At 40.4% G+C, this 144,179-nt stretch overlaps 2 protein-coding genes across 2 annotated transcripts in view; both read right to left on the bottom strand.

The window, feature by feature from the left end:
• Positions 1-53,008: 53,008 nt before the first annotated feature.
• On the bottom strand, positions 53,009-131,037 carry LOC126412193 (ubiquitin carboxyl-terminal hydrolase 3-like). Its single transcript, XM_050081675.1, has 11 exons — positions 130,815-131,037; positions 130,408-130,555; positions 130,101-130,310; positions 117,804-117,971; positions 117,502-117,729; positions 97,441-97,615; positions 92,031-92,169; positions 74,754-74,872; positions 74,440-74,633; positions 64,357-64,397; positions 53,009-53,943 (listed from the first exon to the last, which is right to left on the bottom strand). Exons 1-11 carry the CDS (start codon positions 130,903-130,905, stop codon positions 53,819-53,821), a joined length of 1,638 nt encoding a protein of 545 aa, XP_049937632.1. The 5' UTR covers positions 130,906-131,037; the 3' UTR covers positions 53,009-53,818.
• A 4,198-nt stretch (positions 131,038-135,235) lies between these two features.
• LOC126412194 (40S ribosomal protein S17) overlaps positions 135,236-144,179 on the bottom strand; it is a 14,186-nt gene continuing 5,242 nt past the window's right edge. Inside the window, exons 3-4 of the mRNA XM_050081676.1 lie at positions 137,597-137,768; positions 135,236-135,357 (exon numbers count right to left, since the gene is read on the bottom strand). Of these exons, the coding sequence (XP_049937633.1) occupies positions 135,289-135,357; positions 137,597-137,768 (241 nt within the window). The 3' untranslated portion in view covers positions 135,236-135,288. The remainder of the gene's footprint in view (positions 135,358-137,596; positions 137,769-144,179) is intronic.

Raw genomic sequence — 144,179 nt, 5'->3', positions numbered from 1 at the left:
CTCGCTCCAGCAGCCCAGCGCTGGTTGAGTCATTTTTGCGCCATTTTCCTCCTCCAGTCTATCATCTTGGATTACGTCACAGGAGGGATGACAGCACCCTCTGGTGGCAGTATTGTGTACTGGGTCAGTTGGAGTCTAGATCTCGTGGTGGGGACACTGCCAGCAAAATAAAAACCCATGTCCAGCACAGGCAGAGTCGTTTTCCCGCCATTTTCCCCCACCATCTTGGACATCTATGCCCTCTGGTGGTGGTACTGTGTACTAGATCCAGACCTCATGGTGAATACACTGTTTGCCGCCATCCTGGATAACGGTACTTGTGTCGTCAGCTGACCTCATGGCTGCCATTTTGTCTTAGGTCACAGAACGGACGACAGTGCCCTCTAGTGATGGTACTGTATACTAGGTCAGTTGGAGCCCAAACCTCGTGGCGAACACACTGGATGGTGGTGCTCCCTCTAATTGTTTAAATAAAGACTGGTGCATAATTTCGACAGCTGATGATTAGCAAGCATGTTGGCAGAGTCTTTTAGATGGATTATTATTTTGACAATTTACGGGTTGTTGGCTTTCTGGACATAAAGGTATTGCATTATTTACGAGTGGTTTGCAGGTCTGTCGGCTGTGCAATGTGTTATTTTGACAGTTTACAATTAGCAAGCATGTGTGCAGAGCATTATACATAAGTTATTTAGGAGTAGTTTGCAGGTCTGTATGCTGTGTGGCACGTCAGGGCGTGTTTTCTGTATCACTGTGATAAATATACTCCATCCCTAAATAAATTGTTCCAAAATAAAGAAAGTACACTCCTTCCTCTCTCCACCAGCCCAGTTCAGACTGAGTCCTTTTCCCACCAATCCCTAGGAAGAGGTGGCGGTCGGGTTACTTAGGTTAGTGGACATAGCCCAAGTGACCTATCTTCCCGCATTTTCTTAGGTTAGTAGAGGTGTGATGCATTATCCTGTTGGAATTTGAACATCCCACCATTTTCTGAGGGAGAGGAGAGGCGTTAGGTTAATGGAGGTAGCCCAACTGACCTATCTTCCTGACATTTTCTGAGATTAGTAGAGGTAGCTGTGCTGTGTTGCATTGTCATGATGGAATTTCTGGCGGAGGGAAGGGGAGTGGGGGGGGGGGGAGTTAGGTTAGTGAAGGTAGCCCAATTGACCTATCTTCCCGCCAAAATTCAAACTTCCGCCAAAATCCACCATCTTGGATGATGTCACAGCACCATCTTGGATGACGTCAAGCGTTGTTGCCAAGTCTACACGCCGCCGTCTTGGATGACGTCATCGCCGTCATCTTGGATACATCATTGGACAACTACAGCTGGTATAGACTGGCAATAATTCTGGCAAACATCACGAAAGCTTATGCATTCTCCTGAACGAATTTCGAGCAATACTAGGGTACATTGCCTCAAGAAAGCTACACTATCCAGTCACAATAATGTGACCACCTGTCAAAAACCTGAATAACCACCTTTTGGAGCGTGGACTAATGCGAGATACGGAGGAAGAATGTCATTTATGTTCCATAAAGTAACGTCAGGGATGTGAAGCTGTGCCAACTCCAGTGCCGTGGGCAACTGCGCTAGGCTTTTTAGTTGAGGATCCATGGTGCAAACAGCCTGATCAAGGTGTCGCACAGATTCTACATCGTGTTTAAATCCGGAGGGTCTTGTGCCCAGGGGAGTACAGCAAACTCATCCTGGTGCTCTATGAATCACGCACATACACTACCGACAGATGCCAGAGTGCTGAGAAAAACTAAACTGCATGTAGCGGTGGACATCGTCCCCAAATAAGCATACTTGCGTTGATTTCTTTGTGCCTTACAGAATGACGAAATCACGCTGACACAGGCGACAACGCTCCCTGCTCCATCCTGGACTCTTCCAGAAATTGTTGCAAAGTGTGTGCTTTCAGAAGTTTCACGCTATACACACCAACAGCGATCTATCTGATGGAGCATAAAACGTCATTCAAAGCCACCTACCGCCAGTTACTGGACATCCAGTCGCGGTATTTGCGTGCAAATTCCCGCCTTCGTTGCCGATGGAACAGCAGTCAACATGGATGCATGAACCACGTGTCTGCTGTGTGGGGTCCCATATGCAGCCATGTTCACTATACTGTTGGTAGCCCCTTGTTTCATCTGAGTGGTCAGGTGCTCAACAATTACACATCTATTCGCCCGTACACACCTATCCAGCCATTGTTGCTCCCTAGTGTCATGTATGGCCCGTTGCGCACCACAGCTGCCTCAGCGCTGGATTTGGATAGCGCCATTTTGCCTTGGGCGGTACACTTTAACCATGGAAGCACGATAATAGTTTACAAACTTAACCATTTCGAAAATGCTTCCATCCTTGGCACAAAAGTCAATGGTCATGCCCTTTTGGACATCACATAAATCTCTCCGTTTCCACATTACAATGACGAATGCACTGTTGTCCGCATTCCCCCAACCCTCTTTATAAACACTCATGCTCATAAATTAAGGATAATTGCAGAATGTGATGTCACACAACATCGCACTACACAATACTGGAGCTGACAGCTTAGGCACATAGGGAACACACACAACACAGATCTGTAAGTCCGTGGAATTGATGATAAGTTGAGAAAACTGTCCCAAAACACATGTGCTACAAAACGCCACTGTTTCCTGCACTTGTACCCCGACATCAATATGAGACATGATCACCATGCACACGTACACAGGCCACACAACAGGTTGGCATACTCTGGATCAGGTGGTCGAGCAGCTGCTGGAGTATAGCTGCCATTCTTGCACCAGTGCCTGTCGGAGCTCCTAAAGTGTCGTAAGGGCGTGAAGACGTGCAGCGATACGTCGACTGAGAGTATCCCAGATGTGCTCGATGGGGTTTAGGTCTGGAGAATAGGCAGGCCACTCCATTCACCTGATATCTTCTGCTTTAAGGTACTCCTCCACGATGGCAGCTCGGTGGGGCCGTGCGTTATCATCCATCAGGTGGAACGTGGGATCCACTGCACCCCTCAAAAGGCCTCCATACTGGTGTAAAATGACGTCCCGATACACCTGACCTATTGCAGTTCCTCTGTCAAAGACATGCATGGGTGTACGTGCACCAATCATAATCCCACCCCACACCACCAAACCACGACCTCACAGATCCCTTTCAAGGACATTAAGGGGTTGGTATCTGGTTCCTGGTTCGCGCCAGATGAAAACCCGGTGAGAACCACTGTTCAGACTATACCTGGACTCATCTGTGAACATAACCTGGGACCAATGTTCCAATGACCATGTACTGTGTTCTTGACACCAGGCTTTACGTGCTCTCCTAGGACCAGGGGTCAGTGGAATGCACCTTGCAGGTCTCCAGACGAATAAACAAAGTCTGTTCAGTCGTCTGTAGACTGTGTGTCTGGAGACAACTGTTGCAGTGGCTGCAATAATGTCCGGAGCAAGGCATCCTGCAGTACTCCGTGGCCGTCTGCGGGCACTGATGGTGAGATATCGGTCTTCTTGTGATGTTGTACACTGTGGACGTCCCGTTATGTAGCGCCTGGACACGTTTTCTGTCTGCTGAAATCGTTGCCATGATCGTGAGATCACACTTTGTGGCACACGGAGGGCCCATGCTACGACCTGCTGTGTTTGACCAGCCTCCAGTCGCCCTGGTATTCTACCCCTCATAACGTCAACAATATGTGTTCTTTGAGCCAATTTCAATACACAGTCACCATTAGCACGTCTGAAAACGTCTGCACACTTACTCGCTGCACCGTACTCTGACATGCACCAATATACCTCTGAGTATGTGGATTGCTGCCAGCGCCACCGTGCGACGACCGCAGTACAAATGCACCGCATGGTCATACCCCGAGGTGATTTGAACCCGCCAAACCGCCCACCAGAGCGTTTTTTCGCCATGTATCAGCATTATCCTTAATTTATGAGCATGAGTGTACTTTACACTGCCAGTACTGCTACCTGCCGTCTGTGAGTGGTTCTTGCACGTTGATGCCGAACACAGGCCGTGGTTTTAATGTGACTGGACCGTATACATAGTAGGGTCACGTTACACAAATGCAGTGGCCCCTAGCACATAAAATAAGCAACTGCAAGGTTACTTGGTGCACAAATTTACGAGGCCCACGAGAAAGACTCGCTGGCCACGAACATTTTCGTGTGATGTGGATTAATTGCTTGGATTGCCGCTAGCGGCTACATGAGTGTGTAGGGAAAGGAAAAGGTAGGTCACATGTCCACTACTTTCACTGAGATGGGGAAGCTTTTCGATTTTAAATAAAAAAACCTTCGAGTTATGTGTCAGCAGTAGCGCGGCAGGCACACATTTTAATTTAAACCCGAAAAACAACTTAAATTTAAGTCATTGAAATATAAAGCGCCACATTCCAGTGTAATGTTCTTCAAAAATATTTCTTTGATTACGTTAAATGAATGGCTGAACTGTGGAATGGGTTCTTAACTGGACTTATCGTGTAGTGTGTTTTAACTGCAAGTGGTGTACTTACTGTGTTACTGTTGGCAAAAGCTGTATATGAACTGATTGAGCAATGCAACTCCCAATACCAATAACGAAATACAGTCACTGCGAAACACATTCAGCCCCTTAGGCACTGAATCCTGTGGCCCTGTTGAAAACCGATAACTTTGGTCCCTGTGCACATAACAAATAAATTAAATTGCCTTAGTTCTAAAACAATAATGGTGGAATGCGATATAGTCTGGCCTCTAATGAAAAAAATAAAGTATGCAAGCTACAGGCTCAGCAGTGTACAATGCTGGCCATAATGCTTTGAAATGCATGTGAAATTCTTTTTGCTAATAAATGAAAACATTTAAGAAAAATCAAAGTTATTTGAAAAACATATGACCTTGACAGGGAGGTAGTACTGATTAAGGTGAATAACTAACACTGATTTTTTTTAGTAAAATCGTATTTTGCAAGTTAAGTTTTGCTTTTAAAAATCATTTGACAGTTGAAGTGACAATGGTCAAAAAATATATCATATTTACTAACTGATTCACAAACAATGAGATTTATACAGCAAATGTTATCTAACCTCACTAAAAGAGCATAAATGCAAATCATCAAATTACATATAGCTGAGGTAACATATACATACATTCATTAATCCTTGTCCCATAGATCATGAATACGACATTTCGTAATGATGTGGAATGTGTTACTTTAACATAAGTTTTCTTTACACAAAATAATTAATTATTTTTTTCTCTTTTTCCTTTTTTTATACAGATACTACTTCATGGCTAAGAATTCATCTATTGAGTAGAATGAGTTGTCATTCAGAAATTCTTTTAATTTGCTTTTAAATGTTGGTTGGCTATCTGTCAGACTTTTAATGCTATTTGGCAAATGACCAAAAATTTTTGTGGCAGCATAATTCAACCCTTTCTGTGCCAAAGTGGGATTTAATCCCGAATAGTGAAGATCATTCTTTCTTCTAGTGTTGTAGCTATGCACTTCGCTTTTATATTTGAATTGGAATGGTTTCTTAATGAAAATTTCATAAGTGAATATATGTCTTGTGAAGATACTGTGAATAACCCGAGTTCCTTAAATAAATGTCTGCAAGGTGATCTTGGGTGGCTTCTGCTATTATTCTGATTAGACACTTTTGTGCAATGTATACTTTCAGTCTTAACGACAAATTGTCCCAAAATATGATGCCATATAAAAGCAGTGAATGAAAATAGGCATAGTAGGCTAATGTACTAGTATGTTTATCACCAAAATTTTCAATAACCCTAATAGCGTAAGTAGTTGAACATAGATGTTTCGGCAGACCATTGATGTGTCTATTCCAATTCAGTTGGATCTTCTGAAACATTACAAAGGTGAAATGTCTAACTAGCCTTTTTATCAAATCGCTTTATGTACATTCTGGGGTTACTCAGGAATTACTAATTATCAGCCAACTCGTCTATACTAACGTGCTGGCAGAACGAAAGTCATAATTATTTAACATCTTTACCTTGCTAGTGAGAAGACTTCTGCTCCCATGTTCTCGTAATTCCTGTATTAATCTAACACCTGGTGGCTTTACAGAGCATGCCACAAAAACTGCCTGCTCCATCTCCTTTCACTCACATACAGCTACCTGCAAACTGTACGCCAAGCACTCTTTCACTCCAACACTACAATCTCAGATCAGAAGCAGTATCCTTGGCTCTGTGGTCGTGCACAGTCAGCGATCTGCTATAAAGCGTATCAGAGACAACATATTCGGGTGCCACATACAAGTGTACCCCAGTAGACTCCTTTCACCAGTTACACTATTCGGTTTACCGGCTGTCCCTGATCAATGAAAAAGAATTGTCTACTGACTGCCATACTAATACTTTCAGAGTTAATAGTTACCCTTACCTTATCTTGTTGTAATGAATAAAAAATTGTAGATATACGTCTGACTTCTGTAGTAGTACTAATGTCAGTCTGTGGAATTTTTAAACGTTTCACTTGATGTAATTTCTCTCTTTTCAGATTAGTCATTAGAAAACACATATTCTAAAACGTCACCTTCCTTAGATGACTTTCATTATTTTACTTTAAGCCCAGTCAACAAAGACCAAAAATTTCAGCTGTGGGAAAAAATTATTGTACTCTCAAATTTTAGTACAGAGGTAGGTGTGTTAACACTGCATTCAATACAGATATGGGTTGCTAACAACTCAAATGCAAGAAAAGTATATGTGCAGATTCTACGTGAAGCTCTGCACAATGTTAAGGTGACTTCCTCCACCATGGACAATGCTTGCTTTTCAGTCTACTGACAGACCACATCTCCCTAGCGTCTCATGTCCAGTTCTCTTATGTAAGATGACAAAACTTCTCTGATCTCGTGTTTATATAGTGCAGTTATTTTCAGTTTATTAATTGAGCTTTTATGTAAAATAGGTTCCTATAAACAATGGCTGAGAGATTCTTAATGAGAAAGTGTGATGTTATCAGTGATTTATGTAGTGCTGATGGGAAGGGAACACAATTAATGGTGACCGAAGTGCAATAACTTTCTGGTCAGTCATTGACCAGAAAGTTATCGCACTTTATCACCATTAACCATATTAATTATCGCACTTTATCACCATTAATTGTTTACTGGTAGACTGCATAAATGTGTTCCATTCAGGAATTGCTGCCACTTGTGCAGCAGACTGCAGTAAGTAGAGCCACTTACCACACACCCACTGTATATCTTGCAAGATGGTCGTCAATAAGTGTTTGGAATAGAGTTGATCACGTTTAAATCTAGAAAAGTAATCTTCCGTAATGCATTGCTTCACTTGTGTTAAAATATTTAAAGTTCCATAACACCTAGGTGCCGTGCTACTGTTAGAGAGGGAGCCAATTCAATTCTCTTGTGCTCTTCAGATGCTGGGAGTTTTAAATAATAATCACAAAATCACAATGAATGTGCTGTAAGTTGTTAGTAAAAATAACATTATAACCTGTAATTTTTAAAACTAATATGAAAAAATAAACAAAACTCAATAACTGGTCACCAAAGTTTGCGTCTGACTTTGATGGTAGTAAACTCTTTAATCATATATTCATAGTTGAGACGAACATTACTTATGAGATCAGCTTCGATGAGAAGAGTGGACAAGGGGTTCAAACTCGGACGAAGGTGAGATTTCAGATTTTTAAGAGCCGAAAAGGAGCATTCTGCCGAACTATTTTTAAGTGCCGTACATAGAAACATTCTAAGTGCAATCTTAACACCAGAAACATGGAACTGTAACATCTCCTTTCGTAGAAAGTAATTCTTTTAGAATGGTTCATAACTAATCTCACAAGATTGTGCGAAGCCTACACATTCACATCGGAATGAAAGTTCTAAATCAGTTTCGTATGACGCTTGAAGTTTTGCTTTACGTTCATAAAGCTTTCAACTTTCCTTCCTCCTGTCTAATTCAACGTACAAATTGTCCAGTAGTAGAAAAAATGTTTCAACTCTAAATTTCTTCATACCAGCCACAAGAACTTATTCAATATCCGCTCCTTCATCAACATGAAGTTTGCCTTTCCTTGACTCTTTACAGTTGCATTCGTAGTCCATAACAGTCATAATCTTCATGGATTTATTTTCATGTTAATTGAACATGCCACGAAAAAAGGTAATAAATCCTACAAGTGATTCATATAATTCATGCACTATTTCAATATCAATATTTGAAATTGCAATTTCACATCTACACTCCTAAATCTCGGGTGTACTCTTCCAAACTGTCATCATGAATACTGTTTATAGTCTACTGAGTTGGTTCAGCAAAGTTGAAGTCTCATTCTGCGCAATTGGTTCCTTACAGATATTAATGGTAACATGTGTGAGAGCACAATGCTCTCGCAGTTTTCATTTAGACTTACACATGCTTCCTGTCCTGCTGACCAACGTGTTTATGATAAACTTTTAACCATTTTGCTTCCTGGTTTCATAATTGAAAGAAGTTGATCCCAGCGTTGTGTAGAGCCAGTGAAAAATTATACACCTTTTTCACTAAATTGAAAAGTGAACATGCTTCCTGACAACAGCTTGCAGCACTAGTGGCGACTAAGTTCAAAGAATGTGCTGCACAAGGCAAACAATGCGCTTCCGGATTTAGTTTTCTAATGCATGCCTGCAAACCAGTGTAGGCTCCTGACAAGTCATGTGATTGGCCTCTACAGTCAGTAGTCAGTGGTTTGTAGACAGGACTTTCAGTACGCCCTCAGCTAAGTTTTCAGATTTGCGTCCTGCGTTTGGTAAAAACAGAAGTAAACGTTCAACAGGTTCACCATTCTCATTCACATATCTTAATACAAAAGATAATTGGCCAGTATGTGTCATGTCCACAATAGGATGTTCTATTATAGAGAAATATTTGACCTGTTTGATTTCACTTATGACAATTCTTTTTATTCATCCAGAAACCAGCTCTACTGTTTCATCACAGATTGTTGAAGACAGATGACTTGTGTGTCCCTGCTCTCGATTTCCATATAGTTCAATGTGCTCTGCGGGAAAAGGATCGAACTCGGATATAAGTTCAAGGGACATTATAAATTGACGTCATGTAATGACTGGAATTTTTCAATGTGTCCACTTAGGAGAAGTCCACCACTTTTTACAGTCACAATTGTAAACACAGTTTTCAACACATTATGCCACTATATTTTTTCTGTTTCAACAAATGACTCGAAATGGTTTTCTGGCTTTCCAAGTGATATTTTAGATGTTAAAAGTGATAGATAACTCAAAATTTTTATGTTCAAGTAAATTTTTATGGTGAAATAAAATATTAGAAATATTTCTCCAATCTGAAATGCCAATAGCAGCAGTCACGGCCTTACCTCTAAGCGATTTACATAGTGCACAAAAAATAGCACGGGTGCTACAGGAGATTCTAAGTGATCATGTAAGCTGATTCACTTAAAAATTTATTCGAAAGAATAAAGTTTTGCTCAAATACCCGATTTTACTGCCTAGTACTGACCTTCGTGAATTACAAAAATCACCTTTACAGTTTTGTTTAATGCCATGGTGTAAAAGAATGCTGGTTGTGGATTCATTCACACCGTTTACATGGGGACCCCAAAACCGGATTACATAAACCGATTCTAGTTGCCGGTTTTCCAATTGCGCCATCGATCTTCGCTCCCATGTAAACGCAATCGGTTTTGCAACGTGCTTGGGTTGTCTATTTACGTCTTGTTTTCAAAGTATTCGGTAAATATGGACTTATTGTGCAGTGAAGAAGAAGCAGAAATATTATACTGAGCATGAAGCTGTCTATCTGTAATATTTAAGTGAAGAGAAATAACGATAGTGTTGACAGAATCAGAAACCGAATCAGCTGTTTTCCAGACGCCATATATAATCGGGCTAGCAAATTCGCTTCAGATCTTAGGGCCATTCACTTGGGGATACTCAAATCATATCTCCAGCTATCTGACAACCAAGAGACTGGAAGACTGGACGACTCGAATAGCCGATGACTATCACACAGGCATGACACGAGTCTCTCGTACTGCCAAGTCACTTGTAGTGTGAATAGAAAATTAAATCAGTTTCATTCGCTGTGGGAAAAGGGCGTTTTTAGCGTGCTCCCAGTAATACAATGTCTAGTGACTGTAGTAGTGATAACGATATTATAATACAGTATTATTATTACTGCCGGTAGAGAAGGAGAAAAATGAGAAAGTTGTGGGTTCATCCTCACTTTGAGAATAACATAAACTGTAGGTTACAAATTGTTGCAAAAGAGCTGCGGGAATCAGATTCGAATTTGCTCCTGTTCTACACGATGTGAAAGGAGACTTACCTAGAACTAAAACGGATGATTGCTCCTTATATTCATTAAACAGACACAAAATTGAGGGAATGTGTGAGGCCAATGAATTACTTCTAATCATACTGTCGTAAGCCTCAAATCACATTGTACCAATACTTTGAATTTTATTAGTTTAGTTTATGTGTGTGAAATCTTACGGGACTCAACTGCTAAGGTCATCAGTCCCTAAGCTTACACACTACTTAACCTGAATTATCCTAAGGACAAACACGCACACCCATGCCCGAGGGAGGATTCGAACCTCCGCCGGGACCAGCCGCACAGTCCAAGACTGCAGCGCCTGAGACGGCTCGGCTAATCCCGCGCGGCTGAATTTTTTTTCGGCGTGTATTTACACAAAACAATGTAGGTGTATATTCATATTAAAGAAAACAACATATTAATGTAAATATCAATGGAAAGGTTATTTACAGATAGAACGATACACAAAAATTACTTAGCTGGTGGTTGTGCAAAAACAAATTCCTGGGTGGTATCGATGGAATCGAAAACGTCACACACGACTTCGTAATATGTTGAAGAGTCCCACGCTGATCTTCCTCCAGAGTCTGGACTCTGGCCTAAACTTTTAGGCTGGAGGTTTTAGTATATTGCAGAGTGGCTGGCTCCTCCCTTTTATCCATGCGGTCAACCAGCCACTTCCATCTGCTATATTGTTTTAGCTCCCTCTACCATTTTCTTCATGTGTTGTCCATGTTTTACTGCTGACGACATGCTTCGTCCCACGCTTCGGTGTGGGTAGGCACATATTTTCCAAGCTTGTTACCTGTGTTTTAGGTTCTGTTTTATCTTACTGTTCTGAGTATTTTCTTGACACCCGTCTCAATCTGTTACTGGGCGGGCGCTGAAGGCCTTGCTGTTGTGCGCCCAAACAACCCTCTACATCCATCCACCCATCCAGTGACATGTGGCTTTTATATCTCTCACTCTGAGTGACATACGTGGATGCCTCTTTAGGGGGCCCATCCGCTGTGTACTTTGGATTAGTTGCAATACATTATGTCGTCAATTACTTGCACTATTTACGCCTGAACGACCTCATACGTGCGTCTGTCATTGGTTCGATTTCTGGCAGGAAACTAAGAAGAAATGTTCTTTTGCCTTGGGAATCGCTGGCTGCAAGTTTCCTGTTTTTTGCATGAAGATATCCCTTCAAAGATTTATCTACATCTGTTAGACACTGTTGTTTTCGTTGATTTAATCGCAGGCTGTCTGATTCATGGGTCTGGAGCATGTCTTGCTGCGGCAGCGCAGTGGTTGAATAAAGTGGTGGTGGTGGCGGTGGAGGCAGCGATGATATTGTCATGGAAAGTATTCTTTCTCCTCTGGCAGATATTCACTGTGAGACAATTCACACAACTGCTGTGACACAGTAGGTGTAATTTCTGCCTCCACCGACAAATTTTCGTCAGGTGTAGTTGCCGTTTTGATAAGCGGAAGTGTGAATTTCATCGCCTCTGACAAAAAATACGGTTTCTTACTTCTATGGGAACCACTTGGCAGTGGCTTCAGATGGCATACAAAGACGAATCGCAAATTCTGCCGCTTCTCCTTGCATTCGTTCGCTGAAAAAGCGTGTCATAAATAAATAACATAATAATTAATAAACAATGTAAAATACGGCAGTACACATATAGGTTGTAAAATACAAACGTACCTGTAGTATGGATGTTAGTGTACTACAACTTTACTATTTCTTGCAGAAACCTGGCAACGGGATGTACTTCTGGATCGCTGTCGCTGTACTTTTTGCTAGAGCACACAGCACAATTACAAACATCGTCCTTGAAACTACCAGAATCATTTGCGAACTGTTGAATCATACCTACATGCTTATTCCAAATGAAGATCAATGGAAAATGATAGCTCAACGCTTTTATTCGCAATGGAATTTGCCTAATTGCTTGGGAGCGCTGGACGGGAAGCATATCAGCACTGAAAAATTGCGTGGAACAGGTTCATCTAACTTCAGTCATAAACAGTACCACTCCATAGTATTGTTGGCATGCAGTGATGCTGACAGTCTCTTCGCTATCATTGCACTGGTTATGTTGGTAGGTGGTGGAGGGATATTTCGTGCTCCAGCAACCGAACACTGCTTTATAGATGGAAGATTAAACTTGCCATTGCCTTCGAGATACCATCTGATGAAAATGACTTCCCTTACTATTTTGTAGGAAATGAAGCGCTTCCATTATAATGCTACTTGATGCTACCATACCCACAAAGAACTTTCGCTAATGTGAATAGAATTTATAATTATAGATTAAGCAGAGGAAGAAAATTTGTAGTATGCACATTTGGAATGATGACACAGAAGTTCCAACTCCTGAGCACTCCTGTTCGTTCTCAAATACAGAAAGATTGGTTGACATAATACACACATCAAAAAGTTTTGCATCACCTCGGTTCCGAGAGTTCTGGAACCTGTACAGAAAAATGGAATAGAGATCAACATAAACATCATTCCTGCTCTTTTTATTGCTCATGAAAACCGCACATTGCGTGTTGTACAACCATACAGCAAGACCTTCAGAGGCGGTGGTCCAGATTGCTGTACACACCGGTACCTCTAATTCCCAGTAGCACGTCCTTTTGGACTGATGCATGCCTGTATTCGTCATGGCATACTATCCACAAGTTCATCAAGGCACTGTTGGTCCAGATTGTCCCACTCCTCAAAGGAGATTAGGTGTAGATCCATCGGAGTGGATGGTGGGTCACATCGTCCATAAACAGCCCTTTTTAATCTATCCCACGCATGTTGGATAGGGTTCATTTCTGGAGAACACGCTGGCCTCTCTGGTCGAGCGATTTCGTTATCCTGAAGGAAGTCATTCATAAGATGGACACGATGGGACGCGAATTGTCGTCATGAAGACGACTGCCTCGCCAGTATGCTGCTAATACGGTTGCACTATCAATCGGAGGATGTCAGTCACATAGTGTACAGCCGTTACGGTGCCTTCCATGACCAATAGCCGCGTACGTCGACCCCACATAATGCCACCCAAAAACAGCAGGGAACCTCCACCTTGCTGCACTCGCTGGACACTGTGCCTAAGGCGTTCAGCCTGACCGGGTTGCCTCCAAACACGTCTCCGACTATTGTCTGGTTGAAGGCATATGCGACACTCATTGGTGAAGAGAACGTGATGCTAGTACTGAGCAGTCCATTCGGCATGTTGTTGGGCCTATCTGTACCGCACTGCATGGTGTCGGGGTTTCAAGAATGGACCTCGCCATGGACGGGAGTAAAGTTGCGCATCATGCAGCCTATTGCACACAGTTTGAGTCGTAACACGACGTCCTGTAGCTGTACGAAAAGCATTATTCAACCTGGTGGTGTTGCTGTCAGCATTCTTCCGAGCCATAATCTGTAGGCAGCGCTCATCCACTGCAGTAGTAGCCCTTGGGCGGCCTGAGCGAGGCATGTCATCGACAGTTCCCATCTCTCTGTATCTCCTTCATGTGCGAACAACATCGCTTTGCTTCATTCCGAGACGCCTGGATACTTCCCCTGTTGAGAGCCCTTCTTGGCACAAAGTAACAATGTGGACGCGATCGAACCGCGGTATTGACCGTCCAGGCATGGTTGAACTACAGACAACACGAGCCGTGTACCTCCTTCGTAGTGGAATGACTGGAACTGATCGGTTGTCGGGCTCGCTCCGTCTAATAGGCGCTGTTCATGCGTGTTTCTTTAAATCTCTGGGCGGGTTTAGTGACATCTCTGAATAGTCAAAGGGACTCTGTCTGTGATACAAAAGCCACAGTCAAAGTCTATCTTCAAGAGTTCTGGGAACCAGGGTGAAGCTAAACTGCTTTTGATGTGTGTAAATTCCGTGTGCAGCCTGCACAATTTCATTCGAAAACATGAAGGTATTCAATACTGTTGTGATGAACAACAATGCAGCAGCTCTGAAACGCCAACAATCAGAGTACAGCCAAGGAGAGACACTGCACTGCATTCTCATTCTGCTGCTTATGAGGTAAGGAACTGTTTAGTCGACTACTTTCTGATAGCTCGTGCTTCCCTCCCATGGTAGTGGAAGTACTGCATCAACAAGAATCAGGATCTGCTATAATTGTCTTTCTTTGCAATATTTTTTATTTGTAATGTGTATTTCTGCAAAACTTAAAAATGAATTTCTGTACGTTTCATTTGCGTATTAATGCGTAATTAAAATCGTTTTACTTATGTATTTGTTGCATGTATTGTATAGTGGGTACCTATAAATCTTTAATTAGTATTTCAATAAAATGGATTTTAAAGCATATTGAGTAGGACGTATTCATTTTACGTTAAAATTTTAATTACTGATAATGAACTTACCCGGTAGATTAATCTCCTTCGCAATTTCGTGCCATGCTCTCTCTGACACGTCCTTCCTTGTATACCATTTCAATTTGTACTTGTGCAGTTCGGAATATTTCTCCACTTCCCCCCCCCCCCCCCCCCTCCAAGAATTTCAAATTAAACATTTGTTTGCAACTTTGCGCAGCCCAACTGTACAAATGCAACTGAGAGACTGGTGGACTCTGTACTTCGTTCGTCATAAGAATAAACCTGATGTAAACAAATACAAACGCGATGCCGGCTGGGGGGCCGAGCGCTTCTAGGCGCTACAGTCTGTAACCGCGCGATAGCTACGGTCGCAGGTTCGAATCCTCCATCGGGCATGGATATGTGTGATGTCCTTACGTTAGTTAGGTTTAAGTAGTTCTATGTCCTAGGGGACCGATGACCTTAGAAGTTAAGTCCCATAGTGCTCAGAGCCATATGAACAAACGCGATGATAGGTCAGCAGCCGCAGGCCTCGTACACTGCCGTTGTTCCGCTCTTGGAAGTAGGTTCAAATTACCGGTATCTATTAGATATCTTTTTACTATCTCATTGTAAATAAAACTTTAAAACGTCCATGTGTTAACAGCCATCAACATTTTTCGTAATCGTACTTTAGCTATGTAATTTTTATTTCAAAAATCGTGTACAGTCACTGTATCTTCAAATGCTATTTGTGCTCTGTCTCGCTGTTCGTGCGTACAGCGAAAGTGGATGACACTGCTTCCTGCTTCCTAGTAAAATGCGCGCGTAACACCATTAATGGTTATATACAAATTGTTCTTAATGTTTTTCACAACATTACAGAGAAAAATCAGCTTTGACGTTTTACGAGAAACACTGTGTTGATATGCAATAAATGGTATAGAGATTAGACAGGTAGTATAATCGGCAGTCTCTTCGATTAGTATTCAAAATGGCTAGTGGGTGGCGCTTCGAAATCTGACGTGGAAAGCTTTTTTCTTTTTTGTTCGGCTTCAATACCTAAATCTTTCAAATATGAAATTCGTCAAACATATGACAATTAACTCATACACAACCATCATTTTTTTTTTCAAGAAAAATGCATGTCTTCTAGTTTCTAATTACATATCACACGCCAATTTCTGGTTTCCATTGCAAATACACATTCTTAATTACCGATATTTTGTAAAAGATTGTTGAAGTTAAGAAAACATTAAACAATTAAATTTTTTGGAGAAAAATGAAAAATCAAACTCTTTATTTGAATATGCCTATTGTTGTACAGGACAGGTGCGGTGCGGTCTCACACGAGCCAGCGTGACAAGCGTCGTAGAAGCAATAATTTTCACGTCGTCGAGCACACCATACAGATGCAGAATTTTTACAGTTGTCACCTTTACGCTGCAATCTGAGCCCAACAGAACTGATCTAGATCCAAGTTAAGGGATTTGTCGCGAGAAATAACGAGACAGTTAAGCTGCCAAACGTACTGGAACTAATGCACGAAGTCTTGTGACTCGTCTCTGCCGAACGATGGCGAAATACAGACCAGCATGTCATGAAAGAGGAGAGCGGAAAGTGGACTTTTTGGTGGCTTGGGATTCTGTTGTTGACCGCCTCGTTATCAACTTAGCAGTACTGAAATGTACCGTATTACTCGGTGTCAGATATGGAAGGGGTTCAGAGATTATCAGACGATTGACAGTAATACCTTCAATGACTTCAATATTTAACTACATGGTAAAATCCCAGTAGTGGGCTTTTACGCTGCACATAGCTCATGCAGGCGAAGTACCCTTCTTAAAGGCACACATTTTCATCGCTCTTGTTTCTCATTACAAAACTACGTTACCTAAGATCGAGAGCATGTTATGTTCCCCAACAGATCACCTAAGAAGCGTATCGCCTGAGTTTTACCAATATTTCCTTCTGTTCAAAAATTAAATGACATTCAAGGTTATATTGTTCTCTGCTCTTTTTACGTCTTTACTACAACTGCTCACATCATTGCAGGTTAGTTGGACCAGGTAGCTGGCCAGTGCTGTCCAAGTAAAATGCGCTGGTAAAGCTGTTGTCCCGTATTATCGCTGAGTCGATGTACGCGTAACCACAGCACAAAACATTTCATCATTATCGTCTTTGACTGCACTCGAGACAGCCTAGCGTCCGCTCCACTTGAAACGAAATCCAATTGTGTTCCAGCAAACGCGGAGGAATGCATAGAGTAATGCTTACATGAGGTTTACTCTTACGTCGAGCAGAGTATATAGCACGTCGAGTCGCGTAGTATCCAAGTCGCGGGGACTCTGGGCCGCCGCTTCTGTAGTATTCCGCTCTGAATGATCCCTCCTACTTACACATGCAGGGCCTCTCGATTGCAGAGTGTGTCAGTCGCTCGGAAACTTATCCCCGTGTGAATAGGGCCTAACACGTAAACACGATAGCGAAGAACAGTTTCCGAAACTTACTGCTAGTTGCTCCACAGTATGGCAGGAATGCAGTCCGCTTGGCCTCTTCTACTGATTCACCAGGTGTCTTTCGTCGGCGGCCCTTGAAAGCGTTTGCGATGCCTCTTTTGCTGTATCCATTTTCCCCGAAAACACGTTCTAAGTTCTGTCAGGACGTCTGCTCCAGAAACATGGGCTAAGACCAGTGTTCCGGCCCGCCCCTAAGATACGAGATATGTTGCGACCTGTTAAAGACGACATTGCTGTTCGAGTGTATGGCGTGTATGGTGTACTCTTGTGAATGTGGCAGCATGTACATTGGACAAACAATTCGCACGATTGCGGAGCGTTGTACTGAGCACAAGCGCCATATAAAGCAAAGGGACCTTGACAAGTCGGCCATAGCGGAGCATTGCCTAGAAAACGGACATAAAATACAGTTCGAAAACACAAAAGTATTGGCTCATGCATCTACATATTGGGACTCCGTTATAAAGGAAGCGGCCGAGACTCGTTTAAACAACAACGATTTCAACAGATACCAGGGGTACACACCCAGCAGGGCATGGGGGCGGGCGTTGGACATCGAAAGAAAGCAAAGACAGAGGCACGACGCGGGAGCGGCAGTGTCAAATGTGGCGCCTGCCCCTGGCACCACCTGACGTCACCGGTGCTGCCGCGGGCAGTAACTCCACTAGCTGCCCGGGTCGACTTATGCGCGCGCCACATTGGGTCTATCTGACTGGCTGCTGCTGATGTCATCACGCGTATGTAAGTGAGAAACAGAAGCAGCCCCGAGAGTCACCGGGACCACCTAGGAGAGACAGTCGCCGCCATGCCTGACCCAGGGGACGTGGGCGCCGATGCGGCCCTTGCCGCATTCACGCGTCTGACGCACGAAGCGGCAGCAGCAGCCACGTCACGTGAACGACGACGCCCACGGGATCAATCGAAGCAGATCCCACCAGACATCCTCCAGGGCATCCGGGTGAAGAACCGACTGTTCCGAGAGTGGCAGATTAGGCGGCAGCCGGCAACGAAGGCCACCATCAACCGCATGCGTCGCGAAATTAAGTACGCAATTGCAAACAACCGCGACTGGGCTGGAAGAATTGCCACTCTCAGGATAGAGGACGGATCCGCCTGGAGGGTGACCAAAAGCTTCCTGCAACAACGCCAGCGAGTGCCGCCGCTCCAGGTCGGCGGTGACGTCATCACCGAGCCCGACGCCAAAGCCGGCGCTTTAGCCGACGCATTCGCCGCCAATTTCACGCCGGTGGAGGACGTCGTGGACGAAGAACACGTCCGTTTGGTAGAACAGCGCCTTCCTGTGTACCTGGCGCACAGAGACGTGGACGACGTCATTGCGGAAATGACGGAGGATGAGGTCGCGCAACAGCTCGCTCGCCTGCAGACAAGGAAGGCAGGACGGTGTGACAACATCAGCAGCGAGCTGCTGAAGATGCTGCTGCCGAGCGCCGTGCGGCAACTTACGAGAACTTCAACTCCGTGCTCGGGACTTGCAGCTTCCCATCTGCGTGGAAACATGCGGAAGTTGTAGCTGCCCCCAAGACCGGAAAAGACCTGCGGCTGACGCAAAACCACAGGCCCATCAGCCTCTTGCCTGCAGTTTCGAAGGTCTTCGAGAGGCTGTATGTCAGGAGGCTGTGGCGACACGTCGGGGAGGAAGGCCTGCTTCCTGACGAACAGTTCGGCTTCAGGAGGGGCCACTCCACGCAGCAGCAACTGCTTCGACTGGTAGAGCAGGCGCTGGAGCGTCGAGAGTATCTTGGGGCGATACTCCTGGACGTTTCCAGAGCCTTCGACAGCGTGTGGCACGACGGCCTTGTGTATAAACTACATACACAAGGCCTACCGGTGACGCACGCCCGCCTGCTCAAATCCTACCTGACTGGGCGCACCTTCCACGTGAGCGCCGACGACGGGACGTCGACAGCACGCCCCATAGCAGCTGGAATAACGCAAGGGTCCGTCATCGGCCCCTTGCTGTACTCACTATACACCGCCGACGTTGCGAGGAGGCAGGGCGTGCACGTTGCGCTCTACGCGGACGATACGGCGCTCTACGGCAGAAGCATCAACGCCAGGCTGATGCGTCACCGCCTGGAATCGGCTTGCGACGTCCTCGGGGCTTGGGCCCCCAAATGGCGGCTCAAGTTCAACGCAGCCAAAAGCCAGGCGGTGATCTTCACCAGAAAGAAGATTTCTGCCGACCTCCAGCCACTCATCATCACGGGAGGCCCCATCCCATGGTCGAACACCGGACGCTACCTAGGCGTCACTCTGGACCGGCGCGTGACGTGGAAGGCGCACATCAGTGAAGTAAGGGGTAAAGCGCTTGGCAGATTGCGCTTGTTGTACCCCTTACTCAACCCAGCGACGACCCTGCCCCCACACTGTGCCATAACTCTGTACCTGACACTCATCAGGCCTGTGTTAGAGTACCCTTCTGTGGTGTGGGGCAACGCGGCCGACTCGTCCATCGCCAGGCTGCAGACGGTCCAGAACAAGGCGCTTAGGTTAGCGCTTCACCTGCCACGTGGCTTCAGCACCGGAGAACTCCACAGAGTAGCGAGAGTCCCGCTGCTCGAGCACCGATTCCGGCAGGCGGCGCATCGATTTTACGCTGCCGCCCGGATGTCGAAGAACGAGCTTATACGCACCTTGGGAAACCAGGTGCACTGCGCCCGACCACAAGGTGGCCAGACCTGTTGCTGGAGTGAAGACACGCCGCAACATGAGAAAGATGAAGTAAAAGGACAAACGCAAAGTGAGGAAGATTCCGCCGAGAGGACTACTACAATCTCCCCCAGGCAGAAGTAGGAAAGGCGTGATCCGCTCACCCTACGACACACCGGAGTACGATGCTCCGTGAATTTGCGTCGCGTAGCGTAGCACCGAGAGTCAGTGAACTCCTGACGACGATGGCGGAGATGGTCATCGGAAGCTCGAGGATTTTATTGGAGTTGATGCGGCTTGAAAATCGAGAACGTTTTATTCATGTTATATATTGTGATTGTTGTAAACACATATTGACAATTTATAGTAACTGAATGACATCTACATATAGGTCAAGCTGTTGTGTTATAGCTCGCGTCACAGAGGACGGCGCTGCCGCGCGTAGAGGCGCAGCAGTGAAGAGGTGAGAACTGCGCTGAGCGGCTACAGAGAGCCCTCAAACCAAGTCCACATTGCCGAAATGCGTTGCTGCGGACAGCAGTCAGGCTCGTTTGGCTACGGTACTGCTTATAATAAGTATCATTTATTGTGATTTGAACGGTATTATAAAGTAAAAATTTAATACACAAGAAAATTAATTTCAAGCACAAACCGAAATCATTATATTAGCTTGACAACTGCTTCTGCTCAATAGAATTTTTAAAGATGTGTGTACTGTGTGTGTGTTTGACTCTACTTAAGGATACAGAGTACTTATAAACGGTGGAGAAATAGAAATTTATTATGACTTTATTAAATTCTATGATCTTTCCTGATTACATTGATATATGCATTAAAGGGTTTAAAATGAAAAATGACCTATATATACCAAATTTTAAAGTTACTGTCATATATGCCACCACATCCCCTTTATTTCTGTTACAGAAACCAGTATTATTTCGAAAAGAACTATGAACTTTTTCTTTCCAGCGATTATACGTATGATACCTTGTATACGTTGGTGCCAGTGCAGGGTTCTAGTGTCTGTAAATGATTATCATTGTTGCTATTTACTTTTGTTTCGCTGAAGCAGTTTTTTGTTCACGTGTTACTGAATGTTTGTTGCACAAGTGCTACATATACTTGTGGAAGTACATATCCTTTAGTATGCAATAAATATGAAGTATGCCACGCATCAAGAAATTCAATAAAAGGAAGTTCCGTGGTAACCAGTTCATAATAAAGCAAGCAACACTGTTGAAAGTAAATTATGTATCAGTTCTTCAGGGAAGAAACTCCCACATGGCACGCTTCTTGGTGATTCAAATTTTTGTGTTAACAATGATGCTGTGCATACCGTAGAATATGCACGTGTTTTCACAACTCTACAAACAGGTACTGCCACTCACCAAGCTTAAGGGGTGAAAAAATACCCTGAAATATGGGATATCTCGCAAAGAGTGTCACGATGGAATTAAGAACAGAGCTCTTAGTCCCAAGGTGTAAACGAAAAGTTTTGTGAAGGTTTTGCTGCAAATCTGGATGAGGAGAAAAATCAGATAACTGTTTAACCATATCACTGTTAAACTATTTTGTGTTTACGATAATGACGGAAGGAGAAGAAATGTACTAAAATTTGTGCCGCGGCCGGGAATCAAACTCCGATCTTCTTGCTTATTAGGCAGAAATGCTAACTATTTCACCACCGCAGCACTATGGCTAACATTGCTGCACGAACTACCCAAATCGAGTGCTCACCCCTACACAAACTTCAGTTCATATCTTCAGCTTATTTTCCCCTTATACCGATAAAGATGAGACTTAAATGTCTCGAGGGAAATTTAATTATATTTTGTGTTTTTATTCTAGTGGTAGCATTTTTGCTCAAATGTGGCTATTCAAAACCTGAAATAGCACTAAACAGCAAATGCTTTGGCTCCCTGTCAAGAGCCCTTTCTGCTATATGAATGAATTTTCAGTTAATAACAAGATGTAAAGGAATTATATAAAAATTTTTTATGAATATATAGACACTAGTTCAACAACCAGAGATTAATGCGTAAAGCACCTGCTGAACAAAAGAAGCTTTACGCTCTTCGTTTATTTGTTTTAGAATAAGTTACCTTTCGCTGTTATTCTCTCCTAGTGTTAAGACGTGTTGTGCCATTTCTTACTGACAAAATTGGGTTAAATAATGAAAGTGGTTTTGAAGCAGAGCGATTTGGTCTTTTGTGATACCATGGGTGCAAGCTCCTGAAATTCTGAAAAATTATTACTACTATTTTAACTTTATACAGAGAATTTAGATGGAGGCGACGATCTTCACGGCGACGCTGCTCAACAATAGAGGTACATGAATGTGTTCATCTTTTTCCTTTTGTGGCCGCTACCGTCAATTTCAATATATTTGCCGCGACATCCAGAACCTGAAGTCTTTCTTTTCATTTACTTTCGAAGTCTACGCATTTACGTTCTAAGATGAATAAATGCATTTAACTGTAATTCTTTTTATTCAGGGCACGGGGATGCAAAACACAATAATATAAGAGGATGCGTTACAAAGAGTTCATTTTAAGGTCTGTTCTAAGTTTCGATATAATCAAGGCTTTATTGTATTGCAGTTGTAAAATACGTAATTACACATATTTCAAAAATGATTTAAATTCTACAGTCTTTCATGTTTGGCAATGAATTGTTTCAGTCTTAACTACTGTTGTTGCCATACAGGTTTACATACATCTGTCTTGTCATGATACTTTGCCAGCATTATGTAGAAAGCTGTTGGTGAAATATTACTCCTACTGTTAAATGAACTTCTTCCTTGGACTGATGGGATTTCACTGCCATGTTACAAAGCATCTGTATACTTGTTGTAGGAGAGGAACGTTCTGGTGTACAGTCTCACGACCGAATTACACAGATTAAATTAGGTGGTCTGAAAGCCTTATCGCACAGTCTTTGCCTTTGGTGAAAGACTCCGCAATTCTACTGTTAGCTAATGAAACTACTGCACACTCATACAAAAATAAAGAATTTACTTTCATCTTCTCATAAATCTGTAAACAGTGACCCAAATGCATCTTTTGGCAGTCGTCAGCTAACCAATGCGTAAGTAATGTATTCACAAACAAAATTAGCAAACATTGCCTGCTTCTTCCGCCTACATCCATGCTAGTTGGCTTCTAGTTTAGTACTGTTGCACAATTATTAATGCGAGAACACATGACTGTCACTCACTCGTATGCATCGAGCCTTACACTTTGTTTACTTGAAGACTGAATGAAGTAGGTAAGGTTGTAACTACACGAGGCTACTACAAAAGATATCTATTTAATATATACCATACTTATGATGACACTAGAGCACAACTGTCTTGAAATATTCCCATTGCCTTCGGGTGGCTTTCGAAACTATTATAACAGGCACCAATATGACACTGAACTTCATTTTCAAGGGCATCCATGGAAGCAGCCTTACACTTATGATTTACTGTTTGCTGCCTTGTGTAGGTACAGTCTTGCTCAAAAGTATTCCAACGATCTGAATTGCATTTCGCCTGATTCGCATGCAACCCGCATAACGCAGCTGTCTAGCAGGTCCTCTAATCGCTAATTGGTACAGTCGTTTGAGTATTGAAAATGGTTCTAACAAGTCATCACTAGAAAACACTGCTCTGTACCGCAATAACTCAAGATGTAAAGTAATAACATGATACTAAAAATATCACGGAACACCTTATCACAGATAAGACGGTCCTTAAGGATTGTAAGCTCACATTTATTACAACAAATTACATACCTGAAATGTTACCACTCTCATTATAGCGTCAGATAGGTAATGAACGTAGTAAGTTCGTCGTATTCATGATTTCCTCATCAAAGTGACATACCGTACTTATTATTTAACACAAAATGACAGTAAAAATTTAAGTTATTCACAACCAGCTAGTTGAGAATATGTATGAACTTCAAATGACACGACGAACCGTCTTGTTCCGCATATGGATTCAAACCCAGGTCATGCAGACTAAGCAAAGACTTTGTGACTGATGGAAACTAACAGTCATTTCTGACTAGGCATACAGAGAGCGATGTACCTCAATTTTAGACAGCATCAGTTAGCAAATATCAACTTTAAATTACATAATGTAAACGTTTTTAACGGGCGCGAATTCATAACCAGCATCTATTGTCCCTGTTAACGAACTACGAGAGTTGTTAAATATTGCTTCTTCTCAAGCAACTTACTTGAAATTCCGTGAGGTAAAGCTTTGTGTTGGACAGGGATTCGAAACCAGAACCTAATCGGATTGATATCGAAGCACAATCAACTGTGACATATCGGATTTTCTCAGCAGTAGCTAGATGTTTTAACTGAAATGACGAGACGAAACATTAATTTTACCCTTCCCAGGACGCCAACCTGGCCGCTATCTCTGTTATATTCTAGAGAAAACGAACATTAAATATGGGTTTGTTACACCAGCAGCTACCTGTGAGCATGTTTGAACTAGAAATATAACAAAGAGTTCAGTGCTGACTGTGAACCCCACACATATCATTGATGACTACACACAATGAGATGTCAGCTACCGATTTTTTCTCTACCAGCAGCTCAGAATAACATCCTTGAGCTTACAGTGATCTCGCAAATAGTTCTGTCTCACTGGGAATCAGAAAAGTCATATATTGTTAGTGTTGACAACAAATGAAAACACATTAAAAATCAAAATTATTATCCACCAGCAGATAGGTGTTCTCATGCTAGAGCTTGACAATACATAATGAAACTTTAGTGTCGGGCCAGGATCCGAACCCATTGACATGCAATACTTGGAGATGTTGTGGAATCTGCAGCTTTGAACAAACAACAAATTGTAGTTGAGCTGTATTGTCACAAAGAGATCTAATTCTGCTTTAAGGGTGGTTTGAGTGGCATTCCCAGTTCAGAACCAATTTAATCAACATACAGAAGCTCAAATAAAAGATGGAATGAGTGTCCTGTGACTCTACGTAGCATTTGTTTCGTCACAAGAAATAAGTAACTAGTATAAGAAAGGGTACTGGTGATAGAGTTTGCACTTGTCGCCACTCCTGACTTTATTGTAGTTCAACCTAACGTCTACTTGAAATTAGAAGTAAGTAAATACCTTCAGCTGCTGCCTGGTGTTGATATATACCAACGGGGACAGGTGAAAATGTGTGCCCTGACCGGGACTCGAACCCAGGATCTCCTGCTTACATGGCAGCCGCTCTATCCATCTGAGCCACCGAGGGCACAGAACGCATCGCAACTGCAGGGACTATCTTACGCACGCTTCCCGCGAGAAACACATTCTCCACTACATTACTCGTGGAGGAAATTCTTACCACGTCCCATAAGAGTTTGGGGAATATGTGCGCATCTGCACAGAAGAAGATGGTCATGGCCCATACGCCAGAACTATATACTATACTTAAATGGATATGGTGTCTGTTCTTTCGGACATGTCTAACGTCTACTTGGTATAGAAGGAGTAACATGCTTAATGTGAGTTTCAGACCACAACACTATTATAGCTTCTTCACTTGGCATGGCCAGAAGAGAACAGAATCTGTCTCTCCCTATCAAAAATCATCGGCAGGAGTTGGAATCGAACCCAGACCATAAATATATTAACCTATCGTCAGTCCAATAGACCACCAAATTCTCTTCTCTGTTACTCATTTTTCTATCGTAACGCCGTTGCGCCACACTGGATGAGAATTCTGACACACAGGCTCCCTGTAGTGGTTTGCAGCTTGTTCAGTACATTAATTTACTTGGTTGACCAGATCGCTATGAACTAGCTGCCTCCGCTACCCAGTGCATACATTCGACTCTATTTTATAATCACCGAAATAAAATCACGTAACTGCCATCTACACAGAATTGTCAACAGATGTAGGATGCAGAAATTTAAATAGGAAGTGTTCCTTTTCATTTGAGCTACTCTGTTGCGCTACCTGTTTGTTGAAAACGTCGTGCAGTGCAAAAAAAGGCAGTAACTGTCTGTCTCTCAGAAGTCTAGATCCGGCCATATGCATTACCTCACAGCACTGTGGAATGCGGAAGTTCTAGAGGATTTGTTGTTGACCTGTGGAGCTGCTGTAGGTATGTGACAGCTAGTAGCGTAACGGTAAGCGTCGTGCACCATAGATAAGACGTCGCAAGTTCGAGTACATTCACTGCTACATTTTGTAAACCGCAATTCTACTGTCTGCTGAAGTTATTAATCTAATGGATCTTTGGACATAATTCCCTTCACTTCTCAACCCAAAATAGTCGCAGGTGGAAAAGGGCTAACTTCTGTGACATTTTGTTTTTTTTCAGGTTTAATAGACGGTCAGGCAGCAGATGCATCTCGAAACTTTTGTATTATGTATGTGGAGAGCGCATCATGCCAAAATACACCAGAAAAGTATTTTCTACATTAGCTGTATTGTGGTAGTGGTATTTTATTCTCCTTCAAACCTTCTTTGACAGATTTAAATCAGAACAAGTTTTCTACATGCATTTAATCAATAAACAGCATGTGCATTGCCAGACTGTTGTAGATAACATCAGAGAATTCGCATGTATCGTTGATGATTAATTTCTCTCTCATGTTTAGTATTGTTTTAACAACTCTAAAAGATACCTTACGCAAATTGTGTACCGTATTATAAGAAATGAAATAAAAATTACCCACGATAACCTTACGACGAAAGTCTGTTTTAATAAAACTGAGTATCTGTACACAAGCCTGCCTCTATCTACACTAGTAAAATACTACTCACTTGTTAGATTTCAATTGGGTCTGTGTTTAATTGGTATGCTGTGTCATACTCAGGAGATACGCAAATGTGGCATTTCATTAATAAAGTTATGTATTCCTAGAAACCCAAAATTTGCTTTGTGCAGTTCAAAAACATGGCTCTGAGCACTATGGGACTCAACTGCTGTGGTCATTAGTCCCCTAGAACTTAGAACTACTTAAACCTAACTAACCTAAGGACATCACACACAGCCATGCCCGAGGCAGGATTCGAACCTGCGACCGTAGCAGTCGCACGGTTCCGGACTGCGCGCCTAGAACCACGAGACCACCGCGGCCGACTTTGTGCAGTATTGTGAGTTTTTCAGCATTGCACTATGAGCCGAAAGTATTTTCTTCCAATTTCCTTATCGATGTTTGATCTGACTGCTTATAACTCTTTCACAGACGGATTGAAAACTTTAGTCAGCAAGTCTGGAACCGCGAACCATAACAGACGCATTTTCACAGGTCGGCACGTTACCACAGAGATAGCAAAGAGATGTTTTGCTTGGCTTCCTCTTACGAGGCCAATAGTGGCAAGAACTCGTAAACCGCTATTTCAAGGACGAGATTAGTTGCGATTTCCACGTGCAAAAACTTTCCTGGGCTGAAAACCGTAAATTTATAATCTTTTGTTACACCTCCTGGAAATGACAGGAAAAATCAAGTAAACTTTGAGGCTTATTTCCCTGCTCACTAGGAAGTAACTCATCGCTCACAGAGTTCCGAAACATACCTTTCCTTGTTGCCAAATCTCAGTTACAGTACCAGCAGGAGCAAGGCGAACAGATGTAATCCTGTAGCGGGCTGGGAAGTGACCATAGCTGGCGTCTCAGAGATGCGGCGGCCTGGAATACGTAATGCGTCTGATTCGCATTTCTGTAACTAGGTTTAGGGACAGGAGCGTAGTTACTAATAATTCTCAGAACTGACTGCAAACTAAGCATCATAAATCAGTAACTCTCATAGTAGTTTTTATATTTCGTTCGTAAGTGTACTCAAAACTAAGAAACTCATTCACGGACGTTTTCGATCCTCGCCGATAGTCGAGCACAACAAACAAATAAAAAAAATTAAAAAAAGAATGTGTGTGTGTGTGTGTGTGTGTGTCTGGGTGTGTGAGTGTGTGTGTGTGTGTGTGTGTGTGTGTGTGTGTGTGTGTGTGTGTGAGAGAGAGAGAGAGAGAGAGAGAGAGAGAGAGAGAGAGAGAGAGAATGAGAGAGTAAAAAATTATTGTAAGAAATTGAATCATAGTATGTAAAGAAATGTTTCATTAAAATGACATGTTCCACATCATTACAAAATGTCGTATTCATGATCTATAGAACAAGTATTAGTCTAATGAAATCTAATCTAATCTAATTATATGATGTTGCCGACTAGCCATGAAGAGTCATGAATTACCGAAATTTTCGCCAATATCGGTAACCAAATCTAAACTTGAAAATAAAAGACGACAGTTTTTGTAATAAACCAGGACTGCTATCAAGACCCTTTTGTCCCTGTTAACTAACCACGAAAGATGTCTGATATACCTCCATTCAGAAGTAACAAAGTGTGCATGCATTTAAAGACGAAGCGCATGATGAGAAGTTCTGTGACAGAGATACGAACCCAACACGTAATCGGATTGTTAACTAAGTAAAATCAAGTGTTATGTATCGGTTTACCTTACCAGCTGCTAGATATTTGAATCTAAAATAAGGATACAAATTTTTGTGCCTGAGCGACAAGCAAACCGCACACCTATCGTCCTTCTTTATCATCCACGGATATAGTTTAATGAGCATCAATCGCTTACTCACCAACAGTAAGATGTGTGCGTGTTTGACCAGAAATAACGACACATACTGCGATTGTTGGCAACACATGAACAGACATTAAAAATGACGTTAATTTTCAGTAGCAGGCCAGTGTGCACATGCTAGGGCTTGAAATGACCCACATACTTAACTTTGGAGGAGAGCTAGAGAAGACTGAAGTCTTGGGAAAAGGAACGAAATGATTGATCTATACTGTTCCGAGAGATTCAGATCCTCGAAAGAGGCGATACGGATTCGAATCGCAGTCCAGCACCAAATTTTTCTGCGTCTCTAGTTCAATCAAGTACAAGTCAAATAAGCGCCCTGTTCCTTTAAATGGCTATGGGTTCATCAAATAAAATAAAATTTTCTAATGTAAGTAAGTTTACTGGTGACAGTATTTCTGTTTACCATGACTTCCGCCTATGTCATTTCCCAACGTAAACCGGCTCTGCCCAGTTGGTAATGAAGGAACGTGATGTTTAATGCGGATTCTGGATTATAACGTCTTTCTCTTGGGGTTACCAGAGGTAAAGTAAATCTGTTTGTGTGTCTTAAAAGTAAATGTCTGAACCCACGCATTGCACTGTGACAGTTCGTTCCACCAGACCACTGCGGCCACATTTCCCAGCCCCAGGAGTGTGCTGTAACGGATAATGTGCTTAGTTTACAAATTAGTCACGCTGGAAAAAATACGAGTGTATTAAATGGTTAAGTTGAAGCAAGCTTCTGACACGGAGTTTACTATTCGCATGTCAGCAGGATGTAAAGACTCTTCTAGGTATTATAGCCCCAATGTGAAGCCATTTGAAATTTTCACTAATTCACCAAATTCCTTAGTTCGAGAAAATGCACTGTGAAATGTGAAGTTACCGGATAATTCTATTATTACCAGCATTATTATTATCATTTTCTTCATACCGCTGCTGGAACACATGTGCTTGAAGATCATTTAATGCCTTTTGGTCATTATAGAAGTAGTTGCCCAAGAACAGTTTCTTTTCCTGGCCACGGAATCCTTTTTATGTTAATATCAAACGTCAGCAATTACTCTTAGATTATATTAAAACTAAAGTAATTCATGAAGACGTTACTTGACAACAAAAACGTGCTGCCTTTCTTCATTTACTTGCGTATAGAACTGGCGGTCGAATGCTGCCAAAGCAAAAGCCAAGGGATCTTACTGCCTTCCGATATATTTCGCTGTCAGTTCTTCCTTATGATTTGGTCGACGTGACCTGTTTCAAGTTGTGTAGGACAGAGAATGCTTTAGAGAATCATTTTTTTCCTTTGCAATAAACAGAAAGATTTTCATTCTAAGCTATCCAAGTTCAAAATTTTCGCAATATTAGTTCAAATTTAATATTCGCTTCTATAATGTAGGAAAGTATTTCACAGTTGCAAAACCTGCATCCGACTCATTGACCTTACACTTGGTTGCTGACAAATTCTAGCTCAGAGGGACATCAGTTTAAGTAACATAATGTAGCGAAGACTGTTTGCCAGTGCTCTTTCTCACTGGAAAATAAGCAATTCGTTCATTGGGCTCTTTAAGTACACTGTAAGAGTAACTTCTGTGTGTATGCGATGCATATGGATTGTAGAATTTAGTGGTGCTCTCTCATCCTCCTCTGTATACAATATGCCTGACCTAAACGAGCCCTTTATCATTACAAGCCCTGGGCAGTGCAACATGATACTGACAACAGTAATGTGCTTATAGTGACAAACTCGCTGATCGTTTTACCTGATTCTGTATAATCATTTAAATAAAACAAGATGACCTTCCAGTGGGAGACATTTCGTCCCCCATTTCCTTCTGTGAAATTTGTCAGTAAGCTTTTTGCCTTCCAACCAGCGAAATGCGGCAGAGTAGGCCGGTAATCGATTCACAAACCACGATTTAGTGCCATTAAGACGATTTCTTTAAACAGTGTCGTAGCTGAAGGAATTTAGTTTCTTCTTAAATCGTCTTATGCAGCAACTTTCACAGATATCTCAAATAGGAAAAGCTCTTTATCCAGGTACGAAGGTTGTAAAACAATCTTCCCACAGTTTGTGTCAGGTTGATCTTTTCGTCTTATAGCACTGTGTAAGTGTTTCGTCTAAGAGGTATCCAATGGCTCTGAGCACTATGGGACTTAACTTCTAAGGTCATCAGTCCCCTAGAACTTAGAACTACTTAAACCTAACTAACCTAAGGACATCACACACATCCACGCCCGAGGCAGGATTCGAACCTGCGACCGTAGCGGTCGCGCGGTTCCGGACTGTAGCGCCTAGAACCGCTGGGCCACCCCGGCCGGCTCTAAGATGTATCACAAGTAGTGTTCCTGTAGCTGTGGGAATCATTGATTGAAAACGAGAGTAACACCAACGGGTACAGTACTGCTAAATATTCAAAATGATTATCAGTTTAAGTCTGAGTTCATCCACAAACCGAGGCGTATTTATGATGTTGAAGCTAGACTGTGTATCCACGACTCCTTGAGTGGGCATTGGAAGGCGTTTGTTTACACACACGTATACAATACTATGAATACTTCGAACGCTATAGTTAATGTTGCTCCCATAGACTAATTTTGTTTTTTTAATTCTTCTGGGTCTTCAGCGTGCAATATGTGTTGTAGATACAGTCTTAGACAAAAAAATGACCGCCGAGTCGTTCACGTAAGGTGGACAATACAATCGTGCTCCCCTCAGAATTCTATGTCCGGCAATATGCTCGATCTGGCAACATTGTAGACTGCGCCACTTCCCGGAGGAAGTCTTGACTGCAGACTGAGTACATTGCTCTTGACAGCGACCGTAGTCTTGAGGTAAAACACTAGTCTAGCTAATACGACGGCTGGCAACTGAACGCACAAGTCGACAAAATTTTTATCGCCCCTTTCCTCTCGGTGCTGAAGCTATGAGTGTAATTCAAGCGAATCTACAATATATTTCGCTTTCTGTCACATTGGTAATAACAGTTTGGTTCAACAATATTTTCGCGAGAGATTTCTCTGCCGACCACGGCATGCGTCTGAGTTCTCTGGGACCCGTTTGCTGACTACCGGCAGGGGCTGAGGCACTGCGCTGCCTCGCCTTCTGCTGACAATCTCTGCTCCACTCCTCACTCTCGACGGTGTAAAATGCTTTAATGTTGTTGAGTGGTGACCTATAAAATCTGCCTACGATTTGTGTTTCACACTCGACAGCAACAGAGACACAAAACCGTTTTTATTTCATGAGTATTTTAAACACTAGTATGCAATACATCAATGTGGCACAGAATTAATTTCGTTGTTTCTGAGACAGTGCACTATAATTGAAGCATCACATCCTGTTCTTTTTCCTTGCACAGGAGATTTTTCAAATAATTTATTTTTGTCATGGATTCATAAGTGTTAGTCAAGGCACAGAGAGTAAATGTAATGTAGTCTGTTTGGATTCTTTCTTTGATTCCCTATGGTAAATGGACGTGAAACATTGTGTCAATACCTTTCAGAACCTGTTCTATAGTTACTCAGGCAACTTTCTTGTTTTAAGGTCCTTATATTAATTAATAGGGAAATGAGCGCTGTTCAAAAGTGATATTTAAAATATTCAATTGGATTTAAGTCGACAAAATTGCCCATATTTGAAGCTACCCAGAGGAAAAGTAAGTTGCTAGAGCCGCTGTTAGCAAGTGTCTGCAGAGAGTTCCTAATTGCTTCTGTGTAAATGTAGCATAGAGGCCCTATAGTAATCAAGAGGTTCATTTCCTTCATACTTATCACCCTGGCATGTGAGTCTTAAGCGAAAAACAATATTCAAATTCGTATCTTTGACGGTCGATTCGAATTTGTTCAGAGACGCTTGTATTGTGAAGCAGCTTGGCAGTCAGAAAGCCGAGATCCATGACCATTAACACAACTTACTGAGTCGAGCTACCAAGAGGACTTGATGTGGTAAGATTTTCTTCCTATTTCGTTACAGAATTTTTTTCTGGAAATTCACAGCTCCATAAAATAAATCAGAAAAAAAGCTCACACACACTGGCCCCTACCACAGTTAGAACTGACAACTCATTGAGCCATCATGACACGAGATACATGTGGTACCATGGGGCTACAGACACACTGCTGGCAGCACGCCACTCTCATCATGGTATGAGTTGCTCAGCCTCATGACGCATCGTGAAAGATAATAAAAGTTGTCACTTACGTGAAGAACAGCATTTCTTTAGCAAAAAAATTGAATTTTCGGTCTCAGTGTCTTAGTTTACACGAGGATTATATAGCACGAGTCATTCAAATAGAAAGGGAATATCAAGTGAATTTAGCGAGCAAATTGAGTACCATACGTGGAAATGACTGCACTGTCAGTGTTGCCAAATGTTTGTGGCAATGTTTCCAGTTCTCAGCTGTGCTAGGAACAGCTTTGTAGCGGTATGCGAAGGGAATCCCATGCTTGTGTCATAGGAGGATACGGAGAGGAGGTGCAGGGTTTGGTTAATATGCAGTATTTTCTCCTACCAGTTGTGTCAAACATTCAGGTGTATAATCTTCCATCACGATTAAAGTTTCCCACAGAATATATACGAATAAAACACTTACCTCGTTACTTTGTGACAGAAGATTATTTCAGTACAATAGAAAGTCTTTGGAAATCAACTTTGCCCACCTGTCACGAAAAGTAAGATAACAAACACTTTGCGCCTCGAAATCGATTGCATCTGTGTGCAGTCTTGTGATCATACAAGTAGAATTTCAAGAATTACACGAGAATGTACAAAAATTTTGGTGCAAATGAAAGCTGTAAGAAACACAGTTAACTAATTATTCTGTGCCACGTAATAATCAATTGATTTGAAAATACAGAAGAGAAGAAACTAAAAATTATGCCCATTAAGACAGAACCTACATCTACATCTACATCTACATTGATACTCCGCAAGCCACCCAACGGTGTGTGGCGGAGGGCACTTTACGTGCCACTGTCATTACCTCCCTTTCCTGTTCCAGTCGCGTATGGTTCGCGGGAAGAACGACTGTCTGAAAGCCTCCGTGCGCGCTCTAATCTCTCTAATTTTACATTCGTGATCTCCTCGGGAAGTATAAGTAGGGGGAAGCAATATATTCGATACCTCATCCAGAAACGCACCCTCTCGAAACCTGGCGAGCAAGCTACACCGCGATGCAGAGCGCCTCTCTTGCAGAGTCTGCCACTTGAGTTTATTAAACATCTCCGTAACGCTATCACGGTTACCAAATAACCCAGTGACGAAACGCGCCACTCTTCTTTGGATCTTCTCTATCTCCTCCGTCAACCCGACCTGGTACGGATCCCACACTGATGAGCAATACTCAAGTATAGGTCGAACGAGTGTTTTGTAAGCCACCTCCTTTGTTGATGGACTACATTTTCTAAGCACTCTCCCAATGAATCTCAACCTGGTACCCGCCTTACCAACAATTAATTTTATATGATCATTCCACTTCAAATCGTTCCGCACGCATACTCCCAGATATTTTACAGAAGTAACTCCTACCAGTGTTTGTTCCGCTATCATATAATCATACAATAAAGGATCCTTCTTTCTATGTATTCGCAATACATTACATTTGTCTATGTTAAGGGTCAGTTGCCACTCCCTGCACCAAGTGCCTATCCGCTGCAGATCTTCCTGTATTTCGCTACAATTTTCTAATGCAGCAACTTCTCTGTATACTACAGCATCATCCGCGAAAAGCCGCATGGAACTTCCGACACTATCTACTAAGTCATTTATATATATTGTGAAAAGCAATGGCCCCATAACACTCCCCTGTGGCACGCCAGAGGTTACTTTAACGTCTGTAGACGTCTCTCCATTGATAACAACATGCTGTGTTCTGTTTGCTAAAAACTCTTCAATCCAGCCACACAGCTGGTCTGATATTCCGTAGGCTCTTACTTTGTTTATCAGGCGACAGTGCGGAACTGTATCGAACGCCTTCCGGAAGTCAAGAAAAATAGCATCTACCTAGGAGCCTGTATCTAATATTTTCTGGGTCTCATGAACAAATAAGGCGAGTTGGGTCTCACACGATCGCTGTTTCCGGAATCCATGTTGATTCCTACATAGTAGATTCTGGGTTTCCGGAAATGACATGATACGCGAGCAAAAAACATGTTCTAAAATTCTACAAGAGATCGACGTAAGAGATATAGGTCTATAGTTTTGCGCATCTGCTCGACGACCCTTCTTGAAGACTGGGACTATCTGTGCTCTTTTCCAATCATTTGGAACCCTCCGTTCCTCTAGAGACTTGCGGTACACGGCTGTTAGAAGGGGGGCAAGTTCTTTCGCGTACTCTGTGTAGAATCGAATTGGTATCCCGTCAGGTCCAGTGGACTTTCCTCTATTGAGTGATTCCAGTTGCTTTTCTATTCCTTGGACACTTATTTCGATGTCAGCCATTTTTTCGTTTATGCGAGGATTTAGAGAAGGAACTGCAGTGCGGTCTTCCTCTGTGAAACAGCTTTGGAAAAAGGTGTTTAGTATTTCAGCTTTACGCGTGTCATCCTCTGTTTCAATGCCATCATCATCCCGTAGTGTCTGGATATGCTGTTTCGAGCCACTTACTGATTTAACGTAAGACCAGAACTTCCTAGGATTTTCTGTCAAGTCGGTACATAGAATTTTACTTGCGAATTCAATGAACGCTTCACGCATAGCCCTCCTTACGCTAACTTTGACATCGTTTAGCTTCTGTTTGTCTGAGAGGTTTTGGCTGCGTTTAAACTTGGAGTGGAGCTCTCTTTGCTTTCGCAGTAGTTTCCTAACTTTGTTGTTGTACCACGGTGGGTTTTTCCCGTCCCTCACAGTTTTACTCGGCACGTACCTGTCTAAAACGCATTTTACGATTGCCTTGAACTTTTTCCATAAACACTCAACATTGTCAGTGTCGGAACAGAAATTTTCGTTTTGATCTGTTAGGTAGTCTGAAATCTGCCTTCTATTACTCTTGCTAAACAGATAAACCTTCCTCCCTTTTTTTATATTCCTATTGACTTCCATATTCAGGGACGCTTCAACGGCCTTATGATCACTGATTCCCTGTTCTGTACCTACAGATTCGAAAAGTTCGGGTCTGTTTGTTATCAGTAGGTCCAATATGTTATCTCCACGAGTCGGTTCTCTGTTTAATTGCTCGAGGTAATTTTCGGATAGTGCACTCAGTATAATGTCACTCGATGCTCTGTCCCTACCACCCGTCCTAAACATCTGAGTGTCCCAGTCTATATCTGGTAAATTGAAATCTCCACCTAAGACTATAACATGCTGAGAAAATTTATGTGAATTGTATTCCAAATTTTCTCTCAGTTGTTCTGCCACTAATGCTGCTGAGTCGGGAGGTCGGTAAAAGGAGCCAATTATTAACCTAGTTCGGTTGTTTAGTGTAACCTCCACCCATAATAATTCACAGGAACTATCCACTTCTACTTCACTACAGGATAAACTACTACTAACAGCGATGAACACTCCACCACCGGTTGCATGCAATCTATCCTTTCTAAACACCGTCTGTACCTTTGTAAAAATTTCGGCAGAATTTATCTCTGGCTTAAGCCAGCTTTCTGTACCTATAACGATTTCAGCTTCGGTGCTTTCTATCAGCGCTTGAAGTTCCGGTACTTTACCAACGCAGCTTCGACAGTTGACAATTACAATACCGATTGCTGCTTGGTCCCCGCATGTCCTGACTTTGCCCCGCACCCGTTGAGGCTGTTGCCCTTCCTGCACTTGCCCAAGGCCATCTAACCTAAAAAACCGCCCAGCCCACGCCACACAACCCCTGCTACCCGTGTAGCCGCTTGTTGCGTGTAGTGGACTCCTGACCTATCCAGCGGAACCCGAAACCCCACCACCCTATGGCGCAAGTCGAGGAATCTGCAGCCCACACGGTCGCAGAACCGTCTCAGCCTCTGATTCAGACCCTCCACTCGGCTCTGTACCAAAGGTCCGCAGTCAGTCCTGTCGACGATGCTGCAGATGGTGAGCTCTGCTTTCATCCCGCTAGCGAGACTGGCAGTCTTCACCAAATCAGATAGCCGCCGGAAGCCAGAGAGGATTTCCTCCGATCCATAGCGACACACATCACTGGTGCCGACATGAGCGACCACCTGCAGATGGGTGCACCCTGTACCCTTCATGGCATCCGGAAGGACCCTTTCCACATCTGGAATGACTCCCCCCGGTATGCACACGGAGTGCACATTGGTTTTCTTCCCCTCTCTTGCTGCCATTTCCCTAAGGGGCCCCATTACGCGCCTGACGTTGGAGCTCCCAACTACCAGTAAGCCCACCCTCTGCAACTGCCCGGATCTTGCAGACTGAGGGGCAACCTCTGGAACAGGACAAGCAGCCATGTCAGGCCGAAGATCAGTATCAGCCTGAGACAGAGCCTGAAACCGGTTCGTCAGACAAACTGGAGAGGCTTTCCGTTCAGCCCTCCGGAATGTCTTTCGCCCCCTGCCACACCTTGAAACGACCTCCCACTCTACCACAGGTGAGGGATCAGCCTCAATGCGGGCAGTATCCCGGGCAACCACAGTCGTAGTCCGATCAGGGGATGCGTGGGACGAGCTGGCCGTCCCCGACAAACCCCCATCCCGACCCCCACAGTGATGCCCATTGGCAACAGCCTCAAGCTGTGTGACCGAAGCCAACACTGCCTGAAGCTGGGAGCGAAGGGATGCCAACTCAGCCCGCATCCGAACACAGCAGTTGCAGTCCCTATCCATGCTAAAAACTGTTTTGCAAAGAACGTCTGAACTAATCTACAGAGAGCGCAAACAAATCGACAAAATTTAAACGGTTATTAAAATACAAGATTGCCTAGTAAATGCAGTAATGCTGCTACTTGCGCACTGCTGACACTGCTCGGCGGCGGAAGGAGACTAAGCGAAATTACACTATTCAGGTTCTAAAACACGATGCTACACTCTCAAATACTATAATACGCCCGAAATTTATGAATTAAACAATGCAAGAACCAAAAAACACGCAAAGAAATTAAGAATTAAACTATGTAACAAATGAGTGAGCTAGGAGTATACGACTTGCTGCTCAGCTGCTTAGCCAACGGCGGCAGGGAGCACACTGACTGCGACCAACCGACACTGGCCGTTCAAAACAAAACAGTAGACAAACAACTACGCGAATTTACACTATTCAGGTACTAAAACGCGATTCTACAACTCTCAAATACTATAATACGCCCGAAATTTATGAATTAAACAATGCAAGTACCAAAAACACGCAAAGAAATTAAGAATTAAACTATGTAACAAATGAGTGAGCTAGGGGTATACGACTTGCTGCTGCAGCTGCTTATCCAACGGCGGCAGGGAGCACACTGACTGCGACCAACCGACACTGGCCGTTCAAAACAAAACAGTAGACAAACGACTACGCGAATTTACACTATTCAGGTACTACAACGCGATGCTACAACTCTCAAATACTATAATACGCCCGAAATTTATGAATTAAACAATGCAAGTACCAAAAACACGCAAAGAAATTAAGAATTAAACTATGTAACAAATGAGTGAGCTAGGAGTATACGACTTGCTGCTGCAGCTGCTTATCCAACGGCGGCAGACGCGGGCACTGTGCAGATCTGCGCTTTTTCGTCTTCAGATCTGTTGTTGTTGTTGTTGTGGTCTTCAGTCCTGAGACTGGTTTGATGCAGCTCTCCATGCTACTCTATCCTGTGCAAGCTTTTTCATCTCCCAGTACCTACTGCAACCTACATCCTTCTGAATCTGCTTAGTGTATTCATCTCTTGGTCTCCCTCTACGATTTTTACCCTCCACGCTGCCCTCCAATACTAAATTGGTGATCCCTTGATGCCTCAGAACGTGTCCTACCAACCGATCCCTTCTTCTGGTCAAGTTGTGCCACAAACTTCTCTTCTCCCCAATCCTATTCAATACTTCCTCATTAGTTATGTGATCTACCCATCTAATCTTCAGCATTCTTCTGTAGCACCACATTTCGAAAGCTTCTATTCTCTTCTTGTCCAAACTATTTATCGTCCATGTTTCACTTCCATACATGGCTACACTCCATACGAATACTTTCAGAAATGACTTCCTGACACCTAAATCAATACTGGATGTTAACAAATTTCTCTTCTTCAGAAAACGCTTTCCTTGCCATTGCCAGCCTACATTTTATATCCTCTCTACTTCGACCATCATCAGTTATTTTGCTCCCCAAATAGCAAAACTCCTTTACTACTTTAAGTGCCTCATTTCCTAATCTAATTCCCTCAGCATCACCCGACTTAATTCGACTACATTCCATTATCCTTGTTTTGCTTTTGTTGATGTTCATCTTATATCCTCCTTTCAAGACACTGTCCATTCCATTCAACTGGTCTTCCAAGTCCTTTGCTGTCTCTGACAGAATTACAATGTCATCGGCGAATCTCAAAGTTTTTATTTCTTCTCCATGAATTTTAATACCTACTCCGAATTTTTCTTCAGATCTATACACATAATATATACTAACCAGCGTATTCATTGCTTTCGTAATGTTTCCCTCTTGTTTAGTCTTCTAATGAAGAACTGGATTCACATCCATGAGTCTGTTTCTTTGTATCCTTCCATCTATTATCTTTGTGTGTTATTGCTCGGTGCTCAAAAAGCAAAATATTATGCCTGCTCCCACGAGGTATTAGAAAGGGGTCGCAAGAAGGCTAACGAATTATAATCAAAATACACTGAGACGCCAATTTGTCTGCCGTCATGGTGTTAAGTCGACAGAAATAGTTGGATATTATTGCCTGCATCACCGGCATCCCATTGTCGTCTTCTCTTACTGAGATTTTGATAATACCCTGACCACAAGACGCCGAAATAAATGTGCATATTCTCCGTGACGAAACATCCCACATTCCGTTCATCCTGATTCATTCGTTACGTGCATCGGCAACAATGAGTGATAGGAAAGCTGGTGTGAAGTGACAAATAACAATAACAATGGTAGTAATAACAAATCAGTAATCAAGGATGTTTACTGCAGTACAGACAATTGTTAGCGATTAACAAAATAACCAAGAAAGGTTGAGTGTTTAATTGGCGCACTATATAGGTGTTCTTACAACTTTGTTACTGAATTCTACTCTGATTGTTTGGAATTGTTGTTGTTCTGGTCATCAGTCCCGAGACTGGTTTGATGCACCTCTCCATGCTACTCTATCTTGTGCAAGCTTCTTCATCTCCCAGTACCTACTGCAACCTACATCCTTCTGAATCTGCTTAGTGTATACATCTCTTGGTCTACCTCTACGATTTTTACCCTCCACGCTGCCCTCCAATACTAAATTTGTAATCCCTTGATGCCTCAAAACAAGTCCTACCAACCGGTCCCTTCTTCTTGTCAGATTGTGCCACAAACTTCTCTTCTCCCCAATCCTATTCAATACCTCCTCATTAGTTATGTGATCTGCCCATCTAATCTTCAGCATTTTTCTGTAGCCCCACATTTCCAAAGCTTCTATTCTATTCTTGTCCAAACTATTTATCGTCCACGTTTCACTTCCATACATGGCTACACTCCATACAAATACTTTCAGAAACGACTTCCTGACACTTAAATCTATACTCGATGTTAACAAATTCATCTTCTTCAGAAACACTTTCCTTGCCATTGCCATTCTACATTTTATATCCTCTCTACTTCGACCTACATCAGTTATTTTGCTCACCAAATAGCAAAACTCCTTTACTACTTTAAGTGTCTCATTCCCTAATCTAATTCCCTCCGCATCACCAGACTTCATTCGACAACATTCCATTATCCTAGTTTTGCTTTTGTTGATGTTCATCTTATATCCTCCTTTCAAGACACTGTCCATTACGTTCAACTGATCTTCCAAGTCCTTCGCTGTCTCTGACAGAATTGCAATGTCATCGGCGAACCTCAAAGTTTTTATTTCTTCTCCATGGATTTTAATACCTACTCCGAATTTTTCTTTTGTTTCCTTTATTGCTTGCTCAATATACAGATTGATTAACATCAGGAAGAGGCTACAAGCCTGTCTCACTCCCTTCCCAACCACTGCTTCCCTTTCATGCCCCTCGACTCTTATAACTGCCATCTGGTTTCTGTACAAATTGTAAATAGCCTTTCGCTCCCTGGATTTTGCCCCTGCCACCTTTAGAATTTGAAGAGAGTATTCCAGTCAACATTGTCAAAAGCTTTCTCTTAGTCTACAAATGCTAGAAACGTAGGTTTACCTTTCCTTAATCTTTCTTCTAAGATAAGTCGTAGGGTCAGTATTGCCTCACGTGTTCCAATATTTCTACAGAATCCAACCTGATCATCCCCGAGGTCCGCTTCTACCAGTTTTTCCATTCGTCTGTAAAGAACTCCTGTTAGTATTTTGCAGCCGTGTCTTATTAAGCTGATAGTTCGGTTATTTTCGCATCTGTCAACACCTGCTTTCTTTGGGATTGGCATTATTATATTCTTCTTGAAGTTTGACGGTATTTCGCCGGTCTCATACATCTTGCTCATCAGATGGTAGAGTTTTGTCAGGACTGGCTCTTCCAAGGATGTCAGTAGTTCTAATGGAATGTTGTCTACACCCGGGGCCTTGTTCGACTCAGGTCTTTCAGTGCTCTGTCAAACTCTTCATGCAGTGTCATATTTCCCATTTCATCTTCATCTACGTCCTCTTCCATTTCCATAATACTGTCCTCAAGTACATCACTCTTGTATAGACCCTCTGTACACTCCTTCCACCTTTCTGCTTTCCCTTCTTTGCTTAGAACTGGATTCCCATCTGAGCTCTTGATATTCATACAAGTGGTTCTCTTTTCTCCAAAGGTCTCTTTTCTTTTCCTGTAGGCAGTATCTATCTTACCCCTAGTGAGACAAGTCTCTACATCCTTACATTTGTCCTCTAGCCATCCCTGCTTAGCCATTTTGCACTTCCTGTCGATCTCATTTTTGAGACGTTTATATTCCTTTTTGTGTGCTTCATTTATTGCATTTTTATATTTTCTCCTTTCATCAATTAACTTCAATATTTCTTCTGTTACACAAGGATTTCTGCCAGCCCTCGTCCTTTTACCTACTTGATCCTCTGCTGCCTTCTTTACTTCATCCCTCAGAGCTACCCATTCTTCTTCTACTGTATTTCTTTCCCCTGTTCCTGTCAATTGTTCTCTTATGCTCTCTCTGAAACTCTGTACAACCTCTGGTTTAGTCAGTTTATCCAGGTCCCATCTCCTTAAATTCCCACGTTTTTGCAGTTTCTTCAGTTTTAAACTACAGTTCATAACCAATAGATTGTGGTCAGAGTCCACATCTGCCCCTGGATATCTCTGTCTTACCACTATATAATCTATCTGAAACCTGTCAGTATCTCCAGGTTTCTTCCATGTATACAACCTTCTTTTGTGATTCTTGAACCAAGTGTTAGCTATGATTAAGTTATGCTCTGTGCAAAATTCTACCTCTTTCATTTCTTCACACCAATCCATAATCACCTACCACGTTTCCTTCTCTTCCTTTTCCTACTACCGAATCCCAGTCACCCATGACTATTAAATTTTCGTCTCCCTTCACTACTTGAATAATTTATTTTGTCTTCTCATACATTTCTTCAATTTCTTCGTCATCTGCAGAGCTAGTTGGCATAGAAACTTGTACTACTGTAGTAGGCATGGGATTCGTGTCCTTCTTGGCCACAATAATGCGTTCACTATGCTGTTTGTAGTAGCCTACCCGCACTCCTATTTTCTCATTCATTATTAAACCTACTCCTGCATTACCCCTATTTGATTTTGTATATATAACCCTGTATTCACCTCACCAAAAGTCTTGTTCCTCTTGCCACCGAACTTCACTAATTCCCACTACATCTAACTTTAACCTATCCATTTGCCTTTTTAAATTTTCTAACCTACCTGCCTGATTAAGGGATCTGACATTCCACACTCCAATTCGTAGAACGCCAGTTTTCTTTCTCCTGATAACGACGTCCCACCCGGAGATCTGAATGAGGGACTATTTTACCTCCAGAATATTTTACCCAAGAGGACGCCATCATCAGTTAATCATACAGTAAAGCTGCATGTCCTCGGGAAAAATTATGGTTGTAGTTTCCACTTGCTTTCAGCCGTTCGCAGTACCAGCGCGGCAAGGTCGTTTTGGTTAGTGTTACAAGGCCAGATCAGTCAATCATCCAGACTGTTGCCCCTGCAACTACTGAAAAGGCTGCTGCTGCCCCCCTTCAGGAACCACACGTTTGTCTGGCCTCTCATCAGGTACCCCTCATTTGTGGTTGCTCCTACGGTACGGCCATCTGTATCGCTGAGGCACGCAAGCCTCCCCACCAACGGCAAGGTCCACGGTTCATGGGGGGGATTGTTTGCAGAGAGAAAAGAAATAACCCTGTAGCCATACATATCGCTAGTACAACGAGATATTACCTACCAACTATCCTAGCTTTACATCACGAGACGAACACGGTTTCACCGAGCTGATATTTGAAATACATTTCTGTTTTCTCTCTCTGTCTTTCTCTTTTTATTTTTTGAGGAAAGTATTGAGTAGCGCGAGTAATAAGCAAGTAGGCATATAATCTATTTACAGTTATTTTCATCGGGATACATAATGCAAAAATATACCTTTTACGTGTATTATTACGTAATTCCAATTTTTGACAGTCAATTCGTGAGCTTGCTCGCATTCAGTGGGGTGAAACCTATCACAGAAGCAAGCAAAACGCAAATATTTCTTGCACCATGCGCAACACTCAAACGAAATCTCACTGCACTGACGTGTCATCCGATATATTGCTCGGAAAACATATATGATTCATGTTGCTAAATACAGCTCTATCAGATATCAATTTGGATGCGTACCAAGTGTATAAAAGTATATCTTGAAACACACAGAAAGGCACATAGAGGTATTCAACTGAAACATAGCCATGACCAAGACTGTAACTAGGGTCGACAGCATCGTCGTCTACCACCTTGACAACTCGAACGCTGACAGTGCTCGGCCAGTTACTTACGTTTACTGGCATCAAAGCTACAGCATGAAAACACAAAAATGTTAATAACCCGATGATCATTAACTTTGGGTCCCAGTCATCAGTCGGAAGATTGGTTTTGAACACCACAGTGCTTTAATAGGCACGATCTTGTTGGAGGTGGTATGCCATTGCTTTTCTCCGACCTTTGATTTGACTTACCTGGCCAGTTAATAGGGGAACCTACAGTTTCACGTTGCTTTCGGACCACAGTGCAGCTTGGCATTTGTCACATCAAGAAACACTGCCCGAGGGGAAATAAGTGTAAAATGGCACATGAAAATCGTGGGACTGACCAGGGATCGAATCCAAGACCTTTGTATTTGTGGTCTTGCTCTTTACCACTTTGCCTTCTTCTTGGGCTAAAAATTAAGGATGTCTCGTTTGTGCCTGCATTGGCACTTGCGTGTCCCTGCACCAAAGTAAAGAGAACTGAATTGAATGTAGTGCCTTCAAGTTGGCGTAAGCAGAAATGGAGAAAAATTAAATCACATAAATGGTCTCTCTCTGATGCCTTTATCGTCATTGCCATTATGCGTCTTATGAGAAAAAACGCACTCTTCATTAAAATAAACATCTTCGTCTTGTTATGCAAATATTTGCGATGTATTTTACATTAAAATTTTACTAAAAATTTAAAATAGGAGAAGTTTTCCTTTTGTTCACAGCATCTTAATCGCTGAAGAGAAGTTAATCTGAAATTAAACAATATGTGCTTTAAACAAAGTCGTCTTCCTATTAACACAGTAGACTTAGTATCGCGTCCAGTTCCTGTCCTCTTCTACAACCGCATTTAATCGCCGGTGAACAGAGGCAACAAGCTTTCTGATGAATCTGTCACTCTGTGACATCTCTTCCAAAGCAGCTTGAACTGCTTCTGACAACGCTGACTTGGATGTCGGTGCACGTCTTTTGCTCCCAATAATTTTTTCCATCTCTGCCCACACGTTCTCTATAGGATTGAGGTCAACAGCTTTTGGAGGCCATTCCAACAGCTCAATGTCTCCTTTCATCTGAAACCAGTGTCTTACACGATTGGCTGTATGGATTGGGGAACGGTCATGTAGGAAGATAATTCTACCTCCAAGAAATCGCTGACGAACAGAAGGAAGCATAACCGTGACAGACGTCCGGCCACACCTTTGCCTCTGCTGGACATATTTACGGTCGTATCTCGTTCCACTTGGTCGATACACATGGACAGAGCTATTTGGAGCAGTTGAAAATACCTTCTCGTCAGTAAATGTAACTCGGTCTTAGTACGAAAGCGGCTTCCTCTGCAGGCCCGTATGAAATTTAACCTGGCAGCCCTATGTTGCTCTTTCAGCATTTCGTTAACAGCCGATTTCCGTCCATACCTTCCTCCCTCGTAGAGCCGATGAGGTATGGTCGACCTGCTCACTGTTAGCTGCAAGATATTTTCAATTTCTCTGCTGCTCCTGAAAGAGCCCTCATCGCTGCAGCGGAGTATACTCTTGTCCTCAAAAAAATTTAGTGCTGGACTGTGATTCGAAATCGTATTTCCTCTTTCGAGGCTCTGAATCTCTCGGAACAATATAGTTCAATCATTTCGTTCCTTTTCCCTAGACTTCAATCTTCTCTAGGTCTCCTCCAAAGGCAAGTATGTGGGTCCGAATCCTGATCCAGTACAAACATATCCATAATTTCATTTCACGCCCTATCATGTGCACACTGGCCTGCTAGTGAAAATTAACGTCATTTTTAATGTCTGTTCATGTGTTGCCAACAATCGCAGTATGTGTCGTTATTTCTGGTCAAAAACGCACACATCTTACTGTTGGTGAATAAGCAATTGATGCTCATTAAGCTATATTCGTGGATGATAAAGAAGGACGATAGGTGTGCGGTTTGATTGTCGCTCAGGCACAAAAATTTGTATCCTTATTTTAGATTCAAATATCTAGCAGCTGGTAAGGTAAACCGATACATAACACTTGATTTTACTTAGTTAACAATCCGATTACGTGTTGGGTTCGTATCTCTGTCACAGAACTTCTCATCATGCGCTTCGTCTTTAAATGCATGCACACTTTGTTACTTCTGAATGGAGGTATATCAGACATCTTTCGTGGTTAGTTAACAGGGACAAAAGGGTCTTGATAGCAGTCCTGGTTTATTACAAAAACTGTCGTCTTTTATTTTCAAGTTTAGATTTGGTTACCGATATTGGCGAAAATTTCGGTAATTCATGACTCTTCATGGCTAGTCGGCAACATCATATAATTAGATTAGATTAGATTTCATTAGACTAATACTTGTTCTATAGATCATGAATACGACATTTTGTAATGATGTGGAACATGTCATTTTAATGAAACATTTCTTTACATACTATGATTCAATTTCTTTACAACAATTTTTTACTCTCTCATTCTTTTGTATATTTCTCTCTCTCTCTCTTCTCTCTCTCTCTCTCACACACATTCTTTTTTTGTTTTTATTTGTTTGTTGTGTTCGACTATCGGCGAGGATCGAAAACGACCGGGAATGAGTTTCTTAGTTTTGAGTACACTTACGAACGAAATACAAAAACTACTATGAGAGTTACTGATTTATGATGCTTAGTTTGCAGTCAGTTCTGAGTATTATTAGTAACTACGCTCCTGTCCCTAAACCTAGTTACAGAAATGCGAATCAGACGTATTACGTATTCCAGGTCGTAGCAGCCGCGTCTTTGAGACGCCAGCTATGGTCACTTCCCAGCCTGCTACAGGATTACATCGGTTCGTCTTCCTCCTGCTGGTACTGTAACTGAGATTTGGCAACAAGGCAAGGTATGTTTGGCAACTCTGTGATCGATGAGTTACTTCCTAGTGTGCAGGGAAATACGCCTCAAAGTTTACTTGATTTGTCCTGTCATTTCCATTGAATAATCTGAGTTATTATCGCTTGAGATGTAACAAAAGATTTTTAAACTTACGGTTTTCAGCCCAGAAAAGTTTTTGCACGTGGAAATCGCAACTAATCTCGTCCTTTAAATAGCGGTTTACGAGTTCTTGCCACTATTGGCCTCGTAAGAGGAAGCCAAGCAAAACATCTATTTGCTATCTCTGTGGTAACGTGCCGACCTGTGAAAAAGCGTCTGTTACGGTTCGCGGTTCCAGACTTGCTGACTGTAAAGTTTTCAACCCTTCTGTGAAAGAGTTATAAGCAGTCAGATCAAACATCGATAAGGAAATCGCAAGAAAATACTTTCGGCTCATGGTGCAATGGTGAAAAACTCACAATACTGCACAACAGATAACGCCTCTTTCCGCTGCTGACAAGCAAATTTTGGGTTTCTAGGAACACATAACTTTATTTATGAAATGCCACATTTGCGTACCTCTTGAGTATGACACAGCATACCAATTAAACACAGACCCAATCGAAATCTAACAAGTGAGTAGTATTTTACTAGTGTAGATAGAGGCAGGCTTGTGTAAAGATACTGAGTTTTATTAAAACAGACTTTCGCCATAAGGTTATCGTGGGTACTTTTTATTTCACTTTTTATAATACAGTGCACAATTTGCGTAAGGTTTCTTTTAGAGTTGTTAAAGCAATACTAAACATGAGAGAGATATTAATCATCAATGATATATGCTAATTCTCTGATGTTATCTATAACAGTCTGACAATGCACATGCTGTTTATTGATTATATGCATGTAGAAAACTTGTTCTGGGTTAAATCTGTCAAACAAGGTTTGAAGGAGAATAAAATACCACTATCACACGACAGCTAATGCAGAAAATACTTTTCTGACGTATTTTGGTGCTACGCACTCTCTCCATACATAATACAAAAGTTTCGAGATGCATCTGCTGTCTGGTTGTCTATTAAACTTGAAAAGAACAAAATGTCTCAAAAATTAACCCTTTTTCCACATGTGACTATTTTGGGTTGAGAAGTGAAGGGAATTATGTCCAAAGTTCCATTAGATTGATAACTTCAGCAGACAGCAGAATTGCGGTTAAAAAACGGTAGCAGTGAATGTACTCAAACTCGCGGCGTCTTATCTATGGTGCACGACGCTTACCGTTACGGTACTAGCTGACACATACCTACAGCAGTTCCACAAGTCAATAACAATTCCTCCAGAACTTCCGCATTCCACAGTGCTATGAGATAATGCATATGGCCGGATCTAGACTTCTGAGAGACAGACAGTTACCGCTTTTCTTTTGCACTGCACGACGTTTTCTACAAACAGATAGCGCAACAGAGTAGCCAAGTGGAAAGGACCACTTCCCATTTAAATATCTGCATCCTATACTGTTGGCAGTTCTGTGTAGGTGGCAGTTACGTGATTTTATTTTGGTGATTACAAAATAGTCGAATGTATGCACTGGGTAGCCGAAGCAGCTAGGTCATGGCAATTCGGTCAACCAAGTAAATGAATGTACTCAACATGCTGCAAACCACTACAGGTAGCCTGTGTGTCAGAATTCATATCCAATGTGGCGCAACAGCGTTATGATAGAAAAATGAGTCACAGAGAAGAAGATTTGGTGGTCTGTTGGACTGATGGTAGGTTCATATACTTATGGTCTGGGTTCGATTCCAACTTCTGCCAATGATTTTTGATAGGGAGAGAGAGATTCTATTCTCTTCTGGCTACCCCAAGTGAAGAAGGTATAATAGCATTGTGCTCTGATATTCACATTAAACATGTTACTCCTTCTATACCAAGTAGACGTTATACTTGTATGGATATGGTGTCTGCTCTTATGGACATGTCCGAAAGAATAGACACCATATCCATTTAAGTGTAGTATATAGTTCTGGCGATACCGGCCATTAATATCTTCTTCTGTGTGGACGCACGCATATTCCTTAACTCTTATGGGAGTTGGTAAGAATGTTTTCCACGAGTAATGAGTGTGTTGGGGTGGGACACCACAAATGTAGTGTGTGGACATACAGGGTGAGAATGTGTTTCTCTCACGAAGCGTGCATAAGATAGTCCCTGCAGTTTCGCTACCTCCTGTGCCCTCAGTGACTCAGATGGACAGAGTGGCTGCCATGTAAGCAGGAGATTCCGGTTTGAGTCCTGGTCAGGGCACACATTTTCACCTGTCCCTGTTGGTATATATCGACGCCCGTCAGCAGCTGAAGGTAATAACTTAATTCTCATTTCAAGTAGATGTTAGGTTGAACTACAATAAAGTCAGGAGTGGCGACAAGTAGACACTCTATCACCAGTACCTTTTCTTATACTAGTTATTTATTTCTTATGACGAAAAAAAACGCTATGTAGGGTTACGGGTCACTCATTCCATCTTTTATTTGAGCTTCTCTATGTCGATGCAATTGGTTCTGAGCTGGGAATGCAACTCCGATCACCCTTAACGTGGAATTTGATCCCTTTGTGACAATACAGCTCAACTACAATTTGTTGTTTGTTCAAAACTGCAGATTCCACAACATCTCCACGTATTGCATGTCAATGGGTTCGGATCCTGGCCCGAGACTAAAGTTTCATTATGTATTATCAAGCTCTAGCATGAGAACACCTATCTGCTGGTGGATAATAATTTTGATTTTTGATGTATTTTCATTTGTTGTCAACACTAACAATATCTGACTTTTCTGACTCCCAGTGAGACAGAACTATTTGCGAGATCACGGTAAGTTCAAGGATGTTATTCTGAGCTGCTGGTAGAGAAAAAATCGGTAGCTGACATCTCATTGTGTGTAGTCATCAATGATATGTGTGGGGTTCACAGTCAGCACTGAACTCTTTGTTATATTTCTAGTTCAAACATGCTCACAGGTAGCTGCTGGTGTAACAAACCCATATTTAATGTTCGTTTTCTCTAGAATATAACAGAGATAGCGGCCAGGTTGGCGTCCTGGGAAGGGTAAAATTAATGTTTCGTCTCGTCATTTCAGTTAAAACATCTAGCTACTGCTGAGAAAATCCGATATGTCACACAGTTGATTGTGCTTCGATATCAATCTAATTAGGTTCTGGTTTCGAATCCCTGTCCAACACAAAGCTTTACCTCACGGAATTTCAAGTAAGTTGCTTGAGAAGAAGCAATATTTAACATCTCTCGTAGTTCGTTAACAGGGACAATAGATGCTGGTTAGGAATTCGCGTCCGTTAAAAACGTTTACATTATGTAATTTAAAGTTGATATTTGCTAACTGATGCTGTCTAAAACTGAGGTACATCACTCTCTGTATGCCTAGTCAGAAATGACTGTTAGTTTCCATCAGTCACAAAGTCTTTGCTTAGTCTGCATGACCTGGGTTTGAATCCATATGCAGAACGAGACAGTTCGTCGTGTCATTTGAAGTTCATACACATTCTCAGCTAGCTGGTTGTGAATAACTTAAATTTTTACTGTCATTTTGTGTTAAATAAAAAGTACGGTACGTTACTTTGAAGAGGTAATTATGAATACGACAAACTCACTACGTGCATTACCTATCTGACGCTATAATGAGAGTGGTAACATTTCAGGTATGTCATTTATTGTAATAAATGTGAGCTTACAAGGTTTAAGGACAGTCTTATCTCTGATAAGGTGTTCTCTGATATTTTTAGTATCATGGTATTACTTTACATCTTAAGTTATTGCAATACAGAGCAGTGTTTTCTAGTGATGACTTGTTATAACCATTTTCAATAGTCAAACAACTGTACCGAGTAGTGAATAGAGGACCTGCTAGACAGCTGCGTTATGCGGATTGCATGTGAATAAGGTGAAATGCAATTCAGGTCATTCGGATACTTTTGAGCATGACTGTACAATTGTTGCATATAGTACAACTCATTCTTTGGCACAGCTCAACAGAAATGACTGAAGTTTCCTTGTGTGTTTTGCAGGACTTTAAGATTGCACACATGCTATTCCCTTTGAATACTGCACCTCTGTTTATGACTTGGCCTATTCCCCCCAGACTCCCACACTGCAGCATGTTGATATCAGAAGCACTCTCAAGTCTGATTAGGCACACTTTGTAAAAAATGCCTTTAAGACTTCTTAAATATCTCAAGACATTGTGCTCTGATTTCCCAACCTCAGTTACTGCTGTCCAGTGACAAAACGATTTTATGACCCAACAGTTAAATTAGCAAACTCATGGATATCATTTTCCATGAAACTACCTGGCAGTTTAAAACTGTGCAGGATCGAGACACATACTCGGGACATTTACCTTGATATGCAAGTGCTTTACCAAGGAGCCACCCAAGCATAACTTACTACCCAGCCCCTCAGCTTTACTTCTGCCAGTCCCTCTTCTCCTACCTTCCAAACTTCCAGTTGCCTGTGAAGAGAAAGGGCCCGAGATCAAGTCTCAGTCGGGCACATAGTTTTAATCTGCGAAGAAGTTTCATATGAGCGCACAATCCACTGCCGAGTGAAAATTTCATTCTGGATCAGTTTCCATGTCTGAAATACTGGTATTATTTTACATACACTACTGGCCATTAATATTGCTACACCAAGAAGAAATGCACATGATAAACGGGTATTCATTGGACAAATATATTATGCTAGAACTGACATCTGATTACATTTTCACGCAATTTGGGTGCATAGATCCTGAGAAATCAGTACCCAGAACAACCACCTCTGGCCGTAATAACAGCCTTGATACGACTGGGCATTGAATTAAACAGAGCTTGGATGGCGTGTACAGGTACAGCTGCCCATGCAGCTTCAACACGATACCACACCGCAGTTCATCAAGAGTAGTGACTGGCGTATTGTGACAAGCCAGTTACTCGGCCACCATTGACCTGGCGTTTTCAATTGGTGAGAGATCTGGAGAATGTGCTGGACAGGGCAGCAGCCGAACATTTTTTGTATCCAGAAAGGCCCGTACAGGACCTGCAACATGCGGTCGTGCATTATCCTGCTGATATGTAGGGTTTGGCAGGGATCGAATGAAGGGTAGAGCCACGAGTCTTAACACATCTGAATGTAACATCCACTGGTCAAAGTGCCGTCAATGCGAACAAGAGGTGACCGAGACGTGTAACCAATGGCACCCCATACCATCATGCCAGGTGATACGCCAGTATGGCGATGACGAATACTCGCTTCCAATGTGCGTTCACTGCGATGTTGGCAAACACGGATGCGACCATCATGACGCTGTAAACAGAACCTGTATTCATCCGAGAAAATAATGTTTTGCCATTCGTGCACCCAGGTTTGTCACTGGATACACCATCGCAGGCGCTCCTGTCTGTGATGCAGCGTCAAGGGTAACCGCAGCCATGGTCTCCGAGCTGATAGTCTATGCTGTTGCCAACGTTGTCGAACTGTTCGTGCATATGATTGTCGTCTTGCAAACGTCCCCATCTGTTGGGGCTACAATTTGACCTTTATCAAAGTCGGAAACATTATGGTATGCATTTCTCCTCCTTACACGAGGCGTCACAACATTGTTTCACCAGGCAACGCCGTTTGTGTATGAGAAATCGGTTGGAAACTTTCCTCATGTTAGCACATTGTAGGTGTCGCCACCGGCGCCAACCTTGTGTAATGCTCTGCGTATCACAGCATCTTCTTCCTGTCAGTTAAATTTCGCGTCTGTAGCACGTCATCTTTGTGATGTAGCAATTTTAATGGCCAGTAGTGTACATAATTCTGTGTATTTCTATGGTGGGTGGATAAAAGTTTGGACGTACCTTCAGCTCCTATTTAACGTTTGTTGGTTTTGAATTATGTCTGTGATTTGCGTTTCAAAACTGTCTTTCCTCTGCCCCATCTTGTACTAAATAAGTCTTTTCCATTTGTCAAATATTTAGCAATTCTAAGACGATTTAGAACAAATACAGAGATACAGGACATTGTCATCAACATCCTATGTGGCTGCAAACAGTTTTACACTGTGCAACAAGCATCGATGGAATCACTGGATAGGACATTACACACACCTTTATCCTCAGGAGTCCACTCTGCAGTAGATGGGTATAGAGTAAGCTACACTACCTTTATTGAAGAGAAAAGACTCCCTTTTTTCCACGAGTAGTTTTAGAAAAACAATGACAAATTTAAGTAAGGCTGCCTTTGGCTCCACCCCCCCCCCCCTGCATCCCCAAATCCAAGGCTATCACGTCACCTGGTAAATTTGTGTAAGCAATAAAAAGTGAACACAAACTAGAGTGACAGAAAATTTATGCAAAACAAAACGAATAATTACTGAATTCTATCACAAAAAACTAATCAACTGCTTTTGCTTTTGTTTTTCACTATGCACAATTAGTTATGGGCAGATGCCTTGTAGACACCAGTTTTCTATTCACCAGCCTGCTGTGATTATTTTCCAGTAATTTCACTCATTCATCTCTTCTGCCTTAACTTGTTCTTTTTATTCTGAAAGAAGTTTGTGGCCATAAAACTAGAGACTCCTAACTACCCACCTACCTACCTACCCACCTACCTACATATATACACACATATATGGTAAAAACTGAAACATTGTTTGGAATTTATTTTATGGTCAGTATGATGAACATTTAATATGATTAAAAACAGCCTCAGTTTTATGACTGATGGTTTAATATCACATTTCTTTAAAATAGCTTTTTAAAACTAAAACAGTCAATTCCTTTTGGTGTGTTCAAAGACCCAAATAAATAATGTTCTTTAACTTTTTACAAAGAAGGAATTGAAAATTTACAGGTACATACTGTATAGGTGTAAACAGGAGCGTGAAACTCCAGAAAAAAATTCAAATGGGCTAAATACCATAGTCACAGAACATACATCAAAAATACTTCACAACTACGTAAATCCCTCTTCAAATAAGTACATAATTACTTTTAGAAATTCAGTGTACACTTAAATATACATATTTGATGGGATGACAATCAGGAGCATACAATGAAATCTGCAGAACAATAAAGACTGAACTTTTAAATAATGACACCTAAGATACAATCACAATGAGAAATAAGTAATTTCAGTTACGAATGTTTTCTGCAAGTGTATTTTCCTGCAACATCTGAAGAGTAATAGGCAGAGTATTCTAAAAATTCTTATCAGTCTTTAGTCATTTACAGCCTCAGATTCCACACACATTTATACATCATTAACAAATAAATACATTGAAGTTAGATACACAGGAATGTTTATACAGAATATCTGAGCCACAATAAAGCTCTCATAACTTAGGCACAATGAAGCTCTTTCTTAAAGAGCATCATTTCACAAAATAAAACAGAAAAAGCAACACTTCTTGTACTGTATGCCGATATGGTTTCCAGGATAATACTTTTCACAGACAATCCAAGATATTTAATGCAAAGGAGGAGGTTACTGACAGCCAAGCAGCTTCTGAATAGCATTTTGTCACGTGCTCACAGTGGGCAGCCTGAATTCCCGCCTAATATAAAATAATATATAAGGTTTGCACTTTGCGACAACACCACATTCTGTTGGCCTCACTGTACTATCGTTGAAATGGAACCACTGTCCTGTGAACAAAAAAAAATTCATGGTGATTCTCAACTCATTATATACCGAAGTAAAAGACACAAAAGGATCAAAACAGTAATTTTTTATACAATGCTGCTCTCCAACTAACACATTAGAATGATATAACCACAAAAACTTTTTTATTTATCACTGTTAACCTTTCGGGCAAGGAGTCTGAGTGTATAGTAATGTGCCACACACTTGGTGACCAGTATTAAAGCAGGAGCCTGTTGACTGATATAAAAAGCATACTGGTCTATTATCAACTTGGGAGTGAATTTAGTTTTCTGACGAACTGATGGAAACATATCTTCACACAACAAATAGTGTATTTCACCTCTAAATGATCGTTCACCTCTGACGAAATGCCTTAAATGCATGAAGCAGTAATTTGCATAGCTTTGCTTCAGAGCAGTTTACTTGAATTTGGAATGAACCTCCCGACAAAAGTGTTAGTATGTGTAACAGTTTTGTCAGTCTGGATAATGACACTGGCAATTTGGCTGAATTGCGGTAGAAACAGTGGCAAGTAAGGATGAGGATAAACTACGTTCTGGAAGTGAAAAGCCAATCAACTCAACTAACTGTAAGAAGTAAGAAGTACTTTTAGTGACATATACATCTCATCTCAAATCCAATGAAGTCTAGTCTTAAAATTATGTTGAACTTCTGAAAATTCACTTGTGCACATGATCGAGGGTTAAGTCAATTATTATCCGCAATTTAGTTATATTTTTTATTATTTTGGTAGTACTGTTGTTTTACATTGATGACGCATGCCTTGTTTATTTGTTGTTATATCTTTGCAATTTTCAAGCTGCTGGGTTAGTTTTGTTATCGCTGCCATGCTGTTAATCATGGCTGCTCCACCGTCCATTTGCACCAAAGAAGAACGACGTTCAGTGATCCATTTTGTTGTGGCTGGAAGGCGTATCAGGGGCAGAAATTCATCGAAGACTTTCAGTATAGTAGGAGAACAGTGTTTTGCCACAATGGAGTATCTACGAATGGATTGAAAAATTCCGAAATGGTCGCACAAGTGTTATGCACGATGAAGGAGCCGGATGACCGGAACTGCCACAAATGAAGAAACCATTGAGTGTTTACGTGAACTGATTCTCTTACACAGATGATTTAACTATTGACAAAGTGGCACATCGTCTGCAAATTAGTCACGGTTCTGCCTACGAAATTATCCACAACAGAACTGGGTTTCATAAAGGTTGTGCAAGATGGGTACCAAAACAACTCACACAACTACATAAACAAACACGCTTAGACATCTGCAAAAACCATTTGGATCACTATGGTAAAGAAGGGGACAACTACTTAGACAGAATCATTACTGGTGACAAAACATGGATCCATCATTATGACCTGGAGAGTAAACGGGAGAGTATGGAATGGAAGAGTAAACGGGAGAGTATGCAACGGAAATGTCCAAATTCGCTGTGCAAAAAAAGTTCAAGACCCAACTGTCTGCAGGAAAACTGATGCTTACGGTTTTTTAGGACACACAAGGTCCAGTACTGGAACATTATGGGGAAAGGGGTACAACAATAAACAGTGTACATTACAGTGAGATGCTTACTGCCAAGCTAAAGCCTGCAATTCGAAGCAAACACCGAGGATTGCTGTCAAAAGGTGTTGTGTTGTTGCACGATGATGCCCGTCCGCATACTGCTGTCCACATTGCTGAAATGCTCCAAAAACTCAAATTTTAAGTATTGGATCATCCTCCATATAGTCCCAATCTAGCCCCTTCTGACTATCACTTGTTTGATCCACTTAAACAAGCATTAAGGGGGCGTCGATTTGCCTCAGATGAAGCAATGAAAGAAGCGATGCATTCCTGGCTCACAGCTCAAACGAGAACCTTCTCTTATGAGGGCATCAGGAAGCTTGTACAACAATGGACCAAGTGCTTTGAAACACAAGGAGACTATGTTAAAAAATGATGTAAGTTTCCTATTTGATTACAATAACATTTTATAACTACTTTGTGGATAATATCCTTGTACACCAACAGTTACTAGGACCGGTGGACACAATTCATTACAAATCTGGTTTCTGTTGGTCACCAGGCTTAGACACCTAACTCTTAGAATTATTCATAGACAACCTGTAGTACTCAAATCCTCTTATCACAACAGTCGTAATAATGTTACTTTCATTTGCCTAATACTGACTGTGAAAACTATGCACTTATTACACGTGAGTTGCCTCTAGCTACTGACCCACAACCTACACGGAAGAGATATTTTAATACTGCTGGGTCAGAAGTAACTAAATCAGAGACCACAGTGCTGCTGAGCCATGGCAATGGCTCCTTATTGATTCTTGCCTGCCTTCCATAGTCGTATGTGTCTATGGTGGCACATTTCCCCTGCGTGTATCAATTCTCCTTGTTAAGCAACACCTCTGGCAGTGCAACAAGGAGGCAGTGGAACATGGTGAGAGCCAGTACGACAAGGGCAAGCAAACAGCTGGGTATGGTGAACCGGAACGACCAGTGGTCTGAACTACCAGCAGCAGCTATGTGTCTCAAGCTCTTGTTTTGGTCATGGCCTTGGTGTTTCTCGCCTGTGGCAATTTTTGGGGAGAAAGCATCCTCCTGTAGGAATTCCATTTATCTTGATGTCATATGTGTCTATGGTGGCACATTTCCCCTGCTTGTATCAATTCTCCTTGTTAGGCAACACCTCTGGCAGTGCAACAAGGAGGCAGTAGAATATGGTGAGAGCCAAGTCGTATACTCCCAGCTTACTTATTTGTTACATAGTTTAATTCTTAATTTCTTTGCGTGTTTTTGGGTACTTGCGTTGTTTAATTCATAAATTTCTGGCGTATTATAGTATTTGAGAGTTGTAGCATCGCGTTTTAGTACCTGAATAGTGTAAATTCACGTAGTCGTTTGCCTTCTGTTTTTGTTTTCAACGGCCAGTGTCGGTGGGTCACAGCCAGTGTGCTCCCTGCCGCCATTGGATAAGTAGCTGCCAGCAGCTAGTCTTATACTCCTAGCTCACTTATCTGTTACATAGTTTCGTATAGGAGGTGTAATTTCGAGTTTTAGTTACTGTAATCGTAAATTCAGGCAGATTGTAGTGCAGTTGTTAGGCATTTGTACAGGTTAGTTCATACATTCTTTGCGTGTTTCCCTTGTGTTATCTAGGCATGGACTCGTGTTTCAGTAACTGTTGTTCAACATCGATTCGAATGGACAGGGACTGTGATTGCTGTGTTAAGATAAGGGCTGAGTTGGCATCCTTTCGCTCACAGCTGCAGGCCGTGCTAACCTCGGTCGCGCAGCCCGAGGCTGTTGCCAATGGGCACCACTGTGGGGAGTCGGACTTGGGTATCACGGGGATGTCAAACTCGTCCCGTCTGTCCTCAGATTGGTCTGCCGCTGTTACCCCGGTTGCTGCCCGCAGTGGGGCTGAGCCCTTGCCTGTGGTTGATTGGGAAATCGTTCCAAGGTGTGGCAGGCAGCGAAAGACGTCCCTGGAGGCTGATCAGAAAGCCTCCCTGGTGCGTCTGACAAACAGGTTTCAGGTACTGTCTCTGGCTGAGCCAGATGCAGCTGCCTGCCCTGTTTCAGAGGATGATTCTCAGCCTTAAAGGTCCAAGCAATCGCAAAGGGTGGGCTTATTGGCAGTTGGGAGCTCCAATGTTAGGCGCGTAATGGGGCCCCTTAGGGATATGGCGGCTAAGGAGGGGAAGAAATCCAGTGTGCACTCCAGGTGGAGTCATTCCTGATGTGGAAAGGGTCCTTCCGGATGCCATGAAGAGCATAGGGTGCAGCCAGCTGCAGGCGGTGGCACATGTCGGCACTAATGACGTGTGTTGCTTTGGATCTGAGGAAATTCTCTCTGGATTCCAGCGGCTATCTGATTTGGTGAAGGCTACCGGTCTTGCTTACGAGATGAAGGCAGAGCTCACCATCTACAGCATCATTGACAGAACCGACTGCGGACCCTTGGTGCAGAGCCAGGTGGAGGGTCTGAATCAGAGGCTCAGACGGTTTTGCGACCGTGTTGGCTGCAGATTCCTTGACTTGCGCTACAGGGTGGTGGGGTTTCGGGTTCCGCTGAATAGGTCAGGAGTTCACTACACTCAGCTGACGGCTACACGGGTAGCGGAGGCCGTATGGCATGGACTACACGGTTTTTTAGGTTAGAAGGCCTCAGTAAAGTACAGGGTGAGCTGCAATCTCAAAGGGTGCATGGCAAATACAGGACGTGCCTGGATCAAGCAACAGTCAGAATTGTAGTTGTAAATTGTTGCAGTTGTGCTGGGAAAGTCCCTGAGCTTCAAGCGCTAATAGAAAGCACAGAAGCTGAAATCGTTATAGGTATAGAAAGCTGGCTAAAGCCTGAAATAAGTTCTGCAGAAATTTTTATGAAGTCTCAGACGGTGTTCAGGAAAGATAGATTAGGCAGATTTGGTGGTGGAGTGTTTGTGTCTGTCAGTAGTGGTTTATCTTGTAGTGAAGTCGAAGTAGATACTCCGTGCGAATTGGTACGGGTGGAGGTTATACTTAACAGCCGAACTAAGTTAATAATTGGCTCCTTCTACCGACCCCCAGACTCCGACGATATAGTTACTGAACAGTTCAGAGAAAATTTGAGTCTCGTAACAAATAAATACTCCATTCATACGGTTATAGTTGGTGGGGATTTCAACCTTCCCTCCATATATTGGCAAAAATACTTGTTCAAAACCGGTGGTAGGCAGAAAACATCTTCTAAGATTGTCCTAAATGCTTTCTCCAAAATTATTTCAAGCAGTTAGTCCACGAACCCACGCGAATTGTAAATGGTTGCGAAAACACACTTAACCTCTTAGCCACAGAGCTAATAGAGAGCATCATGACTGATACAGGGATTAGTGATCACAAGGTCATTGTAGCTAGGCTCAATACAGTTTCTTCCAAATCCACCAGAAACAAACGCAAAATAATTTTATTTAAAAAAGCAGATAAAGTGTCACTAGAAGCCTTCCTAAAAGACAATCTCCATTCCTTCCGAACTGACTATGCAAATGTAGACGAGATGCGGCTCAAATTCAAAGATATAGTAGCAACAGCAATTGAGAGATTCATACCTCATAAATTGGTAAGAGATGGAACTGATCCCCCATGGTACACAAAACAGGTCCGAACGCTGTTGCAGAGGCAACGGAAAAAGCATGCAAAGTTCAGAATAACGCAAAATCCCGAAGACTGGCTAAAATTTACAGACGTGCGAAATTTGGCACGGACTTCAATGCGAGATGCCTTTAATAGGTTCCACAACGAAACATTGTCTCAAAATTTGGTAGAAAATCGAAGAAATTCTGGTCGTATGTAAAGTACACAAGCGGCAAGACGCAGTCAATACCTTCGCTGCGCAGTGCCGATGGTACTGTTACCGACGACTGTGCCGCTAAAGCGGAGTTATTGAACGCAATTTTCCAAAATTCCTTCACCAGGGAAGACGAATGGAATATTCCAGAATTTGAAACACGAACAGCTCCTAGCATGAGTTTCTTAGAAGTAGATACCTTAGGGGTTGCGAAGCAACTCAAATCGCTTGATATGGGCAAGTCTTCAGGTCCAGATTGTATACCGATTAGGTTCCTTTCAGATTACGCTGATACAATAGTTCCCTACTTAGCAATCATATACAACCACTCGCTCACTGATAGATCTGTACCTACAGATTGGAAAATTGCGCAGATCGCACCAGTGTTTAAGAAGCGTAGTAGGAGTAATCCAGCGAACTACAGACCTAAATCATTGACGTCGGTTTGCAGTAGGGTTTTGGAGCATATACTGTATTCGAACATTATCAATCGCCTCGAAGGGAACGATCTATTGATACGTAATCAGCATGGTTTCAGAAAACATCGTTCTTGTGCAACGCAGCTAGCTCTTTATTCGCACGAAGTAATGGCCGCTATCGACAGGGGATCTCAAGTTGATTCCGTATTTCTAGCTTTCCGAAAAGCTTTTGACACCGTTCCTCACAAGCGACTTCTAATCAAGCTGTGGGCCTATGGGGTATCGTCTCAGTTGTGCGACTGGATTCGTGATTTCCTGTCAGAAAAGTCGCAGTTCGTAGTAATAGACGGCAAATCGAGTGAAGCTGAAGTGATATCACGTGTTCCCAGGGAAGCGTCCTGGGACCTCTGCTCTTCCTGATCTATATAAATGACCTGGGTGACAATCTGAGCAGTTCTCTTAGGTTGTTCGCAGATGATGCTGTAATTTACCGTCTAGTAAGGTCATCCGAAGACCAGTAGCAGTTGCAAAGTGATTTAGAAAAGATCGCTGTATGGTGTGGCAGGTGGCAGTTGACGCTAAATAACGAAAAGTGTGATGTGATCCACATGAGTTACAAAAGAAATCCGTTGGAATTCGATTACTCGATAAATAGTACACTTCTCAAGGCTGTCAATTCAACTAAGTACCTGGGTGTAAGAATTACAAACAACTTCAGTTGGAAAGACTACATAGATAATATTGTGGGGAAGGCGAGCCAAAGGTTGCGTTTCGTTGGCAGGACATTTAGAAGATGCAACAAGTCCACTAAAGAGACAGCTTACACTACACTCGTTCGTCCTCTGTTAGACTACTGCTGCGCAGTGTGGGATCCTTACCAGGTGGGATTGACGGAGGACATCGAAAGGGTGCAAAAAAGAGCAGCTCGTTTTGTATTATCACGTAATAGGGGAGAGAGTGTGGCAGATATGATACGCGAGTTGGGATAGAAGTCATTAACTTCCGAATGCGAAAATATTTTGTGGAGCCTAACCTACATAGGTAGGAATGATCATCAAAATAAAATAAGAGAAATCAGAGCTCGAACAGAAAGGTTTAGGTGTTAGTTTTTCCTGCGCGCTGTTTGGGAGTGGAATGGTACAGAGATAGTATGATTGTGGTTCAATGAACCCTCTGCCAAGCACTTAAATGTGAATTGCAGAGTAATGATGTAGAATTGCCGATGTTCCGACCTGGACTTTCCATTGTTAGTATCATTTTGACACAATGCCAAACTGTAAAAATTCTCAAATTATTTGCTCACTAAGCAGCGAAACTACAGAAATGTATGATCACTGGATGACTACCATGAAATGAATGATCTGAACATTATTTCCTCTTGTGTTACTGAACGGATGCTCTCTGGACACATGAATGCAAGAAAATGTTCATAGTAAACAGAAACAAACAAATAACATTAGATTTTTGGTGAACTTCAGGAGCCAGTCACATCATTTAAGTATTTTGCATGTAATAAAACATGGCAATAAGAAAGGCAGCAAACATGCCAATGAGTACAAGCAAGGGCATATCTAAATGACACAGTATTGCTTCAGTATTTGGAATCCTCATCAAGTAGGCATGACGGCAGGCACTGAAAGAATTACAAGTGCAGAACTAAGATTGTAATAGATAGTTATATACCATACAGAAGGTTAACATAAATACTGAGGAAATAAAAATAGAAATGGCCAGAAAAAATTTAAGGCTGTTCTTGAGAAACCCTGATTTATACATCTGATATTCCAGGTGCAACAATTCAGTTGGCTCCATCCTATCTCATACATATGAAACTGGAACAGCTCTCATAATCTGATTTATTAATCACTCAATCATACCTAGTTTAATGACTATGAAGTCACATCTTCATGTGAAAAGTGGATGAACCTTAAATTGTGATTAGATTTCCTTGATGGTATATAATAGATGTCACCTATCTGACTGCTCGAAAGAGACGTATAAAAAAAATACACCCACCAGTCATAAAATGACGAGCATGAGGCAAGATGTGTTGTGCTGATGTCCTGGACATTTCACCTGGGGTGTCCTCAATCCGCCTTGCAGGGTTTTGTCGTACCTCACGCCCTCTGTCATTTTATGGATGACAAGTGCATTTTTTTTTTGTATGCTAATTTCAAGCAGGATGATAGGCAGTCTATTATTTACCCTCATGGAGATCTATTTACAATTCAGGTTCACCTGTTTTTCCACCTGCAGATGTCATGATGGTCAGTGAACTAGTACGATTATGGGATTAGTAAATTCATTTCTGGCAGTTGTTGCATTTTTTTTTATTAGTTGAAATACATTACTGCAGCTGTGGTTGTCCCACATACCATGTTATTTGCAACCAGGAAGTTATCTATCTCAAACATTTAACTGAAGAAAATCAGCTGCTGTGCTGACTAAATCAGAACAGCTGATATCTGGACACTGTATAGTCGGCACCTAAAAAACTCAAATTTTGTGATAAAGAGAGTGCAGATGTGAATTCTGCCACAACATGTGGTTACCTAATAACTGCTATTACATAGCAAATTGTATTCAGATGAACTATTTTACTTGATATAGTTTGAAACTGCTGTATTTTCCGCATGTAAATATAGAAAATGTAATGTAGTTTTGGCTGTAGGTCTGTTGAACATAACCTGGTGAAGCTCAATGTTGGTGCAAGAACATGTGCGCGAAAGAGAAAGTGGATGAACGTAAGTATGTACTGGCATGATTGGAGCCTTGTTGATTGTCAATGGCTTAATGGTCTCAATACACATGGTATAACTCAACGAAGGACTCAGCCATGGGATCTATTATCTTACAAGAAAGAAGGTATGTTTGCTGGCTACCTAAAGCTCAAAGTTAGAACTATCACTATGTTCACATGCAACACAACTTCTGAAAGACAAAAACCGAATTTAAGAAACCGTTTCTTGCTGCCATGTTTATACAGGGTGACACAGAGAAACAGGAACATTTCCACAATCCAATAAAACTAGAAGTGATGAAGGAAAGAAATTGCATTCATAGTAATTGAAACCTTACAACTTAGCCATTTATGAGGCATTGATGGCATTTATAATTTTTAAAAATTACATCTTTTACATGGTGTCGCCCTGTATGAATACATTCATGAACTCTGCTGTTGAGATTCCTAATTGACCGCTGCAACATCTCAGCTGGGATATTGTGAATTGCATCCCGAATTCTCTGTTTTCACTCATCCAGGGTTCTTGGTCGAGTCATTTAGACTTTGCTCCTGAGGTAGCCCTACAAGAAAAAAAAAATCTCAAACAGATAAATGTGGCGATCTAGTGGGCCAGGGAATGTTACCAAATCGTGAGATCACACAGTTGCCATCCAATTCTTGGACATATGCCACTGATTGCTGTGCAGTTTGCGATGTCACTTGGTCCTGCTGAAACCAGGCTTCTTGAACGTTTGGAAAGTTGTTCAATGCAGGTGTAACAAAAGTTTGTAATGTCTCCCCGTAACGACTGTCATTGACAGTTATTGAGTTTCCCTGTTCATTTGTGAAAAAATACAATCCGACAACGCCATGTAATGAAACATCACACCATACTGCCACTTTACTAGCGTGTGAAGGGCACTCATGAATGTCATTAGGATTTGTGTTTGCCTCAGTAACGGTAGTTCCGTTTATTCACATAACCTGTGAGATGAAAATGTGCCCTCATCTGACATCCACAACTTGTTTAGAAATTCATAGTCATTGTTTATTTTTGTTATCATTTGTTGACAGAATCCTAATCGTAACCAGTAATTGTTGTCCTTCAATTGTTGCACCATCTGTAGTTTGTATGGAAGAAATTTTAAATCAAGATGATGAATTCTGTGAACACTCTCCTAGGACATTCCAACCACTGCTGCTTGCTTACGAATTGAACACCATGGACTCCGTAAGAAAGACTCGCATACAACATCAATGTTTGCTGGAGAACACACACTTCTTGGTCGTCCTATTGGTTTCTTCTTGACGGCAGATCCAGTCTCTTCAAAGTTATTACGAAGTTATTAATTCAACATTTTATCGCGTGTTTCGATGGAACGGCATCATGACGAACAGCACCATCCTGAATTATAAAAATGTCGAAACTCCTCTGCGCCAACATTTTATAAAACATTTTAATGGCTAACGCATACTGTTGTCCATTCCACTGATCCATAATTACTGAAACGGCGGACTGTTTACTCACTAACTGTCACGAATTCGCAGTGGTGCCACCTGCCCATGGCTGCCACTACCCATTTCAACATTCCCGTTACTCTGTGTCACCCTGTATGTTAAGGGCTGAAGCAGTTTTGGTACACTGGTAAAATAGTGCATGTGGAAATCTTGAAAGGCTGACATGGCAAGAAGCCACAATTTCTTCACATTAGTATGAAATGTATATTTAAGTTTATAGGCCACAATTTTATTAGCATACACAGGTAGACAAATAAATGTAACTAGTATTTAAATTATAGTTGACTGACCGTACAGTCCATTTAATCTTTTTAATTTACTGCAAAAATCTTGCTAACCCATTAGCAATAATAAAATGTGAGACATAAGAAAAAAAGGGTAATTCAGTATATTAACAGTAAATGTGCTTACCGTCGTTGACTGCAAATGCCGTGTAGTGACCAGAGCCAGCACTGAAATGAAAACACATTATGTAGGTGAAAAATTCTATTTACAATTAGCAGAAACTCTAAAACAAATCTTCAACAGCAGAAATCTCAGAGATTATTATATAAATAGTCAGAAGTATCTATAAAATTCAGCTCCTGTTATTACTCGATCTATGTAAAAATAGCTGCAATTTATTAGTAATCACCCTCATCTTTTTCTAAATTACAACACACAATAACTTTCATTTATGCTGGCTCTATTCCTTTATTTAATTCTTCTTTCTTTTGCTAACTGGTTTATGTTATTCTGTCTTTGCTTCCACATTCTATTTCCTTATATGTGTTAGACACACATTCACACTCCAAATATTTGTAGTATTTCACACGTAAGAGCAGTCCTATAACACTGCCCTCAGCTCTTAACAAGTTAACAAGAAACAAACACGTAGGATGGTTTGCATGTTTCACTCTCTCTAAAAAAAGGTTATAGAAGTAAGAAATGTCAAGCATTTTCCAATATAACTCCTAACTCCTTTTTTGCAAGTGGGTTCTTTATCAGCAAAATGCTACCTTCAGGCATTAATGCCAGTTCTATAAGTATTGCACCTTTCTTTTGTCTATAAGTTTTTCCATGCAATATACTGAACATTTCCCATTGTGTACGCATTTTGAACTGTACCAAATATTGAGATTCACTGTGACATGTCATTTCAGAACTGAAGACGCCAATACCCAGGATTTTCATGTACAGGGTGATTATAATTACAGTTAAATTTTCAAAATGCTTTAGAAATAAACATCACTGGTCAGAATGATGTCAAATTGCAATGGAATATTATTGGAGAAGGGCGAAAACATATGGCAGAAGAACAAAAAATAGTGTGAAAATTGATCAATAGACGATGCTATATGTGTCAGAATACGTAAATGAAAACATCTGCCATGTGTACAACCCACTGATGTTGGTATAGACACGTCGGGTATGCGACTTTACTTTCATGTCTGCGACATTCGCCATGACTGTCTCAATGCAGGACTGCATTCTGCTTGTAAAGCTGTATTACAAGAATGATGACTGTGCACGTATTGCTCTGCTGAAGTTCCGGGCACTGAAGGGTTTGAAAAAAGGCTTTGGTCCAATGACTGCTGTGGGTCTGAAGAAAATGATTCCGAAATTCAAAAACATTGGTTCTTTTGGTGTGCAAACTGGTAGATGGAGGAAACGAATTGATTCAACATCAGTGGAAGCACTGGCCACAGCAAAGTAGGAGGAGACAAGTGGTTGTAAGCAAACGTGTAGTACCCGATGAACTGCCTGAACATTAGTCATACCTGTGAACATGGTGTGTAAAACCCTACGAAACATCCTTCTTTGCTACCCATTCGGAATTACCCATGTGCAGAAGTTGCTTTCTGCTGACCTGTCAGCAAGAGAGACCTTTGCTTTAGAATTTCTTGCTCGCATGGAAGTGGACAATAATTGGCCGTGGAAGATTTTGTGGACAGACAAAGCCCACTTCTATCTGACAGAATATGTCAATACATAGAACTGTCGAATATGGGCAACAGAAAATCCACAAGTGAATCAACCAGTATCACTTCATCCCGAAAAGGTCCCTGTGTGGAGTGGGTTTATGGCATAATTTATCATAGGGTGATATTTTTTCGAAGAGACAGATGCTTCCGGTCCTGTTACCTGTATCGTCACTGGTAAGCGCTGTGAGTGTCATTTGCACAGCCACGTCATTCCAGCTCTCCAACAGTGTGGACAGTATCATTTTAATGCAAGATGGTGCACCTCCGCACATCGCACATCCAGTTAAGCAGCTGCTGAAGCAGCCCTTTGGAAATGCTTGAATTATCAGCCGCCATTTCCCTATAGTCTCGCCGTCCTGATTACCTGATCTTGATCCATGTCACTTCTGGCTGTGGGCCTATCTGAAAGATGTTGTGTTCAGTGTTCTGATTGCAAACTTAGCTGCATTTAAGGCACGCATTGCGCAACACATTCTGAACGTGACCCCGGAACACTTCGATTAGTTGTGGAGCATACTGTTTCTCAATTTCAACTTGTTGCAAAATATGGTGGACAGCATATTGAAAATGTTTTGTGTCAGTCACATGGAAATTAATAATCCGATCTGATTCTGACTGATGCTTTTTACGCGGTTTTTGGTCCCAGGACAATTAAAAGCCAATGTGAGTGATGTTTTTTATGCTGTTTTTGGCCTCAGGACAATTAAAAACTGATTTTCCCATCTGATGTAATATGACCTTGCCATGGTGGATGGGCTTATGTAACTAACAGTATCACACCAGTACATCCATGCACACTGAGTGGTACAGTTTGTTTAATGTCAAATGTACACCTTAGGCATTGTTGTACGATTCATCATCTGTAGTTGATCGCTATTGAATTATGATGCTTACAGCACAATCTATTGCTGCATTTTGCAATTTTATTTTTCTTCTGCCATACATTTTCCCCCTTATCCAATAATATTCTGTTGCAATATGACGTCATTCTGACCAGTGGTGTTATTTCTACAGTGGTTTGAAAGTGTAACTTTAATTATAATCACCCTGTACATCAGAACACTCATTTGCAGTTGTTCTGCATATACATTAACTGAAGCTGGCTGATCACTTAGTTTGTGTTATCTGTCTCAAGGTCTACTATTCAGCAGCTTTTTTTCCTTTCATGCTGTTACAGTGACCACTGAAGATGCTTCACAATGTATCTAAATCCAATCCAATTGATCTAAATATACAAAATATCTAAATATATCTAATACAGTAGCCAGAGACTTTATGTACCCTATGTAAAATTTCAACTGTGGAAGAGAGATCTAAAAACGAAGATTACAATTACCGAAAGTGTTAACCCTTTCTCTTAGTACTATTAATGCAGGATGTTATAATCCGCAAGGAATACCTCTTTCCTCTCTGATGAAGAACACGTATGTTTCTGAAAACTAGGTTTAGTATTTCTTCAGGGTGTATACGCGGACAAGGAAAAAAAATTTCCGGATTTTTCCCGGTTAAAAATACACCTTCTCCCGGGTGTAAACACACCTTTTCCGAGTTAAGCAACAGTATATTTTCCCTCAGAACTGCAAAACTTATCAATCCTTTGAATGGTTATGGTTTTATACATGGGCATAGAATTTCCCGGCACTTTAGAAAACGAAACTTAGGGAAAAAGACGTTTTGGAAATATCTTTGATGTGCAGCAACATGTACGCTGCATGTTTTTGTATTACGAAAGTATACATTGGAATTCCACTAAACACCGCATGTTACTTTCCAAATCATTGAAATCGAGATTGCGATGCACTTTTGTAAGCTAATCATAGCTCGTGTCACGTGATCTCGCCAGCCAATGACAGCGGATTTTCAGAGCATAGGACACATGATGTAGTCAGCTAACAGCAACATCACTGTTAAGTAGCACAAACATACAAACAGGGAAAGTTAATAGTTTAAATTAATGTACATAGTGTTGCTACAAGAAAAGCAAAGCTTTCACATATAAAATTGGTCTCCAAGCTTAATAAGCTGCAAGACAAGCTAAGCTTTCGCATATAATATTGATCTTTTTTGCGCCTGTTATACTTTAAGATATATCACACAAATGTGCTAGTAAAAGTTTTATTAATGACATAAATGTCTGATTTTCAGGGTTCGAAATTCTTCTAAATGGCTCGTCATCAAAGAGTTGATTTTTAAACGAGAGTCAAACGCTTCATGGTACATTCTCGCACATAGTTCAACTTACGTAAAAGGATATTTACTTTGCAAGTAACACTTTTCAAACAACCATTCACAATATTTTCCCGCGACCTGTTAGAAATAGATTCGTTTCAGCAGTTGCCAGAGAGCACAGATAACATAACGGACGACACCGCGTTTGCGCAGCTACCAAGACGTAGGAAGCCTGTATGTACGTATGTGTAAAACATTAAAAGATCATACATTATGTCATAAAAGAAACAAGACATAAGAGGATACTGCAAGAGCATCAGAATTTAGTGAACCATACTAAAATGTGCACATTTAAAGTGCATATTTGAAATGCACATTTGTATGTCCAGATTTTCAATGAAGTAGACCTAGACCCAATATCAAGCTTTTCAGTGTGGTTTTTGGAATGTAAATTTTCTTGGAGCACCAATTCTGTATTATATCATGTTTGGTTCTTTATTGTGGCAAAATGTCATACGTGCTACAAGATGAAAACGTGCACTTGAAATGCAGCAAACAGTTGAAACTAGCCAGTACTGTGGAATTAAACAATTCGTTTCAAATACATTGACTGCCTCTGCAGAAAAGGTTAATAAAGTCAAATTTCATTAGCAAACAGACAAAAATAACTTCACTGTTCTGCAAGGTGATTAATGCTTGACTGTCAGAAAGGTGGAAATAAAATAAAATCTGAAACTAGTTACATATTTTAGCCCTCCGTAATTATGTGAATGTATTTTAATTCACTTGATAGCTCCCGGCCACAGATATCTGTTTTGTTTTCATTTGACGTGAGAGTAAACGAAGGGGAAACGGCAAAAATCACTAAATGTAAACACGGGTCACATGGAGACTACCCACTATAACTCGGACTGCTCTGCGCATCAGCCCCGGATCTACGGGTCAATACTAAAAAAAATTGAATTTTCAAAAATATGTTCATCTTGTAGCTCACATCTCTCTGAAAAGTCTGAAACATAAAACATACTTGTCCGAGGAATTGTAAGACATGTAATTTGGTCTTAAGGGTGCCAAAGAGCAGTGCCACGCCTCTTCACACAACATTCTTCTATAGCACGTCACTGTATTTCGCTCTGTGGAACTGAAACGTGTACATTTTGTAATGGATGCCATCAAACCTACACAGGACAGTGGAAATTGAAATATCCTGTGGCGCCTCTCCTGCTCCTAGTCGGCCTGTTTGACAGCCTGCCCCCCCCCCCCTTTTAACGCAATTAATAGCCAATGGGATTATTTGTAATCGGGAGAACAAGAACTCTTCAGAAAATTTGCAGTCTTAATTGTCTATTAGCTAATAGACTTGCTGTTTTGTGTGACATAAAATAAATATAGGATACAAAAAACCAATAATGACAAGAGACAAGCAAGAAAGTACACATTTCTTCAACCTTAGCTCCTAGCATTTTTTTCTCTCTAATCTTGCTACAACTTTACATGGCGTGCTTTCCTTTCTGCGAAACAATCATCAAAGTCCGTCAAACGTTTTGCCACATGAAACATTGAAATGTTATGTTGTTCTGGTCTTCAGTCCTAAGACTGGTTTGATGCAGCTCCAAATTGAAAAGCACGAGTAATTTGGCGATCAGAATACCCATTCTGCCTGAAAACAACCTTAAGGTGATCAACTCCTGTTTAAAGTTATCGGAATCCGAAACAGCATAAGCCCTCTTGACCAGTGTGCGTAAAACTCTCAAGCGTTGATATTGTGGATGACAACTTGTGGCATGGAGGTAGCGGTCCGTATGCATAGGTTTTCGGTATACACTGTGTCCCAAAGTCCGATTTTCTTTCTTATGTACTAAGACATCCAAAAAAGGTAATTTGCCATCTTTTTCCATTTCCATTGTAAATTTGATTCGTGGACGAAGGCAGTTAAAATGATCTAAAAATCGATGAAGAGATTCCATTCCATGTGGCCAAACGATGAAAATATCATCCACGTATCTCAAAAAACATGTCCTAAGTGCCATTGTTGTTGTTGTTGTTGTTGTCTTCAGTCCTGAGACTGGTCTGATGCAGCTCTCCACCCTACTCTATCCTGTGCAAGCTTCTTCATCTCCCAGTACGTACTGCAGCCTACATCCTTCTGAATCTGCTTAGTGTATTCATCTCTTGGTCTCTCTCTACCATTTTTACCCTACACGCTGCCCTCCAGTACCAAATTGGTGATCCCTTGATGCCTCAGAACATCTCCTACCAACCGATCACTTCTTCTAGTCAAGTTGTGCCACAAACTCCTCTTCTCCCCAATTCTATTCAATACCTCCTCATTAGTTATGTGATCTACCCAACTAATCTTCAGCATTCTTCTGTAGCACCACATTTCGAGATCTTCTATTCTCTTCTTGTCCAAACTAGTTATCGTCCATGTTTCACTTCCATACATGGCTGCACTCCATATACAGGGTGTATACATGGACAAAGAAAAAAAATTCCCAGATTTTTCCCGGATTTCCCGGTTAAAAATACACTTTCTCCCGGGTGAAAATAAACTATTTCAGTGTTCGTAAGTTACTGTATACTTTTCCTCGGCACTGTAAAACTTATCAGTCATTTGAATGTTTATGGTTTTATACGCCGACGAAAAATTCCCGGCACTTCAGAAAACGAAGAATCCAAGACAGAGGCCAACAGGCAATATAACCACAGCCTATTTAAGATACTGTCAAACTACTGCAGTACACAAGCAAAGATTTTACCTAGTTAGTGTATAAACTCTTCTTTTTTTACGTTATATAGGTCTCAACAAATATGCGTACAATAACTTGAACAAAATTGTGCATATTTCTAACACCAGGAGAGACTGGGACTGCCATTTGGCTAAGTGTTTCTCTTAAGTTGTAGATAATAGCCTCATTAGTGGGGATCAAACTGTATAAAAAAATTGGCTTGTTATTTATGGGGAGCTACTTTGAGGTACGATTTAACTAAGTCCTTTCAAATAAGTATGTTATCTCATCAGTTTTTTCATATCAGAATAAATAATTCATACCTAATTTATGATTGTTATTCTATGGAGCGTCCACTAGTTTTTTGTGACAAATTAAATATATGGCCATAATGCAAAACACCTCGTGTTAGTATTGTGTTCTCTAAGGACAAACCAAACATACAACATATACAGCAACCATAGCAGAGTGTGTCACCTGAACAGACCCATACCTACATCTATACTCTGCAAACCACCATAAAGCGTATAGTAGACAGTACGTCCCGTTGTACCAGTGATTAAGAGTTTCTACCCGTTCCATTCACGTCTGGAGCACTGGAAGAATAAATGACTGAATGCCTCTATGCATGCTACAATTATTCAAATCTTATCCTCACGATCCCTTTGTGAGTGATATGTAAGGGATTGTAGTATATTCCTAGAGTTGTCATTTAAAGCCAGTTCTTGAAACTTTGTTAGTAGACTTTCTTGGGATAGTTTATGTCTAAATAGATAAGGAAGTAACTAGGACTCAAAAGTCAACCTTTGTGATGGACTAAAATATAATTCGGATTTGTGTCACCGGAAGTTGTCGTTTAAAGTGATTAAGCATCGATCTTGAGAGCTGAGTGAAACTGAGTTTCCCGATTTTCTTATGTATGCTCACAAACTCCTGTATACTTTATAACAGAGTAACAGACTGATCTCTTATGACTCCCATTTTATGGCAGCTTCCATCCAGGAGGAGGTGAGATCCTCCTTACTCGTCTTTGCATAGGCCACAGCCATATAACGCTTGGCTTTATGCTCTGGCAAGAAGACCCTCCAATGTCTTGTGCTTGTGGTGTACAGATTACGGTGCACCACATTTTACTACACTGTTTTATTTTCAGACTGAGTGGCAGCAGCTGAACTGCCGAAAAATTTGCCTTGTATTTTAAATGACAATTGAATGTGGTATGGCTTTCAAGGCTTTGGAAATTGTCCTCACTGCTTCCTAAAAGTTTAGGGCAATGTTTTTAATGTGGTATCTGGGTAGCTTGCTCATCCATGCCATTTTTGTAACTGATCAGCCAACCAGATACCCCTGCAAATCAGCCTTAGCTTTCCTCTCGTCTTACTTAGATTTAGTTAACAGTTTTAAAACATCTGAACACCATCTTCCATGATGTGAGAAAGCGTGACTGTGGGTGATCATGGGAGATATTTTATCTCAAATTGCTTTTCATCTCTTTCCTCACATTTTCTCCATTTAAACTACATGTTTTTCTACTAATTGTGTGTGTGTGTGTGTGTGTGTGTGTGTGTGTGTGTGTGTGTGTGTGTGCGCATTTGTTGATAACCCCATCATTGAGCACCCCTAGGGACGCGCGCGCACGCACACACACACACCCACACACACACACACACACACACACACACAAGATGATACTCGGTAGGCCAAATAAGGTTTAGGATGAAAATTTGCGAAGTTTTCAGTTTTGTCTATATGAATTTTGACAACTTTTACTCCTTAAATTATTTACTTCCACCAGCATTTTTCAATACTATATTTACATGGAAGTAACAAATGGTTGAATGTTTCATAATACTATCTTACTGGCATGTTTGTTCCTCAACAACAGTACTACTGCTACAAATTCCAACAGCACACCGCAACACTGACTACATACTTTACTATAATATTACACTTTCCATATCATTACTGTTATACACTGTTTGCAATGGGCATACGCAATATAATAATGGCCCAAAACCTTCTGCATACTACATACTACTAAAGATTCAGAATGTTAATTTTGAGTAAATAGATACCCCAAAGTTGATCGACAGTAATTTCAGATAATAAGCTTCCACCAACAGAGAAATCCAATGCGCCAATGACGAATCTGCACAGGACGACATTTATGAGAGCTGCACCACGCACAGGCAGGAGGAAATCTGACGACAAGACCCGCCAAGGAAGGTCCGACTTACACTCGCAAATTCCAGATGGGAATACTGACCAGTTGTACTGTACGTCACATATACCACCCTCTACGGACTCGTGGCTAAGCTGAGTAATAACAGTATCAGTTTAGAAGTGAGGGGATCTTGCAACATGGCGTGTTCATGTTTATATTTACTATATTTCTTAGCTTTTGTAGTACCACTTGATAACAGCGTTAAATATGGATCGAGCCACTATTTTCTTGATGCACAAGCAATCTATCACTTGAAAACTGGGTTTACTTCGTATGAAAACGATGTATGGATGTTTTCCTACCTGCCTGTGACTGGTGCTGCCTTCTGTTGTCAATTTATATAATTATTGCCAAAGGAACATTAGCAAACGTAACAGCTGTTGTCACCAATGGCTGAGCCAGTACGTGATAACGCTAACATAATTTCACGCATTTACTTATTCAGTTTCGGTTTCCCAGTCTGCTGTAATTCTGCTGCAACGTCACTTTTGTCATGCAATTTATCGAATGACCAAGAAATTTAGGATGCTCAAGAGAAAGAAATTGCTCAATAACTCACCTCACCCATTTTCTTGAAGAATAATTATACAATGCCATGATTTAAAATACACGATCTATTAAATAACTAAAGTAAATATAAAAACTAAATCTATACTCCCAGTCTTTTATCAGTATGTATTACTCTTGAAGATATACCACTTACACATGTACCAGTGAAACTTTAAATAAAGGCTTCAATGGCCGTTTTATACGTCTGCCATGCTTCTAAGTGGTCAGTTTTCAAAGTGTTAAAAAGATCTTCAACATGAAGTTCCAAACAACTCACTACAATAACAAATAATTCACACAGAAAATCTGTACACCAAATCTACAACCAAGTAAGAATGGAACATTACATAGCACGTAACAGAAACAAAGTAGAGATTTATATGAAACATTAAAGAACAGTAAATAATTGATCACTATATAGTACTGTTAGAAATGGATCGTACTTTGTCAACATGTGACAGAAAGAGAGAGGAAGGAAGATGTGAGGGCAGACGACAGAAGAAAATAGGAGAGTTCGTTCAACAGTCAGGTATAAGCTGAAGTAAGGAATTACTTTTGTAACTTTAAAACTCTTGTTGTGTGTGTCATGTTCCCATCTACGAAGACATTTGAAGATTCATACTTCCATCTTCTGCAAAATCATTGTTCTAATGTTTCCCTTACTTCTTTGTTTTTTATCAACCTTTAAGATCCTAAACATGAATATTTGTCATTAGCCGATGTAGAAAATTGTCAAATCTGTTTCCTATTTCCTGTTTGAAACGTTCATAATTCTCAAAGAAATCCAATATAGAAGTCTTATGTCATGAAAGATAACCCAAAAAAATTACTACTGAGGATGTTTCATTGTAATACTCACCCAGATCCATGATGAACAATAACAGCAGCCAAATCATATAAGTTGCTACCACTTCCCGATCTACGGGTATCGTGCAGATTGCTCAGCACATACTGTGACATGTCTAACGCAGTAACAGGAAATGATATATTTGTATCTATTTTCGTTCTGAAAAAGTTATGCCATCTGAATCTCTTCAAATGAAGACACAACACCTGGAAAACATATATGCATTTTCTGTAAAATCAAACTGTTATTCATTTTAATGTAAATTTATTTTTTCAGTAAGATAAACAAACAGCAAAGACAAATGAAGAAATTGCTCCTACACTTACATTTGGTAGCCGATGAATCCAGAAGCGTTTTGTTGACCGTTGTTTGCTCTTGCAAGTGCTACAGTAATACAGCTCAGTTTCAGCCAGTTCTTCAACTTCTATAAAACTTGTTAAACAATCTGAAATAAAAACAACCTCTTCAATATTAGAATTGTAAAAACAGAAAACAAAATGGACAAGTCCAATAAAAATTTTCGTTAAGATGATTGTTAACTTTTCATCCACTTAATAAAGCATGTAGAGACCTTAGCAAGTCTTGCAAATGATTGCTTACATCTCTTTTCATTTATTTAATGTGTGGGTTTACCATTTATGTGATATTTTAGCAACAAGTGTAATGCAGCACACATTTCATTATGGGGATGTTGAAGATTATTACTCTGCAGTGTGGAATTATTGTGGCTGGATCTTAGTGAGGAGGGACCTAGGGACCTGTTTTAATAATGACATTCCAGAACTTACACTCAGTGAGTACAAAGTGTCACACAAAGGTTTTGCGGCGCGGCACGCTCCTTTCTACCGCCCTGCCAGTGTCCAGCTATGTTCATTTGTCTAGCTAAAAGCTGTAGTAGAAAATACTAGAGCACTACTGTCTATTGCAGGTCACAACATACATGGAATTGTCCGGTAAATGGGATGTGGCTAGCTACCGAAATAAAATTTTTAACTTGGCAATGTAAATTTTCAGGTGTATTTTTACGATAAAGATCACAGTTAACACTGCCAAACCCGTACTAAGTGGCAACACAATGTAAAGTTCACACGCACACCACAATCTCACACGTAGCCAGTTTATGGTATTTACACCCGTTACTGAAGTTAATAGAGTTCACCGGATCGTTTAGTTATGAAAATGCTCGCTCAAATGTTGTGCACTCTGCTCTACACGTAATACCTGTTCCAGTCTTAGATTGCACAACACGCCACGTGGTTTTAACTAACAGTCAAAAGCAATAATTTTGATATTCCGTCCGAAATTCCACACGACTTCCACTATACCGTTCACTTAAATACACTTTGTACTACTTCATGAACTAGTAATTAGCATTTTTCCATGATTTTACAGTACTTTCGTCGAAGCTGCTTTCAATGAGATGTTACTAGTTCGAACCCTCAGCCCCGACCCCCCCTAGATTACACCAAAGGCTTTGTTCCCAGCATAGATTGGCACGAGTTGCAGTATTATCCCACGCTAACCCGTGCTTTACTTCAATGACCAATCATTTCTTTCTATGGCAATTGCTAAATAAATAAATTTAGAAAAGTATCAATTACAAAATTACTCCTCCTGAAATCATCAATTCATTTGTGTTCTACTCACAATTTATTAGTACCATAAACTGACTGCACATTTAATTATCGTAAATCCCCTGTATAGTTTAACTGGTACTTCATGAATAAACAAAACAATTTTCATTTACTTCTGTTCTTCTTCACTCGTACAACACTCACACTGCTAATTACTACACATATAAAACAATTATAATTATGCAAATACATTAAATATTAATCGAACATAACTTTACAACATTGTTTTGACTGCGACTGCTAGCACTGTCCGTCAACTGCTGACCTCTGCCGCCTACCAGTACAACTACGTGCAGCTCTGTAACTCAGGTCCATGTCAGCTGGTGACATCTGTCGATGACTCATGCCTATAACGATATCGTCCTAACAAGTGACAGAAGCGATGCGAAGGCGCTACGCCTCAGTTTGTCTTCCGAAAGAGATCAATCACAATAAAAATCACAATAATAAAATTGATTTTCTGCACTTTTTCTAAGGCATACAGCAATCACAATGTTTCAGTGTATTTATCATCCTTCATAATTTGTCTTCACAATTACAGATAAAATAACCCATTCTGTAAACAGATACAAGCTACCTCCACCGGAAAATCTTATTGTGGATTTGTAACAATGTGCAGAATGTTGAAATGAATACTGTAGTTTCTCGTATCCCAGTGCGTTGAAAGGCATGGACCTTGATAACAGCCACTACACAGTGCTGCTATAATTTGCGAGCACAGCTGTAGCCACTCCAGTGCTGTCTAGAGCTGTCCTACCAGACTATCAGCACTGCCCTTTAAAGCCAGCAGCACAGCGCTCAGTTAGTCAGTTGTGATTTCACAGTACTCTAGTACTGATCTTGCTACAAATCGCTGTGTCTGGTTCTGGATTCACTATGTCTTAAGTTTCAATCTTGGTTTACTCGCTGGATTCCACTGTGTCGCATGGTTATTTGTCCTTCTCTGTTGTTGTCTTTCAGTTTACTTTTAGCAAATTGCTGGTGATGCCCTCAGCCAGTCAACCAGTCCCTGCAGATTCCCAAGTCGTTCCTGGTCTTGACAGATTCTGGTCACTACAGCTGGCAACAAGATAAAAGGACAGCAGTGTCCCTTGAGTACCAAACTTGTGGAGCAGCACAGCTGCTACTGCAGCAGCAACTGCAACAAGAACAGCATCAGCAGCTGCAGCAAGAGCAAAATGCATTTCTCCTTCTCCATCAGGAAACTCAGCTTTTGAAGGATCAACTGCAGGTTCCATAAAATGGTGGTTGCTCCTCAGGCAGAGCCACCCACCTGTTTTTCCATGTATTAACGAGACCTACGAGTATTAGGACGTGTATTTGCAACAACAGAAACAGCAGTTTGCTATTTTCCAGAGTGCAGATGGTGCTCTCCAATGGTTGCTTGCTCTACCCTTCTTGGGCTTCCCCAGAGAAGTTTTTCTCAGTAAAGAAGTTGGTTCAACTCTCTAATCCTGCTGCACCAATTTTTGAGGATATATGTTCCTTGCTTTCAAATTATTGTTTACAACAATTTCATGTGGTCACTCCGTGCCTCGAATTTTGATTTCACTTGTGTAAACCTGGCTTGCAAAACTTCATAGTTACTTCTTTGATTCATGATGCAGTGGTCCAAGTGGCTCCTGATCTGGAAGTATCCACAGAAGCCTTGAAACTGGAAAACCATTCCTTGGACGATTTTTTGAAAACCGCATACTCTTATGAGATAATACAGGCAGTAAATTAACAAGTCATGACATGAACCAACATAGGAACAGTCTAGCTGTCGCCTCAGGGGCAGAACACCCTTAAGTCCTTTTCCCGATGGCAGCATCACAATTCATAAATTCCAGACCTGACAATAGCCTCTGAACAGCCACTCACACCCCGTCAGCATAAGCAGTAGGGCCTCCCATCATGTCCGACAGCTTCACATCAATCCGTGTGCAAACTGTACAGATTGTTAGATGCACCCCACATGTTGTGGGGAAGATGGACATTTCTGGTCAGTCTGTCTAAAACAATTGGGACAGTCTGATCCTGTTCCCTATATGCATCAAAGAACAGTAAACCACCTTCAGGCAGTTGTTCCCCAGGGCAATTCTTCCGCTACTAAGTTGTTTATCTACCTCACGACTGTGGATGACTGTTTCCAGGTGAACACAAGAGCTAATGTTTCCTTGATAAACCTCCGTATGCTTTTCTGGGGTTCCCTGGCTTGACGCCACCCTACCGTACATTGGTGACATATGGTGATAGTTTATGTCGCCTCCATAGTCGATTCACAATCACTGCTGCATACAAAAAGGTCACTCTACTGTCAATAGTCACTTGGCTGGTAATGTTTTCAGTCCGGATGCCTTCTACCTGTTTGGATTCTGCAAAACTTACGAGACCTCATCTCAGACACGGCTCCCTTCCAGGAACTCAATGACCTCTGTGCCACCTTTGTGCATCTATTCGCACCTGGCCTGGGATGCACTACAGACAGATTTCCAGGCTTGTACCTCCTGATGTCCAGACGAGATAGCATGTTTCTGCCAGGCACATCCTCTTCCTCTCTCCTTGCGGACAGCCATGAAGCACTAACTCAATTGCCTCCACAAGGCTGGAGTGATTGAAACCGTTAAAACCAGAGTTTGGGCCATACCACAGGTAAGACGATCAAAGCCCAGGCACAGGTGGAAAGCTACTCCATTCCACGTCAAGAGGCTCCTCACGAATCTAGTTGGAAGTGAATATTTTTCTGAGATAGACCTTGCCAACAGGTATATACAGGCATCGCTGCATAAGGAATCGGCAACACATTATGGCCATTAACATCCCCTTTGGCTTATATTAATACAAGTGCTTGGCTTTTGGGATCTCTTCTGCTCCTGCAGTCTCCCAGAGGTACTTGGAACAGTTAACCATGTCCATCCCCACTTGTACAGGAGGACTACCTGTGCAAATTTTGTACCCTCTTTACTAAGACGAGTAATGTGGGGCTCAAGTGCCGCTTTCACAAATGGCAGGTTTTTCAGGAGCAAGTTGAGTACTTTGGGCACTTGCTAACAAAGACAGGATCCAGCCCTCTGACTACAAATTTTCTGCTATTCAGTCTTGACACTGCTCCCAAAACTTAGAGGAACTGCAGCCTGATTTTGGGGATGGTTAATTATTATTCCATGTTCCTCTCACAAGTGCCTCACGTATGTGTCATCTCAACCAGCTGCAGAAGAAGGGCATTTAAGTACAGGTGGTCAGTTGCCTATGAGCACATTTTCTCACAGCTGAAAGGCGCACTGCACTCAGTGCCCCACTCTATGCCCTTTTCTCCATTACATCCCCTGGTTTTTCCCACTGATACTTCTTCCCGTGGCACTGGTGCATAGGAATATTGATGTTACTGAGCAAAGACACTGGCACCCACTCAAAAGAACTACTCGCATACATAAAAATAAGCATTGGTCATTACCTTTGCCATTAAGAAGTACCATGTTTACCTATTTGGAACCAAGTTAACCCTCATTACTTATCACTAAGCACTGGTAGCACCCTTTGGGCTATACTCCAGAGGGGACGGCACAACAGTTTCAGCATTGTGGACTTTTCAACTCCTGCAATTATACCATTAGATACAAGCCCACAGAACCACACAAAAATGTGGATGCCCTCTCTCATCTGCCCTCAGGACCCAACCTGGGATTGGACCAACAGGACATCTGTTTCCACATCGACATGGAACAGCAGCATGTCTCTGACAGGTTTCCCATTACTCTAATGCTGCTGTACATGTTGTGACCCCATCTTACAGCATGTCATGCGCTATGAGCTCCATAGGTGGCACACATATTTTTTGAAGACCACCGATCCACAACACCCGGCCTGAGCTAGCCTCTCCCTGACCATTTGTCAGTTTTCTCCTATATTCACCTGCTTGACGCGGATGTTGATACTCACCATCTACCCTGTGCCCTTATGTTTATAATTCCTTCATCGTGGACATTGGGGTATGTCGCAGATGAAACCCCTTATGCAAGGCTACATGCCTAATGGCCAGGACTGAACACAGACGTGGAGGCCATGGAGTGCAGCTGTTCTGCTTGCGTCCGGAACCAGTCTACGCCTCTCCAGTCTCTCAACCCTTGGCCCAGACCCCTGCTGCTCCTGGGACTGCGTTCACCACCTCAACTTTGCTGACCCTCCTCCTCCTTCTGGGGGGGGGGGGGGGGGGAGAGGGGGGGGGGGGGGGTTACCCCAGCCCATTAAGTTTGAAAGCCCGCCAAAAGGATGGACATTGACGACAACAACAGCCACTAGATGGCACTGCTATGTCCGTCCAGCGAGTGCTGCTGCCACTGCTATGGCAAAAAATGTAGAGAAATGCCCATCCTAGCAGCCTATCAGCACTCCCGAGTGCCCTTTCAAGCCAGCAACGCAGACACTCAGTCAACCAGTCGTGATTTCATTGTGGTTGAGTACTGATCTCATTGCTGTTCTTTGAACTCTTTCTTCCACCATGTCATCAATGTTGTTTGTCCTTCACAGCTGTTGTCTTTCCGTTTACTCTCAGCAACTCAATTTTGACACCTTCGGGTTGCTGGCCAGTCCCAGCAGAGTCAAGAGTCGTTCCCAGTCTTAATAGATTCCAGTCACAATATAGCTGCCACTAGTTATAATAGAGAATGAATATACCCAAAAAACAAAGATGCTGTGACTTACCAAACGAGACACTGGTAGATAGACACAATAAAAAAACACACAAACACATACACAAATTTCAAGCTTTCGCAACCCACAGTTGCTTCATCAGGAAAGAGGGAAGTAGAGGGAAAGACGAAAGGATGTGGGTTTTAAGGGAGAGGGTAATGAGTCATTCCAATCCCGGGAGTGGAAAGATTTACCTTAGGGGGATAAAGGGACAGGTATACACTCGCGCGCACACACACACACATATATATCCATCCGCACACATACAGACACAGGCAGACATATGTAAAGGCCAGCGCTTTCTTGTTTGCTAAGTCACAGCATCTTTGTTTTTTGAATATTTGTTTTCCCATGTGGAATGTTTCTTTCTATTTTATTCAGAACAAATATAACGTTACATTATTGCTTCCTCTCTTCAATAAAATAAAGTTTGTGATGAAGTGAAGAATATTAGAGTTTAACATCCTGTCAATGTCAAGATTGGAGACTGAGCATACACCCATATGGAACAGTGATGCAGAAGGAAATGTGACACCATCGCATCTTGTGGTTAATGGCAGGAACTCTAATTGCTCTGCATGACATTGGGGTATGGCATTGAAAAAACAATACATACTGTCTGTGTACTCACATCTAGTACCCATTCCCATTGAACAGTCATCAGAGTATAATGTAATGAAACAAACTATGAAATTATCTGCTCAGAATCGCAACCCAAAAATAACTGAAAAGTGTGGAGTTTTTCTTAATTCTAATCTTACATTATACCACAAATAGTCATTCACAGCACATCATGGCAGTTTCCTGTCCCTCCTCACAAATCGTTAACTAGATCGTTACAGTAAAACGTAATAGAACAGATGTAAACAATATGTTTGCATAGTCATGTGGGAGTGTGGTCACAGTTACAAAAAGGTAAAAGATAACACGAGGGAATGTGAGGAATTAGCAATACCTTATTAATCAACTCTACGAACATGGAACAAGAAAGTGAAAGAGGATGATTCAACAGTAGTCATGCACTATGAGAAGGAGAACAACGGGAGCATAAAAACACATAGTAGAAAGTGAAATCAACTGAGTCACCATTTCATGGATGAAGTAGCACTGTATCTAGAATTAGTTCGATTCATTTGTTTATATCACTATGTTCTTCAGATCAAATAAGTAGGTTCAAGGCACACACATTAACCATGAAGCAGTAGTTAGAAATAGAACTCTGTACACTATACTAAAGATAAACTATCACTACACTAAGTTAGGGATATATTTTATTAATAATACTCTAAATTTAGTACCAATCTTTTTTTTCTCGTTACTGTTGAAGCATTTCGGGGCTACGACTCCAGTTTCAAGGATTGTACACACATAATACAGGTTAAATCTGATGCTGTTTTTCACTCAACAGCAACAGGAGGACACAGTTGTTTGTTTTACAAGGAAGATGTCTCAGGCAGGATTAAAAAAAGAAATATAACACAGTCCCGTAACAAATTGTCTGTATTTGACCTCCTAACATCTGTCTTCTGCACTGCTGAAGCACTTCCACATTTGCACTTCCATCTTTAAAGATTTAGCATGTTTATGAAAGTACTATATGAAGCAAGCAATAAATATTAAACTTATGTTACACAATTATTATTATTCCCTTTTCACAGATGGACAAACTAAAATTTAAAAAATTTAGAGGAGTGACAGTTATTTTTTTGGTTCACATTCACATTCAGCATGGTGCCGAAGTATGATTGGCACCTCGCAACAAAACCACAGAAGAGTACAGTGACACCAGAACGGCTCATCTACTTGTGGCTGTGCAGATAGCAGTCAACAATCAAGACGAAACTTCCTGGCAGATTAAAACTGTGTGCCAGACTGAGACACAAACTCAGGACCTTTTCCTTTCACGGGCAGCAATCAAGATGACAGCATCACCTTAGATAGGCCAGCAGTGCACTAAATGTTTAGGCAGACATTAATGTGAACATAATGTCAGTTATTCTTCAAGAGAAGTGTCTTGTACATTAGTCTGTATAAAGTGAGACTTAAACATTCAGAGACAGTTGGAATTTCTCAGAACATTCTTGTGGATTTTGATTGTACAAAGTTGAGTAAATCTTTGTGTCTATATTGTATTAAAGTGAATCAACATTTTAAATGTCTAGTTCTGCTCAATCTTCTCTTGAAGTAGAATCACCATTGTGCCAGTGAGTGTATTTTTATACAACACAACACAGAGTAACTTAAAATATTCATTACAATTTACTGCTACCATTACTAAGTGTAATTCATACTTGCCAAGAATGTAACCTATTAAGTATAAGGGGCGTTCAAAACAAAATGAGCCGGAGGCATAATTATAGAAACCAGTACCTGTATGTTACAAGTATTGACCCTGGCTGTTGAGACACTTGTCCCACTGTGACGCAAGGCGGTGAACGGCTGGCTCATAAAATTCCTGGGGCTGCGATGTCAACAGTTCCAAATGTACAGAGGACGTCTTAGTCCGAGGTGAATCGATTGCCCCTAAGAGCTTTTTTAAGGGGACCACAAATGGCCCCCTTCTGATTCACTTCCTGCAGCAAGGGACAACAGTGAATGTCCAGCATTACTCACAGACCTCGACCACAAAGCCTCATACAGCCAACACAGTCGTAGCACTCCCGCAGAAATTCAAATGGGAGTTTGTCGGCCACCCTCCCTATGGTCCGGACATCCCTCCCTGTGATTATGCTATTTTCGTGTCACAGTGGGACAAGTGTCTCAACAGCCAGGATCAATACTTGTAACACAAAGGCACTGGTTTCTGTAATTATACCTCTGGCTTGTTTCTTTTTGACTGCCCCTTATACCTCACATTATTTAAGTTTATACATACAAATGAAATGAAGTAAGCTACATTGTGAGTACAACATGAAGGCTAGCGATAGGGAAGGAGGGGTGACGGACTGACGGAGGCGCGTGCGTACACACACACACACACACACACACACACACACACACACACACACACACACACACACACACACACACACACACAGAGAGAGAGAGAGAGAGAGAAAGAGAGAGGGACTAGAGTAAGTGAAATGGGATGGAGTGCTTATATTTGAGGCTGAGATAAGGGAATTGTGTTTATTACTTCACATGAGGCTGTTGTATTAAGGTAGTCACTACTGAATCTAGAGAATAATGTTTTGTACTTACTGTCTGTCTCTCTGTTTATTCAAAACGTCAGTGGATTGGAAAACCTGTCTGTGTGTTTCTAGAGTCTGTTGAGATTTTTGTGCCTGAGGGTGCTATATATGGCAGAGTGAGAGACCTTTATTGATGTTTGGAATACTGGTTGCTGTAATGAAGACGAGTTGCCATTTTATATTTATGACGCCAGTTTACAGACAAGGCTGACGTATTTTCAGGTATGGCAAATCATGTGCCTATGAAAGAAACTTTGACAGTCTGGGCATATGATATTGCAAACACCTGGTTCCTTATGTTTATCGAGTTTGTTAAAACTGCAAGGAAGGACATGGTTTACTTTAATTTTTGTGTAATAGCTCATTTTAATACCATATCTTTTTAATTGATTAGAAATTTTATGTTTTCCAATGAATGGAACAACAACAGTTTTCCTCTTCAGTTGGCCAGGAGTGATTTACAAGCAGTCTTCATGTCTTTGCAAGTATCATTCTTCCCTCGAAGCTATATCTCAATTGACTCCTGTTGTTACTACATACTTCACTTTGTCCAGACATCTCGTTCTTGATCCTCTTTCTAGTCCTTCTACCAATCACATCTGGGTATAGTCTCTTTCTTTTCACCCCTTTGTTAGTCGTGGCCAAACCATCTCAAAGAGGCTATTGTCAGTTTTTCTTTCAAGGATTGCACACTCCAGCTTTTTCTGTTTATTTTTTCATTTTCTGAACAATCGCTGATAAGAACAGTTCTGCTGTTCATTGTTTGTACTCTACCTACTTGATTGTTATGCAGGTTTCTTGGCAGGAACAGAATACTAAAATATTGTTTTAGTGTCAGTTGGTAACAAATGCATTGTTTTTATTTCTACTTGTTTCCTTTTTCACATTATTGAGGAGGCTATCAATTGTGTGTGGTAAATATTAATTATTTGTGACTATTTGTCGATTAATACAATTTCATTACGAAAATGATGTTGTGCCATTGGGATGTTCACAGGCTTATTAACCACACTTCTGATCCCACTAGTTTATTCTATCTATAATTGTATTCTTTCCTTATAGAATGAAAATAGGTGTGTTTGTGTGTGGAGGGGGTTCCTATATCTGATAAAGGCAATGCAACTGTTGGAATGTTGAGGTGATTGACTATTTACAAAAAACACATTTTTCCACTGTTTCCACACAGTGTTCCCTAAGGCAGAACAAAGAAACAATGAAGAACAAAATTTTCCTCTTCACAGCTCAAGAAACTAAAGCACCTTTGTTTTGATAGACCAACCCAAATTGTATAAAGGAGGAGTCCATATTAGACTTGTAGTAAATTCCTGAACAAGCTCAACATTCCCATAAAAACTGTTCTACAATGAAGAAGAGCTACACCTTTGGACACAGTAGATCCACCAAAAACAACAGAGAATTCACTCGTATAACATCCCGTCCATTAAGTCTGCCTTGAGACGGGGTTCGGGGTGACTTTCTGAACTCTACCCCTTTTCCTGAACCTCTCCAGTCCTTTTCCTTCACTTCCTCTTCCTTTCCCTTCAACCATTTTGCCAGATGAAGGGGCACTGGCTCTGAAAACTTGTATAAGCCAAACCTTTTTTTAAAAGTTCTCCTGCCACCACTTTGTGAGGAAATTTTTTTAACTATCCAATTATGTAATATATTTTGACAGACGAAATAGATCAACAGGAGATTCTGATAAACGGGCTTCACGAAATGAGAAACACTGATCACGAACCAATGCAATCACAAGGATACAGAATTTACAAGGGAATACCAGGGAAAAGAGCAATTAAGCAATGCCTGCAATTAGAAACAGGATTCGTGGTCAACCTCAAAATGATAGATTCCATAATACAATTCAATGCACTATCTCCTAGGCTCTCAACATTAACTATAAAAGCGGCAAATATAATGTAGTAACACTGTTCACGTTTACGTCGCACTTCACTTAGCGTAGACTGGGACTGTGTCCTAGGCATGCCCGATGTTGACTGACTGGGCATGGCCCGTGCTGCCTGAGTTGTTGTTTTGTTGTTGTTATTGTTGTTACGCCGGCAGAGGTCGCGTCCGAATTCTCGCGTGCCCTCTGGTGGACGGGACTCTATTTGCGGCAACTACCGTCCGTGATGCGCCGTGCCGATGTGCGCCTCCCGCGATCTTTCTGGTGGCTACTGCATATAACATACACAATAATAAATGCCCACGCCCCAACTAATGACAAAAATAATAGAAAAGACCGCAGAGAAGATGTGGATGGATTTTGCGAGCTTTTAAATCAGACGTCAATAAAAATCACACCAAAATTTTAATTGGAGACTTTAATGCCCAATTAGGAAGCAAAAAGAAATACAGAGATGTAATTGGGAAATGGCCAGAACAACGAAGAACACACCAGAATGGCATGAGATTGGTGGATTCTGTAGAAACAAGTGACATGATCTCAAAATCAACATACTTCATGAGAAGACCAAATAAACTTAAAACCTGGAAACACCCAGACTGGGCAAAAGGAGAAAGGCAGTTGGATCATGTCTGCATGGATAAGAACTAGCACAAGGAAATCTGCAATGTGAAAGTCCTGAATGGAACTGACACCGGATCAGATCATAACTTGATAAAAATAAAAATTAAATTCACCCCATGGAGAGAGAAAAAATCCCACCCACAAAAGAAGAGAACCTATGACCCTCATAAATTGATAAATAACAAGGCACATGAAGAACAAACTAGGAATATAAAAATAACAGATGATCTGGATGAAATAATTCACGAATTGAAACAAACAGCTGAACAAATAGCTCCAATAAATCCAAGGAAAAAACATCAGTGGTGGAATGACAAATGTGATAAAACAGATGAAGATAGACCCCATATCTGGTTAAGGTATCAGAGTCAAAGACAGAAGAATCTTACTTGGAACTCACAAAACAAAGAAAGATGATTCAAAAAATATTAAGGAGGGTTAAACATCAATATAAAAAAAATATACTTTCTATGACAGAAACAAATTGTAAGAACTCAAACTCATGAGATTACTACAAAACATTTAGCAAACAACACCAAAGATATGATCCCCCAACACTAATGCTAAAAGATAAAAACAATACAATGGCCCATAGTGATAAAAGAAATACAGACATTTTAGCAGAAACATTTAACGAATTACTAAATTCGAAGGATCCTCCTGAGCTTCTTGAAATAAACACAGAAACTCCAACAAAAACACCCCACTGACAATTCAGGAAGTCGGCGAAGCTTTGAGTGAGCTCGAGAACTGTGGAGCAAGTGGAGAAGATCAAACATTTGCAGAACTCTGGAAATACACAGCAGAACCCATGAAGATATCATTACATCAATGCATAGTTAAAATCTGGGTCGGAGATGAGCTACCAGAACAATGGACTACATCTGTCATACACTCATTACACAAAAAGGAGAAAAACCAAATCCGCCCAACTACAGAGGAATTTTCTTATTGGATTGCACACATAAAATATTGTCAAGAATTCTCAACAATCACTGTAAAGATCAACTTGAAAAGAAGCTAGGAGAATATCAAGGAGCATTTAGACCCTGGAGAAGCTGCCCAGAACAGATCATCACATTAAAATAAATAATGGATGCCTACAAAATGAGACAGAAGCACTTAGTCATAACCTTTGTAGACTTCAAAAAAGCTTATGATTGCATCCACAGAGCTTCTATGCTGGACATATTAAAAAATTTTGGACTTCATCCCAAATTAATAAAATTGATAAAATTAATCCTTACAAACACCAAGTCCAAAGTAAAATTCAGAGAGAACTATCTGAGCCATTTATGATTAAAACAGGGTTAAGACAAGGACATGATCTAACACCACTGCTCTTCCACTGTGCTCTTGAATACTTGATGAGAGAATGGTACCAAGAGAATCCTAAAACCTAACAATTGGAACCACGAAAGATGATATAAACCTAAATTGTTTGGGAATCGCAGATGACTTGGCATTACTAGCTAATACTGTACAAGACGCTAGAAATCAAACAATGAGCCTGCAAAATATTGCACAAAAAGTAGGACTATAAATATCTTTCGAAAAGACTGAGATGATGGTACCAGGCCCACTAGTAATAGACCACGAACAGTAGACAACAGAAAAATTAAAACAGTGAAGCAATTTAAATATCTTGGAGAGATTATAACACACAACTTGGATGAAAAACCTGCTGGGCAAAAAAGGACCAATAAAATGATTAAAGCTCAAAAACTAATATTGTCTACATACAATAAGGAATGACTATCAATTCAAACAAAATTAAAACACTACACGATGGTGGTTCAGCCAGAGGTAACATACACAAGCGAGACTTTTTTAAGTCACTAAGAAAAACAGAGTCAACAAAATACTAAAAGTAGAGAGAAGAATAGCTAGAACATGCATAAATAAAAAATACCAAAAGGATGGACAATGGCGGATAGTGCCGAATGAAGCAGTGTACAGAGAACTGGAGCCCATCACAGATATTATACATAGAAAGAGGATTTCTTTCTTTGGCCACATAATAAGGACACCAAAAACCAGATTAGCAAGAAAAATTACGCAGAAACTGTGGAATCTGAAGCAACAAGTAGGATGGATCAAGGAAATTAAAGAGGATGTGGGAGAACTATATATAACCTTCGATCTGCAAAACAAGACAGAAAATCTCAAGAAACTGAAAGATAAGAAAATAAGATTTAAACCAAAAGTAGACAAACGACACACAATGAAAAGGGTATTTCCCGATGAGGAAAGACAGGAAACAGCAGAACAAATGAAAAGATACTGGGCAGTTAAGAAAGAACGAAACACGGGCCTACTGAAGAAGAGGACCAGGAAATGATTGACTGAAGTGGTCCAATGAGGCCGTAAAAGCACATAATAATAATAATAATAATAATAATAATGTCAGAGAATTCACTCAGTTAGTCAAAGCCTGGTAGATATTAAATGAAGCTAGACTAGTGTCATTTGATATTTTAAATTTGAATGCCAATGCCCCAGTAAAAATTAGGCATCACCAACAAAAATTTAAATAAATTTAAGACAATTACAGCAACACAAGTTACAAAAATCCAAGCACTTGTGTTGCAATGTCATAATTTTCAGTTTAATAACAAATTGTACTAACTGCCACTTCTTTTGGCCACGGGATTACGCCTTTTTGGATTGTTAACTGACATTTATATTGATCATTTACAAAAACGCCTTGTTATAATCGTGTATTTGTTAATGAAATAATTTACTTTTATAGGTATGTCGATGACATCATAATACTTTTCCATGGCAATGAAACTGAAGCAGTTCCATTCCAACATCAAATTCACCATCGACCATGAGGTACACATGACATTAAATTTCCTACACCTTAATAGTTTGCACAAAAAACAATACGCACCTTCACTTTACACAAAAAGGAAACAGCTACAGCAGATGGCACTATTCACAACAGCTTTTTCCATTCCACTCCCAACAAACTAGCAGCATACGGAAGTATGATTAATAGTGCAGCGAACGTACCAATGGCACAATATGATCACGGTGATGAAATAGTATCGATCAAACAAATATGAACTAATAATGGATATTTAGCACCCACAACTGATCATGCTTGATACCATGACAAAGAATGCAAACAGAAATTAAACAAGACACTTATTAGCAACAGAAACTAAAAGTGTTTTATTATTCCATTCACTGGAGGAGCCTCTTAAAAACTGTTGATCACCTCACATAATATGACATTAAAATGAGATGTTACATGAAAAATAAAATAAAGCCTGTCCTTCCTCAAAGTTCCAACAAACAGGACAAACACAAGAAACCAGATTTTACTATATTACATGTCCATGTATCACTTTTTATGTAGGTAGGAAGGTACATCATTTGCCATACAATATAATGAACATTGGTCAGCCCTACATTTAAACATGTATCACAAATCTGAAATGGCAACTACCTTGATGACAGCAAACACAACCTGCTATAGGTAACCCCCTCAGGCACAAAATTCAATATACTACAGGCACTACAAATATATACACAACAGATTTTTCAACTCACTGACATGCTGAATGATACGTCTCAAACACACCCTCTTATCCTATTCTCATACTCACTGTCACTTTGCAATAGGTTACTTCAATTCATTTTTGTAAATGAACTTAAATAATAAGGGCTCTAAATATTTTTTTAATTTTATTTCCTCAATCTATGTAATTGAAATAGTATTAAATTCAGTCCACCACGTCACTGTAATATGAGGTAGATATGTTTCATTTGAGTCATGTGGTCTGCCAAATGTGCTGGATCATTTTGAACTTAAGAGAAAATGTGGAAATTTGTCATAAATGCATGACAAATGTTATGTGGTCATACATAGTAATTTGTTACAACGCTTTACTATATTTTTCTCATTAACCCCACCTGAGACAGTGTTCCTGTGAAACTAACAACTGTGTCATTGTGTTACTGTTAGGTGAAAGGCAGTTGCAGAGTTAGTACCCATTATGTATACACATTCTTGAAAGTAAAGTTATAGCTCTGAAATTTGTTGGGCAGTAATAAGAAAATAAAAATATTGTCACTGAAGGCATAATATCAGAAGTAAAACAAATCCCTCTAGCAGTTACAGTCACAGACTACTTAATCTCTATCAATAGCATATCAAAACACTTTTATACACCATTTGTGATTACACAAACTGAAATGAACACAATGGGACTAGGATGAAAAACAATTCACATTAAGAAGTCATCAGCTGTGACCTTTCTACTAAAAACAAAGAAGAAAAAATAAGATACATACACCAATAATTATTGAAGAACAATAGTTGATTGCATGCTACCCAGTTCGAGTGTCGGGATATATGTTACCCAGCTCTGCATGGTGCTGCTATCTAGGGACGACTGTACTGAACCTAAGAAAAAAATCGGGACTGGACTGCAAAGGCAATAGAGAAGCGGTGACTACTTTTGTTGACTGGCGTGTATATATGGCCGCTGCAACGCCACTTATTTGTGTCATTCTTCAGTTTTCATCATTTCTTACTTTCCAGCGATGTCTGAAGTAAGTAATTCATCTTAATAATCATTTTTTAGTACAAATACAGTGTGGAATGTACTTCTCAGCGACTGTACTATCTTATAATCGAAATAAATTAGTTGGACATATGTGTCCCAGCAGACATTATTTGTAAAGATTAGCAAGACAATTGATTAATGGGTATTTATCCAGGAAAAAGAGGGAATCAATGCCCACTTTCTTCCTAGCAAAGAGAGGAGTCTCTAGTGTGCCCGATGATGTCCGGCTCGTGAACATAGGCAAACATGTACCGAAAGACAGTGGCACTAGGAAGCGATGCAGATTCTGCAGCATAAACTCTAAAGAGAAGAGAACAAAAGTTGTTTGCACTGCTTGTGGTGTACCACTCTGTGCCACACCATGTTTTTCTAAGTTTCATGGCATGTAACGTTTTGTAAGTGTTGATCATGTATCATGAAAACTGAAATGTAATGAATATTTTTTACACTGGCTCTACACAAATAAAAAGATTACATGCACGTGTAATTTGTAGTTATTTTATTCTCTGCAAAATCTTGTTTATGGCTAAAAAAATAAAATTACAAAATCAGTTAGTCAGCAGAAAAGGTATCCTGCGAAGGTTCACGGGATATGTGTCTCCCACTTCCTGTTGTGAAAAAATGAAGAACTTAAAAAATATTTTGGTGGTGAAAATATAATAATGGGACTGAAAAGAAACTGTTATCACCTTAATATTTTAAAAATCTGTAAAAAATGAATTTTATCCACGAAAGGGTTAATCCCTATGTCTTGTTGTGGGTATTTCCTAATGTAACTGAGGTAACACTAATGCACCAATGAATGGTTACCGTGAGTGCTTTAAGGACATTTTTGGGTACAGTCATCTTCCTGACAATACATTTGATTATGTGATTGTTCACCTCATGTGTTATAATTAGGTATTCATGTTGTCATTATGAAGGATTTATTTGGCACAAATAAAGTTTTCCTCTCTTTACAATAATAAAACGAAAAGAATAAATATGATCCACCTGCCTGATATGTTACATGGAGGAATGCCACCCTCATGGTCTTTATACTTTCTGCTGAGCTGAAATTTGTCTGGTATGTCAAGAGAAAGGTCCAGAAAAGGGTCATGTTTCTTTGATTCTGTACTGCAGTTAAGACACCGTACCTGAAACAATTACAGTAATTAATTTCTCTACATTGCACAGCGCACACACACACACACACACACACACACACACACACACACACACACACACACACAGACAGAGAGAGACAGAGAGAGAGAGAGAGAGAGAGAGAGAGAGAGAGAGAGAGAGAGAGAGAGAGAGAGAGAGAGAGAGAGTGGGGGCGGGGGGAGGGGGTATTACCCTGTTTGCCTCCTTCCTTCTATTTCTGTTGCACTTATCATCATTGTATTCTTAAGTTTTTCTGTCATTGCCCATTGTCATATAATCACTTATTCATCGCACTTATGCTAAACATTCTCTGTTCCTTTCGACTTGTGCAGAACAGATTGTTTAACTGGAAGCAATCGAATGTAGTGAAATTATGTTAAAAATCTCATTCAACATCTGAATACAATGTGTTGACTGAAAATTCACTATGATTGAGCTGACCACATGCAAAACTTAAAGATCATAAATTCCCCCACTGGTGAATAGTTACCACTTGTATCCATGCATGCCAATTTAATTTTCCCAGTCCACCAATACATCGAAGTCCAAGCCTTCATAAATATTGGGCTTTGAGCCACTGCTGCACTTCCATCAACAATGGACAATAGTAACAACAACTTTAACTCACAGCACAAAGTTTTGAAGAACATTGGTATTACACACAAATGGTGCACGTTTACTGCACATACATCATGTTCAATCAAGGAAATCAGCTGTGGCTGAACACCACGTTTCCAATGACCACACAACGACCTATGAATATCTTCCAGTTCTGTCCACAGTATAACCATTTGTTGATACGGTGGTCGAGCATACTGTGGACATGGCAGGTGACAATACAGGGTGATTCAAAAAGAATACCACAACTTTAGGAATTTAAAACTCTGCAATGACAAAAGGCAGAGCTAAGCACTATCTGTCGGCGAATTAAGGGAGCTATAAAGTTTCATTTAGTTGTACATTTGTTCGCTTGAGGCGCTGTTGACTAGGCGTCAGCGTCAGTTGATGCTAACATGGCGACCGCTCAACAGAAAGCTTTTTGTGTTATTGAGTACGGCAGAAGTGAATCGACGACAGTTGTTCAGCGTGCATTTTGAACGAAGTATGGTGTTAAACCTTCTGATAGGTGGTGTATTAAACATTGGTATAAACAGTTTACAGAGAATGGGTGTTTGTGCAAAGGGAAAAGTTCTGGACAGCCGAGAACGAGTGATGAAAATGTAGCACGCATCCAGCAAGCATTTGTTCGCAGCCCAGGAAAATCGACTCGCAGAGCTAGCAGAGAGCTGCAAATCCCACAATCAACTGTATGGAGAGTCCTATGAAAAAGGTTAGTTATGAAACCTTATCGTCTGAAATTGGTTCAAGCACTGTCTGCAGCTGATAAGATTAAAAGAATCGATTTCTGTGATTTTATCCTTGCTCAAATGGAAACAGATGAATCTTTCGTTTCAAAGATTGTGTTTAGTGATGAAGCAACTTTCCACACTAACGGGAAAGTAAACCGTCACAATGTCTGTAATGGGGCACTGAGAATCCGCGGGAAACAACTCAGTATGAACGTGACTCGCCTAAGGTGAACGTTTTCTGTGCCATTTCAGCCAATAAAGTTTTTGGTCCCTTTTTCTTCGAAGGTGCTACTGTACCTGGACTACAGTATCTGGAGATGTTAGAGAATTGGCTGTTCCCTCAGCTCGAACAAGAAGCACAACAATTCATATTTCGGCAGGATGGAGCGCCACCACATTGGCACTTATCTGTCCGTAACTACCTGAACGTCAACTACCCGAGGCGATGGATCGGCCGCCAGGCAGCCCGTGACAGAGCACTTCATCACTGGCCTCCAAGAAGCCCTGGTCTTAACCCCCTGCGATTTTTTTCTTATGGGGGTATGTTAAGGATATAGTGTTTCGGCCACCTCTCCCAGCCACCATTGATGATTTGAAACGAGAAATAACAGCAGCTATCCAAAGTGTTACGCCTGATATGCTACAGAGAGTATGGAACGAGTTGGAGTATCGGGTTGATATTGCTCGAGTGTCTGGAGGGGGCCATATTGAACATCTCTGAACTTGTTTTTGAGTGAAAAAAAAAAACCTTTTTAAATACTCTTTGTAATGATGTACAACAGAAGGTTATATTATGTTTCTTTCATTAAATACACATTTTTAAAGTTGTGGTATTCTTTTTGAATCACCCTGTATAAACAGCAAGAAAGAGGTATTACCTTTTAAACGCGTCATGGGTATCACTCTTTGCTCTCAGATGAATCCGTAAAACCATGTTTTCTCTTCTTAGCATTCGGATACCTGCCACCAGTTTGTGCATATTTGTACAAGGCACTATTGCAATTTAGTTTACACTACACAAATTTTCTTGTTACACTACACAAATTTTATCCTAGGGATTTGTCGCATCAACTATGTTATCAGTGACAAATGTGTCACAGTCTTAATAGTGTAATTTATGTCATGTCTGTGTGCCAGTATCAGTTATATGAAGCCAACACAACAATAACACTGATTTAATGGTTACTTTACATTTGTAAGTTGTGTTACATGGGTTTTTGCATAGAGAGAGAGGAAGTACAATATCATTCAGACAGTCATTTTCGCTTCTGGATGAGAATTACGAGATAAAAGCAGAATTTCATGCTGTTTATGATAACCCTTTGAGTACTGACTGTCAAATGAAAATGCGTGAAGCAGTAAAAGTCGTAGGCACATTGATGGGAATTGCGATGTATTTTACCCTGGCAATGGAAATATCATAAGTTTGATATGTACTGTCAGCCCTATGCATGCCACGATTGCTGACAGTAGTTGCAATACCCTACTGTGTTGTTTTTGTGTCAAATTAAGAGAGATGCAAAGGAGTTTTTTGTATCAAAACCTTCCCTGTGCTTCAGCTCCTATGGGTCCTGATGCGATTCTTTCCACCCCCATCGGCATGAATTATGGCAACTTCCCAAAACTGCAGAAACAATTATTATGTCAAATTCAAAGCGGTAAAAGGCTAAAAGGTATATACATTTACTCAAATACAATTATGTTATTGCTTGCGTTAAGACCTGATAACATTTTTTCATCCTGTTTTCAATCATTTGGGTCTGATGCTGCCCTCGTTTAGTGCCAAACATTACAGAAAATAGGTCACTTATTATTAGTTAGCAGGGTAAAATGTCCCTCAAAAATAACAAAATCAAGAGACAACAAAAATAAGAATGATTTTTCAAGACTCAAGTTGTTGAAGAGTGCAAAATTCATGTAAAAATGATTTTTTTGTTTCCAGCAGATGTGTGTTTACCAAAAAAATGTGGGTGGGGGTGGGGGGGGGGGGTGGGGGAAAGAAGTTGTTTAGGGGTCAATTCAGGGGCGTCTGGCTGGCCACTACTTCAGCAGTTTATGCAGAAGTAAGTCACCTTTGCTATTTATAATCCAGCAAGCACCTTGGTGGTCAACTGACATCATACAGAGGTATAATTACACATGCAGGGTTCACAACAATGGTGAACCCTAGCTGAATTTCAGCTAAGTTTTCGTCAGGTCACCTGTGAGCCGACATGCACGGCACGCACGACAACAAATCTTCCTCTGCAGGATACATGTTTTGTTGTCATTATCAATGAAATCTGTATTCTTCATCAAAACCCAGAAACCAAGCAACAATCAAAATAATAGCTTCCTCCTGTTGAGTCCATTCTGAAGAAGGCTATGATTGTTCCATAGGTCAGAGAAGTTATGGTAGCAGTTTTTTGGGAGGTGAAGGGCCTGACGCTCCTAGACTTCTTTGTAAGAAGATAGTTGTTCCCAGGAGAATACCACAACAAATAAATATTCAAAATGTGGAACTATGTTTGTAGAATTTAGCACTCTCTTTGATGGAAATAATAGCATTCTGCCTGTTGATTTCAACTAAATATAAGGAAACCAAATCCTGATTCTGTGCAAATTTATACATTTGTTTACACAAATACAAAGTGTTTTACTTCTGTCATCTATCAAGAAGTGTTGACCATCTCATCTTCAGCAAAAACAAACTGCATGTGAATTATCAAACAATGGAAAGTCCTATCTACTATACACAGAAATTTTGTGCTTCTGAAATGTGCTTTCCAGATTTAATTAACATCATAATAGGAATGTGTGCAGCACAAGATGGATGAAAATTCCACTTCACTTATTAGAGCATTATGAAATGTAGACAACTGCCAAACATTATAAAGAAATACCACTCCTGGCTAACAAAAGGACTGCTGAGGACACACTGCAATTCACTGAAGACTATATAATAAATCTTAAGCTTACAAACATACAACAGAAGGCAGAGGAAAATTTGTAGAAACGTTTTATACCTTAACTGAAGTGACTACAGGATATCTGCAAAATAAATGTATTTTCTCAAACAAATGTGTGCACCCTATTTGTTTCTTTAATGGATAGGTCCAATGAACACTGCCTCCATAGTTCAAATGGCTCTGAGCACTATGCGACTTAACATCTGAGGTCATCAGTCCCCTAGAACTTAGAACTACTTAAACCTAACCAACCTAAGGACATCACACATATCCATGCCCGAGGAAGGATTCGAACCTGCAGTTGCGCGGTTCCAGACTGAAGTGCCTAGAACCGCTCGGCCACTCTGGCCAGCGCCTTCATAGTGGCTAGTGCCAGACTGTCAGATGGGCAACACAGAATGCATTCAATTTTTATCAGACATTATTCAAAAAAATTCTTTAAATTTATATGTATATTCAACACAATATTAAACTTCAGTCATAGAAATTAAACTCAAGGTGCAGAACAGATATGCATTTAATAAGCACAGAACAACAGAATATCTACATTAAGGCTTACAGCATATTTTACTGAACATTTGGGGGCACCTTTCATAATTCTCTCAGTCCCCTTACTGTTGATTTAATTTAATCTCCAAATAGTGATAAATAAGAATGAACTGTACAGAGCTTTTTCAGCTCCACAAAATTACACAACCAGTCACGCCAACTGCCATTAACATTGGCAGCTGCTGCCAAATGAGGCTTAATTTCCACCAAAACAGTGTATCTCCACAACACATTTATCTGAGGTGTTTAACAAAAGAAAATTAAAGCATTATAAATACACAATGAAACATACAACCAAACAACACTGCATGCAATACACCCGAAGAATAGGTAACCAATGTAAACTGAGTCAGAATAAACAACAGAATTTATTACCATTTAATAATTATATATATTATATATTGCAGCAACTTACTTCACTCTGCAGTGTTCCCCCAAACACACTGGTGACGATTGATGTACGCCCTTTCTGTAGGGAGATATAAGGGCTCTCCTTCAGAGAAAAGTCGGGCAAAAGGTGCAGCAGTTCCGTGTGTAAGCGATCTAGCATGTATCTTAGAAACTCGTGTGCATCTTGTTGTTGGTAACCCCTAAAAATCAAAACATATTCTTGAAGGATGCTACACTACTTGGTGAAAGAATATTACACATATAAATTTTAATGAACTAGGCTGTCACTAACATCTCAGCATTTGGTTTCCGCATATTGTTGATCGCTACATATCATCTTCCCACCAAGTATACACAATGGCTATGACAAAATTCGAAGTTTGGGTTTGAAAATACTGAATTATTTAACTATGTCAGTATCATTCCTGATATATTAAAACCCTGTCTCAGACCAGAAGTCAAACCAGGAACCCTGCCGTTTCCAGGCAACACCCTTACCAAATGAGCTATCCAAGAACGACCCGCAACCTATCTTCACACTTTCAATTCTGTAAACACCTCCCCTTCTTCTTTCCTTACTTCCTAGTTCTCCACCATAACTTATGTTAACTAGTACTATTGGAACAAAGAAGTTTTTATCCCCTAAGGTATGCAGAAGACCTTTTGTGAAGTTTGGAAAGCAGGAAAGAGACCAGCAGAAGTGAAGCTTTGAGAATATGTCTTGAGCCATGGCTAAATATATCTGTCAATATGGGCATTGACCATGGAAGGCAAGTTCTGGGTTCAAATCCCAGAAAGGCAAAGAGTTTATCATGCAAGAAAGTTTCAAAGTAGTGCATACCCCAGTGCAGAATGAAAACTTTTTTCTATTATCGGAGGCTATAGCTCGAACAATAAGGGGTGTATAAAAAAGAATCATCCAATTTAACACATCTACATTTCTGAAACCAATACACACATACAATGAATTTTTTTTTATGAACAAACACTCAATAAGTTTTTTTCTCATATCTTTTCATAGGTGTTCAATATGCCCCCCATTGAGATGCATGGAATATGTCAATGCAGTAATCAAATTTTGCGACACTAGCATGTCTTGCACAGAGCACAACATAATCATAGCTAACATTTGGTTTAAGAATCATGAAAGAAGGTTGTATACATGGAAGAACCCTGGAGATACTAAAAGGTATCAGATAGATTATATAATGGTAAGACAGAGATTTAGGAACCAGGTTTTAAATTGTAAGACATTTCCAGGGGCAGATGTGGACTCGGACCACAATCTATTGGTTATGACCTGTAGATTAAAACTGAAGAAACTGCAAAAAGGTGGGAATTTAAGGAGATGGGACCTGGATAAACTGAAAGAACCAGACGTTGTACAGAGTTTCAGGGAGAGCATAAGGGAACAATTGACAGGAATGTGGGAAAGAAATACAGTAGAAGAAGAATGGGTAGCTTTGAGGGATGAAGTAGTGAAGGCAGCAGAGTATCAAGTAGGTAAAAGGACGAGGGCTAGTAGAAATCCTTGGGTAACAGAAGAAATATTGAATTTAATTGATGAAAGGAGAAAATATAAAAATGCAGCAAATGAAGCAGGCAAAAAAGAATACAAATGTCTCAAAAATGAGATCGACAGGAAGTGCAAAATGGCTAAGCAGGGATGGCTAGAGGACAAATGTAAGGATGTAGAGGCTTATCTCACTAGGGGTAAGATAGATACTGCCTACAGGAAAACTAAAGGGACCTTTGGAGATAAGAGAACCACTTGTATGAATATCAAGAGCTCAGATGGAAACCCAGTTCTAAGCAAAGAAGGGAAAGCAGAAAGGTGGAAGGAGTATATAGAGGGTCTATACAAGGGCGATGTACTTGAGGACAATATTATGGAAATGGAAGAGGATGTAGATGTAGATGAAGATGAAATGGGAGATACGATACTGCGTGAAGAGTTTGACAGAGCACTGAAAGACCTGAGTCAACACAAGGCCCCGGGAGTAGACAACATTCCATTGGAACTACTGACGGCCTTGGGAGAGCCAATCAAGACAAAACTCTACCATCTGGTGAGCAAGATGTATGAAACAGGCGAAATACCCTCAGACTTCAAGAAGAATATAATAATTCCAATCCCAAAGAAAGCAGGTGTTGACAGATGTGAAAATTACCGAACTATCAGTTTAGTAAGCCACAGCTGCAAAATACTAACACAAATTCTTTACAGACGAATGGAAAAACTAGTAGAAGCCGACCTCGGGGAAGATCAGTTTGGATTCCGTAGAAACACTGGAACACGTGAGGCAATACTGACCTTACGACTTAGAAGAAAGATTAAGGAAAGGCAAACCTACGTTTCTAGCATTTGTAGACTTAGAGAAAGCGTTTGACAATGTTGACTGGAATACTCTCTTTCAAATTCTAAACGTGGCAGGGGTAAAATACAGGGAGCGAAAGGCTATTTACAATTTGTACAGAAACCAGATGGCAGTTATAAGAGTCGAGGGACATGAAAGGGAAGCAGTGGTTGGGAAAGGAGTGAGACAGGGTTGTAGCCTCTCCCCGATGTTATTCAATCTGTATATTGAGCAATCAGTGAAGGAAACAAAAGAAAAATTCGGAGTAGGTATTAAAATCCACGGAGAAGAAATAAAAACTTTGAGGTTCGCCGATGACATTGTAATTCTGTCAGAGACAGCAAAGGACTTGGAAGAGCAGTTGAATGGAATGGACAGTGTCTTGAAAGGAGGATATAAGATGAACATCAACAAAAGCAAAACGAGGATGATGGAATGTAGTCGAATTAAGTCAGGTGATGCTGAGGGAATTAGATTAGGAAATGAGACACTTAAAGTAGTAAAGGAGTTTTGCTATTTGGGGAGCAAAATAACTGATGATGGTCGAAGTAGAGATAATGTAAAATGTAGGCTGGGAATGGCAAGGAAAGCCTTTCTGAAGAAGAGACATTTGTTAACATCGAGTATAGATTCAAATGTCAGGAAGTCATTTCTGAAAGTATTTGTATGGAGTGTAGCCATGTATGGAAGTGAAACATGGACGATAAATAGTTTGGACTAGAAGAGAATAGAGTCTTTTGAAATGTGGTGCTACATAAGAATGCTGAAGATTAGATGGGTAGATCACGTACCTAATGATGAAGTATTGAATAGGATTGGGGAGAAGAGAAGTTTGTGGCACAACTTGACAAGAAGAAGGGATCGGTTGGTAGGACATGTTCTGAGGCTTCAAGGGATCACCAATTTAGTATTGGAGGGCAGCGTGGAGGGTAAAAATCGTAGAGGGAGACCAAGAGATGAATACACTAAGCAGATTCAGAAGGATGTAGGTTGCAGTAGGTACTGGGAGATGAAGAGGCTTGCACAGGATTGAGTAGCATGGAGAGCTGCATCAAACCAGTCACAGCTTCTAACCAGTCTTGAGTCACAGCTTCCACAGCTGCTGTTATGAGATGTCTCAGTTCATTCATTGCTGTTGGTAATGGAGGCACACAAACAGAGTCTTTTATAAACCCCCACAAGTAATAATCACATACAGACAGGTCCGGTGACCTTGAAGGCCAGTTTTATAAGGCCGAATCATTTGGTCCAGTGTGACCAATCCACTGTTCAGTAATCCTTTGATTTAAAAATTCCCTCACTTCCATATGCCAGTGTGGCGATGCCCCAGCCTGTTTAAGTTCTCAAGTACATTGAGATATTGTACGGTGGATGTGTTCGACATCTGTGTCCAACAATGGGGGACTTGGTCCGCCTGGCAATTTGCTTTTGTGCAAACAGCTTGTTTCTCGGAATTCTTCATGCCAGCGTCTAACGCTCTGTGCTGTACAAGGATCCAAGCTATACCTACTACGAAAGTAATGCTAAACAGTTATCACTGACACACACTGCACAAAATTTAGAACACAAAACGTTTTCTGTTGTCCAGACACCATTTTTACTAGAACTGAAATGGGCGCACACTGTTGCTACCTAGTGGGAACCAAGTAAAACTCAAGAGTTTGCTCTTTCCAACCATATGCTGTTCATGCACATATCTCAATTAACATAATAGTATGATTTTTGTAAAATCGGATGACTCTTTTTCTATATACCTCGTATAACTCTGTGACTGGTAGAATGCAGTGCAAGGGAATCAGTGTTGCTGGCATGCAGCCACTGGTGCTTCACAAGGCTCTGCACATACTCATCAAGGAGAGTTCACAATAAACATGTGGCACTCGGAAAGAACTGCAAATGACTGGCAGAAGGCCCATCTAAAATATTAGAACATAAATTAAAGTACAGTATCATGTCCCAGCAACATGTTTGTGGCCTAATTTTAACACAGAGCTCTAGTTGAGAATCGAGATGGTTGGCAATGCAAGCTGTGTAACATTTTATTAGTGGTGATACTGACACCTTTCAAAGTTGTTTGGAATTTTCATCATTTTTTGGGACAAGGAGGAAGAGATTGTGATTGCAATGATACATTACAGTTCAGTTAATACTGCCAATGTCAAAGAGTGTTGCACTGTAGTTGCTACTTATTTTGAAATACGCTACACATGCGTATGTCATGATTAGGTTGTAACCTGATGAGTTAGCTTAAATTGCAACCAGCATAAATGACCATGGCTCCAATACTTTATTAATACATAAGAGAATTTCTTCTTCTGCACTTCAAGGCTAAGGTACTTGTGTCTGGTCCATCTTGACTGCCACCAAATTCTGAGACTTCCTACATTCCTTCTTCTTCTTACTTGGTACAGCATGGCCAGATGAGGGATTCTCTCTGCACTCAATCTTTGTAGGTGATGTTCCCATAACATTTCATTTCCTTCAATCTTTTCATTGCTATTATAAATATGTAGTTCACTCCTAGTACCTTCATTTCTTATACAGTCTTCCAATGCAACACCTCTCACTTTGCTAAGAAATCTCGCCGCATATTGATTGATGTTTGTTGAGATTATTTTCTACATTGTTGTCCATGTCACAGCTTATGTTCCATCCTAAAAAAGTGGAGTTGGAGTGTTGCTGAAATGGTGTATTATCATTAATTTTAAGTGAGGGAGGGGGTATTCCCCATGGTGAGCCATGATTTTAGTTTTCTTTGTTGAAATTCGCTGATTGATGCAATTTATTCAATGCTTTTTGTAGTTCATCTTCACCTTCTACCAAAATGGTAACATCATCTGCACAAATAAGGACATCAACATACTTATTTACATCACTCTCTATACCCAGATTTACTTCCTGTCTCCAGTTCTTAATCATCAAGTCAATTTTATATATTCTTCTTTTTCTTCACACTGTTGGAAGCTTTTTCTAAGTCAATAAAATCTACATGTATGTCTGAATTGAATTCTCCCCCCTCCTCCACCTACCCACTGCCTGAACGGCTTTTCCACAATCCACTTTGTTCTTCTAATACGAGTGTATCTGATAGGTCCTTAAACATTAATTACTTTTGTACATATTTTATAACCAGAGTTTATGAGGCTATTTCTTCTGTAATTTTCACAATTGTTTCTTTGATATTTTTTGAAAATTTATATTACTTCTGATATTTTCCAAGTGTTTCGGATTTTACAATGGTGCCAATATTCATTAAATAAATGTAATAATCTAAAATCACAAAAGTGACCAGCTTATTTTAAAAGTTCTATATTAATACAACCTGGTCCACAGGCTTTCCTCTTTTCCATACAAAAAACTACTTGCAGCTCTATTTTGACTGAATCCACTGCACTATTATGTGATGTGATCCCCTTCTCCCCCAATTCTGGATCTTCTATTTGCCACAATTTTTTGAAGAATTCTTTCCACTGACCTTCGGTACTTGCAGTAGCTTTCTCTGTTTTACTGAAATGTGTCATTAGTTCACAGGCAATCCCGTGTATATCTTGTTCTACTTTTGTCACAAAAATATCGCATGACTCTTGGTGGGCTAGCCTGGTTATTTGTTTGGCGTGGTTCCATTTTTGCTGACAGTCCAGTTTCTGGTGTTTTATTCTGGAGGAGTTTTTGTGGGCTCTATCTTCTCCTTCAATAGCCTTTGAGAAGCTTTCATTCTATTCTATCGCTTAAGCCTTGTCCCGCAGTTACACAGGGTCAGCCATCATTAATCGGATTTGGCATGTTAATGCTGAAGGGGTGGCATTGATAATACTTCTCCAGTGGATAGCTAAAGATCTCGATTCGAGATGCAGTCCAGTACATAGTAGTTTTAACCTCACAGAAAGTTTTAATACAGCGAACACTATAGGGGGGGGATCTGTAATACTCAACACGATACATTTCACTAATTCCAGATGCTACTGTACTGGAAAGTTTCGAGCTGAAATGGCCAACAGCTGATTTCCTCTCTCTAAGCGATCTTTCCGGTGGAAGTACGTTGCTACACACTTTTACCACGAAAGTGGGAAGAGGATTTATGCTGGAACCACAACCGATCTTTATCATCTTTCCAACCGCAGATAGTTGACAGTGAATGTTACATGACATGGTCCATTCAGACGGCAAAGTGTTGAAGTTTTCTCATGAAACCTGTAGCACATTTCATAGGAAGATCATATGAAACAACAACTGATAGCAAAAAGTGAAATGGTGACATTACTTCTGGGATATAGCTATTGCTATACTAACAGTAATATTTATATTAAGGTGACACAATTAGCTATTAAAAACTAAGCTACGAAAAGCAAGTAAATATGAGCTGCAGTTTCACTAGCAGCAAACTGATTGAGATTCTGTTAGCTCCTGCCGCCACCCCATACCCCCCGGGACGGAATTAGTGTACCCCAACTGTCTGCGTCGAGTGTAATCCATGGAATAGTGTGAAAGTGTTCAGATGTCTGCGAGCCGTGTAACTGAGGCGGTACATGGGGACCAGCCCGGTATTCACCTAACGAGATGTGGAAAACCGCCTAAAAACTACATCCAGGTTGGCCGGCACATCGGCCCTCGTCATTAATCCCCCAGGCAGATTCGATCCGGGGCCAGCGCGCCTACCCGAGTCCAGGAAGCAGCGCGTTAGCGCTCTCGGCTACCCTGGCGGTTCCTTTGAAAAGCTTTCATTCCAAACCCTTAATCCTTTCTTTTCCCAAATGCCTTATATGCCACTCCCTCTACACATTCTTTAATATTTTGCCATTCTTTCTATGTATCCTGAACAGCTGGAGTGCCTAGCAGATATTTCTATAGCCAACTTTGATGAAATTTCCTACCACTGTCTTGTTCCAGAAGGTACACTTAAAGACACCCTCAAAAGCTTTGTCTGTCTTCTTGGCCTAATTTTCTTTCACTGAGCAGTCATTGTAACTGTTGTGAAGAATAAATACTGATCAGAACACTTGTCACTTCCTCAGTGTACATGTTCATCTTCAACCTAATCACTGTCATTCGCGATTAAGTGTTCTATTAATCATCTTTAAGCCTCACGACTCCATGTAAACTTATGTACCTCTATTTCTTCAAAACGTGTTAATGATGTTGAAAGCTGTAAAGTCTCTAAGTTCTTTACCATTTTCATTGATGTGTTGTTTTCTGAATGTATCCACAACTCCCACGATAGCATTTAAGTCTCCACAGATGAGGATCTGGTATCTCTTATTTACGTTGTTTTAGGACCACTTGCAGGTCATCATCGAAGAGTTTTTTGTGTACACAAACCTAAAATGACTACCGTTTTTACTCGAATCTAAGCCGCACTCGAATCTAAGCCGCACCTAAAAAATGAGACTCAAAATAAAGGAAAAAAAAAAAAATCCCGAATCTAAGCCGCACATGAAATTTGAGACTCGAAATTCAAGGGGGGAGAGAAGTTTTAGTCCGCACCTCCAAATCGAAACAAAGTTGGTCCATTATAATATGAGACACAATTTAGGTCGGATGAATGATGATACAGCTACAGTTGTTTGGTTCGAGTCGTAAGCTTAACAGTTAAGCTTTATCAGGTAGCCATTGCTATGCGTCAGATGCTCTGTCCGTATTTATACGGGTACCCTTCCTTTTTCGCCTGCTTCGTCTGGTTTGAATTGATTGCTTATTTTTCTTTGATCTGATAAGTGCCATTCTCTTTGTTATAGGTGTTTATGTCACTCTAAGCTGAAAATGCATTACTGTACTGTGTCATGCATTGCTTGTCGCATTCTGTTAATGAGAGTTTACGACCTGTCGCCGCTTGCGGCATGACCTGCTTTTGTGCGCGCTACCGCCACTTACAATTAAAAAAAAGAGAGAGGAATCGTCTCATTGGCGAAACGATGGCAAGAGACTGCTATTTGCTGTTACTTACACTGCTGCTTTCTTTGATAATTATCACCAAGAACCAAATAATAGACTGCGTATGATAGAAGATGTTCTGAACGAGAGTTTAGCGAAAATTTTTCTCCGTTTGAAAATCTTTGCATACGCCTCTTTAGTACATTACATTCTGCACAGAACTTAGAGACATCTTAGATTTAAAAATCTAGTCAGTTGCCGTGCTTCATTTCTGGCTGTATCACTATTAGGCATAAGAATAATACGAATATAAACATGACATGATATGTATATTCTTCAGCGTTTGCTGTTGTCTCACTCTAGTTTTGTAGTTTATTAGGCAGACAGGATTTCAATGAGATAGCAGCAAACACGAAAGGATACATGGCAAAATGTTTATATTCATATTATTCTTATGGTAAAGAGAATACTGCATGTGATTCACAATTAATAAAAGTTACTATTAGCAACCATCTCTTCTCACAGGTAGGAAAAAAATTCAGAATGTGGAGTTGACCATATTGACAAACATCCCGAACAGTGTTGCCAGTCGGATTTTCATAGTACATTGAAATGCTACTACATTCAAAGACGAACAATACGGAATTTGTCTTTACTTCGTTGGATAATGTATGAAAATGCAATGGCCGAAACTCGGGGCGGAGAAAAAAGCTAGTCTTCCACCTTTTTTTTTTTTAATTTATTTACTGGCGCAGAGGTTTTGATGGCAGTATTTATCTATGTGCCTGCAAAGCATGCCTGTGTAGTGCTGCATATGTTCAATGGCATAAGTAGTTGTGGTGGCACATACAAACATTTTTTATAACTTCCGCCTACTTTGCACTCGATTCTAAGCCGCAGGCGGTTTTTCGGATTACAAAAACTGGAAAAAAAGTGCAGCTTAGATTCGAGTAAATACGGTAAATATCTTCTATCAGTTTTACATTTACATGTGACTGTTCTTTCACTGATACAAGACTACACTACGTTATAGTTCTTCTAATTTTTCTTTTCCACTTGTTATTCATCAAGATTATCACCTCACGTCTCATTCATGTTTTGAGATACTTTTGTATATCATCATGTAAAAAATTCTTTATTTCATTAGTTCATGTATCTCGTAGAATGTCACATAGGGCCAATGGACGTGGGGAGGTTTTACAGTTGAATACTTGTTGATACACACATCTTCATTTATATGTCATAAGCCACCCTATTTTGTATCTGTGTGCGAGTGTGGCGGGGGGTCGACTTCTTCTTCTTCTTCTTCTTCTTCTTCCTCTTCTTCATTTCTGAGACTGGTTTGATGCAGTTCCCCACACCACTCTATCCTGCGTGAGCCTAAATAACTACTGCAACCTACGCTCATTTGAACCCACTTACTGTATCATTTGAACCCACTTACTGTATTTGCATCATCTCCCTCTCCAATTTTTATTCCCACACTTCCCTCCAATGCTAAACTGATGATTCCTTGATGTTCCACAATGTGTCCCATCAACCAATCAAATTCTTTTAGACAAGTTATGCTAAAAAATTCTTTTCTTCCCAATATTATTCAGTACCACATCATTAGTTACAAGCTCTAGCCATATTATCTTCAGTTTTTTCCTGTAGTACCACCATATCAAAAACTTCTATTCTCTTCTTGTCTGAGATCCTTATCATCTACATTTCATTTCACTTCAGTACATGGTTTTACTCCTGACAAATAGCTTGAGCAATTATTCCGTAACACTTAAATCTGTATTCAATGTTAACAATTTTCTCTTTTTAAGAAATGCTTTTCTTGCCATTGCCAATCTTCCTTTCATATTCTCTCTATTTCAGCCAACATAAGTTATTTTATTGCAAATAGCAAAACTCACCAACTACTTTTAGTGGCGTATTTCCTCATCTAATTCCCCCCTTTATCATCATCTGATTTAATTCAACAACTCTCCATTACCCCTGTATTGCTTCTGTCAATGATGATCTGATATTTTCCTTCCAAAACGCTGTCTATACCATTTAACAACTCTACTAAGTCCTTTGCTGCCTCTGACAGAAATACATCATTAGCAAACACTAAAATTTTCATTTTTCCCCCTGAACTTTAAATTCCTTCCCGTTTTTTCTTTGCTTTCTTCTACTGATTGTTCAATATAAAGACTGAATGACATCATGGATATGCTATAAACCCATCTGTCCTTTCTTAACTGCCACTTCCCTTTCATGCACTTTTAAGTCTTTTAACTGCTGTTTGGTTTCTGTACAAACTGTAGATAACATTTTGCTCCTTGTGTTTTACTCCTGTTACCTTCAGAATTTCAAACAGTGTATTCCGGTAAATATTGTTATTCCGGTAAATACTGTTAAAAACTTTCTCTAAGTCTACAAATGCTATAAACACAGGTTTGCCTTCTCTTAACCCACAATCTAAAACAAGTCATAGGGTCAGTATTGTCTCACACGTTCTTACATTTCTCCAGACCCAAACTGTTCTTCCCTAAGGTCTGCTTTTACCAGTTTTTCCATTCTTCTGCAAATATTTTTTGTCAATATTTTGCAACCATGACTTAGTAAACTGATGGTTTGGTAATATTCACACATCACCACTTGCCTTTTTTGAAATGTTAATTATTGTGCATTTCCTAAAGCCTAAGGTATTTTTCCTGTCTCTTACATCTTGCACCTTACGTGGAACAGTTTTGTCATGTCTGGCTCTCAGAAGGGTATCAGTAATTCTAAGGGATGTCATTTACTCTAGGAGCCTTGTTCTACTTAGCTCTTTCAGTGCTCTGTCATTCTTCCCCAACAAAGAAATTAAGAAAAAATTGAATACATCCAAAAATAAAGAAAAATGCCTTGCAACTGTAATAATCTAATGTAGATCCCTTGTATAAAAGACCGTGACCAGCAGTTGACAGAAAGCACAGGTAAAACTAATCTACAAGGAGGGTTGCAGAATTGATCCTCAAATCTACTACCCAATATCCTCGACATACATTTGTAGTAGAATTCTAGAAAATATTCTGAGCTTATGCATAATGAGGTATCTCTAAAAGAATGACCTCTTCCATACCAACCAGCATGGTTTGCAAAAACACCATAATATGTGAAAGCCCAAGTTGCACTTTTCTCACATGACATCCTGCAAGCAACGGATCAAGGCAGTCATGTGGAAGAAGTATTTCCCGAAAGTAGGATTTCTTGACCTCCAAAAAGCTTTTGACTTAGTACCACACCCAAGCTTCTTATCGAAACTAAGATCATATGGGGGTATAAAGTGAAATTTTTGATTGGACTGAGGATTTCTTGGTAGAGAGAATACATCATGTTATCTTGGATGGAGATATTAATGACGTTGGTTGGTTGACTGTGGGTAAGGGAGTTAACAGTAATGTTACGAGTCCCTCGCCAAAAGATCCAGAAATGTAAAGTAAGAAAGGCTACAATGTAATGGACATCAGTTGCATCATCCATAATAAAACAGCATGAGAGAAATACTTGAAGCCACATACAGGCATGCCCGGGACTCTGCACACAGTTCCCCCACAGCCGTCCCACCCCTGATCCATTATAGACGAAGTGTTAAAGATGAGGATAACATCCATCAGTCAACAGAGTGCTACTCCTAAAATGGAAAAGCAAGAAATATGATTACGCTCAATGGGAAGGTGAACAGCAGGTGTCACAGGGTGATGATAGTAACATGACAATACCATGGAGATTGCTCACCGAGTCATTACATATTAAAACATGGTCAAGGGAGGTCTTTTTAATAAAACAGAGTGTGCAGTTAGGGGTTTTCTGCTCTGCAATAAAAACACACGTTCCCGGCAACGAATAATGTTCCTAACCAATGGGTGATATGAAAGCATAAACTGTCCTACCCATGCTTTTAGTCATCAACTGGTTGGTTGGTTGGTTGGTTGGTTTGTTTGTTTAAAGAGGGGGGAGGGGGATCAAACTACTAGGTCATCAGTCCAGAGTCATCAGTGTGAAACATAATAGCACCCTGATACTACTGAAAAACTGAAAGGAACACATATGCTGAAGCATAGGTCCTTGAAATTGATTAGTCCTAATTTGTGGCCTGGGTACCAACCAAAGAGGAAAGGGTGAGCGATGGTGCAAGAAAGCAGGGGAGCACATTCTGAGGAGAATACACAGAGGTCATGGCAGAGGGCTGCAAAGCACATTCAATGTGGTAACCCCACATGACGGCAAGCACCAGAGGTTCAAAGTCCCTCTTATGCAAAAACAATGGGATACATTTTACGATTGGGCATTGTCGAATGGCAATTGCATAGAGAACAAAGAGTTGGTTCCATTCGAACTGAAGATGGAAGATTCCCACTTTGCGAAGAGAACTGTCCACCGGATTAGTCTGGAAAGCACCAGTCGCAAGTCACACAATATGAAGATTGACGGGGTCTAACAATTTCAAAACTGAAGGTGCTGCAGAGTCATAAACCTGGCAACCATAATCCATTCAAGACAAGATCAGGAACAGCAAATACGGAGAACAGTAGAATGATCACACCCCAAGATGTGTGGGCAAGTAAGCAGAGAGCGTTAAGCTTCCGTGTGCAGCTAGTCTTTAGCCACGTCAGCTTCTTGTCAAAAGGAGTCCCAAAGCAGCATCTCAGTGATGCTACCCAAGAAGTGTTCCGAATCAGAGTCAGCCATGGTATGTTGAAAAAAATGTACAACCCTGATTTTTGCAGCAGACAACTGGAAACACTGGGAAAGGGTGAAAGCAGAGGCTCATCAAATGGCATCTTGGAGCCAGCATTCAGCCAAGGTTACTGAGTGGGAGCTGTACCAAATGCAAAACTCACCAACACACAGCGCAGGGACTAACAGCTGCCCAACAGGGGTGAGCTGAGAGAAGTACTGAATCTAACCCAGAACAACTGGTGGGATAAATATTGACTAATATGAATTGGAAGGTGCCTTTGAAGCCCCAGTCACGGACACCAAGTAAAAAGTGATGGCCTCATGCCGTGTCATATAACCTTTCTGGTTCAAAAAGGACTGCAACGAAGTGATGACATTTAGAAAAAGCCCACTGGACTGCCATTTCCAACCTAACCAGATGAATGGTTATGGGTTGTCCCTCCCAGAAAACACACCGATGGGAACAAAAGGCCATGATATTCAAGAACCCAGCATAATCAGTAGGTGACAATCCTTTCAAGCATTTTTCCGAGCACATTAGTGATGCTAATTGGTCAGTAACTGTTGACAAATCTTGGGTTTTTTTCTCGTTTGGGGACTGAAACGAGAATACCACCTTGCAATCACAAAGGGAAGACATCATAGTGCCAAATGACATTGAAGACCTTGAGGAGATGGAGCTGTTGAGTAACATTTAGACGCTGTACAACCAGACAGTGAATGGAATTAGGGTCCAGGACCATATTGTGAACGGACATGCGTTCAAGTCATCACTTACACGTCTGGAAGGAAGCTACGGATGAAGAGGCTACCGGCACTGACACAAGGTGTTCAGTAAGAACTGACATGTCAGTACAAAAACCACACTGAAGGTAAATATCTGGTATAGCTGTGGCTCTTTGGCACTCCTAAGTACTATGGAAACGGCCGACACCTTTGATGAAGAAGCATACATTCAAAGGGCGGAGACATAGCAGTCCAAGCATTCCTTCAAACTTTGTTGCATTAGACACCGAGCATTAGCACAAAGTTGTTTAAAAGTGATAAGGATGTTCTGTTACTTGAAACATTGATGATCATGAACAGCTATTGCAATGTCTTTGTTCCACCATGGCATGCTTGGCAATGGAGGGGACACGTAGAAAAGGGAATAGCGGTTCCAGCAGCTGGTGTGATCCGTGTCGTGGACATCTTGCACCAATGGTATCTGACTAAGGGTGTAAAGGAAACAACAAAGGCATACAACTGTCAGCTGGTTCTTCGAAGCGCCTAATGTAGTAGATGGTCCATCTAGTAGTGGCAAGGAAGTGACAGGATCACCACATCTTGGTCACTGTCACAAAGACTGTTATTTAGTGACCAACATAGCGGAGCCATCAGATTAGCGGAAAAACATCATTAGGTCGATAGCTAGAAAAAAACCCAAATGCTACACTGAAAAAAATGAGCAGGAACCGTCACAGAGCAGACACAGTTCACAGTCAATAAGAAGCAGTCAATTAAAAAGCCCCTACCAGAGGAAGTGGTCCTCCTCTACAAGGGGCAGTGTGCACTGAGGACCCCAAATAGAACAAATGAGGAGGAAAGTTTTTGGATTAAAGTGGTAAACTCAATGCATGTTTAACTGGCATACCAGGAGGTAAATAAATACTGCAAATGGTGATTGCTGAGGTAGTTTTCCCCCGCTCTGCTTTGCTTCCAAGTGGTACGAAGAGAAATCCACTGACTGACGACATCTGTGCAGCTCCTCCTCCTGCCCTCTCAGGGGCCAGCACAGTTCCACCAGAATACACTTTAAACAGACCATTGAGAAAAGGTCATAAGCGAACCACGTTTCTTGTGGAGCGACGCAAATTCCAAAAGTGGAGGAAATAAAGTGGTGCAGTTCCAGCACGTGACAGTAATATAAATTACAATTCCATTGACTGACCATCTCACTGGTGTCCAGGTTACAAGAGAAGGGGACAGGCAGATCAGCCATGCCCCAGGATGACTAATGTGGATGATACCCCCTCCCCCTCCTTCACATCTTTGGTGGCTAAGATTCTTGCGAAAGACCTATCCGTAATGTGCTTAGCGATGGATGAAGACGTGCAGCGCTGGAACGAACAGGCCACAGTTCCGCCAGTCACTGGCTGATGTTAGGTCAAGAAGAGAGATCTCGAGAGGGAGCCCTGTCACCATTTGACACCAGAGGAGGAAGCTGCTTCTCCAGCCTAGAGCAGGAAGTGTTTCTCAACAATGGTGCTGCAGGAACCACAGAGAATAATACGGTGGAAGAACTGGTGTGGAAAAAATTGACACCGTGGGAATGAAGGCTGCGACTTCCACATAATTGGTCATTATATAGACAAGATGTAACTATTCACATTTTTTTCGTGCCTCAGTATACACCTCACCTGTCCACCTTAACTTTTTCTAGGGGGACATTCATTTCAAGGGCTAATATAAAGGCGTCTGCATCTATTCTATTACCCTTGGACCATTTTGGATGCACTGTGCAAAAAGTATGCCACTCTGCTCAAGATTAGCCGACAGCTCCTCGCATAAAGCATCAGATCTCTGTGGAAAATATTTCCCTAGACCACAAGCAAAGTTTTGTATCAAGCAGTGGTCAGTGATACGGCACCCTGACGACCACATAACTGGAGAGCTACAGTCTGTGATGCTGAGAAAGCTTTAATAATGATCCTTTAATAATTATCCACTGCATATTTTTCCCACTGACTGAAACTTCTCCAAATTGATCTTCAATATGCTTAACAAAAAATAATATCTTTGTTACAATGAAAATATCCCCATCAGTTCCAGAAAATCCTCCATATTGGAAAATTTTTTTCACTTTCATACACCTGGCTTGTCCCTCTTCCCATGGGGTAGCCAGAATACGCAAAGCAGTGGAGTTGTAAGTGGGTACACTGAAATGCCTAGGCCTGTCTGATGAGATGGCTGGATCAGAACAGCCATTATTTTCATGTAATTTAAAATGCTTCATGTGCAAAACGTCTGCCATGATGCCAACCATGCCAATCAATGGTTCTCCCTCACAGGCACAATCCAGCCACAGAAAAGGCTATCTATTAAGACGGCCATTACCATGTATCCTGATGCCGCAGGACGACGGGCATTTACTCATGGCATGCATGGGTAGCTAGGAGCTCAGGAATTAGCGATGTAACACCTGTGTTGTCATGGGGCTCAACCAAAAAGGTACATAATTGCGCCAAAATGTTGGAAAGGCTATCGCATTGGCTTTGAAGTGCAGGCAAGTCGATGTGGGTATCGCACACAGATGATCTATAACAACGAACACAGTACATGCCATTTAAAGTGTCCTTCCTCAGATGGCCTACACAACAAGAAAATTTGGAAAATGAAGGTAAAACCCAGAAGGAAACCAAAAATTACTTCAGCCAAAAAGTAATGTAAAGTAATGAGATGCATCCTGAGAAAGGAAAGCAGAACCCTAGGAATATCTGGATTAATGTCAAAGGTTGCCACCTTGGGAAAGAGATTAAGAAAAGGAAGGATAGTCAAAGGTCAATGATTCCAGCACAGAAAAGAAAATAGTGCTGTAACAGCTTGGAGACCCGAGATTTCACACATGTCCTCACAAAAAAGCTGGGAGCCCTCTGACAGAAATTAGTGATGTTGCAGATGATACTAACAGTAACCACAGACTTTTTGCAAGTGATGAAGTTGTCGACAACAAGGTATAGTCTGAAAAAAGGGTACAAATATTTAGCCCCATTTTGATGAGATTTCAAAGGGGTGTAAAGATGGCAACTTGCTTAAATGTTCTGAAACATAAAAATGTCCACTTTAAAAAATCAATAAACATAGTATCCTGGGACTAAAATATCATAGTTGGAACTGGTCAACTTTTACTGATATAATCTGTCGGCATACTCATGAGTGAGCAGCGCTCTTGGAGAGGGAGTGGCCTTTCCACGAAGGACATTGCAACTGCAAACCCAAAATCAGTTCCCGTTCGCTGTCCTGATGTGCTGTACAATGTGCAGTGGTTTATGTTGATCCTGCTCGTGCAATTTTCGTTAACTGATATCAGCAAATTCACTCTGTGTATTTTGAAATGTACTTTGTCATTCAGAAGTGATGGATAAGTTTACGTCTCAAGAACATGTGCACAATACAAAGAGTAATTATTTTTGAGAAAAAGTGTTCAATTGTCTCTAACATAATTTCAGCTTGTATTAAATAGTTGAAACAAAAGGAACTGTTGGTTACTGTTGTCAGTCCCATACTGCAATTCGTACAAAAGTCAGCACAGCCGCAACAGGATGCATGAGAAAGAAGCATGAAAATAAACCACATGGTTTACTCGAACTGCTAAGACATATGAATTTTGGGAGGTAACTCATCCTTATAGACAGTTATACGAAATTTGAGAAAACGATGGAGGACTTCTTTGTCAAACAAAAACATGTTGTCGACATTATGCAAATTTCCTATTGAAATACAACAACAACAAAATTATTTTCCTTGGCAGACAGTTGTTTTGCACAAGATAATGATTAAAGAGAGTATTCTCTGGAGAAGATCTGAAGAAGTGAGATTCTGGTAGAGAGAACTGATGTGACTCACCGGCAGTGCAGATACTTTGTTAGAGGTAAGGAAATTAAGAGAGCAAGGCAAAAAGTTCTTTTATATTGACAAAATTGGGTGCACAACATTTCTTGTTGTCTGGGTCCTGGCATTCATGGCATCATGGACAATGTTCCTGGAGGCAACAGGCTTATTTTGGTGAACAGTGCATCTAATAATAGCTTTAATTATTAGTCTCCATCCGTGTTATTCTCTTCAAAACATTCCCTGTTACACACTACACACTGATGTCAGTGCATTTTCCAAAGTCCAAAACATTTGTGGTACTATCTTTCAGAGAGCTTTTTATCCTCTCACTGACAAAGTTTTAATTTCATCTAGGCTTGTGAAAGACTGCCCTAAGTTTTCTTTATTTTGGGGAACAAACAGAAGTCACATGGAGCCAATATGGGAGCTACGGTATCATTAAAATACTGTTTTTCTACGAACATTCACCAACAATGCAACGAAATACAAGCTGTTGCATTATCATGATGCACAATTTCATCTCTATCTTGTGTTTCAGAAGAAGGCGATCATTTTTTGTATTCCGCATGGTGTTTACACATTTATCTAAAAATAAATGCTCATCTGCACAATGCATAGCCACAGATTTTAAAATGTGCACCATGGCAGAGCCATTACAACTTCATGAAATAGGCTGTAGAAATGCCTTGTGACGTAGCTGAGTGGGCAGAGTGGGGATTGATTCTCTCGTAAGTTTATACACGGACTATACCCGTTGTAACAATTTGTTGGGATATGAAATGCGATGATCACGAATGCTCTATTATAGGTAAAGTAGGTGGCAGACTTCGGTTCACTGGTATAATATTAGGGAAACTCAACCAATTTACATATGGGATACATACATACCACTTACGCATCACAACTTACGTAACACTTATGCATCACACCCTAAAATATTTCTCGTGTGTGGGACCTGTATCAAAAGAACTGTAAATTCATCAAGGAAGGTGAAGGTGAAAGAAGAAATATTGGCACATTCAAAAAGCAAGAGTGAAGATCTTCCAGGCAATGTAATGAGAAGGGCAGTGGACTTTTAGAAGATTTACAATTTAGTAGAACCTATCTAGCTAACTACGATTGTGATTCAGTTTGAGTTAATGGGAAACAAAGCTCGCAAGGAGGAGAGCAATTTGAAATAAATGTTTCTTGCTATCATAACAGAAATGGAAATAAAGTCAAATTATCAAAATTTTGTGACTTTCATCCAAAATTATGTACAGAAGGTTCACTCAATTTGTGCACACAATACATTTTTATGTAATGCGATTGGTGGTGGTAAAGACACTATGAAAGCCAAAAGTTTGATCCTTACCTGAAATGATGCCAAAACGAGAATAGGTGTTTCTGGTCTACTCACATGTACCCATTTAAGTCATATTAACAACTGCAAATCAGAGGTACAGATTTTTAAAAAATGTGTCAAAGAAGGGCACATTGATACACTTCTAATTTTTGCTGACTTTAAATGCTGATAATGTAGTGAAAACATTTGTAGCAAATATCAGAACTCAATTATTCTCTGACAGGCAAACAGACAATAAAATGACCAGCAATCATGTTTCTCGTGGCCTTCACCTACTACTTTACTGCTTTTTACAGTACAAGGAACATTATTATGACAAAATTTTGAAGCAAGTTTGAAAAGAAACTGTGCCATAGGCACTGCCACTGCTTTGCAAACTTCATTTATGTTACCTCTAAGTTCTGCATAAAAAGCTGTGCCAGGATGGCAAAAGCTGCAAAACTCTACCCAAGCTAGGTCGAGAACAATGGCTTTCCATATTTGAGGATTTTGCAGAGAAAGTTATAACTTGGAACATATTCAAAAGGGTCCTTTGTGGCTCATTCTGAATAAATTGCAACAAAATTGAAGACTGACAGGCTAGAGCACCTTCACGATTGTGTCAACTGGCACAGAATCACCTACAGATCAAAGTCCTGACACACTAATGTCCATATTTAAGCAAGCAATCTATAAAGTAGCCACTGATTTTACTACAATAATGCGAAGGAACAATACAATGTCATACTACAACAAACCTCAAGGTTTACTATTTTTATTCTAAAACTCTGTTCTGCAGATATGGCTGGGGAAGAGAGAGTAACACTCCCATATCCTTCTGCTTACTTTGTTTTCGATACCACTGAAAAGATTAGATTCACTCACTCACTCACTCACTCACTCACTGGCCTGTCCTGCCCATACATAGGTTCATTCTATTTATTATTCTTTCAGTGTAGCTTCAGCTGCCACTGCAGTGTGTGTGTGTGTGTGTGTGTGTGTGTGTGTGTGTGTGTGTGGTCTTAGACAAAGGCCTTGGAAGCTTATACTGTGATCGTCTTTTGTTGTGCCTATCTGCGGCTCAGCATCTCCACTATATGGTGAGTAACAACCTTCCTTTTCATAATACTGTTATTCATTCATTGGTTTTTATGCCAATCAGCAAATATATGTCAACTAAATTTGAGATCTATCATGCATGCAAATATTCTTCAAAGGTCTAGGAACCACCCCATCTTACCTGAAACGAGGTACCACCTTCCATATCACAAGAAACAGGGACTCAGGTGAAATGGCACCCTTAGTGCCACCTTGTGTTAAACTTACAAGAACTTTTCTCAACTCCTCTGCCATTATTGCATCATTCATTTCTCTAAGTGTTCTAGACTGATAAACGCGTCTGCCATTTTGCTTAGTTTTTTCTAGTGATGGCAACTGCTTGAAGTAGCAACAAAATTCTTGAATGTTGCTGAAATGAAAAAGACAATAAAATACTACTCATGTCTCATTACTAAAATTATTAGCAGGAATTTAAAAACTCACCTTAAAGACTGTAGTACTGCATTCATGAAACAGGTATTACCTAAGTTTCTTATACCAACAACTTTCTTCTCCCTCCTTAATTTGGCATTATTATTTTTTGGTTTGTCAACTTTTTCTATATGCTGTTTTTTGTACTTCACTTCACCGTTAACATCTGATGTGGAATACCTATTTAAAATATTGTCTGTATTTCAATCATTAGTGGGTTCAAGTAATAACATTCTTCTAACAATCTGTGTTGTACAAATGAAACTATTAAGTTATTGCTTACCCTCCAGCGTTACAAATCCTGTAATAACAATATACATTAATTCAGAATCAACACCACACTGCAAAGCCAACTTTAATCCAGTATACTAACCAAAAATTATACATTGTTCATTAAGTTCATTTGAAACAATGGAGAAAATGAACGCATAACATGAATATAATATCATTTAAGGTCTGAAGACCAATTTCTTCTGTAGATTTGTAGATTCAATCCTCTTTTTTGTTCCAGTCATCCATTCTAAGAAGAAATTCAGTGAACTAGTCGGCTGGAGTAGCAATTTCGTAGAAATCTAAATATGTTGACTGGTTTTGAATGCATCCGGATTGCTTCCAACTTAAGCCATCAGAACTCTGTGTTTAATGCATCCAACATGTCAATAAATGATATTTTATACTTTCAACACAGGAAACAATCAAGTGTTCATTAACAGAGTTTTGTGGAAGCATATGCTATGCATACAGTGTTGTCTCCTTGTTAACAATGGTAGTGTCTACATAGGAATCAATACTGCCCCATGTCATTAGATTTCTCAAAATCAAATACTCCCACCTACCTTCCTCTGAGTGCACAAACAGTTCCTGAACAACAGAGTAAATACCATCACAGTTTCCAAGCAAAATTAGAAGTCTAATTACACTGAAAGTTATTCGACAGTGATCTTGTCAAAAGTCATCCTCTGGGTTGCCCCACACATCTTTCAACATACTCTAAACATATATTTTCACATAACGAATAAAACCTCAACAACACACAAAATCTCCTTGGAACATTGGTTTGTAAGAGCTGAAAAAATTTTCCACCTGGAAGTCAAACCCATGTTGACTGTAGTCCTTATTAACATCATAAGAACATAAATTTTAGGTGAAGTTTATAACTTATACTAACAACTTATTAAAGAACCTCACTCTTAAATTTAGCAATTTGTAGATTTGTGTATTACAACAAAATAAAATACAAATTTCTGGTACAGCACAAGCATGAACAGACAGTTTTTAACACAGTGGTAAAATTAACTTGAAGGGGGCTTAGCAATGTTTCAACGCATTTAAATATGCCTTAGACAGTGCTTCAAGTTCTATGAAATATTTGTTACCAGGAAAATAAAATTATCATAATAGCAACAAAAAAATAAATCCTTTAATGTCCTGTGCCAATTATGAATGAAATTTCTGTTTTCAAATGTCACCCAGCAATGGACTCTGAAGCTGAAAGGCAGTTTAGATAAAAATATCAGATGAACATTAAAACAAAATTGTAACTGTGGATATAATGGAAATACCTCTGCTGCACACTCAGAAGCACACCATTAACCAATCACACCTAGAAAACCTGAGAGATCACACGCTTGTATCTAAGTTTGTTACAGGCTTCTATCAAGCAAGTTCATCTTCAGTCTTACAACAGGTATTTAATTGCACGTCTGAATGGATAGACATTAGTAACGATTGACAGCCATCTGAAATTCTAAATTATTTCGCTGAACACAATTGTCTTGGCATTAACATTAAAATTTGTGCCAGACCAGGACTCGAATCTTGATTTCCCGCTCATCGCAAGCAGTCACCTTAACCACTTCGGCTACCTGTGTATGTCTCTCTGACTGACCCAAACTTCTGTTTATTGCACTGTCTACATCCCTTCACCACAGTCCCCTACTTTCATCATTTAATGCTCAAAGCATTACTCTGAACTCTGCCCCAGTGACAAGACTATGAGGAACCAGGACCCATGTTGTTATAGTCTTGCGAATGCCCTGGAATTTAATATTTACTTGCATGTCTGGATCTATATATGTTCAATAACAGACAGTATGTCTGTAAGTAACACAATTGATGCCAAGATATTTCCATTCAGCAAATTTATTTCAAATTAGAGCATGTAGAAGACATCAACAGAGAAAATTATGGTGTATTCATTACGAGCTCTTGGGCTTTGGGTGATCACTGGTTGGTTGGTTTGGGGGAAGGGACCAAACAGCGAGGTCATCGGTCCCATTGGATTAGGGAAGGATAGGAAAGGAAGTTGGCCGTGTCCTTTAAAAGGGACCATCCCAGCATTTTCTTGAAGTGATTTAGGGAAATCACGGAAAACCTAAATCAGGATGGCCGATCGTGGGATTGAACTAACGTCCGTCCGTCCTGAATGCGAGTCCAGCATGCTAACCACTGCGTCACCTCACTCGATGGGTTACCATTATTGTCAGAAGGTAAAGTTGAAGACATGCTAGGAGAAACCAACTAAAGGACCTCATGGAAAAATAAATTACACACTTTTTCCAAGGGATTGGCACATCACATATATATGGAGTACAATGCAGATTTTAAGTTCTATAAATTTTGCACATGGTTTAAATTTTGAGTAGTAATTTCCAAAACATGCCATTCCAACAGCAGCAGCTAAAGAAAATAGATAAATAACTGTAGGTTCTAGACATTCCTCACAAACAACTGAATTTATCAGCTCTCAGGCCATTCCACATTAAGTGGACCAGGGGTCTCAGTTCGGCTATTTCCAAATATAATGAAATTTAATAGGAAGGTTCCACAATATCTCAGATGAGAAGAGAAAGTTTCAGCTCGGTATCTCCTTTGATTGCATCTTTACAGCCTCTTGCAGATAAGAGTACCAAGTTTGCATGATCTACGTGCATGCTATAGTGCCAACTTCAGATTACTTCTATGAAAGGTACTTTCAATTTAGAAGGCCCTACTTTTGTATACCAGTACCTAAACAACTTTCTCTGCTTAATAAAAATATATTACTGATTATTATTCTTAATACATCTGGCGACCCCTATATCTTCAGAAAGTCAGAAAATTCATACAATGAGTTAGAGCCCGTTTTTAACTAGCCATTAATCACCATTTTATGGGTGGATTCAGCTAAGAATTTGTAATATGACACTCGGCCATGCTGTGTTCTTGCACTTCTTGTACAACAGCCTCTGTCCTCCTCGATCAAAATATGCGTACCTTTGAAATTCATGAGAATGTTTTTGGTGGACCATTTTAGGTATTTTTGGGGAACCATGTCCTAAGAAACTGTCTGTTCTTTAATCTTTTTTTCTTTCTGTATTTACAAAGTACATTCTTTAAGCTTCCGAAGCTACAGAGTTTACACCACACCAACTTACAGATGAAAAACATTGCTCAAAATTATGCTAGAATGCCCATGAGTATACAGAAATTAAAATCTCTGAAAAACATTTTTTGTCAATAAAAATAAAAGTGTAGTTATGTATGAATCAATACCAGCAACAAGCAGCAATAAAACAAAAGAAAATGCAGAATGTTAGAACTTTCAACACACTACACAACTAGAATAACTCTTTCACATTTTAGACTGAATAAATTGCTCATGTTGTCTAGCGCTGATTGTGAGTAAATGTATTGCCTCCCTCCAGATGATATTGGTGGTGATTTTATGACTTTTGAATACATATGCTGCTCTGAAATCCAGCTCGATGGATGGTAGAAGCAATGTGCAGGACCATGGAGATGAATACAGTTGACAATGCATCTTTTATTGTAATGGAACTTCAGATACACTTCTCACCCAACAAGCACAGTCATACATACATTTACATCTATTCTCTGCAAACCATCATGAAGTGCATGGTGGCAGGCATAATCATTGTACCAGTTATAACTGTTTCTTTCCGTTCCATTCATGTATGGTGCACAGGAAGAGTGGTTGTCCGAATGCTTCTGTGCATGCTGTAATTACTCTAATCTTGTCCTCACAAACCCTATGTGAGTGATAAGTAGCGGGTTTCTGCACATTTCTGAGTTGTCATTTAAAGCCAGTTCTTGAAATTTTGTTGGTGGACTTTATTGGAATAGTTTATATCTCTATTCAAGAGGCTGCCAGTTCAGTTTCTTTAGCATCTGTGTGACACTCCCATGGGCCAAACAAACCTGTGACCATTTGTGCATTCATGACCATACCAGCTACATACTGCTTGCATTTTAATGTTTAAATTGAAACAACTAGAATTTCATCACCTACATTAACTGTAACTGCTGCAGTATCATTGCAAACTCTGCTTACTCTGACATTGTTTAAACAAATGGGCTTGAAACCAGGGATTCTCTCTCGTCCCAGCAATTGTGTGGCCTTTGGCAAACAATCTCTCCTGATCGAACTGAATTTGTTATCTTTCTTCCTGTGTAACAAAAGAAAGTTGGTGCCTAAAATATTGCACTTGTAGAATTTAAAGGCATTAAGAAGTGACAACATATGTTTATCTAAATGTTTCTGCAAACTAGTATGAGACGCAAGTATTTTACCTGTTTCTTCAATTCCATCACAAGGAGATTTTCTGTGGCTGGTTGCAAAGACAGCAGGTATACCCAAATCTTTTTCTTGCAGACATATACTGAAAAAAATTCTTATACTGACAGCATATCAACCACTAAAGTAGTAAATGTGCTCAATTTCTCATACTGTTGACTTCATGTATTTAATCAGTCTCATTTAGACCACATTAACTGCATGGTATCATGATGAAAGCAATCACAATTAACAGAAATGCTGATGTCCTGTAGTTCTTTACCACCACAGTAAACTACAGAGGAATGCAATGTGGCTGGGCTTTTCTCCCAATGAAACCCTTGAACGACACCTTTAAAAACAAATCGAAACATCACCTCACCATCTTCAATATTTTGTTTCAGGTGCATCAGATACGGAATTTGATGTTTTGAAATGAAATGTTAGGTTGTCAGGTCATGAATTTTTAGAACCAGTTCATCCATGAACTCTTCTGCAGTTGCATGTCAGGTATCTAGTGTACCCCTGTCACTATGAATCCATTGTTCATCTTTTATCACTTTTGGCACATATTCATTGAACACATCTGCCACATAAGTTTCCAGTTCAGTTTTTCCATGGCGCTGTTTACAGCATTGCAGCATGAGCTTTCAATTCCAGTAACAGCACGTTTTCTTGATTAGTTCCTTGTAATCACCAACTTTTGTCAGTGTTGCAGCCAACATCAGTTTGGCATGCCGACGTGTTAGAAATACACAAATAGTTTATTTACCAGCAGCACCAACTTGGATACACCACTTTGGCCTGAATTCATTAAATTTTGAGAAGTCTAAATCACTGTGATATTGGTTACAGATAGGTTGTGAACATTTCCTTGAAGTTACAAAGTAGGAGCCCTTCTACTCATGAATTTTTTCACTGCCCACTCTCACTTCTATAGGTAATTATATTTGCCTCTGCATAGCCAAGACAATTCACCACCTTCAAAGTACCTGATGACAGGATGCTAATCTTATTGATGTCTTTTTCCTTCCCCATCTGCTGGTATTGCCATGACGCCAGCCTCCGTTTTTAATTTCCTTGCATGTTTCAGCTTTCTTGAAGAAACACTAAATTCTTTTTCTGTTTGTTCTACACTCCAGCTACTAGGAGCCATAACTGAAATTTCCACCACATGTAACCTATTTACTTCCTTCTGCCTAAACATTTAACGGATACAGATATTACATGACAGCATTAGAGGATTTCAACCAACCTATTTGTTACAATGTCAGTAAGGGGCTGCAAGATTCTTACGAAAATGTGTATTGGTAAGTGACAATTGGTTCAATCTGTAAGTGCCAAAAATAAGATGTGATAAAGTTGGTGAATACACCAGCCATACGTTTAAGAATTAAGTGTTAAGAAAAAGAAACTGTCCTAGACTATAGTATTCCTTATAGTCCTCAACTAAATGGGAATGCAGAGAGACTATATATGACAATAATGAACAAGGCTACATGAGATAAAAAAAAAAAGAAAAGGATTGCCAAGATGTAAAAAGAACACCTGAGATACCTACAAGTACCAATAATTATGGCCTTTTCTTTAAAAAGAAGAAGAAGAAGAAGAAGAAGAAGAAGAAGAAGAAGAAGAAGAAGAAGAAGATGACACTATTCATCTAAATGTCTATTGTGATGCTGATCATGCACGAGATTTAAGAGACAGGAAGAGTTGATGTGCACACATTGTTCTTCATAATAGTTTTCACGTCAGCTGGTGTTCCAAGAAGCGAAGTGTAACAGCTACTTCATCAATGAATCAGAATAAATTTCAGCAGCAGAATGCACCAAAGAAATAAAACACATCAAGATCCCATCACAAGAGTTGTCAAGAAGAAAAGTGAAGTTCATACCTCATGCAGATAATGTGCTATCCGAACAGTCATATCAGGATAGTTAGACGAATCTAACATATAGACTTGAAATTTGACTATGTCAATGGATAGTACAGTGAAGACTGGTTTGGAATGAAGTGCAACAGTACAAAGCAACAATTAAGCATACTGACCAAAGCTCTGCAAAGATCAAAGTTTGAGAAATTCTGGAATGCTACTGCAAATAAAATTACGATAACTTACTAGTTTTACAACAATGTTAAGTGACAACAAACATTGTATTTTATTGGGAGGTTTAAAGTGTTAAAGAACAAATAAAAACATTGTTTGCTGTGTTTTTAAGCGTTGGCAATCATAAAAAAAATAATGTGGTACCTAAGAGTTTATATATGAGAACAATATCTGTGTGGCCATTTGTTATAACAACATAGTAACTTCTGCCATTTCTAATCATATTGTGTGTATTATTACATTTCCAATAAAGTGAACACATTGTTGCTGTTGTGGTCTTCAGTCCTGAGACTGGTTTGATGCAGCTCTCCATGCTACTCTATCCTGTGCAAGCTTCTTCATCTCCCAATACGTACTGCAGCCTACATCCTTCTGAATCTGTTTAGTGTATTCATCTCTTGGTCTCCCACTAGGATTTTTACCCTCCACGTTGCCCTCCAATACTAAATTGGTGATCCCTTGATGCCTCAGAACATGTCCTACCAACCGATCCCTTCTTCTTGTCAAGTTGTGCCACAAACTCTTCTTCTCCACAATCCTATTCAATACTTCCTCATTAGTTACGTGATCTAACCATCTAATCTTCAACATTCTTCTGTAGCACCACATTTCAAAAGACTCCATTCTCTTCTAGTCCAAACTATTTATCGTCCATGTTTCACTTCCATACATGGCTACACTCCATATAAATACTTTCAGAAATGACTTCCTGACATTTGAATCTATACTCGATGTTAACAAATTTCTCTTCTTCAAAAAGGCTTTCCTTGCCATTGCCAGCCTACATTTTACATTATCTCTACTTCGACCATCATCAGTTGTTTTGCTCCCCAAATAGCAAAACTCCTTTACTACTTTAAGTGTCTCATTTCCTAATCTAATTCCCTCAGCATCGCCCGACTTAATTCGACTACATTCCATTATCCTCCTTTTGCTTTTGTTGATGTTCATCTTATATCCTCCTTTCAAGACATTGTCCATTCCATTCAACTGCTCTTCCAAGTCCTTTGCTGTCTCTGACAGAATTACAATATCATCGGCGAACCTCGAAGTTTTTATTTCTTCTCCATGGATTTTAATACCTACTCCGAATTTTTCTTTTGTTTCCTTCACTGATTGCTCAATATACAGATTGAATAACATCGGGGAGAGGCTACAACCTGTCTCACTCCCTTCCCAACCACTGCTTCCCTTTCATGTCCCTTGACTCTTGTAACTGCCATCTGGTTTCTGTACAAATTGTAAATAGCCTTTCGCTCCATGCATTTTACCCCTGCCACCTTCAGAATTTGAAAGAGATTATTCCAGTCAACACTGTCAAAAGCTTTCTCCAAGTCTACAAATGCTATAAACGTAGGTTTGCCTTTCCTTAATCTTTCTTCTAAGGTAAGTCATAGGGTCAGTATTGCCTCACGTGTTCCCATATTTCTATGGAATCCAAACTGATCTTCCCCGAGGTCGGCTTCTACCAGTTTTTCCATTTGTCTGTACAGAATTCGTGTTAGTATTTTGCAGCTGTGACTTATTAAACTGATAGTTCGGTAATTTTCACATCTGTCAACACCTGCTTTCTTTGGGATTGGAATTATTATTGAAGTCTGAGGGCATTTCGCCTGTCTGATACATTTTGCTATCCAGATGGTAGAGTTTTGTCAGGACTCGCTCTCCCAAGGCTGTCAGTAGTTCTAATGAAATGCTGTGTACTCCCGGGGCCTTGTTTCGACTTAGGTCTTTCAGTGCTCTATCAAATTCTTCACGCAGCATCACATCTCCCATTTCATCTTCATCTACATCCTCTTCCATTTCCATAATATTGTCCTCAAGAACATCGCCCTTGTATAGTCCCTCTACATACTCCTTCCACCTTTCTGCTTTCCCTTCTTTGCTTAGAACTGGGTTTCCATCTGAGCCCTTGATATTCATACAAGTGGTTCTCTTTTCTCCAAAGGTCACTTTATTTTCCTGTAGGCAGTATCTATCTTAACCCTAGTGAGATAAGCCTCTACATCCTTACATTTGTCCTCCAGCCATCCCTGCTTAGCCATTTTGCACTTCCTGTCGATCTCATTTTTGAGACGTTTGTATTCCTTTTTGCCTGCTTCCTTTACTGCATTTTTATATTTTCTCCTTTCATCAATTAAATTCAGTATTTCTTCTATCACCCAAGGATCTCTACTAGCCCTCGTCTTTTTACCTACTTGATCCTCTGCTGCCTTCACCACTTCATCTCTCAAAGCTACCCATTCTTCTTCTACTGTATTTCTTTCCCCCATTCTTGTCAATTGTTCCTTTATGCTCTTCCTGAAACTCTCTACAACCTCTGGTTCTTTCAGTTTATCCAGCTCCCATCTCCTTAAATTCCCACCTTTTTTAATTTCTTCAGCTTTAATCTACAGTTTGTAACCAATAGATTGTGGTCAGAGTCCACATCTGCTCCTGGAAATGTCTTACAATTTAAAACATGATTCCTAAATCTCTGTCTTACCATTATATAATCTATCTGAAACCTGTCAGTATCTCCAGGCTTCTTCTGTGTATACAACCTCCTTTTATGATTCTTGAACCAAGTGTTAGCTATGATTAAGTTGTGCTCTGTGCAAAATTCTACCAGGCGGCTTCCTCTTTCATTTCTTAGCTCCAATCCATATTCACCTACTACATTTCCTTCTCTTCCTTTTCCTACTATCGAATTCCAGTCACCCATGACTATTAAATTTTCGTCTCCCTTCACTACCTGAATAATTTCTTTTATCTCATCATACATTTCTTCAATTTCTTCATCATCTGCAGAGCTAGTTGGCATATAGACTTGTACTACTGTTGTAGGCGTGGGCTTTGTGTCTATCTTGGCAAAGGACTGTTTTTTTAAAAAAAAAAATCCACTGGGTACTCTTACTGCACCAAGTGAGTACATCTACTCATCAGTTATGCATGTCATGGGAAACATTACGAAGTACTTCACAAATACTCCTAAACATAATTATGTAACAAGAGCCAGTTGGATTTCCACTGACCAAAGAAAAACAAATAAACTCAAAACTGCATTTTTTTAAAATCAGGAATAAAATTGTCTAACAAACTGCCCAAAGGAATGGTAAAGATTACTGACATACGTCTGTTAAAATAGGCAGCTAATACATTCTTCAGAAGTTAAGATAATTTAGAGGACTCTGAGCAGTGGTTAATAATGAAAGGGGACAACTGCAGCATCCTATCACATTAGAACACATGATTACAATGTAATGATTTTCAAGAGAATCATGTGTCAAAACTTTAGCAGCTTATTCAACACGGGGAGGGGGTGAACTGACTCAGTTTGTAAGGGGAATGAGGGGAGGGCATTCAGATGTGCATGGGGCATAGTTGCATCAATCAGAGTTAGTGTAATGGGCATTAGAAGCACTGCTGCATGCTCTTAGTCCTGTAATCAACATCAGGTGTCCTTAGTGTGTGCAGCAATGAAAGGCAAAGCTATGTTTTATATTACAAATTATATGCAGCAAACAGTGTATGAATCAAAGAAATCTGTACAATAGGAAGCAATTGAATGAGGTAGTGGAGTTGTGAAAATGCTGACTTCATATTCAGGTGGATGAACTTTACTCTGTTCAGCCATCCTGATTTACATTTTCTGTGGTTTCCCTAAAACATCTCACAAAAATGTCAGGATGGTCCCTTCATCAAGGCCATGGAGAACCACATGCCATATCCTCACGAAAACATACTTAGACATTCACTGTGTATGTATATTTTGAGCTATTTATTTTCATTCTGTTTCCAAATCCTGTATCATAGTGAAGTCATTTGTGGATGAATAAATAAACAACTAAATAAAAATAAAATTTCGTCAGCTACAGACACCATTCAACAGTAACCTAGGTTTAAATGACCAACAGATATGCTACAAAGTTCCAGAACAAAATAAATGACAACAGGTTCTCCTCTGTAATTATATATAAGTGAATTACAATTCAATGAATATTTTGTGAAAAGGAAAAGCTTACTTCTGTTTTTAATAGCACAATTTTGTTACTCAATGTAAGCTGAAGTAAATAACATGAATTCACACAATTAACTTCGAGGTAGGGTAGCATTCAATACTGTTCAAATCATTATCTAGCCCACCTAAGTAACTTATTTTGGCAATAATACACCACTACAGGTTTTCTTTTAGACTTGGGTAAATGGTGTGAACTTGCAAAAAGAAGTGAGTGAGAAGAAAAAAATATCAATTTGAAAAGCACTGTTCTGCTTTATTTGACAAATTAAGTAAAAGTAATATGGTGGATATTAAGCCAATTCAACAAATTTTCACAGCAGATGAAGAATATAAGCCTTATCATCACATCCATCCATGCATTTCTCTCTCTCTCTCTCTCTCTCTCTCTCTCTCATATACAAACTGGCTGCTGTGTAGTTGGTTCTTTCCACATTGACGAGAACTACCCAACTCAACGGGAACCAAGCACAAACAAATAAGGTTCAGTTGTTTTGAGGTGGAGCCCTAGTATCACAACAGAGAAGAAACCTGTAAGCTGAAAACAAGCCCAAGTAAAGTACACCTGAACACACAGATGTCTCGTCTTTTGCGAGGACAGCAGCAAAAAGTGAAACTGGATGAGGAAAATAAGGGAAATCATCAATATCAACTAAAAAAATTAATGTGAAAATGAAACCCTCAAAGACTGGAAGAAAGCGAAGAGTGGATTTACAGAAAATGAAATCTGAAATACGAACACAAAATTCAATGCTAGGCTGAAAGAAAAATTATACTGGCCCAGTCTTGTGATAGCAAACCTCTTTCGTAACATAAATCTGATTGTGAAAATGTGGAGTTAAAGAGTTATTTAATGACTACAAATGAACTATTTAGAAGATGCAAAGCTTACAGGAAAGAACAACAAAGTCTTATGTTAGGGCAAATAGAACAAAAAGTACAAACCAATATTTGTGCAGCAAACTATATTTTGTTATCTAGGTGTTAAAAGCTACCCCCCCCCCCCCCCCCAGCCTTATTTGGAAAGTGCCCCATGGTATAAGTGGTCTCCAAAAAACATATGCTTCAGCTGAAATGTAAAACTGAACATTTTGTTTATTGTTAGGAGCTATGATAAATATTTACACACGGTTGTGGCGAATACTGTTCATTACAAAAAATAAATAAATAAAATAACAAACATGCCATTTTCTACAGGAAAATTAATAAAAATTTTTTGAAATGTGCCCCTATCTATCAGGTCAGGTCACCTTATTTGAGAACAAAAGTGCAACAGGAAAGTCAGGGCCTACCTTACATGCCACACTATTCATTCTCAACAGAACAAGTTAATATAAAAAAAAATCCAAGTGAACAAACGGCGATGAAATAGGTTATCATCCACACATCAAAAAAAGATTATTCTGGCGATGAAATGAAAATATGTCTAGCCAATATAAACAACAGAGTCTCTTCAAATGAGACAAAACTGTCACTCTTTAACACCTTTTCACTATGCTCAACTTGGAAAATCGAGTTTTAGTACACATGCTATAAATGTATTTTCCCTCATTTCATGGAATCATTACGAACTTACGTTTTCCCCCTTTTTTCAACTACTTCAACCTTGGACCGGAGTTCCTGATGAATTCTAATAGAGGCATAAAATACCTTTTGCGCGACCTAGGCCGCAAAATCCGGACGTTTTCTTGACTATCTCTGGGCGTGAGGGACCGAGACTTCCAAGGCTTCCGGTCATTTTCTGCAGTACGACATTCATTTTCTTCATTCGTCTTTGCATCTAATTTGTGAAACAATCGACGAATTCCCTGTAGGACATCTGACTGCGTATCATTCGTTATAAATTCATCACAAGTGTAGCTGAAAATTAGATGTACCGAATGATAGTAATACTGTAGCTTCTAATTTCACCGTAACTCACTGACAACCGTCAAGAGGGTCACTGACCACTACTCACCAAAAAACTGCTAGGGTCTCACAGTCCATACTGAGTGTATGATCACTATGCTGTTCTGAATGATGCTTCGCATGCCCATTAATATAGCGACCGCAATTTATCGTTCCGCAATATAAGCACAGCCACGGACTTTCTGAAGATGAGCATACTGAAAAAAATGTATTGCAACATTACAGGATAGTTTGGTCTCATTATTAGCAAAAAACATTGCGCACTATTTGTTTTTGTGAGAAAGGGCAAGTTTGCTATTCACACCAATTTTCACTAATAGTTCCCAAAAATATGTGGCATTTTAATTTCAGCGAATATTTTATTCGTATACGATATCAAAAAATTACAAAGCAGTGCGATAATCACACAATGCAGTCCAGGAGAATTTTATTTCAAAAATAGGAACCCAACCTCACCTGCACATTGCCAATCTCTTATTCCGTCAGAGCTACTTTCATATGCAGATACATGAAATTTCACACTGGATAACAGATGTGGACACTCCATCCTGCGGTTAACAAGAGCCTACATCTGCAGTCAGTCCTTGCCTTTCGCAAATGACACTTCCTCATGAACGAAGTGCGACAACCGCTCCATCGTTAGAACCCGAAGTGCTACGCCAGAGATCTCAAGATTTTGTATCCTTGCGCGGCACCCAAATTACACGGTGGGAGCAATATTTTGTATCTCGCGATAATTTCATGAAATAAAGGAGTAGTTGAGCCTCTTATCAGCTCGAAATATTTTCTAGAGCTGCTTTACTTTCATTATGGAGGCTCTTAACGTAAAACAATAATGACAGCCTGAGAACAAAGAATCAATAATTTTTAAACAGTTCTGAGCGCATTATTTAACACACACAGTCGATACTGACGTAGAAAATCGTTTTCATTACTTAAATTCAACATAAATTCGACAAAATTTTCAGGCAAGGTGAAAATATAGTTTTCGAATGCTTGATTAAAGAAACCATATGGAACAACTTGTACAAGCACAAATGCTCAATAAAAGTTCTCAGTTCCTCACCTTCTTCGAAAATTATTTATAAATAGATACAACACAACAAATACGAATAGCTGCAAATACAGTTATCGTTTTCGTGAGCAACTCACTCTCGCTCAAATGCTGTTGTGCAATTACGACAATTTGTTTCGTTGCCTCCAAACAATGAAAGGTGCGTCATTTTGCCGAAATCAACTATCCCACACATGGCTCAAAGGGCGATACTCAGTTTTAGAGTAATGCCACTATTTGGTTTCTTTTATGTGAGGTTTTAGAGTAATGCCACTATTTGGTTTCTTTTATGTGAGATAACTATTTGCTTCACAGTATTCGGAAGAGAAAAATATGTCGTTGTGGCTCTGCGGTTGTGTGTGTGGTAACCGCTTCATCGGCATTAAGGGCTTTCGACGCTTCGCTACTAAAAGTTTCGCTTTTCGCCAAACTAGAAATCGGCTAACAGTACTACAGCAATAATAGTGATCGCACCAATTATGAGACAGAAAGGCAGGTCCTTCTTAAATAAATATGCTGAAGATGAAAACAACTAACAAATCCCACACAACTCTCTCGTAACACTGGACACTACCATTACATTCGTGGACCACTACCTTCAGTCTCTAGATATGCCATATGTTTCTTGCTACTGCCAGTATTTTATATCCTCTTAAGTCAATTATATTGCTGCCCAAATAATACAACACATGTACTACTTTTAGTGTCATTTTCTAATTTCCTCACAGCCGGTTGATTTAACTCATACTTCCTCTAATACTAGTTTTGATTTTGTTTATCTTATATTCTCTTTTCAAAACGCCAGTTCCACTCATTTGCCTTTCTGACGTAATTAGTATCATAGGGAAACAATATATTTTTACTTCTCCACCTGGAACATCAATTCCCATTTCCTTTGCTGCTTGGTCGGTGTACAGTTAGCAACACAGGGAATATGCCACAATCCTGTCTCACTCCCTTCTCAACCACTTGCTTATCTATCATATAATTTGGCACCTCTGGTTTCTCCACGTTTTAATTTACCTTCCACTGCTGGTGTTTTATCCCTTATCTTCAAAATTTTGAAAATTTAGTCCAGCTATCACTCCCTGCCTCAATGTAGTCTTAGAGGTGTCATAATTTGACTTCTGTGCTCATAAGAGCAATTTCAAGTTTATTTACGCAACACACAATGGGAAAATTTAATATCAACTTTGTTGCTAATGCTGTACCAATAGTTTTGGTAACTGAACAAACCTTACTTAAAATTCAAGAACATTAGTATGAATGCAAATGCTCCCTGGAGTTCACACACAATTAAATAAAACAGTATTACTTCCTCTATACTAACACAGCTGGACAGTCTAGAGTCCAAAATGGATAAGTCAATAAATAAGTATGAGGATGACAACTGGTATCTAACCTTGTGAATACTGAGCTATATAACAATTAAGGTACAGAAATAAGCAGGAAAAAAATATTTGACACAAAGTCACTGAAATAACATCTTGAAAAAAAAAAAAAATGGACACTCTCAGAAGTACTGCACAATAGTTCAACACACCCCCCACCCAAAAAAAAGTGTGCACGAGATATAGAAACAGATGCTTTTATCCCTTTTTGTTCAAACTCAAGTTGCTGATTATCATATTCCTAGCAACCATATGAGCAGTAAAGGCATAAATTATTGTGCTGAAACCTGTAAATACAAGCATCTCAGTACTCATAGAACTTCCCACAAATAAAACTGACAAGATGAACATCAAGTGATGTTCCCCAATAGTCTTACAGGTCTTCAACCATATTGTGCATCACAAGACTACAACTACTTCAGTTACGAATCTATCATGAAACCACTGTCACCTACATGAAAACATTTAGATGCTGTAAAACAACAGTACGTGGTTGTAACTTGTTACACAAGGCCTTCACTTAATTTCTAGACAAAATTATTACATTTCGGACAAATTATTACCACATTAAGATACACAGTGAGCAGTCACATTATGTTCTGGTTCAGGAGTTGCACTGCAATGCAAAAGCCGACATGTCACAGCCAAGTCTGGCAAACTTTTTAAACCTGCTGTCAAATGCATGATCAAAATCAGCTCTACCATGTGAAACTGCTGGATCCCGAGTAATTCACAACCCATACCAAACTTGGTTAACTTTTACACAGTGGTTCTCTGTCAATCAGTGAAACTTACTTATGTTTATTACCCTTTAAGTAAATAGATAAAATAGCAAACTAAAAGAAACACCACTAAAGCCTTCAACCAGACTCTTCCTAAACCCAACATTTATATGCCAATAACACACAGCTGCAACATTGCAATTAAAACTAATAGAAATATTCTTAGCATCCCCAACAAAATAACTCACTGACTGTAGTGGTAAGAACATTGTTGTCAACATGCAGCCAGCCACACTAGACAACACACAGGATGCACCTACAGAAGAACAGACTGCTTCCAGTAGTCAAGGAACTACCACTGGCTGCCTGGCTCCTACGAATCAATTCACTTAAATGTCGACTAACTTACGCATGTGTCTTCACTTATCTAAATGTATAAACAGAGACCATTGCAATTTGCTCCTCTACATTACAGTTACTATCATAAACTACATTGGGTACTGCACTGGGGTTGTAAGGCCAAGCAGAAGAGTAACTGTAGTAATTCCTCAGACTGTAATCTGTCCTAGCTATTTCACTTTCTGCTAAGTTGTAATATAATATTCAACAATAAAAGCACTGAATAGTCAATACACACTCCACCACAATTAAGTGGACCCTAACTGACCACATTACTGCATACCCCATTACTACACTTCAGAGATTGTCCTAGTTTCTGATATTGTGCCTTCACATTAACTGAAAACTCATACTTCTAGTCAAACAAGTGCTACATATACTGGTTAATTAATACAAAATTTCACAATGTATTTTGACTTTTTCAAAGAAAAACCAAATTTTAATATTGAACAATAGCATTGCCACCTTAAGTCACAACACTGCAAATAATAGGTATCCCCCATTACATTAAATAAGCATTTCTTCAGTTTTTATACTTATATGTCATCACTGTTCCGAATTCCACTGCTATTTATATTTTAACTTACTCTACTGAGTATTTCAAGCATGAATTGGACTTTGTAAAACCTTAAAATCACTATAATATTAATTATGTTCTACTCTTACAGAACAGCAAAAAGATGGAATATGTCAATACTCCTCCACTCTGCCACTTGATAAATACAACAGCCTCTTCACCATTTGCATGTGCACATTAACTTTCAGCATTTATTTTATTTTGTTTAGTTCCATTTATTTCAGGCCACCTGCTCGGTATTTGGTTACAGCAAGACTGCAGTTGGTACAATACACACCGTAGTTGTAGATTAGTTGGGAAAAAAACGTAGCAACACGAGGAGGATTCACTTTACAAAAACGCGGTGGCAAAACAATTTTTAAACCCATTGCATTGTTGCTCTCATGTATTTTACACATATTGGGTTTGTCAAGGCTAAGACGATAAGAATATGAAGTAATCTGAAATAGTAGGGACTTGGTGTCCTGTCGCTCGTGTAGGGACACAGGACAACTATAGAAAAGGTCGAATAATCCCAACAAAAATATAGGCAGGTAGAAATCCTACTTAAGAATTGGTTTTAAGAATTCTGCAAAATGTTACCTACACACTAAAAATTTCCTGCCTTCATTTCCGTCTATAACAACTTATTTTCCTTGTGCCAGCATGTAGGTGGATAGACTTGTTTTCCCCTTAATGAATCACTGCAAATTTTGGGAAATCAAAAGGTCAGCATTTTTATAAATCAATAAAAGTTTCATTATTTGTAAGCTTTATTGATACATAAGCAAAAGCAAGTAACAAAAGTTCACGGGCGTCTGCCAAATCCTTGTGTTGCTGGCTGAGTAAGTTGAAGTCCTGTGATGTTGTTGAAGTCCTGTAACAAAACAGATGTTTTAGCTTTTTCCAAGTGTTTGCATTTATAACTGATCGATCCACATTCTACTAAAAACAGTATGAAGATTAATTCCACAGATTAATTTTCTACAATACTAAATCAATCTGAATCCTAAAAGGAGCCCACCTCAAGATACAATGACAACCAATATACACTCCTGGAAATTGAAATAAGAACACCGTGAATTCATTGTCCCAGGAAGGGGAAACTTTATTGACACATTCCTGGGGTCAGATACATCACATGATCACACTGACAGAACCACAGGCACATAGACACAGGCAACAGAGCATGCACAATGTCGGCACTAGTACAATGTATATACACCTTTCGCAGCAATGCAGGCTGCTATTCTCCCATGGAGACGATCGTAGAGATGCTGAATGTAGTCCTGTGGAACGGCTTGCCATGCCATTTCCACCTGGCGCCTCAGTTGGACCAGCGTTCGTGCTGGACGTGCAGACCGCGTGAGACGACGCTTCATCCAGTCCCAAACATGCTCAATGGGGGGACAGATCCGGAGATCTTGCTGGCCAGGGTAGTTGACTTACACCTTCTAGAGCACGTTGGGTGGCACGGGATACATGTGGACGTGCATTGTCCTGTTGGAACAGCAAGTTCCCTTGCCGGTCTAGGAATGGTAGAACGATGGGTTCGATGACGGTTTGGATGTACCGTGCACTATTCAGTGTCCCCTCGACGATCACCAGTGGTGTACGGCCAGTGTAGGAGATCGCTCCCCACACCATGATGCCGGGTGTTGGCCCTGTGTGCCTCGGTCGTATGTAGTCCTGATTGTGGCGCTCACCTGCACGGCGCCAAACACGCATACGACCATCATTGGCACCAAGGCAGAAGCGACTCTCATCGCTGAAGACGACACGTCTCCATTCGTCCCTCCATTCACACCTGTCGCGACACCACTGGAGGCGGGCTGCACGATGTTGGGGCGTGAGCGGAAGACGGCCTAACGGTGTGCGGGACCGTAGCCCAGCTTCATGGAGACGTTTGCGAATGGTCCTCGCCGATACCCCAGGAGCAACAGTGTCCCTAATTTGCTGGGAAGTGGCGGTGCGGTCCCCTACGGCACTGCGTAGGATCCTACGGTCTTGGCGTGCATCCGTGCGTCGCTGCGGTCCGGTCCCAGGTCGACGGGCACGTGCACCTTCCGCCGACCACTGGCGACAACATCGATGTACTGTGGAGACCTCACGCCCCACGTGTTGAGCAATTCGGCGGTACGTCCACCCGGCCTCCCGCATGCCCACTATACGCCCTCGCTCAAAGTCCGTCAACTGCACATACGGTTCACGTCCACGCTGTCGCGGCATGCTACCAGTGTTAAAGACTGCGATGGAGCTCCGTATGCCACGGCAAACTGGCCGACACTGACGGCGGCGGTGCACAAATGCTGCGCAGCTAGCGCCATTCGACGGCCAACACCACGGTTCCTGGTGTGTCCGCTGTGCCGTGCGTGTGATCATTGCTTGTACAGCCCTCTCGCAGTGTCCGGAGCAAGTATGGTGGGTCTGACACACCGGTGTCAATGTGTTCTTTTTTCCATTTCCGGGAGTGTAGTAGCGTGCAAATTAATTGGGACAAGCTCATGTCTTACAAGAAATTGAACTTCATACAATATGGCGTAGTGTTCTTGATAGTGGACAGAACACACAAAATCAAATGAAAAGGTTCCAGTTGACAGCATGCTGAAATCCAATCAACTATTTGGAATTCCCTTTACTCAAGAGTGAATCATTCCTACAGACTTCTGCAAATGGAGGAGGAATATTTCAACATGATCTGGACCCATGTCGCACTTCTAAAGTGGTCAAGACCAACACATTCATGGAAGGAAACAACATTAATGTGTTTCCGTGGCCTGGTAATGCATTATACTTAAATTCCTTAGAGAATTTGTGGAGCATTGTGGAAAGGCATCTCCGTAAAATGGACTTTTCTACAAAAGAATGCATGTTAGTAAATGTGGTGGAAGTGTGGTTTCATGGTGAACTACGAAATACTTGCTCTAACCCGACCTAGTCTATGCCACACATTCAGCTCATTAAAACAAAAGGAGGCGAACACATTAGTTAGTAATATTCAGCAAAGCTACTAATTGTTGCATGTGTATAGTAATAAATGTGCACCATTAGAGTTTAGTCATCTTGTGCCAACTATACTCCACACAACTGTAAGATGTGCAACAAATATTACTCACCAACATCTTCAACATGTCTTTCGTTTCTGGGTCAACTTCAATAATATCCTGCTCCAAAGCAGACACCTCTGGAACATAATTATCACGCCTTTCACGTTCTTCTTCCTGTAGTTTGATTGAAATACCTCTGACTTGGCTATGTCTCAATCGCTTCATGAGATGTGTCACAAATCTGTAACAAGTTAGTGCGCACATGAAATTCTGATGAAAAGCATTCTACCTTTCCAGTAAAGTGTATATAAAGCATCAACACACCACAAAAGTATCAACACACCAAACTGGGATAGCATGTATTTCATATTACGATCCCAAATCGAACAGGATAAAAGAACACACATTACTAAAGACACAAAGTTTAAACTTTGCAACCTTTTTAAGCAACTGAAATATTAGCATTCTATGTACATGGAATAAGGTGACATGCTCGTACAACATTTGTGTGTCACCTGTGGTGGCTGCTATGCAAGAGCGCACAAGACCATGTGAGCATCCTAATTTTCGTCACCTTGTGGACTGACTGGTTATTTTTTGTTTGAATGCTGTTAACCATAACACAGATGCTGCAATCTGAAAGATACGGCACTTAAATCTACCGTGCTAGAGCTCCTCTACACTCGTTGAAACTTGGAATCAGGGTCACAAGCATACTTCAGTTATGTATGTTTTAAGGAGCTCTTGCGCATGTGCAACTCACGTGATGTAATTGCCTCAAAGGCCACACACATGGATTTGATAAATAACAAGCATTGATCACGATGTGCCCTGACAGCCCTTGCCAATCAACTCTTCAGAATACGTCAGTGTCACCAGGTGGTAGCACACTGTGGCAGACTTTTGTTCCCGTTGCTAGGCATAAATCGTACTAGATGATAGCACACTCCTCAGATACGCTAATTCATTCACTATATACTGTAGTAAAATTAGAGCGGACTTCAGTATATGTTAAAGTTGTACTGACAGTGAACTTATTTTGTGGTTTTCTGAATGAGTTATGTTTAACAAGTTATGAGGTTTATCACACATAAATCCTTTCGAGGCACTGAGAATCAAAAGCACATCACCATCAATTGTGAGATTGTAGCACTTAGTCATGCTTCTGAAATCTGCTGATCGTATGGTGAGTCGTGTTTATCAATGCTATAGGCCCAAAGTGTATACATGAAAATTCATGAAAAGCTGTATCACTTGTTTTTCTGATATTCACTTAAATGTGGGATTAACAGTGTGCTTTAGGCTCTTATGAACCTCAGTGCTTCATTTCTATTCTGTTCAAGTAACCATGTTGGTAGACATTACTACTCGAGTTTAAACATTTCCGCAAACGGCACTCTGTGTTTAGAGTCGGTTGGTTACTGTGTGGGATAAACTTTCGTGTGCAGAGTAAACATGAATTATGTTGAATCTTTTTTAAACGCTAACAGAAAAGTATAGCTGTAAGGCTGGATCGTAAGTCTTGCTTGGGTAGCTCAGTCTGTAGAGTACTTGCTGGCGAATGGCAAATATGCCATATTCAAGTCTTGGTCCGACACGCAGCTTTAATCTCCCATGAAGTTTCATACCAGCACACACTATTCTGCAGAATCCCACTCTGGGAATAGAAAAGTAAATTACCAGGAAAAGTCAGCCGCAAAGGAACTACGGCCTCTCTGAGCACACATCCTTTGATTGAGTGACAAAACCAAATAAGCTTGACGACAAGCAAACATTTAACAAAGAAGTGTACAGTTAGCCCACGTTGGGTGGGTGCAGTGTAAGAATATCTGATTTTCAGCCCAGAATTAAATTCATGAGCTAAGTCTACATCTGTTAGGGATAAAAGCACGAAAACTCCCACTTAGACGAAAATGAGAAACAGAGTTGCGAAAGCTTACTCATAATTTCATTATTGCCCTAAACTGTACTTAATTACGTACAAAACAACAAAATTTCACCAAGACAACTCTTTCTTTTGTCAGATTCACATTATTATTATTATTATTATTATTATTATTATTATTATTATTATTATTATTACAGGGCTATTACAAATGATTGAAGCGATTTCATAAATTCACTGTAGCTCCATTCATTGACATATGGTCACGACACACTACAGATACGTAGAAAAACTCAAAGTTTTGTTCGGCTGAAGCCGCACTTCAGTTTTCTGCCGCCAGAGCGCTCGAGAACGCAGTGAGACAAAATGGCGACAGGAGCCGAGAAAGCGTATGTCCTGCTTGAAATGCACTCACATCAGTCAGTCATAACAGTGCAACGACACTTCAGGACAAATTTCAACAAAGATCCACCAACCGCTAACTCCATTCGGCGATGGTATGCGCAGTTTAAAGCTTCTGGATGCCTCTGTACGGGGAAATCAACGGGTCGGCCTGCAGTGAGCGAAGAAACGGTTGAACGCATGCGGGCAAGTTTCACACGTAGCCCGCGGAAGTCGACGAATAAAGCAAGCAGGGAGCTAAACGTACCACAGCCGACGGTTTGGAAAATCTTACGGAAAAGGCTAAAGCAGAAGCCTTACCGTTTACAATTGCTACAAGCCCTGACACCCAATGACAAAGTCAAACGATTTGAATTTTCGGCGCGGTTGCAACAGCTCATGAAAGAGGATGCATTCAGTGCAAAACTTGTTTTCAGTGATGAAGCAACATTTTTTCTTAATGGTGAAGTAAACAGACACAATGTGCGAATCTGGGCGATAGAGAATCCTCATGCATCCGTGCAGCAAATTCGCAATTCACCAAAAGTTAACGTGTTTTGTGCAATCTCACGGTTTAAAGTTTACGGCCCCTTTTTCTTCTGTGAAAAAAACGTTACAGGACACATGTATCTGGACATGCTAGAAAATTGGCTCATGCGACAACTGGAGACCGACAGCGCCGACTTCATCTTTCAACAGGATGGTGCTCCACCGCACTTCTATCATGATGTTCGGCATTTCTTAAACAAGAGATTGGAAAACCGATGGATCGGTCGTGGTGGAGATCATGATCAGCAATTCATGTCATGGCCTCCACACTCTTCCGACTTAACCCCACGCGATTTCTTTCTGTGGGGTTATGTGAAAGATTCAGTGTTTAAACCTCCTCTACCAAGAAATGTGCCAGAACTGCGAGCTCGCATCAACGATGCTTTCGAACTCATTGATGGGGACATGCTGCGCCGAGTGTGGGAGGAACTTAATCATCGGCTTAATGTCTGCCGAATCACTAAAGGGGCACATACCGAACATTTGTGAATGCCTAAAAAAACTTTTTGAGTTTTTGTATGTGTGTGCAAAGCACTGTGAAAATATCTCAAATAATAAAGTTATTGTAGAGCTGTGAAATCGCTTCAATCATTTGTAATAACCCTGTATATTACTCTTCAGGCTTTCCCGGCAATCTAATGACATCTTGGGTTGTTGGGTGTCCTCCTGGATGTCAGTGTCATACTCGCACGATATTGTGGTAGTGTAGCGTGTAACCTTTAGACGTAACTTGAGACTGCTCCTAATGTGGAACTGGTCCAATATTTATGTTTGTAGCACTCCACCAGCAGTTGCAGGCATTCCCTCTGCGGTCTACACCCACTCATTGCGATCTTCTGGATTGTTGCTGTTCCATTTTTTGTCCGCTGCGGATCTGGATGCTCCTGCTGTAACCCGCATCGACCAGACCCACTCCTGGGTGTTCCATCTTCAGTCTGGTGCATTTGGAATTCTGTCTGAGAACAGGATTTCCCCCTGCGGTCTTCAGTGGGAACACCAAGAACCGCAGCGGATGGAAAAGATAACAGCAACATTCCAGAAGATCACAGAGAGCGGACGCGAACTGCAGAGGGAACGCCTGCAACTGCTAGTGGATGGGTAAGGCCACAGGTCCACGCGAGGAGCAGTCTCAAGTTGCACCTGATGAAGGTTATGAGCTACATTACCGAACTATTGTACAAGTACAACGGTGATACCCGGGCCAAGTTATTATTATTATTATTATTACTGGCTGTAGATGTATAGACCCATTAGTAAGCATAACACTTGTACAACAGATACTATTAATTTCACACTTAAATTTTTCTGAATCTAAAGATTCATGAACACCTAGAAAGTATACTCTCAAGCCGCCACTGTGCATCGCACAACTTAGTTGTTGAGCAGTGTGTGGTTACAGTCCACTTCTGAACGTCTCACGACCAAAGTTATTAAAATTTCAACTGTGTAGCATGCCTGTCAGCATGTAACTTTCGAAGAGTGTTAAAAACCACCATATAACCTTGTTTTCATTTGCCGTGCTGTGTTGAGTAAGTTACTGAAACATGATCCAACCCTAACACTCAACAGATAGTATTGAACAGCAGTTGAAAATACTGCACACGTCTTCTGAAGGGTATCAAAAAATATTGTGGAGGCAATAAACCCTCAATAACAATAAACATAGCCCCTACAGTAGTAGAACTAACCACTTCAATTACAAGATATACTTTTGATAGACACATCTGTTGCATTTGCATGTATTAGATTCCTGCTACAGCCACAGCCACCTTTTAGACACATTTTTAAAAAAATATCCAATATTTTGATTTGCATACTAAAGACTTTATGAAAATGGAAAAGTTAAAGTACACATTTCATAAGAAAGAGTCCGGTTCGAACATGTTTTTAGTATTTTGTTTTCAGAAAACTATCACAAATTTTAAACATCAGAGTTTAGAGATTATCAATTGAATATGAGAATTTCAAGCAGATCTGTCCTCCTTAACACTTTCAAAAATACCAAAATATAATGTAATGTTCATTTATTAATGCAGTACAGATAACTATTGCATGTACATCACTGGTTAAGGTGAAACAGGATGTGAATAATTTAAGAGTAAAGGTAACAAATTCATCAACATTAGAGGCCTCTAGTCAGTAACAGGCACATAAATAAGAATGAACTCTTTGCTAGCTTTCAGACAAATTGTTTTTCACGATGGAACATGTACGCACGTGCACACACTCTTCTCTATGGATACACTGTGGCAGCTGACTACAAGTGTATTCAGAGTAGTTGCTGTTACTGAAATTATTTACTATGTATCCAATTTGTTTCTCTAAAATTTCTGCATCATCTTTTCCTAATTACATAAAAAACTAACAGGTTAGTTCTTGTATCATTTGCAAAAAATACATCAGATTTTTCTGTTTACAAGCCTGAAAAACTTTTCATCAGTTCCAGAAGTAATTTCTTTTTCTTTTCTTTCAAATCCAGCAGTAATCAACAACTGCTTATTAAGCTGAATGTATTATGTTGGGCTTTTCAATATTCAAATATACGAACAACTGTAATCAGTAACTTGCCCCCCCCCCCCCCCCCCAAGGTTAGGTCAGGCATGTGAACTGGTAAACGGATGGTACTTACCACAAGCATTCCATTACTTGTTTTTTGGATACTCAAGATTCTCTCATGCAACACACCCCTTACCCTCTGACAGTGACCTAATCTATATCAGGTGGACGATCAATAACTTCTTTTACTTCCTCTGAGAAATTGTTTGGGTGAGACATGACCCCTGCCTTTCAGCAGTAGTTGTGTCACAGAACTGACACTATGACAGGTAGTCAACATCGAGAGGTTGGCACTAGCTCTTGTGACAGCCCTGACAACCCACGACCAACTTTAAGAGAGAGACACTGCTGTATGTGAGAGTAGCAACACCACTGTGCTGACAATACACAACACCAAGGCCAGACCAATCAGATATTGGGGTTCACTCTGTGCATTTGAAGCATACTAGTCAGTCTAAACTCTTGTGTTATTATCTATGACAAACTTTCTTGAGCTGCTGACTCTCAATCAAATATGTATTCCGTGTGTTCTCATTATTTTGCTCTAATTCTCAAGACCCATCTATTTCTCAGCATCTGTTCCTAGATAAACCCAACAGTAGTCACATTCTCTTGATCACATTAAACCGCATTACAAAAACATTAATGCTATACACAATTTTTAAAAATTTTCTACCCAGTGAGACAATGGCTAGCTCGCAAAAAACTGTAAACATTACCTGGAACAACCATTTGGAGATTACCACTCCAAAACATGACATCCACCAACATAATAAAAGTACCAATTCTAGAAATTAATGATTTGGGGATTAATGAGGGGAGGTGAAAACATTAGTATTCGGTCATAAAGGAAACTGAAGTGTAGTAGCACAAAAACTGCAGGTTGCGATCGTTGCTTGGCACAATTTACCACCACGCAATTTGATAAATTTTGGTAGAATTTCACATACAGCGTCTATTTAAATAAAGTCTTAGGCAGAACTTTAAATGAAGATTGCCCCCTTTTAGTAATGAGAGTTATTTGATATACACATTGTAGTGTACTTCTCAAAATAATGTCAAGTACAATTTGCATTCAAAAACATTTTAGGGGAAGAATACAATGTGCTAGTCACCACACTGTATAGAGTCAACATACACAACATTAAGAACGGTGAGGCTGACACGAAAAGTGAAGACTTCAGATTCTATCTTGCAAAGAATGACACGAGTGCATCAACAACAAGAAGTGCGTCACAAGACACGGTTAAGTTCTTATCACGAACTCTTGGCAAACTGCAA

The sequence above is a fragment of the Schistocerca serialis genome, chromosome 7 (genome assembly GCF_023864345.2).
Source record: "Schistocerca serialis cubense isolate TAMUIC-IGC-003099 chromosome 7, iqSchSeri2.2, whole genome shotgun sequence".
Classification (NCBI taxonomy): domain Eukaryota; kingdom Metazoa; phylum Arthropoda; class Insecta; order Orthoptera; family Acrididae; genus Schistocerca; species Schistocerca serialis.
Note: the sequence above shows the minus strand (reverse complement) of the source record. Positions and strands in the feature narration are given on the sequence as shown.

Bases quoted from the DNA above. Each gene is read 5' to 3' on its own strand.
- LOC126412193 (XM_050081675.1), bottom strand. From the start codon at position 130,905: ATGGAGTGTCCACATCTGTTATCCAGTGTGAAATTTCATGTATCTGCA. The intron at 130,556-130,814 runs GTGAGGTTGGGT...CATTTTTTTCAG, and splicing joins AAGAGATTGGCAATGTGCAG to TATGCTCATCTTCAGAAAGT. The intron at 97,616-117,501 runs GTAAGATGGGGT...TTTGATTTTTAG, and splicing joins AAGGTGGTACCTCGTTTCAG to GGGTTACCAACAACAAGATG.